At 38.0% G+C, this 144,179-nt stretch overlaps 4 protein-coding genes across 4 annotated transcripts; 3 read left to right on the top strand and 1 right to left on the bottom strand.

Annotated features, from left to right (window-relative positions):
- Positions 1-4,653: 4,653 nt before the first annotated feature.
- On the top strand, positions 4,654-95,130 carry SDHAF2 (succinate dehydrogenase assembly factor). Its single transcript, XM_082909310.1, has 6 exons — positions 4,654-4,657; positions 88,717-88,873; positions 88,999-89,094; positions 89,548-89,674; positions 94,524-94,592; positions 94,711-95,130. The coding sequence occupies exons 2-6, from the start codon at positions 88,761-88,763 to the stop codon at positions 94,855-94,857; spliced, it is 552 nt and encodes a 183-aa protein (XP_082765436.1). The 5' UTR covers positions 4,654-4,657; positions 88,717-88,760; the 3' UTR covers positions 94,858-95,130.
- Positions 61,582-62,100, bottom strand: LOC145812986 (uncharacterized). The gene is made up of 2 exons (XM_082908241.1): positions 61,935-62,100; positions 61,582-61,796 (listed from the first exon to the last, which is right to left on the bottom strand). The coding sequence occupies exons 1-2, from the start codon at positions 62,098-62,100 to the stop codon at positions 61,582-61,584; spliced, it is 381 nt and encodes a 126-aa protein (XP_082764367.1).
- On the top strand, positions 81,714-86,942 carry LOC114280100 (uncharacterized). Its single transcript, XM_028222438.2, has 4 exons — positions 81,714-82,155; positions 83,710-83,968; positions 84,907-85,101; positions 86,045-86,942. Exons 1-4 carry the CDS (start codon positions 81,761-81,763, stop codon positions 86,444-86,446), a joined length of 1,251 nt encoding a protein of 416 aa, XP_028078239.2. The 5' UTR covers positions 81,714-81,760; the 3' UTR covers positions 86,447-86,942.
- A 1,207-nt stretch (positions 95,131-96,337) lies between the features above and the next one.
- LOC114280112 (uncharacterized protein At4g14100) lies at positions 96,338-98,832 on the top strand. Its single transcript, XM_028222455.2, has 2 exons — positions 96,338-97,026; positions 98,574-98,832. Exons 1-2 carry the CDS (start codon positions 96,546-96,548, stop codon positions 98,735-98,737), a joined length of 645 nt encoding a protein of 214 aa, XP_028078256.2. The 5' UTR covers positions 96,338-96,545; the 3' UTR covers positions 98,738-98,832.
- Positions 98,833-144,179: the final 45,347 nt, after the last annotated feature.

The raw sequence follows: 144,179 nt of genomic DNA on the forward strand, positions 1-144,179 counted from the left end.
GGAACATATTACAGTTAAAATGGTAGTGTATCAGCAGAAAGATTGATAACATGAAGCGTAAACTAAAGAAAGTTACCTGAATACCGTAGAGACTAAGCAGGCTCATGCTCCTCTGCACCATCCCCATCAAGGAAGCCGCCAGCTCGAGAGTGTCCTCGGTGCACTCTATAGATGCCTGCAAGTGCGTTGAGGTGATCAGTGTGCTATAAACATAACTGAAATGAAATATGACATGCAAAATATAAATTGTGGTACATACTAGAGTTGGGCCTCGAACCCCGGCAAGCTCGTACCCGGCTGGTGTAGGCTCAATAGGGATCTGATAAGCCTCCCCGGTATGCCGCCAACATGTAAGTGTAGTGAAAAGCTCTGGCCAACCAGTCATCTGCCTCGCCCGAGAAGCCCCTCTCCTATGGGCCATGGTCACCCTAGTCGCTTTAGGCGCCGCCCTCACAGTAGGAGCTCTCGCTCTCTCACCCCAACGAGCATCGGTCAAAGGTGGCATAAGGAATGTCTAAATGAAGACTATATAATCGCCCTCGACTCGAAAGTAGTCTGCCTCCAAGCCCACCATGAATTGAATGACCTCTTCAGCAGATAGGTCGTCTGCTGACCTCATGGACTCTGGCGGGGCCATCGGTATGATCGGAGTAAGCAAGCCCATGGTCTGACGCATGACTCACTCACCCAGGAACTAGGCTCGACAAACTAGGCCCTCAAGTAGAATGCGATAGCCAGAAATGCCCCAGGCCACCTTATATTGGTTCTGAATTCTTGTCGGCATCATGGCCCATGGCTACCACGTGATTTGCAAGTAGAAAGTGAACAGATTATTAGCCGTTGTCAGTTACTAATATGTGAATCAGAACAATTGTAAGACAAAATGAGTGTGTTTTGGGTTACCTCATGAGCAGCTACCATGCCAAAGTAGTGCCTGAAGAATGAGAAGGGCTCACGAGTCCTACGGTGGAGCCGACCGTCATATCTCCGTGAATAGGGGACTGTCAATGGAAGCTCCACTATAGGCTCTGGGGCTAGAGTTGGAAAATAAGCATACACCCATAGTTGCAAGGAAAGTGTAGTGATATGTGATCAACAATGAAGTTGAATAGATGCATAAAATGCAAAGAAGAAAGCATGAATTTGAATAGATGTAGAAAATACAAAGCAGAAAGCATGAATTTGAACAGATATAGAAAGTGCAAAGCAGAAAGCATACAGCATAAACATATGTAGAAAGTGCAAACCAGAGAGCACATGTGTTGAACAGATACAAAGTAGGACATGCTGAATAGAGAGTGTAAAGTGCAAAGAGGGAACTGAGATGTGTACCTCCCAAGCTCGCCAGTAGCCTTTGATCAAGTTTCCCCTCAGGCGGGAGGTCGAGCTCATATAACCATATAGTGTGGCGAGGCTAGCTCCGCCCCAATCATAGGAACTCGCCCGGGAAAGGGTCACCAATGCACTCAGTAGGTATAATCCTATGGTGTTTGCCCTGTTCGCAAATAGGGTGGTACCGAGGAGGAGCATCAGAAAACCCTGAGCGTACTGCTCTGTCTCCTCAATTGTCTCTGGCTCGGTCCCCCGGAACTGCTCCGCGAACTAACTGTATCTAACCATGCCTGGCCGGTACAAAGGTGGGTGCGCCCCCATTAGCTCAATTCAAGCTACCTTCTACTCTCCCATGTCTGTATCAAGAGGGATCAGATCGCTTCCTATGCCTAAGTCGGTGATTATGGCAAAGTCGTAGGGAGTCATCGCCATCTCCCCGGCTGTGGAGAAATGGAGAGAGTTCGTGGTGTCCCACCATCTCTCCACGAGGGCCCCCAGAAGAGGACGGCTAGCTATGACTTTCGTCAGGCCAGAGCAAAAAAGGCCGAAGCTAGCCTTGTCGATGATGTGGCGTACTCCTGAGGGGAGCTCGTCATACCAGTCCCGTGCAGTCGTAGCACCGTAGTCCCTGAAGGTGTGGGACTCACCTTGTGGTAAAGAACAGATGCAAACAGATCAAGTAGAGATGAATCTAACAAAGTCGTTATGAAAGTACAGTTAGATGAAAGACAGTGCAAGAAATGCGACTTAAATACAGTAGGTAGGACTCATACCTCAACAGCAATGGCTGAAAGATACAAGGCTGGTTCCCTCAGTAGGAGATCCTCTGGTGCGCTGGGAACAAAATTATTAAAGCGTCTAATACCTCCAGTAGGCTAGATGTGTGTTTGGGGGCGATATCTCGCTAGATCGAAGGGTCGTATCCTTAGTGGTAATGGCCTCGGCTCGTCCTCAGAATCAAACTCTGCCTCTAGAGGAGCTTCATCATGCAGTATATCGTTTGTCATTTGGAATATGGGTAAAGAGTCGATGAAAAGTACAGAAAATGGAGAAAGTAAGGTAAACTTGGAAAAAGTCAAACCCTAGGAGAAAGAAAATGGGAGAAAAAGTCAAAATTAGGAAAAATGCACAGAACTCGAGAGAAACTCGAGGGGAACAAGCCTCAAGTGGTGAAAATGAAGAAAAAAACACCGAAATCAAATTTCAATTAGTTCAAAATGAAGGAAACAAAGAGGAATTAGCGAATCAACTTTGCGTGGGACGTTGGAAAACGTGTAGAAAGCGTGGATCTAGAGAGAAGAAAGGTCTAGAGAGAGAGGGGGTGAAATTTCAGACATGAAGGTGTGTGGAAATGAGGCCTCACGGCCTTTACATAAAGACCTGTGGTGAATAGACCAAAAAGGGCCCGATCTGCCATCGGCGGCCGACCCGCCACCACTGGTGGCCAACAATCTTCAAAGGTGGTCAACAGGTGGCCAGCACCATCCTCTGGCGGCCATCCAGTGCCCAGTGATCCTACATTGAATCTTGATGCTGGTTTTTGTCCCCTGTTTCCCAAGAGGTGCAAGGAAAGGTCACTGTTGAGTTCAAATTCTCTCTGTGCAAGCTCGAAACCATGTTTTCAGTGATTGTCGTTCATCACTTGTTGAACAAGGTGTATCCTTTTTGCATATCGCAACTTTTCCAAAAGGTAAATCGAAAAGTTGCTACTGCACTTGTTTCGATGGAATATGCTTTCATTCTTACAAAGACTATGCATCTCTTCATTACGTATGTAGAACATGCATTTCACATATGCATATTTCAATAGCGCATAGAACATGCATTTTGGTATTTAGCATAGAACATGCTGTCAATCGTGCATAGAACAAGCATCTTGTACTTTGCATAGAATGTGCTATCAATCGTGCATAGGACATGCATTTGGTACTTGGCGTTGAATATGCCTTCATGTAGCGTTTTGCCTCGATTGTTTTCTTTACATAGAACATGCATTCTTACTGTATCGCATTTGTTGAGTTTTATACAGGCACAATATTGTACGGTTCATTCGAGAAAGCAAACGATATTGTATGTATGGTTCACTAAGAGGAGTTCCAAGTAGGATCATTTGTGCCCTTCGAAATGCATGTATTCACTTTCTCCTCTCGCGTGAGACGCATTTGGATTTATTCACTTTCTCCTCTCGTGTGAGACGCGTTTGGACATATTAACTTTATCCTTTCACGTGAGATGTGTTTGGATTTATTCACTTTCTCCTCTCACGTGAGACGCGTTTAGACGTATTCACTTTATCCTCTCGCATGAGACTCATTTGGATTTATTCACTTTGTCCTCTCGCATGAGACGCATTTAGGCGTATTCACTTTCTCCTCTTGCGTGAGATGCGTTTGGATTTATTCACTTTCTCCTCTTGCGTGAGACGCGTTTGGATTTATTCATTTTCTCCTCTCGTGTGAGACACGTTTGGACGTATTCATTTTCTTCTCTCACGTGAGACGCGGTTGGATTTATTCGCTTTCTCCCCTTGCGTGAGACGCGTTTGGACGTACTCACTTTCTCCTCTCGTGTGAGACGCGTTTGGATATATTCACTTTCTCCTCTCGCGTGAGACACGTTTGGACGTATTCACTTTATCTTCTCGCGTGAGACGCGTTTGGATTTATTCACTTTCTCCTCTCGCGTGAGACGTGCTTGGATTTGTTCACCTTGCTCCTATTGTGCGAGACGCGTTAGGATTGTTTGGTTTGGTTAAAAAACATTCGGGTGCACCCGGTGTTTACATCGCTTTCCCTCCTCTCGCGTGCAACGCGTTAGGATCTCGGTTAAAACCTTAGGTGAGCCTAATGGTTATGTTGTTTTTTGCCTTTCCTGCGTGTCGCCTAGTTAAGCTTACATAATTTTCTTGCATCATTTCTGCATGAAATGTGGTTCGGCTCATGATTCTCATGTGTGGTGTGTTCATCTACTTATTTCTTTTCATGTTTGGAATTGTCCTACATATGCTTCGGTTTGTTTAAAATGTGGCATTCCCATTACGTTGCATTTGCATTTAAATGTTTCATTGCTCAATCTTATTGCTTGATCATAAGTTATGCTCTTGCGTTTTGCATATCATTTGCATTTCACCCCAGAACTACGATGGTTTGATTCCTTGCAAAGGGATACATAGGCAGCCTGTGGGCGCAACCGTTTGTTCCTTGCTTGTTTGTTTGTCTGAGTCTTCGGCCTTCTCAAAAATGGGTCGTCTCTGGGTTTTGACATTCACTCTTGTCATTTCGTGACTTCTGAGTTCTGTCAAAGAGAGGCAACTGTAAACACTCCATTTTTGACCAACCTCAAGACTTAGACATCATCGCTTGTGCACTTGGTGATTACGATTGCATTTGTTCGCTTTGAGTGCCCGAAGTCCTCGGTGGGACGCCCTGTCTTTGAGCCTTTAAAGCTTGTCCATTTTGTGCTTTGTTTTGGACCAAAAGCTTGGTGTTTCGAGTTTGGAACTTTTGGTGACCTGTCGGTCACCACCTTAGGCTGTTGACCGCGGCTCATGGTTATCGGCCATTGGTGTGGCCGGTCAGCCACCAGTGTCTTTTTCTAGATATTTGTTGACAGCTGTGCCAACTGTTAACATATTGAGTTGCATCTCCCTACACGTGTATGGTAGGATGTTTCTAACCTCAAGGCTTGTTTTTCTATATATAGGGGGAGGTTCCTCCCCCATTTTTGAGGGTTAGTAACTTTGGAACAAAATTCTCTCTCTCTCTCTCTCTCTCTCTAGCAATTTTGTGCATAGTTGCTTGGATACACTCCACTTTTGTCTATCAATCCTTAACAAAACTTTCTAGTCTTTGGGCTGCGGTAGTTTGGGACTTGTTTTGAGCTCTAGGAGGAGGTTTTTTCTTGGATTGTTGGCTAAATTGTGTCTTGGCTTCAAGAGGTATAACGCTTGCTTTGTTAGCCTGTTTTAGATACTTGCTTTGCCATCTTCTTCTATTGTTTTGGGGCTGTTTCAGGGCTGGTTTTGAACTGTAAAAAACTCTGTTTTGTGGCCTAAAAGTGTTGGTTTAAGGCCATTTTCAGTTAAGGGGTGGTTCACCCTTCTTGCTTCTTTGTTTGTAAAGCTTTTGTACCTTTGTTCACCACTTTCAAACCAACTTTTTTGGGCTTTTTAACCACTGAATTTCAGAGGTTTTTCAGTAGCAAGAAACTCATTTTGAAGTCCAAATTTGGAGGGGTTAGCCTCCCCTCCTTGTGTCTTGTTTGTTTGCCTAGTTAGCCTAATGTGTTAGCTTAATGTTTTAGCTTTTTATGGCTCAAGTCCAGCATGTTTTGAACTCTGTTTTGAGCTGTTTTCCCACTGCTTTGGCTGTTTGGTATTTTTGAGTCTTGTATTGCATAGTTGTAGTGTAATTCCTTTCACTAGCTTGGTGTTTTAAGGCTTTAACCACCATTGGTTTGAGTTGATTACATGTTTTAGTGTTTTTCCTGACCTAATTTCAGCACTTATAATCTCTGCAATCTCCCTCATTTCTTCACTTTTTTATTTGCTTTGAGGGTTGTTTTAACCTTAGGGTTGTTTAAGCTTGAGATTGAAGCTCATGCTTAATAGTTTAATCCTCCTTTGAGGGTTCATTACCAACGGCATGAAGCTTCTCTCATGCCTTGAACTATCCCTTGGTTGACACTTCTTTCATCTTAGAAGACACTCACCAATAGACAAATTGATTAATGAATGATTTGGTAACTAAAATGTGTAAACAAAATTGGCAAGTAAAAGTGACAAGATAAGCATTCCTTTGTGTTGCATTGCATATGTTCAAATCGTATGTTAATTTGAACACAAGGAAAATGGGACATTCCATACTCAAAAGTGATGAAATGTGTCATTTTCTTAGGTCTCCATTGCCCTTGATCATGCATGATAGGGTGACGATCATTTTGGTCACATTTTGCATTTATTAAACTTGCACAATTGGTTTCACAAGCCATCATGCAATGAAATTGCTTGATTGATAGTTTATGAATCAAATTTTGTCCCTCCTTTAATTTCCCCATGAAAAGGAGAGGCAAAGTGTGCAAACAACCCTTGAGAAATACACTATTTTGCTCTGTTTGCTCTTTGTTGCAGCAAGGAAGTTCAGGTTATATCAGTGGTTGACAGCCACCACCATTAGCCGACCGGCCACTATTGGTAGCCGACTGGCCCTTTGTCGGCCATCAGTGAAATTTGCACAGTGTGTTGGTTAGGTGGAGCAAAGGTGTTCTGGAAGTGGACATAATTGTTGGTGTTCAATGCGCAAACAAAGGCATTCAGCAGCAAGGCATTGGCTTTTCAATTGGAAACTGAGCATGCATGGGCCTCACTCGCTTCTCGGGATTAGCTAATTAGTTTAATTAGTAATAGATCAAATATGTGTTGTAATTAATTAGTTATAGCTAATTAAGAGTTGTAATTAACTAGCTAGTTTAACTAGTTATTCGATTTCGTTTTGTAATTAGTTAGCCTAATTAGTGTAGCTTGTTGGTTAGCTTATTCATTCGGACACTCCTTTGCGAGGGCGTAATGTTGTAATAAGTATGCATGCGTGCGTGTGTGTATATCTTCCAACCCCACATCTTTCTCACTTTTATTTAATCGCTTTTGATGGTTAGATTAGGGACATGTTTTGATTAGCATACCTTATGCCTTATGCTTGCATCTATTTATTCATATTGCATGCATCGAGGCTCCGCGCATCATTCAAACTGCATTGCCATTTCAATATCTTATTTGAATACATGTTTAACCGCATGTTATCAAAATGCTTCATATGCCATATTAGTAGCCGAACCTATTAATTCCATATTGCATGGGTTGCATTAGTCATCTTGCATAGTTAGGAATCATGCATATTTCACTAACTCATGTTTTCCTAGCTTGGAGTACTAGGTGAGTTTTTACGCTTTAGCATACTTGCATGAATGTGAATGTTGTCATGTCTAGCATGCTTGCCATGAGGCTATCTGCTTAAATGCTAAACTGCATGAATGCCTATGGATAAAGGCTTGTTGCTTGAATTGGAACAATTCAACGAATGTATGTTTTAAGCCCACTATGTTTGGTGGCAAATTCGCAAACCTTTAAGCCCACTTGAAGTGACAAATTCAAATCATTTTCACAAACAAACATGAGTTGAATTGTTCCAAATTAAGAAAACTATTCTATACTTGCTTGTGCGCATCACATAGTAATGCTAGTCTAATAACCGGAATAAGAGCACATAATGTTAAGAAAAAATCATATCATGATTAGTAGAGGCCAATCTTTGATCGAGCAAGCGGGGGTGCTCAATTCATGACCTTCCTCTCTCATACCTAAGTTCCCGAGCCAAGGCAACTTTCGTGATGACGGACACGTGGCCTTTGGCACGAGTCATGGGTTTCCTAAATTTCCCTAAAAATAAAATATTTAGGTGGCGACTCTGTATCTGGCAAAATAGTCCAATTTTGGCATTTTTGATCCTAAAATCAATTTTTCCAAAACGATTTGCCGGATTTGGACTCTTTGGTGTTTATCGATTTCACATTGCACTTGTGAGATTAGATTCAGAACTGCGGGTGCCTGAACTGTAGGGATTTCTTTCAAACCTTCCGAAAGGGGGCACGAAAAAAGCGAGCCACAACTAGCTTCCGAAAAACCCTAAGTTTCTTACCCCAAATCTTTCTCATTTCTCTAAGATCTAGCCTAAATCACTTGCAAGGAGTGAAGTACACGTGAAGATCATCCTTCCTACCGATTAGATTTTTGTCTCTGCGAAGAATTCTCCTAGAAGCTTGGTCTACTTGCCCTTTGCTTAAGGTAGGAATATCTTTACCCTTGTACATTTATGTTTTGGTCTAAGTAGGTGTGAATCTTGTGATGAATAGAAGTATTGAGATGAATGAGATGCATGTATATATAAATAGGGGATCATTCTTTCAACTATGAAATAGGGAGCAAATACCTTTGAACTAAGGAAAATAAACGTTGGTACTGAAAAACCACAAATTTTCATATAAACTCTAAGGGATTGTTCATGAATTTGATGAAATGGTTAATTGATAATTAAAATTGGGGAATCCTTGTGACGGTTGGGTTGTGTGAACAATGTTCATGTTTTTCGATTGTGTTTAAGGTGCCCACTTGCCCAGTTCATGTGAGGACAACATATGTGGGATTATGTGTGAGGTGCCCACGTGCCCGGTCGATATGAGGGCAGCGAATATGAGGATGTTGTGAGGCGTCCACTGGCTGATTCGTGTGAGGACGATGAAAGTGGAAAGGTTTGAAGTGCCCACATGCCACCCGTGTGAGGACGAGAAAAGTGTGGAGGTTAATCATGGATTGTGATTTGTTATATATATATAGTTTTAAAATACAAATAAATTCTGAGGAGCTAATAAAGATCATGCATATTTAAATCAAATGTTTATATACTTGGATAAAGTTATTCTCTGCTGGGCAACATTGCTCATTCCTACTTTACTAACATTTCAGGAGATGAAAAGCCCCAAACCCGTTTATGAAGAAGAAGAAGAAGAAAAATATATTTCTTTTGTTTTTATTGTAAAAGTCAAATCTTTTGTGAACTTGAAGTTGTAATGAAACTATGGAACTTTTTTTTTTTTTTTTTTTTAAGTTTTGTAGTTTTGTTTACAAATGTCTTAATGTATTAGCATGCTAGCAAGGCAATGTAACTGTTTTGTAATCTTCTCTAGCTCATTGAACAGGGATATATATTTTGTAATCATTTTTGTAAAACAAAATCTACAGTTCAATGAGAAAGAGAGATGTTCAAATGGAATTATGTTGTGTGTTTATGAAGAATATACTTTTAATTATTCTATGTGGATGATATTTTACGAGGTGTTATAGGTTTAGCTTTTGAAGTGATTTGACACAATTCTCGGAGCTGACTGCGGACAGATCGCTCGAGCGAACAAGCCTGTGCTCAAGAAAACAGTTCAATTTGAGAGACTGCTCAAGTGATTAAACTTGTGGTCGAGCAACAAACACTCACTCCCAGAATCTCTATTCCCTTCTGTAAAACTGCTCGAGCAATGAATGATTCGCTCGAGCAAAGAATACATCCTCCTAGAGGTTCAGAATGTAAACCAAAGTACTAGAAGATTGATTTCATCGTTCGAGCGACCAAAAGACTGCTCGAGCGGTCTCAACCTGAAGATGAGACTAGGAAATACAAAACATTGGCTAACCTTCCCGGTTTCTCTCCGACACCCAAAAGCACAAGATGACATCTCAAAACACACTAAGATGTACCTATTGGAACAACCATAAGAGAGAATGGATAACAACACAAGATTCAAAAGGTTTAACAATGATGAAGACACACAAAGGGACATAAATTACCAATTAATGAAATCAATTTGCTTTAAAGGATTCGGGACATCACAACTTAGAAGAACAAGGACTTCAATATCTCACCAAAGAAACAAAAACAAAAAAGTGGGAGGAGTAGTGGTTTGGTTTGATGGGCGATAATCGGAGATAGTGAGACAATAATTGGAAAGAGAAAGAAAGAGGAGTTACCAGAAATAGGAAACTGCCGGTGGATGTTAGAGTAGTGATTTGCTTTGATGGACATATTGTGTAGAGGAGCAGAGATTCTCTTTGTCTCGGAACCCCTATTTGTCTCGGATGAACTCAGAATCCCTCTTCATTGCTTGGAATTCTAGAGACCCCAAATGTGGTTTTTATTCCTCTGTTTGTTGGTAATGTGATGTACAAAGTAGATTATAGGGTATTAGGATTTTCAAGGTTAGGATAGCTATTATTTGGGGTGTCCAAACAAATAAATAAAATTTCAAATTTATTATTGGGGTGCTCAAAGTAATAGGGTGCCCAACGTACTTTTTGGGGTGCTAATAGAAGCTCCCTAGTAAATGCTGTCCTTTTTGCCATAAATAGTCCTTTGTGCAATCCATTTTCCTCTTATTTTACTATAAGCACAATTGTCATCATGTGATGACTAAAGGCTAGGGGTAATAAGCAAGCTAAACAAGCCAAACAATTAACTGTCTAAGTTTGGTTTGAAAACTTTAACGAATTTTAAAATTTGTTTAAGTTTTGTTTGTTAAACTTCCGAATTGATCTCAAACGAGTTTTTGTCGAGCCGAGTTTGAGTAGTTTGGTGTTTTTATGTAGTTTTAAGATTTATCGAACTGAGCCGAATGAGTAATTAACTGTTCAAGCTTAGTTTAAAAACTTTAACGAACTCCAAAATGTGTCAAACTTAGCTTGTTTACTTAACAAATGGAGCGTGAATGTTCTTTTAAGGAGTCAAACTCGAGCTGTTTGATTCTTTTATCACCCCTACTAAAGGCACATCCTGACCGACTAATATTATCACAATTACTATTTTGTCCAAAAAAGTTAATTCCACTAATGCCATAACTTTTATGGTATTTACTTAAGGAATGGGCTTAAGGATCCGTGAGGCCCATCATGGATTCCGTTTTGATGGTCAAAATCGTTTATTTTGTAGAACAGTCCGTGTATCCATGAAAAAAAATAAATAAATGGATCTAATAATCATATCCTTTTCATTTTATTGTATTTTTCTTCAAAAAATGGTTTGTCTATTTTCAAAACATACTTATTATCCATTTTTTTTGAAGGCATACGCAATAAAATAAAAATGTTACAATTATTGAATGTAACAACCCTCATACTGTTTACCGATTAATGACTGATTGATTACCGATAAACATCGATTACCGTTGAACTGAACTAATTATGACTGATAATTGGACTGGTTAAAGTACTGAACTGACTGACTGAAAACTGGAACTGAATTGACTGAGTGTGTATGTTAATTTGTATTCTATCTGTTTGATTGATTATTTGATCTGTTCGTATTTTCCGTTTAAACTGCTAATTGAAGGCCTTATCGGCGGCCGAACCACGATTTGGTTAGTGTTCTATGATCCTTAGAATTAATGTGATTTTATGGTATAATTACCTGAAAACTGATTAGGTATGATTAAATTAGATTAAATATTGACCAATTGCATAGTTTGATTTATTTACCAATTTGCCACATGAGTGGCCCACTCAATACATATACTTGAGCCTTATTATACACCTGGATCAAAACACTCCTTCAGCCACATTTTAAGCCTACAACCGACCTTGAGAGAGAGAGACTTGAGGATTTGGAGTTCATCTTGAATTGCTTGGAGAATTGCTTGCTAATTGAGGTGTAGATTGTAAATTGAGCTCCTAGTTTTACATTGGAGACCTAAGGTAGAGTAATTACCCTCTTGTTTATCTTGTTCTTGCATGATTCATGTCAAAATTAAGACTTGAGCCATGGATTAGTTCTAGAATGTTGAAATAGAGCATAATTCATGCACGCATGTTTGAATTGTTGAGTTTTGAGTTGAATTCATGGTAAAATGGTACATGCATGTTCATGTCTTGAGTGTAGTCCATGATTTCATCATGTTTTGGAAACAATTGGCTCCTTAGAGCATCAAATTGAAGCTTTGAATTGATTTGAATTCATGCATGTTTGCATGTTCTCCATGTTCATGAAAATGGTTTGAAATTGGGTTTGAATTAAACACCCTTGGGTTTTGATTTCTCAAATTGAGCTTTGAATCATGTTTAACTATGTGTTTACAACTGTTTTCTGGAAATTCAGCCCAAGAGGATCAGTTTTAATGCTTTTGAACTTGGTTTTTGAGCTTGGAGGTGCAATCTGGGATTTCCAGATTTTGCACTCCCGCTCGAGCGGGGGAAGTGGCGCTCAAGCGGGGAATTCGAGCATCCAGCATCTCTGCACTGTTTTACAATCCGCTCGAGCGGAGGACTGGGCGCTCGAGCGGGCGTCGAGCGTTCGTCGAGCGGAGATTTCACCCATCCAGTACTTTTACAGTACGCTCGAGCGGGAAAGTTTACGCTCGAGCGTGTACCTTTGTTGCATGACCGCTCGAGCGGGGAAACCTGCGCTCGAGCGGGACTCTGTTTTCTGAAAATCCTGAAAATGCTTTTAAATGTGCATCTTTGCATCCTCATCCCATTCTAGGCATTCTTAGGCCTAGTTTAAGGCATCTTGTTGAGGATATAGATGTAGAACACACCGAGGCATTAGGGATTAAGTTGTTATCTTTCCCAGCTGTGTAGCTTAGTGTGTTCAATCTGTTAACTGTGTAAGGTTGGCGACTGGGGAGGCACGCTCTAGCATACTGTAGCCCGAACTCTGTGAGTAACGATTGTGTAAAGATATGTTCACAAATGATTATCTTCTGAATAACTGAACTGTACTGTTTCTGAACTGATTACTGTTAACTGAATGAATGTATGTCCTATATTTTGAACTATATTGTGGCATCCTTAGCACCTACTGTTACTGTTACTGTTACAGAGATCTCTGTCGGTTCCCTTGTTGGAACCACTACTGTTTACTGACTGATGGCCATCATTACTGTTCGGTCTTCTAGACCTACTATTTACTGTTATGCTAACGGATGTACCACATATGACTGTTTACTGTACTGAACAACTGAAAGACTGATTGAAATGAACTGTTTTCATACTGTAAGGACATTCATTCTTAACCTCTTTACGCACTATGTTATTCACTGGGCTTTAGCTCACTGCTCATATATATATGTAGGTGTACAGGCACCAGACCGCGGCTAGGAGCGTCAGGGTTACTCCAGTTTTGTCAAGCCAGCCTATGTGCCTCACTGCGAGGTTCCGAGCCTATCTGTTAAGGCTTAGGGGTGTTTTAGATTTTCCCCTTCTGTACTGTCTTACTGTTCTGTATAGACTGAATGTTTATCGTACTGTTATGCAGGGATTAAGTCCCTAGTCTGAATGATTATAAATATTGTGCATACTGTTCTGTACCGTTTATGTATGAATGTATGAAAAGTCTTTGTGCATACAGATTGTCACAGCTCATTGGGCATTGTTTATTTACTGTATTGGCTTCCGCCAGGCCCTGTACTCTGTTTTACTGTACTACTGTTAAGTAGGCCTTCGGTAATCTCAGATTACTGGCCGGTTACGGTGCTAAACCCATAGGGCCGGGTTTGGGTCATGACATTGAATCAACCTAATATTTTTCTTGTATAATATACACAGAGGGCCCTACAAAATATATAGTTTACATCATCAGAATAGGACTTATGGTAGGCTCCACGGCCCCCTTAAATTCTCTCAAGTTAAGATTTGAACATGAAAGAAGCCAAACTTTTTACGTAATCCTTTATTTTCTCTATTTAATCTTTTATTTCAGTATTAAAGTTAGATATAAATTTTACACCATGTTAAATAAACGTTAGACTTAAAAACAAAATTTTATTTTAATGTTGACTTAGAGCATCTCCACTCAAATTGTCAATTTTGAGATAATACTTTTGACACCAAAAAGTGGAATGTAGTTGTGCTTTTTCTGAACCTACAAAATTGAGTTGCTAATTGGTGTGTCTTAACCAATACCAAATTTGGCATGCGTCAGGATCCTCTGGAGTGGTAATCCTACAGTGATCTCCTAAAGTGGTTCATCCAAGGGCTGATATTAAGCCTCATCCAAAGAAACCCAGCTCGAAAAATCCAAAGAAATTAAAAATAAATACAAAAAAATAAAAGGAAATATTCCCAAACCCAGCTCCTAAATAGGATATATATATATATATATATTCACATATATATGAACACAAACACAAATCAGAGGAAAAAAAAAAAAAGTGAAACTGTTGGAGTAAGGCAGGGAAGGAGTCGGCGGTGGGTTGGCAGCGATGGCGGCAGAGCGTCGGGGTGGGAAAGGGCGGGGTGGGGGTGGCTCCTCCTCTTCTCTCCTCTCTCAGTCCTTTTCTCTCTCTCTCTCTCTCTCTCTCTCTCTCTCTCTATCTCTTCCCCAGAAACTGAGTGAAAAGTGAAAATTTTTGATTTTTGATTTTTTTTTTTCAATTTACTCACCAAAACGACGTCATTTTGGTGAGGATTAATATCAACCCTTGGATGAACCACTTTAGGAGATCACTGTAGAATTCACACTCCAGAGGATCTTGACGCAATTTGGCATAGCAAAAGGAAGATGTTATTTTTTTCCCCATTATTTTAATGGTAAAGACCTATAAAAGAGTTTATAAAAAATTAAAAAAAAATAAAAGTTAAAGTAAAAAAAAAAAATGAAGTAAAAATAATGACCATTATAACAATAAAAATAAAAAATAAATTGTATCAAATAACATGAATATTTTCGTCTCAATTTTACTTATTTGACACATGAAAGCTTATAAATATGTTTAAATTGTTTGAGTTTCATCTAATGGTATGGTAAAACGATTGTTAGAATATTTGTAATGATGTGCCAAATCCTTCACCAAAGTCAATTTTAATTATACCCTCATAAATTTAAAATTGAAAAAGAGTTCTAATTATGTGCCAAATCTTCAAAACAAAATTTGCTAAAGTCAAATCTGGTGTCAAATTTGTCATTTGAGTAATGACAATCATGATCACTAGATTCATTTTGAGAAAAAGATCTAATGTGTCAAAATAAAACCGAACTACTAGTATGATATAGTTTTTATTTTATTTTATTTTTTTGGGCATTATAACAAACCAAAAAAATAATGTTGATAAAGTTATTTTGACTTTCAGCACCATTACACCAACCCCCTTCCCCAAACAACCCGACTACCCCAACCACCAATACCTCCACCACCATTATCAGTAGCACTAATACAACTATCAATGTATTAGTTTCATAGCCACAACTTTCAAAAACTATTTTACACATCCGTCAAAACAAATAGAGCATCAATCCTTTTTTTTTCCCCCATTCAATTAATCTTATTTTTTGGATAATAATCTCAAATAATATTTGATTAATTGGAATGAAGGTAAAATGCCATTGAATTAAGTGAAATGGAACGAAATTATTATTTTTTAACCTCTATAAAATAATTCCATTATATCTTTTCTTCATTAAAACAAACACTATCTTAAAGTTAAAAATCAAAATCAAAATCAAAATTTTAAAAAATTCAAATATCCTGTCCTTGCATGTGCACGTTTTACTAGTATATATATATCATGCCTACAAAAGGATCCTCTAGAGTGAAACTCTCTAAAGTATCCAACAATAGTGTAAAACGACACCATTTTGCTTAACCAAAATAAAAATATCACAACGTCGACTCTCTCTTCCATCACCAATCCTATCGTAACCCTAATGCCACTCTGTCGGTAACCTCTCTTCACTATCACAAGCTCCAGTTAGCAGCTTCCACGCCGTTGTCTACCTATCAACAGCCTAGACCTGCCACCCTCGCTTCTCTCCCAGTGACCCCTTCCTCTTCCCCTCAAATATGCCCTTGCAACCCCTAACTTAGAGAGAGAGAGAGAGAGAGAGAGAGAGAGAGAGAGAGAGAAAGAGAGAGATTGACGTTGAGAGGAGAGAAAAAGTTCAATTGAGAGGCGGAGAGTGAATTTCTTATGCATTCCAGCATACTTCTTGATGTGAATGGATTCAATACGGGGTTACATAAACATGAGAAGATCTTTGATACCCATTACTTGTATTATATAGTAGAATCTATATATATAATATCAATTTATGAGTCTGTGAAGAAGAATAATAATAAGAAGAATAATAGACATTGCTGACATAAAAAATGAAAAACAAATAAAAATTGGAATGGAGATTTGAGGATTGGAAAAAGGAAGTGTTAAGTAAAGAGATGAAAGAGTCGCGTTTGAGCAGATACACAAATCTGATGAGGGAAAGGATGGTGGTGATAACAGTGATCACGGCACGTGTAACGGCCCGAAATAATTAACATTATCCCATCCCATATAAGTGCTACAATTGATCAATAATCTCATAACTTATATTCATTATGTCTTTGATCATTACAAAAGAAGACATATGCAATATATATTCACCAATCCCAGTTTTTAATCTATAGCATATGCTATGGATACAAGAGTAAAATGAGAAATAAAACCAAATAATGAAATGCCTTAATGGCAACAACTTTCCAAGACGATACTTAGTTACAACAAAATGAGTTCAAACTCAATACAAATAAAGCCTTGGGCTTATACAAAAGTAATTACATCAAGAAACAAAAAATGAAGCCTTAAGCTCCAAGTCCTCTCAAGCTACATCCTTGGTACAGGCATATTATCAACACTTGAAAGTTGTTTTCCATATAGGGTGAGCCATAACTCAATGGAGACACTCTAACACAATATATGAATTTTAACAAAATTATAAGGTGAACGCACTTGTATGCCTTTTGTCAAACATTTCTCGTTTTCCATCTCAAAATAATATAATGCCAAATTGTAAATCAACTCATGAAAATAATCCTTTTATAACAGAAAATAGGGCATTGGATACAACATTGTAGCGATCTTAGTTTCGACCCTTCTTTTATGTTTTGCCACTTCGACTGGGCAGGTCAAGGATCGAGTTGCCCAGTCAACTCGCAGGAGTCCAGGGGGCAGCACCCCTTGGCGGGTCCGAGGGTAGCGCCCAGGCAGGGTTGGGGGGCAGCGCCCCCGAAGCAAAAATACAAAATGCATTAGAAGTTGCTTGTCTGCTCGAGCAGAGAATGTTTGGTTTCAGAAGTTTGACCTGTCTGCAAAAGTACTGGGAAAGTGTATTTGACGCTCGAACGGGGCTTTCCACGCTCGAGCGGACCATGTTATATCAGTTCGTGAATCTGATATTTCAGATCACTTTTGTATATCTCTTTCTAAAAACCCTTTCCTCTCCCTTCTCTTCACATTTCCCTACGCCAAATTGGATCAAAACCTTGATTTCTCAAGATCCATTAGAGTTCTGCCATAAGTTCTTCATCAAAGTTGGTTAACTTCTCGAGGGCTTTGTTGTGTGCTCAGAAGATCGAGTTTTGACACCGTTGATTTTGGGGGTTTCATCTCATTTCTTCTTTAAAACTTGAGGTATGGATTTTCTTAGAGTTATATATATATTTTTGCATGATCTAGATGATTTTCGAAATCATCATTCGATAGCTTTGAAAATTGATTGTTAATTCAAGAAGTTGAGCGATTTTGAAAGTGGGTTTGTCTCTTGTTCTTTTAAAATGATCTTATGGGTTTTGATCTTCGTTGATTGAAAAAAAGATAATTTGGGAAAGTTTTGTTTCAAAAGATTTGAGTTGTATAGTTTTGGTGAGAAAACCTAGAATTGGAGAATTTTTTTAAAAGATACTGAAAATCCATGAATGATATTGTTATATTTATTTTTTGTGTCAAAATGAATGGATGTTTGGAAAATTTCTTATTTATATTTATATAAATGATGAATTTTAGGCAATATGAGAATTGTTGTTTATTTTGGAAATTATTGTTCAAAACGTTGAAATAGTTTTGAAATGACTAATTGTTGAGGATACTTGAGAAGAGGGAATTGTGTTATTCCTTGGATGATGAATTGGAATAAAAGTATTTATATTCATCTTATGTTACTGACATATCAATTCATTTGATTACATTAAACTTTGAAAGTTGATTTGAAAACTTGCATTGAGAAAAGAATGTTGAGAAACAAATTTTTATGGAATGGTTTTGGAGTAAATATGTTGGTAAGTCTTGATAGGTAGTGTAGATGATATTGAATAAGTTGGCTTGAGAGTCCGGGGTGAAAGACTGAAAACCCGCGCAGATAGGTGTTGAGCCTTCCAGTTAATACCGATAAAAATGACAAATTGGTAGTACTTGTATAGTCTACTTGCAGACACCGACCTAGGGATTTCCAAAGTTGTATTTACCGCTCTTGAAATGAATTGTTAAGTTTTGAAGAATTGAAATTGCATGAAATCATTGAGCACTGTGGTTTTCAAAGAGGAAGATGTGATTTTCTTTTAAAAGGGCATAGCATGGCATGTGCATTTCATCTCTTGAGACTTGTATAAAATGTATATATTTTGTTAATGATTTCCTACTGGGCTTTATGCTCACCCAACGGGATTTTTGTGCAGGAAAAGATGTGATAATGCCGCTTAACTAGAGGCGAGGAAATGTGTGTTGAGAGTACGAGACTCTCATTTTGCTGTGACTCTGTGTGTAAGCCAAGTGCTGTATATGTGTAGGTTTGAATAACCGTTTTGTGTAACCAGGCTCAAGCCTTGGAAACTTGTAAACCCCTTGGGGGTATTTATTTGTTTATTTACTTGTTGTTGGATTAATGTATTGTTGCATGAAGAACTACTGTGTCATGTAATGTAAGTTTGGAGATTTATATCCTGCTTTTCTTGAAAGAGCCATGATTGTTGTATTATCATTTGGGCTAGAAATTTTGGGCGTTACAACTTGATATCGGAGCTATCGGGTTTGAATACTTGGAGCTTGTGGGAAGTGGTTGTTTAACCACAATGGGTTCATTTAGCATGCTTAGGATGTGTTATGCATTTTGTGACTATGTGATAACATGTTTATGTGACTAAATGGGTATGGGACTGGACCTTTGGGATGTTGTTTGCGCCTGTTAAATTCCTTGAGGTCTTATTAGAAGGGTACTTGATTAATACTCATTCTACTAAGAATTCTTGGTTTTTCATAGGAAGAATCTCATCATAAGAGTATAATCCGTATGTGTTTATATGACTAAGTGCTTATGTGGAGTGAAATTGAATTGTGTATATGGTAAATAAATATATATAATTGTCGTAGTCGAACGTCTGAGTCAAGTTACGAGCACATATGAGTTAATGTGCTAAATTATTTCTCTTGCGTCCTTTATTAGGATGTCAAGAAGGGGTCAAGTCCGTGGTGGTATAGGCAGGAGGCATGGTAGGGCTCACCGAGGTGTGCATGAGGTACCAATCCATAGGGTTTTGGTGCAAGAAGAAGGGTTCAGCCAAGTTAATATGGCCGAGCAAGCAAGCCAAGCTAATGTGGCCGAGCAGGTGGGACAAGCGGGTCAAACTGCAATGGGGGCCCTAGCTTGAGAAATGGTAGGGGCTTTAAGAGAGTCTATGAACTTGTTGAGGGTGGAGAATCAAGCTTGAGAGAACATTACGGAGTCAAGGGCGAGTTTCCTTACTAGAGAGTTCTTGCGGGCTAAACCGGATAAGTTCCATGGTGGCCCCGAGCCCAAGAAAGTGGATGAGTGGCTCGAACAAACTGTGAAGACATTTGAGATGCTTCACATCGAAGATAGTGAACTAAAAGTGACTCTAGCGAGTTACTACCTTAAGCGAGACGCGGGTCAATGGTGGAAATATGCCAAGGGAAGAGTGGAGCTGACATGGGAAGCCTTTGCGGTTGCTTTCCAAGATAAGTATATACCGCCCACTGCTAGGGAGAGATTGAGGCAAGAGTTTAAAGACCTCAAGCAACTCGACATATCCATGGCCGAGTTTGAGGCGGTCTTCTCTAGTTTGTCTAAATTTGCACCAGAGTTGGTGGCAACGGAAGAACACCGTTGCATTGAATTTGAAAAGAAACTGAAAACAAAAATTATGTTCAAGCTTGTCGGAAACATGATTCAGCAATATGACCGTCTTGTGGAGACGGCGACACACGTAGAAATTTCCATACAAGCCGAGGAGGAGAGGCTTTGAAGTTCGAGGTCTAGGGGCCAAGAGTTTCAAGGAGACTATAGGCAGAACAAGAAGAGCAGGAACACCTATCCATCCTAGTCCCAACCACAGTAGTCTAGATCCACTTTTCCTTTGCCTAGTGCGGGTCTGGAAAAAATTGCATCGAGTAGCTTTTCGTGTTTCAAGTGTGGCCAACCGGGTCACAAAGCCTTCTCATGCCCACAGTAGGGAGGAGGGCAGTTAATGTTACCACCACCTAACCGATCTCAAAGTCAGTCTCAGTCTCAGAATAAAGGTCAAGGGTTTAATTGTTATCAGTGTGGTCAGTCGGGGCATATGAAGAGAACTTGCCCACAGTTGGGAGGCGCATCTAGCGCATCAGGATCGAGGCAGACTCAGAGCCACTAGTAGGCTCAATCAGTCCAAGCTTCACAAGTTAATCAGGGAGCCACTTCGGCTCAGTCAGTACAACAGGCCTGTGCTCTGAGAGGTAGCGAGTTAGTCAAGGGCCACAGGGGCGTGTGTATGCTGTTACCGTGCCAGAGTAGTTGCCGTAATCCTCAGTTGTGAGAGGTATTTTTGTTGTGTGTAATTCTTTGGCTAATGTATTGATAGACACGGCTATATTTCATTTATTTATATCTACTGCATTTGCTTCTGCATTGGGGTTAGAGGTGGCACGGTTAGTGCCTCCACTCAGAGTAGAGTTACCTGTTGGGGGTACAGTTGATTTTGATCGAGGTTGTCCTGATTGTGAAATAGAAGTTGCCAGGCGTCGAATTCTGTTTGCTTTTGTGTTGCTAGATATGTCGAGTTTTGATGTCATTTTAGGCATGGACTAGTTGTGTTCTTATCAAGCTGTGATCGATTGTTACTATTAGAGAGTTACGGTGTGCACTTCGGGTGGTGATCGTTTCTATTTTCTGGGGAATCGAGTTGATAGAGCCTTGTCACCAGTTGTTGACCCTCGTAGTAGGAGCAACCTTTGTGGCCTTCTTGCAACTATCTTGGATAGTGAGAGTGACAGGGCTTGTGTTAAGTTACCAAAGGTAGTTTGTGAATACCCATATGTCTTTCCAGAAGATCTGACTAGTTTACCACCTCACTGGGAGATGGAGTTCTCCATTGAATTAGTGCTTGGCATGGCATCGATTTCCATGTCACCGTATAGATTTGCACCCGCCGAATTGCATGAGTTGAAGATTCAACTCCAAGAACTTTTAGACAAGGGCTTCATTCACCCTAGTACATCGCCTTGGGGAGCGCCGGCTCTTTTGGCGAAGAAGAAGGATCGGTCATTGCAGTTGTGTATTGATTACCGCAAATTGAATAGAGTTAGAGTTAAGAACAAGCATCCTCTACCCAGAATAGATGATTTGTTTGACCAACTTAGAGGGTCTCGTTGCTTCTCAAAAATAGATTTGAGGTCGGGGTACCATCAATTGAGAGTCCAGGAGGAGGACATTCAGAAGACGGCCTTTCAAACTCGTTATGGCCACTATGAATTCCTTGTAATGCCTTTTGGGTTGACCAATGCACCGGCTTCCTTTATGGATTTGATGAACATAATTTTTCAGGAATACTTGGACCATTTTGTGGTCATCTTTGTGAACGACATCTTGATTTATTCAACCTCAGAAGAGGAACATGAGACTGACTTGCGGGTAGCGCTGGGTTTACTTAGTAAGCACTAATTGTATGCCAAATTTGAAAAATGCGAGTTTTGGTTAACAGAGGTGAAGTTTTTGGGGCATGTAGTATCTAGAGAGGGAGTGACTGTGAACTCCTCAAAGATAGATGTCGTACAGGATTGGGAACAACCAAAGAATGTTTTTGAAATTCGGAGTTTCTTGGGACTAGTGGGGTATTATCGACGTTTTGTAAGGGACTTCTCTAGACTAGCTGCACCTTTGACTAGGTTGACTAGAAAGGCTATCAAATTTGTGTGGAGTGAGGCTTGTGAAAAGTCATTCCAAGAGCTTAAGACTAGATTGACTACCACACCAGTTTTGATAATTCTGGAAAGGAGGTTGAATTACACTGTCTATTGTGATTCATCCGGAGATGGACTTGGTTGTGTCTTGATGGAAGAGGGAAAAGTTGTAGCCTACGGTTCACGATAATTGAAAACTCATGAGAAAAATTACCCCACCCATGATCTAGAATTAGCAGCGGTGATTTTTGCTTTGAAAATTTGGAGGCATTACTTGTACGGTGAGAAGTTTGAAGTCTTCTCCGATCATAAGAGTCTAAAGTATTTGTTTTCTCAAAAAGACTTGAATTTATGACAACGGAGGTGGATGGAATTTATAGAGGATTATGACTTTGAGTTACACTATCATCCAGGGAAGGCCAATGTGGTGGCCGATGCTTTGAGTCAAAAATTTGTGAGTAGTTTGGCAAGTGTGGCCATTCGGGAATGGGATATGCTAGATATTATTGGCAAGTTTGATTTGCACTTGGGTGAGTTTGGAGAGAGTGCTATCTTGTTTACTTTGAATGCTCAACCTACCTTGGTTAGTAAGGTCATAGAGGCACAACGAGAAGACCGTGATGTGGAATCAATCCGTGTTAAGATTTCCAATGGGAAGGAAAAGAAAGATTTAAACGTTCACTCGGATCTGAGTGTACGTTACCTAGACCATTTGTTTGTACTAGAATCTTGTAGAGAGGAAGTACTTCGGGAGTTCCATCACTCACGCCTTACGGTACACCCGGGAGGCACTAAAATGTATCATGATCTTAATTGTCAGTTTTGGTGGAGGGTTATAAAACGAGATGTCGCTTTATTTGTATCTAAGTGCCTTACTTGTCAACAAGTGAAGGCCGAACACCAAAGACCAGTGGGTTTGTTACAACCCTTACCGATAGCCGAGTGGAAATGGGAGCGTGTTACCATGGATTTTGTAGTTGGGCTTCCTAGAACACGAGGCAATGACGCCGTTTGGGTGATTGTTGATAGGTTGACTAAGTCTACCTATTTCATTTCGATGTGCAACAGTGACTTACTTGAATGCTTGGCAGAGTTGTACATTGGAGAGATAGTTCGACTTCATGGAGTCCTTGTGACTATTGTGTTGGATAGGGATCCTCATTTTACTGCTCGGTTATGGCAAAGCCTTCAAGCGGCGTTGGGAACTAAGTTGACTCTTAGCACCGCTTATCATCCTTAAACCGATGGACAGTCGGAACGTACCATTTAGATTTTGGAGGACATGCTTAGAGCTTGTGTCCTTGATTTTAAAAGGCCTTGGGAAAGGCACTTACCATTGATTAAGTTTTTTTACAACAATAGTTACCAAGCTAGTATTGGGATGGCACCATTTGAGGCCTTGTATGGCCGACCTTGTAGATCACCGATTTGTTGAGCCGAAGTGGGTGATGCACCATTATTGGGTTCGAAAATTGTTAGAGAGACAACCAAGAAAGTTGTTCTCATTCAGAAGACGTTAGCTACAACCCAAAGCCGACAAAAGAGTTATGCCGATAAGAGGAGACGACCTTTATCTTTTGAAGTTGGTGACCATGTGCTTCTAAAAATCTCACCAAGGCGGGGTTTGATGAGATTTGGTAAGAGTGGCAAATTATCTCCAAGGTTCATTGGGCCTTTTGAGATCTTAGAGCGAATTGGGGAAGTGTCATACTAGTTAGCTTTATCGCCACAACTTTCGGGAGTTCACAACATATTTCATGTATCTATGCTTAGGAAGTATGAATCTGACCCTTCTCATGTTCTTGATTGGGTTGAATTGGAGGTAGATGAGGATGCCTTTTACGAAGAACGATCGGTTCAAATATTAGATACCTGGGAGCAAGTGCTATGAGCAAAACTATACCGTTGGTAAAGGTGTTGTGGAAACACTATGGGGTTGAAGAAGAGACGTGGGAACGGGAGGCGGAAGTCCGCTCCAAATATCCAGATTTGTTTGAAAATGCTTAAGTTGTTTTTTCTTTGTAATATTCCCTAGTGTTGAGAGAAACGTATTTAAATTTGTTAACCACATGTTGATATGTGCGTTGTTGTTTTAAGCATAAGGTTGTTGAGAGTTGCCATTACTTTTTAGGAAATTTCATGTTTATGTGTATTTGGGAGGTTATTGTTAATGAGATAACCATGGTGGAAATGGTGGAATTTGGTTGAGAGCAAGTATTGCAATTTGAAAATGAAATAACGTGGTTTTGATCGCTAGAAACCCCTTTGTATGGGTAGTTTGATTTGAAATTTCAAGGACGAATTCTTTAAGGGGGGAAGGTTGTAACGATCCCGATTTCGACTCTTCTTTCATGTTTTGCCATTTTGACTGGGCAGGTTGAGGATCGAGCTGCCCGGTCCGCTCGCGGGGGTCCAGGGGGTAGCGCCCCTTGGCGGGTCCGAGGGCAGCGCCCCTGAAGCAAAAATGCAAAATGCATTAGAAGTTGCTTGTCCACTCGAGCGGCCGTTTATGCGCTCGAGCGGAGAATGTTTGGTTTCAGAAGTTTGACCTGTTTGCAAAAGTACTGGGAAAGTGTATTTGACGCTTGAGCGGGACTTTCCACACTCGAGCGGACCATGTTATATCAGTTCATGAATCTGGTATTTCTGATCACTTTTGTATATCTCTCTCTCTAAAAACCCTTTCCTCTCATTTCTCTCTACATTTCCCTACGCCAAATATGATCAAAATCTTGATTTCTCAAGATCCGTTAGAGTTCTGCCATAAGTTCTTCATCAAAGTTGGTTAATTTTTCATGGGTTTCGTTGTGTGCGGTGATGATCGAGTTTCGACACCGTTGATTTTGGGGGTTTCATCTCATTTCTTCTTCAAAACTTGAGGTAGGGATTTTCTTAGAGTTATATATATATTTTTGCAAGATCTAGATGATTTTCAAAATCATCTTTCGATAGCTTTGAAAATTGATTGTTAATTCAAGAAATTGAGCGATATTGAAAGTGGGTTTGTCTCTTATTCTTTTAAAATGATCTTATGGGTTTTGATCTTTGTTGATTGAAGAAAAGATGATTTTGGAAAGCTTTCTTTCAAAAGATTTGAGTTGTATAGTTTTGGTGAGAAAACTTAAAATTTGGAGATTTTTTTTAAAGAGACTGAAAATTCATGAATGATATTGTTATATTTATTTTGTGTATCAAAATAAATGGATGTTTGGAAATTTTCTTATTTATATTTATATAAATGATGAATTTCAGGAAATATGAGAATTGTTGTTCATTTTAGAAATTATTGTTCAAAACGTTGAAATAGTCTTGAAATGACTAATTGTTGAGGATATTTGAGAAGAGGGAATTGTGTTATTTCTTCGATGATGAATTGGAATAAAAGGATTTATATTCATCTTTTGTTATTGGCATATCAATTCATTTGATTACATTAAACTTTGAAAGTTGATTTGAAAACTTGCATTGAGAAAAGAATGTTGAGAAACAAATTTTTATGGAATGGTTTTGGGGTAAATACGTTGGTAAGTCTTGATAGGTAGTGTAGATGATATTGAATAAGTTAGCCTGAGAGTCCGGGGTGAAAGACCGAAAACATACGCGGATAGGTGTCGAGCCTTCCAATTAATACTGGTAAAAATGATAAATTGGTAGTACTTGTATAGTTTATTTGCAGACACTAACCTAGGGATTTCTAGAGTCGTATATACCGTTCTTGAAATGAATTGTTAAGTTTTGAAGAATTGAAATTACATGACATCATTGAGCATGATGGTTTTCAAAGAGGAAGATGTGATTTTCTTTCAAAAGGGCATAGCATGGCATGTGCATTTCATCTCTTGAGACTTATATAAAATGTATATATTTATATAAGGATTTCCTATTGGGCTTTATGCTCACCTTACGGGATTTTTGTGTAGGAAAAGATGTGGTGATGCCGCCTAACTAGAGGCGAGGAAATGTGTGTTGAGAGTACGAGACTCATTTTGCTGTGACTTTATGTGTAAGCCAAGGAATGTATGTGTGTGGATTTGAATAACCGTTTTGTGTAACCAGGCTCAAGCCTTGGAAACTTGTAAACCCTTTGGGGTATTTATTTGTTTATTTACTTGTTGTTGGATTAATGTATTGTTGCATGAAAAACTATTGTATCATGAAATATAAGTTTGAATATTTATATTCGGTTTTCCTTGAAAGAGCCATGATTGTTGTATTATCATTTAGGCTAGAAATTTGGGGCGTTACAACATACTGGGAATATGTAGGTACGTGTTTGTCAGTAGGCTGTACAGACACTACTAAATCCATTTTACCGGTACTAATTGAAAAGATCGACACTTATCCACGCGGGTTTTTGAACTTTCACCAAGGACGCACCGGCCAACATAATAAAGCCACAACCATACCCCCTAACCAGATTCACCATGGTATTCACCAATTTTTCTGAAAATTAATACATTTACATTGTTCAATATAAAATGATGTTCAACGCACAATGTAGGAGAAATTAATTTCAATCCAACCTAATCTTCGTACAATATCTACAACAATTAAGACTATCTTCCACCGATAGCCCAAAACAGATATTTTTATTCAATAGATAATTTACAATCAAGAGATACAATTTCATCAATTAGAATGAGAATAATACTACATATCCAACTCCACCATCATCATCAACATAAACATTGTTCCAATTTCATAATACCTAACACTATTTTCCATTTCCTTTCACAATTCTAAAAATCCAAAATTTAAGGCAAAAGCCCCATTTGTTAAAAAATCAATTTTTAAGAAAAGATATTCATCATTTTAACAAAGTCAACCATGACCATATGCCCACAATCATTTTCAAGGACCCATTTGAAAAAGCCCTCTTTTGATTTCAAACTCAAACCCTAGGTTTTCCCAAATTTTTTCCAAATCAATACCGCTTTCAAAGAACAAATAACTAAATTAAAAATCTTATAAAAAAATCAAAGAAATCCTTACCTCAAAGTAGAAGACACAAAGAAACAATGGGTAGAACTTGATAGAGTCAAAAACACAAAATACTTAGATTAAAATAAAGTCCTTGACGTGCTCAACATTTTTCTCCAAAGGACTAGGGTAAGGAAACCCACTAATTAAGAGTATTTGGGGCTATAAATGAGAACTAGAGAGAGTGTGTGTGTGGATCTAGGGTTTTGGAATGTTTAGAGAGAGAAATAAAAAAAGACTGAGAATACTTCCTCTCGGACTGATATATGCACAGACCGCTCGAGTGCAAGAATGGTCGCTCGAGCAACAAACACAATAAGTGACACTGCTCAAGCGACCAAAACCATCGCTCAAGTGCACAATGACCCCCTCTCAGTAGTTCACACCTGCAAAAGATCGCTCGAGCGCTAGAAAGATAGCTCAAGCAAAGAAATCAAACTCTTAGTAGTTTTGCAAACTGTAAAAGACCGCTTGAGCGTAAGAATGGTCATTTGAGCAAACAAGCCAAAATCTGGGCAACAACTCTTTGAAAAGCTAACTTCCCAACCTGTTTCAAACATAACCAAAACTATTAATAGACAAACTCAACACACAACAAGATAAAAATGAGATGGACAACGGCTAAGTACATGGCTCTCAGATCCAAAAACAACAAATGTCTAAATCAAAATCGCTATAACGACGGTGCCGTTGCACCACTACCTCTTAAACTCTAGATCTAGGGTTTTTTTGGAGGACCGGGGGGGGGGGGGGGAGGGAATAAAACGAAAAGAAGAAAGAGAGAAAAGGAGGAGAAGAGAAAGTGGGCAGGTGGTCCTCTGGCAAGCTTCTCTTTTGTTTTTTGCGTTTTTTATTTTTTGGTTTTTTTAAAAAAAAATTTCTTAATCAAAACGACGCCATTTTGTTTTACAATAAGAACAAGCAATTTTTTTGCCTTTATCAAAATGATGCCGTTTGGTTTCAATGTAAGAACAAGCACCACTTCTGATGATCTGAAGGCCAATTCAATTAGTCACTTATGTACACTTTTAACTAAGATGTTAGAGGATTAATTCTTGCATAAGCTAATAATTGAATACTTTTTCCCTAGGTCTTTATTTTATTCCCAAATTATCTCTTAAAAATTAATTACACCTTGAACAAAGGAATAGTTTGTGAGTAAACGACAAGCGACGACAAGGTTCACACTGATCCAAATAAGATTAAAATGATAGCGGTCTAATTGATTTTTGAAAGATAGTTTTGGATAAAATAAAATTTATTCTATATATTAAAAAAAATTACAACAGTAAAAGTATTTTCCAAACAAATTATCTCTTTATAGCTAATTTTTTTGTTATATATAAATTATTATCGTTATATTGATTATGATGAAGAGCTCCTACAACCAAGAAAACTAACCATAGAATCTAACACAATCATCTCGTATGAGTGTGAGACTAACAAAAATGTGAGACATATCTCATATGTGAGATTGTGTCCAATTTAATTTGTGATTTGTTTTTGTCTTACCGATAGATCTATTCTATTATGCCTAAACTTACAACAAAAATAATGTACACATTGTTGGCTACATGTTTTAGCATATTCCATGGGCCTCGCGAAACTATTTGTGGTCTTCTTTTCAAGCTCTGTATGCATTCATTAATCAAATCGACAACTTTGAATAAGTTTTCTACATCATATTCTTTATTATTATTTTTCATTGCATCAACAACACTTGGAATAGACCACTTCATAGCTATCCAAATATTTCTCTTGCATTTTGTCAAGGCACTAAACGACTTCGGATTGCTCTCAACAAGGGTGTTAATATTGTTTAAGAAAACGATTGCCTTAGCATGCAAGGCATTAGTTGCTATGAGGCTCAGACCTTTGATATTTGATAGGCAGCTTCAAGGGCATAATCGCAGAGTCGACATGCAAAGTTGGTAATTAGGAGTCTTCTTGCATGTTTTGGTTTATCGAATCTTTTTAAGCTGGGACAAAGTATTGGCCTAAAATAGAAACATGGTGAAGACGAGAGAGATGAATATAAGGGAGTGACTCCCTGGGAGTCTAAGGTCTTTTTCATCATTGGGCTGTTATTGCATTAGAGGAAGAGAGGGAAAGGAAAAGATTGTCTTTGGAGGTGATGTAAATCAAGCTGAGGTTTTAGGTTCATTAATATGCCGCTTGGCTTTATCCTACTATCAGGTTCCACATGCTTTTCTTTTGAGTGTGTCATTGTCAATATCTATGCTCCAAATAAGGTTTTAAGAAGGAGACAATTATGGGAGGCTCTAGTTAGTGTATACCCTCATTATTTAAATCCATGGTGTGTGGGCGGGGATTTCAATGAAATTAGATTCATGAGTGAGAGGATAGGATGCTTAAGAAGAGAGAGTGGGATGAAGGACTTTAATGAGCTTATTGACAAATTGGAATTGTCTGATATGCCTATGCTAGGTAGACAGTTTACTTAGTGTAATGCATTAGATGGGAAAAAATGGAGTAGGATATATAGATTTCTGTTGGATTCAAGGTGGTTGGAAAAGTTTTCTTTCAAGCAATGGGGTCTACCTAGAACCATATCAGATCATTGCCCAATTCTGTTGAAGAAGGATGAAAGGGATTGGGGTCCTAGACCTTTCAAGTTCTTAAATCCTTGGCTGTCACACCCTACCTTTATGTCTGAAGTTCAACAGATTTGGGAGACCAGTCGAGTGTCAGAATGGGAAGGGTACAGACTACTGAGAGAACTATGAGTCCTAAGATCTCACTTAAAGGTGTGGAACAAGGAGGTGTTTGGCAATATTGACTCTCTCTTAAAGGTAGCAGTAGAGGAATTGCATTAATGGGATTTGAAGGCAAAACTTAGGCCTCTGACTGATGTGGAGCTTAGAAGCAGGAGAGAAGTTAGAATTTTTGTGTGGAAACTAAGTAGAAATAAGGAGAGGTTGTGGCATCAAAAGTCTAGAATGCTTTGGGCTCAAAATGATGATAAAAACACTAGGTTTTTTCACCTCATAGCCAGCAGGAGACAGAAAAAGAACATGTTAGATATAGCCATTGTGAAGGGAGTGAGCCTTGAGGGCCCTGTTCAGGCACTTTAGGTAGCAGTTCTCAAAGGATTGGGTTATTAGGCTAAAGATATCAGGTTCCTTTCATGTTATTAGTTCTGAGGATGTAGCTAATTTGGAAGCTATGTTCTCTGAAGATGAGATTTGGGCAGTTATTAAAGATTGTGATGGGAACAAGGCCCATGGACCAGATGGCTTCAATCTTGCATGCATTCAGAGGTGTTGGCCTGTAATGAAAAGTGAAATAATTCAAATGACTCAGGAATTCCATACAAATGCTAAATTATCAAGTTGGGTAAATAGCTCTTTCATTGTGCTTATACCTAAGAAGGATAATCTTGCAGGTTTGGGTGATTATAGGCCAATTAGCTTGGTTAGTTCTATTTACAAGATCTTGGCCAAGGTTCTATCCAGAAGAATGAAGCAGGTGCTTCCAGTTGTGATCAGTGAGGTGCAGTCAGCTTTTGTAAATGGTAGGCATATTCTAGATGGTGTATTGATAGCTAATGAAGTTATAGATAGGTGGCATAGAGCTAAGAAAAAAGGTATTATCCTGAAGTTGGATTTTAAGAAAGACTATGACTCCATAAATTGGGAGTTTTTGTTGTTAATGTTCGGTAATTTTAGTTTTGGTGCTAGATAGATTAAGTGGATGAAAAATTGCATTACAATACCTAAGGTATCTATTTTGGTCAATGGTGCACCCACTGAGGAGTTTCAACCCCATAAGGGGTTAAGGCAAGGGGACCTTTTATCTCCTTTTCTATTCATTGTTGCAGCTGAAGGTCTTTATCTTTTATTGAAAAGGGTTGTAAAGAAGGGCTTGATCAAAGGTGCTACCGTAGGCTTTGACCAGTTGGGAATTTCAAATCTCCAATTTGCATACGACACTATCATTTTTTGTGAAGGTGGTAAGGAGGAAGTTCTTAATATAAAGAGGGTGTTGAGGTGCTGGTGATATTTGGATTAAAGATTAATTATCACAAAAGTGTAGTTTGTGGGATGGGCTACCAAGAAGACCAATCTAAGGACTTTGCTAAGATTCTGAACTATTTGTCAAAGAAGCTGCCATTTAATTTTTTAGGCTTGCCTTTAGGGTCCAATCCTAGAAGGAAGAGCACTTGGTCCCCAGTTGTGGCTACGTTTTAGAAGAAACTCTCATCTTGGAAGAGAAAGTTGTTATCTTTTGTTGGAAGACTGACTCTAATCAAATCAGCCCTATCGAATTTGCCAATCTATTTTCTTTCTATCTTCAAAATGCCTAAGGGGGTTGTCAAGACTATTGCTAAACTTCAAACCAATTTTTTGTGGGGAGGGATTTTAATCAATAGGAAAGTACACCTGGTTAAATGGAAAGAGGTCACCAACAGCAAGAGTTAAGAAGGATTGGGAGTGAGGGACTTAGTGAGGTTAATGAGTGCTTACTACTAAAGTGGTGGTGTAGGTATGGTAGGGATGACAAGGCTTTGTGGAAATCTGTGGTGTGCTTTAGGTATGACAGAATTGGAAGGGAATGGAGTCCCTTAGTTAATCAACCAGGTGGGACTTCAATAGTTTGGAAGGATATCTCGCAGCTTTCTGTGGTCAACTAGCAGCTGGGTGAGTTTTTTGGTGATCAAGTCAAAATCATAATTGGTAGTGGGAAGAGAATACAATTCTGGTATAATGCATGGCTGGGTAACAGAGTTTTGAAAGCTAAATTTTCCAGACTATTTAGTTTATCAACAGAGAAGGAGGAGTCTTTGCAAAAAAGAGTATCTCAGGTGGGTGGTAGCTCTAATTTAGAAGGAATCTATTAGCTTGGGAAGATGAGGAGATGCAGAGGCTGTTAGAAATGTTGGATTTATCCCCTCCTCTCAGATTTGGTGTTGAGGATTCTTGGTCTTGGTCAGTAGAGAATTCAGGGCAATTCGCAGTAGCATCTGTGTAGAGGTGGTGGGTTATAGCTAGGGGTCTTGGTCTGGCAGTCCTAGCAGGGGTGTGGGTAAGTTTAGCTCCTTCAAAAATGTAGTTTTTTTGTTGGTTGGCTTGGCGTGGCAGGGTTAGAACCTCTTCCTTCCTACAAAGAATTGGGGCTCTTGACATGAATGCTAATAATATGTGTGCTTTCTATCACTCTGAGGTGGAATCTGTTGATCATGTACTTATGTTTTGTCCTCTGGTGTGGCAGTGCTGGTCTAACATGGTTAATTGGTGGGATTAGGTCTGGGCCATACCAGGATCAATAGCAGATTTGCTGCACTGGTGGGCTGGAGGCAAGTTCAAGGCTTGGACACTCAAAGTATGGCAGATAGTCCCTTCTGTTGTTTTATGGTCTGTTTGGAAATTGAGAAATGAATGTTTGTTTAAGGGTGCCTATCCTAATATTCAAGAACTGTGTGAAAAAATTAAGGTGCAGATAGCCTCGTGGATCAAATGGCATTTGGAGGTGGATTATTCAGTTCATGACATTGTGTCCAATCTTCACCAGATCTGGCTGGCTCTTTGAGGTTCCAGATGTGCAGAGTTTGTTTGCGTTCGTGTGTCCTTGGTTTGTGGCTTTTGCCTCTTGTTGGTACCTTACCAACATCTGTGGCTTCTGTTAGCATCTGCTCTGGCTGTCTCTTGGTGTCCAATTTGATGGGATCAAGTAGTAGTCCTGTATTGCTTGCTCTTTCCTTTCCTTTTTATTGATGTACCCTCATACTTTGTACGCTCCATTACATCAATAAAGTGTTTTGCTGATAAAATATATATATATATATATATATGCCGCTTGACTTGGAATAAAGTTAGTCCTGAGATTGTGTACACCATATTCTTGTCCTTTCATTTACTCTAATCACTTTTCCAAATTTAATTATGTATATTGTTCACATCAAAACAAATCCAGATTCTTAAAAAAATAATAATAAATAAAAAATATTAGAGACTCATAATTTAAATTCTTAAATTCTCTCGCAATAACATAGCAAGGGAATTTGGGGTTATATGATCAAGTTTGTGACAAATCAAAGTACAATGCAATAACATCATAACGGAGTTCACATTGTGCTTATGAAACAAAAGTTAAGTGGCAAAGTTTTTTGGTAATTAACAATTTTAATGTTTTGAACTCTAAGAAAAGTTCAAATTCTATCAAACATCAAAAATTTAATAATTGTGTAGGTTTAAATGCTCAAAATTTAATCCAAGTCTTACCAACGAAATAACAGATATTATAAAATGTGGTCAATGAAATTTAATAGTCAATGGAATTTAATGTGGTCAATAACAGATATGACTTTCTTACCATAGTTAGCAAGGTTATTATTATTTTATTTGAGTTACCAAAATTATTAGCATCTCTCATTTAGGTAACAAAAATGATTACAATATCCAAGACACTGCTTGACCAACGTGGACCATGAACCCTACCTTGTGTCCACTTTTCAAAAATTTGCTTCTAAAATGTTGCCCAATCTACTTCACAAACACTACAAATACCACTAGGGGCCCTAGTAGAAGACAGTCATCACTGACAAAGTGAAATACATTTCATTTCTTTTTCTTTTCAAATCATCAAATCCAAAGGCTTGTAAAGCACCACAATCACCAAAAATGACAAGAAATAGGATCAAACTTGCTTTCATAACCGATAATGCTGAAAGGGCAGCAACCCTTAAAAGAAGGAGAGCTAGTATCTTCAAGAAAATCGACGAACTCTCCACACTATGCGACGTCAAAGCCGGCACTGTCATTTACAACCTAGGAGAGGCTGAACCGGCGGTGTGGCCATCATACGAGTACATGAAACAAATGTTTGAGAAGTTCTTGAGCATGTCAATAATAGACAAAAGTCAAAAGATGGTGACATACGAGCGCTACCTCATACAAATGATCACCAAGGAGACTGAGAAAAATAATAGAGAAAAGAAAAATAATGATAAAAAAGAAATTCAAGAAATCATGAATCAAATGTTTGAAGGAAATAACCTAAATGAACTTAATATGATGAAGTTGCATTTATTGTCTTTGTTGGCAGATGATAAGTTGAAGCAACTAAAGAATAGGCAAAGTAGGCCCCGTGGTCAACAGATGGCTCTATTTCCTCTCCCGCCTCCTCTACCTTTGTCACCAGTTCCAGCTCCTGAAATGATAGAAGTGGAAGGACCGATTCCAGCTCCTGAAATGACAGAAGTGGAAAGACCAGTTCCAGCTCCTGAAAGGATCGAAGTGGAAAGAGTAGTTGAAGATGGAGAAAGCTCGATTCCGATGATAATTCAGGAGTTGATGAACGACCAGTGTTTCATGGAAACAACGGCGGAACGTATGGAGCAGTTGGTATCAGAGGATGTTGATGGAACAAGTTACAGTGAAAATGAAGAAGACCTGTGGGAGGACTTAGATGAAGTGTTCCATCATGTTTACTTCCCATGAAACACCTTGTTCACATTGTTCTTCGATAGTGTCTCCAAAATCTATGCATGTTAGGAGACAAAATCATTTGTATTGTGATAAAGTGTGTTTCTTTTATGTTTAATAAATTATTTTATTTTATTTTTGTTCAACTTTGGCATGTATCAATGATGACTGCAAGATTATAAAGCAAATAATAGTGATAAAATATACATTAAACGACACAAACAACCATTAAAACTACACACACAAGGAAATGTAAATTTTTATGGATGTACAAATCCATTTTATTTTATGATTGCTTGTTCTTATTTCTTTTATTTTCTAAATAAAACCATTTTTAAATAATAATCAAATCCATCAATTTCATGACAAACAAAAGCGTGATATATTGAATTGTTACATTCACTTTCATGTACTTTGTTCAAAAATATCATTATAATAATTTTCCCACTGCATGAGAGTGGGATGAGATAATAATTGAATTGAGGGCGAATTATACTAACAGTTCCTATAATTTGGGATTCGTGTCACTTTGGTCCCTAACTTTTCAATTGTGACATATTTGATTCTGAATTTTAAATCTTATTCTAAAAAAGGACAATTTAAGTTATCATTGCTTAATTTCAAGGACGAAATCATCAATTTGATAAAATATCAATTAATTTGACAAAAATAAATGTCAAATTTTTTTTTCAAAATTTTTAAAAATTATTTTTATCCACCATAGATAAAATTATGTAAAATTGAAAAATCTTTTAGATATTTATTTATTTTTTTTACCAAATTAATTTTTAGGGTAAATTACACTGACACCCCCTGAGATTTTGGTCTGATTACATCCCACCCCCTGACGCTATAGAAATTACATTCTCACCCCATGGTTAATAGCCTCATTCACAAACCCCCTTGCTTATATAAAAAACAATAACTCCTGGTAGAAAAATATAAGAAATTATATTGAAAAAAAAAAGGAAAGGAAATGAAAGGAAAGAAAAAAAAAAGAAGAAGTAATAAGAAAATAGAGAGTATAAATTTAATATTTTTTTTACCAACGTTAATTCTGTCTAAATAATTGCAATGACAGGGGATCAGTGTAATTTTTCAAACGTTAGGAGGTGATATGTATTAAATCCAAATCTCTGGGGGTGTAAGTGTAATTTATCCTAATTTTTATTAGTATATGTTTGGATGATGATCAAGTAATGGGTGGTTAATGGATTGGTTTAATAATGATATCAAAGTTGTCGCCATATTTGACTTTTGAAAAAATAGAAACTAATTTAATAAAAATAAAAACAACCACCTATTACATGATCATCATCCAACCACATAATAAAAATTAATTTGGTAAAATAAATTAATGTCTAAAAAAGTTATCAATTTTACATAATTTTATCTTTAGTGGGTAGAAATAATTTTTAAAAATTCAAAACTATTTTTTTGACATTTATTTTTGTCCAATTAGTTTATATTTTATCAAATTGACGATTTTACCCTTGAAATTAAGTAATGGTATCTTCAATTGTTCTTATTTAAAACAAGATTCAAAATTCAGAATCAAATGTGTCACAATTAAAAAGTCAATGATCAAAGTGACACAAATCTCAAACTGTAAGGGCCGTTAGTATAATTCCCCCTTGAATCTATCATTTTGCATACCCTCTTGTTCTAAGATATTCTCCCTTTTTTTTCCACCTAACAATCAAGATAAAAATAACAATCGATAATTCAAACTCCACATGCACTATTTTGTTTTAACAAATTACAGTTAAATAGATTTTTCATGCAATGAATGGTATGAAAATAAAGGCACGACAATAGACGATATATAGATAAATTCATGCACTCAAATTCTTGTTCTAAGATACCTTCTTGTCCTAACTTCTATGATATCATTTACCCAACTAAATATTACAATGACAAACATGAGCCGGCCGATGATGTTTGGGCTAATTGCAGTGCCAAAAATTGGTTGTTTTGGCCACATTTTTTCTTATAGATAAAGGAACATGAACTTGAGGCATTATCTTAAAAAAAATTTAAAACATTTTAGAAAAAACAAAACTATTTTTAGATTTATAAAGTAGTTTTTTTAGTTAGTCAATAAGCCAATGATTAGAAGAGTTAAATATATATATATATATATATTGCTTCAATGTAGGATGGTCATTTTGTTAACATATCATTTTTCAATATTTTTCATGAAGGCGTAAACAATGAATAGATCATCCATGTTAACGTGCACATGATGGTTCTAAGATATTTTTTCCCCTCTAATCAATGGAATTAAATTAGAAACCCATTAATTCCTTTTCCACTTTTTCTCTAAGTTATATTTTCCCGCGCAATGTTTAAAATAAAAACTAAAAGCTCGATACTTCAATAATATGACGTAATTAAAATATAATCCCTATCACAAATAGAAAGTAGAGTATAACTTATCGTAAGACATTTACTATAACAACAAAAAGGTGGATTTAATTCCAAAAGTTAGTTGTTTTAGCCGAGCAATATAAATAGCCCAAAATCTACACCACATAACTGAAACTAACTGAATTACTCATTTCAACAATACTATCTATAAGAATCTAGAATAAATATGATGGAATTTAACTAATAATATTTTTCCCAAAAAAAAAAAACATTGTAGTTGGTTCCTTTAACAACTACCAAATTTATGGTAAGAAATATTTCCAATAATCATTAAATCCTATATATTAATGACAAAAGAATATATATATATATATATATACTTTTAGGTGATTACAAAAATATAGGATGTCTTGGGCGTATGCTAAAATATCACGGAGTTTTGGCCAAACCCCCCTTAGTCCAACATTTTGGTACAAAAAGGACACGAAATAATTGTACACTGCGAAACCCCTTTCATATTAAAATATAGGACAAAATTACTAGAATGACCTTCTCCATTTTCGTCAGTTTCCAAAATTCTCTCACAAAATCCTTATACAAAAGCAAACATTGTAGGCATTTTGGTTGATGTCTTTACAGGTCCATAGCCATTTTCGTGGAAGTTAGATTTCGTGAAGATCTTCATAGATTTCATCTTCTACACACTAATGGTGGTCAAATTGACGAGCAAAATAATTATTTGAAACTCGACAAAATCTAAGGCTCCTTTTGGTTTAGTTTTTGAAAAGTGTTTTGAGTTTTGAATTGTATTTTGAAAAATAAGTTATTGAAGAGAGTTTTAAAAATTGAAAATTTATTCGATTACGAGTCTTGAAAATAATTTTGGAGTGTTTTTTTTTTTTAATTTTTTTGTAATTGAATAGATGGGTGTAAGAGAAATTTAATTGATTGATATGTAGAATGTGAGAGAGGAGAGAGGAGAGAGAAAAGTTAATTAATTGATTTATTAATATATAAAAAACAAGAGAAGGAGAGGAGAGGAGAGGAGAGAAGAGTTTTGAAAATTGGTTAATCAAACATGTTTTTTGATTTTTTGATCCAAATGTTAATTTGTGAAATTCTTATTGAGTTGTTTGGGTTCATGAAATCTAAGTTTTTTGCTCTTCTGATATGGTTCGTTGGATTGTGTATCTATTATGGACAACCAGATTAAATTTTACTATATACTAGAGAAAAATTATACTACCATTTAGAGTAAAATTTTACTATCTTTCCATTTCAAGTAGTTTTTTATTTTGTTGTGTTGGTGAATGATCAAATTGTTGGAAAAAATGGTTAATATATGGGTCCTGAACGTCTTTTAGGGCGGGTTCGAAGAGGTGAAGTGTTCCTTGCCGTGTGGCAAGTCACACGGTGAAGACGGTTCGTCAAAACCATTTATGAGTGAATGGGAACATGACGTCGTTTTCGGGTTCGTGGAATCGAATATTTAAGTTTTGAATGTGGGTTTCCTTGTAAGGCTTGTCCCACATTGAAACTTGAAGAGAGTTTTGTTGAGTTTATAAGCTTTAGCTTACAATACTTGGGTTGGGCCCCAAGGGGCATCCCAAGTTTGTAGAAGGGGGGCAACAAACCACCACGCGCGCCGCTGTCGTGCCGGGCACGGGTGTGGGTTGTGGGTCGGGTTAGTTCTTGTATTAATTTTTTGGACAAAAATCATTTGAATTTTTTCAAAATAATATTGCGAGAATTTAATTCAAATTTGAATTCTAATTTTTTGTCCAAACATTTAAGACAACTTCTGTCCGAAATTTCTCAACAAATTTAAACTAGTTTTTAGTTATTTAACTTCCATAAACTGCCCAGCAGTTCCGGGTATAACTGTCCAGCAGTTTATCTGTTGAAATAGGTTAGAAATCTGTTTGAATTCAAACAGCACCTGTTCAATTCAAATACCCATCTGTTCAGTTCAAAATTCTGCACCTATTCGGCTCTATATATACCAGTACTGTCCAACATGTTTTTCATATCCGAAAATCAGGCTGCACTTTGCCTTTTCTGTCCAAATTTTGCTCTGCCGCATTTATTCTTCATATATTAGATTTAGATTAAATAATCAGAGAGTAAGAACATAGGTTTGGTTCGCCGAACAAATTGTTTGGAGTGCTACTACAATTTGTGAAGATCATTGTATCCTGGGAGATAGACGCCACTTAACCATAAGTATCGTAGCGGGGCGAATCTGTCTTAAGGACAGAGTGTCACACACTCGACTTGGTCTTTTAATTTTAATTTGGTTCGATAAATAAATCCGGTATGTTATTTATTTATTTTGTTTGAATTTATTTCAAGTTATTTTATTTATACAGGAGATTGCTCCAACACAAACATGAATGAAGCTCCAACTCTACCTCGAACAACAATTGAATGAAGCTCAAATTGTACCTCAATTTACTCATATGCTCTACAAACTCTATCAAAATAAAGATTTATTATTTCCAACTACACGAACGCCATGGATTACGATCAATGAAGAAAATAGAGCTATGTTAGGAAAAGAACGACATCATTACTGCTAAAAGATTTGATTCAAATATGTTTCATATATATCGAAAGGTAAGATTGTCCATGAAAATATGGAAACAAATATTTTTGTCCTTTACGAAGGAAGCACTTGTTCTTCAGGAGGTTTATAAATTTAAAAAGTTAGGATTATCCTTTTACTGAAAAATGACCCAACAAAGAGATTTTGGCCAAAAAAACCCAAAATATCATAACATGGAGCTTATGGGAGATGAAAACCCATTTATTAGAATTCATACATAAAACTTTTATAATAATTTAGTCTTTGATTTCCGTTTAAATTAAACCACGCTCACTTCTACTGTTCATACAAGTAATTCAAATCCCAAAGTTTTGGTTGATGTTGTAACCTTGTTTTAAAAAATAATTATGATACATTACTTGTCACGATCTGTAACGCCCCAAATTTCTAGTCTAAATAATAATACAACAATCATGACTCTTTTAAGGAAAATCGAATATAAATCTCCAAACTTACATTACATGATACAATAGTTCTTCATGCAACAATACATTAATCCAACAACAAGTAAATAAACAAATAAATACCCCCAAGGGTTTATAAGTTTCCAAGGCTTGAGCCTGGTTACACAAAACGGTTATTAAAACCCACACACATATAGTCCTTGGCTTACACACAGAGTCACAGCAAAATGAGAGTCTCGTACTCTCAACACACATTTCCTCGCCTTTAGTTAGGCGGCATCACCACATTTTTTCCTGCACAAAAATCCCGTAGGGTGAGCATAAAGCCCAGTAGGAAATTCTTAACAAAGTATATACATTTTATACAAGTTTCAAGAGATGAAATGCACATGCCATGTTATGCCCTTTTGAAAGAAAATCACATCTTCATCTTTAAAAACCCTCATGCTCAATGATGTCACGCAATTTCAATTCTTCAAAACTTAACAATTCATTTCAAGAGCGGTAAATACGACTCTGATAATCCCTAGGTCGGTATCTGCAAGTAGACTATACAAGTACTACCAATTTGTCATTTTTATCGGTATTAACCGGTAGGCTCAACACCTATCCGTGCGGGCTTTCGGTCTTTCATCCCGGATTCTCAGGCCAACTTATTCAATATCATCTACACCACCTACCAAGACTTATCAACGTATTTACCCCAAAACCATTCTATGAAAACTTGTTTCTCAACATTCTTTTCTCAATACAAGTTTTCAAATCAACTTTCAAAATTTAATGTAATCAAACGAATTGATATGCCAATAACACAAGATGAATATAAATATTTTTATTCTAATTCGTTATCTAAGGAATAACCTAATTCCTTCTTCTCAAGTATCCTCAACAATTAGTCATTTCAAGACTATTTTAACGTTTTGAATAATAATTTCTAAAATGAACAATAATTCTCATATTCCCTGAATTTCATCATTTATAGAAATATAAATGAGAAATTTTCCAAACATCCATTTATTTTGACACACAAAATAAATATAACAATATCATTCATGGATTTTCAGTCTGTTAAAAAAAAATTTCCAAATTCTAGGTTTTCTCATCAAAACTATACAACTCAAATTTTAAAAAAAAAAACTTTTCAAAATCGTTTTTTCTTCAATCAACGAAGATCAAGACCCATAAAATCATTTTAAAAGAACAAGAGACAAACCCACTTTCAAAATCTCTTAACTTCTTGAATCAATAATCAATTTTCAAATCTATCGAAAGATGATTTCGAAAATCATATAGATCTTGCTAAAACATATATATAACTCTAGGAAAATCCTTACCTCAAGTTTTGAAGAAGAAATGAGATGAAACCCCCAAAATCAACGATATCGAAACTCGATATTCACCGCACACAATGAAGCCCTCGAGAAGTTAACCAACTTTGATGAAGAACCTATGGCAGAACTCTAATGGATCTTGAGAAATCAAGATTTTGATCCAATTTGGCGTAGGGAAAAGTAGAGAGAAGGAAGAGGAAATGTTTTTAGAGAGAGAGATATATACAAAAGTGATCTAAATATCAGATTCACGAACTGATATAATATGGTTCGCTCGAGCATGGAAAGCCCCGCTCGAGCGTCGAATACACCTTCCCAGTACTTTTGCAGACAAGTCAAATTTCTAGAACCAAACATTCTCCGCTCGAGCGCATAAACGGCCGCTCGAGCAGACAAGCAATTTCGAATGCATTTTGTATTTTTGCTTTGGGGGGGCGTTGCCCTCAGACCCGTCAAGGGGCACTGCGTCCTGGACCCCCGCGAGCTGACCGGGTAGCTCGATCCCTGACCGGCCCAGTCGAAGTAGCAAAACATGAAAGAAGGTCGAAACCGGGATCACTACAAGATCCAATCCCGGTATCCAGAATTTAGGCATCACAACTAGTCAATAATTGAGGTTACCAAAGGTCAATTCTAAATTTAATAGATTAATAGCGCAGCCGAATAAAATAAAAGGGTACCTAAATATTTATATTATTTAAAACATACATTGGAGATTTTTATTTTTTATATTATTAAAACCATCTGGTGTACAAAATACGTGGATCTAGATTATATATACCAAGTGCACTGTGTCTAATCCAAGCTTTGACCTTGCTACCTCCAAAACTTACGAGCACGGGGTTAGAAACCCCTCTCTAAGTCTCATCGCCTGAAAGTGTATGACAGTTATATGTACATGGCAAAGTGATGAATATTGGGGTGTTTGGTGTGACTTTTTTGGCCAACTTATAGATTCTAATTTTGGAAAAGCTATTTTCGACTATTTGATTAAACTTATTTCAAACAGCTTCTGATTGTAGTAATTTATTTTAACTCAAAAAAGCTAATTCTGAGAAGTTATCAACCATCTGCTTCTGATTATCAGCTTCTCTTGTGGACACGTTAATTTACAATTATACCCTTAGAGTTTTTTATAATAAAAAAATATAGAAAAAGATCCAAATGGACTATGGATTATTATTATTTTTTTAAATGGGAAATGTAGACTAGTAGTGAATAACAAAAATTAAAAGTTAATTTAAAAAGCTATTTCACCGCTTATTTATCAAACATTACTCAACAACTTAAATTTATAATCTAGCAGTTGTACCAAACAAATTAACAACTTCTGATTAAAGCTATAATCTATAATCTATTAAATTATAACTATAATCTGTTTTAACAGATGCACCAAACACCTCCATTATACTAAGAGCATAGGAGTATAAAATTACCATGGATAATTATTTAGGCTAAACAATGCATAACTCAGTTCAAATAAATAAATTATTTTAAATAACAAAAATATGACTTAGAAAGCGTATGAGCAAAATAATCATAACCACAATACAGAACTAAACAGATGGTCAATGGATCCATGACAAATAGAGGGTCACTAAAGTAACTAATCAGTAGGCCAATGGTTATTTAAGTCCCCCAAGACATGAAAATTTCTATTTCCACATACTTAATTAGCTCAGTGTAAATTTTTTCTCAATACACACACCTATTAATTTATTTATTGATTAATTTTCTCAATCCACACACTAAAAATTACAATTATATCCTTCACTCATAACTATTGCACGCACACCACTTAACCTTCTTTACTACACACTTTTGATTTACTTAACTTCCACATTTGCAACACTGCTGAAACTAGTAATGCCTCTGTTCCGACTAGTGTTTGTTTCAACAATTTGATAACTGGTTTGACCTGGAGGAATAAAGAGTCATAAGCGATTTATGTTCTCTGTTTGTATGTGTTGCAATGTATTGTTGCAACCAATTGGTATGTAATCTATTCTCTACTAAGAGATATAGTATCAGTTTATTTGTTGATCGGCAATATAACAAATTCGATGAATCTTGTTCATTTATTAGTACCTTATATGTGCCCAACAATCTGTCACGAGCCAGTATCTGCAAAAAAGTCATTGTAAGTTATCAATAGAAATTAGGGGGTTTTTTTTAACTCAAAAGGTGTACATTGAGATTTTTTGTTTTTAAAAGATGTGTACAGAGAATTTTTTTCATATAATATTATGAGTGTTGATGGATGTCTATTATGGTCATTTTAATTTTGGATATAATTGTCATTCAATTAAAATTTCATTAAGTGTGTATCCTGAGTTAATTAGGTATATGGAAATAGAATTTTCCCCAAGGCATGAGACTTTCATGGTGGTACTTACGAAATAATTGCTCACATTATCAATTAGCAAATTGTCACCAAAACATATTTAACAAACAATTATATCTATGATAAATAATATATTTGAAATGCAAATATAATTTATAAAACATGATTTACATAAATCAACTTATGATAACTTAAAGCATAATATAACTCACCTCAATATCGATTTTAAATTTTTATATTTTCGTTCACTGCGACCCGCTGCCCCACTTCTCCTTGTGCTTTTGTTTCTTTATCTTTTTTTTTTTTCCTTGTTTCAACTAACCGCTCGGTTCATCTATTTATATAGGTGAACCCACCACCAAAACCAATTAGGTTTAGCTTAGTTGGCCACCATGCCTTCCTGAGGACTTAGTCCCAAGGAGGTCATGGGTTCAATTCCCCTTAGGGGAGTTGAATTAAGGGAGTGCAAGCACTTAGGTGCTTTGCCAAGGGTGAAGAGATTTTTTCCATAGGTGCTAGTCTAACAACTAACATTTGCCAATCAAAAAAAAAAAAAAAAAAACTTTTGATGTAAAGACATGTTGCACCTCAAAAAGATTGACACATTTCATGTCCTTATCTATTATGCATTAGGCTTTGTCCCAAAACTTATCCAAGCAAGTTATTTCAAAACTTTAATACCTAATTAAACTTTGGCCCATTTACTAAAATTGTGGCGTCCCGGGTCCTCATACCAACTTAATGATGTTTATTTCAAGGATGTTACCTCAATTTTGAATTGTTGTTCCTTTTTCCAATATGGCTTTATGCTTTAATATATTCATTCCGAGTAGATGTCACGACCCCAAATTTTATTAACCGGATACATTACCAAATCCTTAGATTTAAATCCATTTATCCGATACATTTATATAAACAAGTAACCATTACACTTGAGTAGAAGAAAAATATTCTCTCTTGAATGAACACAACAATATTAGAAACCTAGATTTACGTTACAATGCTAGGAAACAAATATTTACAAGTGAAGACACTCTTCAATCCAAAACCATAATATACGTTTCATTTACACAACAATTAACAAAACATATATATATATATATATATATATAATTAAAAAAAATGGACTTCTTGAATCTTCCAACGGTATTTTCGAATCCTTTTCCCTGAAAATGATAAAAATACGTGGGATGAACAAATATGTCCAGTAGGAATTTTCAAAGATTCTCAACAATAGGATCTCTAGATATATGCGATCATGAATGCTAAAGAATGATACATATATAATTAATATGCTCTATTGATACTCACAATACTATACGTATAGGTAATACATTTCTCATAAGGAAATCTATGAAAACTTTTCAAAGACAACTTTTTCTTTTGTTTCCATAACAGTCTAATGCAGTTTTTCAAAGTTCTTTCAAGAATCCCTTGTTAACATCACTTAAAGGTCAAGAATATAGCAATCAATCATTTTACCAGAAATCACATCAAGCCATCACTCCATCATATCCCACGTAAAATGAATCAACTCAATTTCATCTGTTCAACTTTACATAATTAAATTATTCACTTCTCATTATCACAATCACACATATAAATCTCATTATAATCAATTCACATAAAACCAAATAAAAATCGGCTCCATTACCAAGCCACGTCATCACACCACATGCTTTTCCAAGCACTACTCTAGAAGGAATATGGAATCTCAGTTAAGCGCCATGCTTTACCAATCACGAGCCGGAAAGAATGTGGAACCTCATGCTTTATCGGTCACAAGCCAGAAGGACAGTAGAGCCTCAACATATCTCAACATACCACACGCTTTATCGGGCGCTACTCTAGAAAAAAGACGAAACCTCTGTTAAGCGCTATGCTTTACCGGTCACAAGCTGGAAAGAAATGGACGCTCATTCCAATATCACCATCCATTATTTCATCACGTTATTTATTATTACAATTCCAACAATGCCAACAACACCATTCATTATTTTCCATCACACAATAATCTAACAATACATCCCCCATAAGCATAAAGGCTATCTATAGAAACAATCACAATTCTTATGTTCTATTTCTCTCATTACTTCTCCACATTAACATCAAATTTTAATATTCAAGTATACAACACAATTATTTTCATACACTTCTCAAGTTTTATTAATAAATTTCTAGATTTTTATTTTTCAAGCACAACCTTCATATCCTATTATTATTCTAGCAACAAATTTAGTCTCATCACAAGTACTAATCTATTCCAATCATACTCTCAATTTCCTGAAATTAAAGTTAATTAAGGCAATTTCTCATTTTTAAAGTAAATCCATGACTTGGGTTAAACGGAATTTTAAGGCTTTTAACCTTAAAACACCATTTCATATTTTAACTACTCAACACTTTGCTCATCCTTCTCAATTTCACCTTTAAACTCCATGAATTGACAACCCTACCTTCCTTTACATGTGTAACGCCCCCCAAAATAATTACAATAAACTAACCCCAAGCACTAGTACAATGTAATATAAACAAAATAAGAAGCTTCCATTAATTAGAGTTAATGTGCAAAATGTGACACATGCGGTATACATTCATAAATCGTTCATCCTAAATCTACAGCATGTGTTACGAGAGGCAATAAGAAATGAAAGCTAAACAGATATTCATATGCCCTAATGGCTTACATCTTTCCAAGACCGTGCTTAGTTGCAACAAAATGAGTCAAAAGCTCAATACAAATAAAGCCCTAGGCTTGTGAGAAGTAAATACAAAATAAGTAGGAGTGTTCAGCTCCACAATCCTCCCAAGTTAAGTCCTTGGCGGAAGCATATTACCAGTACTTGAAAATGGTTTTTCCCAAGTAGAATGGGCCAAAGCCCAGTAGAAATAATATTACACAATATATGGATCTTAACAAAGATATAAGTGTAATGTGCATATGCAATGTCTGTGATAAATTCATTTATAATCTACAAGATCTTAATATGCCAAGTGTTGTATCTCAATCCATTTCAAGTCAATTCATTTCACCTCACTCATGAGTCAAATCCATTGTTATCCACGCAACCCCAACCGAAGCTATAACTCAGTGGTTCTCTAATCAACATGACCATTACACAAATACTTCAATTTTCCATTTTACAAAAATTTCGTCCGCGGGAATCGGCACCCATGTATACGCGCGGTTTTCAAGACTTTCACCTTAGACACACAAGTTAACTTAATTCATTGGAGTCCACCCCATTTTTTCTCCCAAACATGGAGTACATCTCATTTCTCCTCTTAAATATCATACATATACAATGTATCAAAACACAGTCATATTCCATGATAACAATCAAGAGATTAGTTTCGATTCACCTAATCCTCATGCAATTTCTACAACAATCATAGTAATTCTCCACCGATAGCCCGAAACAGATATTTCTAAACAGATATACAATCTCCAAGATAGATAAATAGAGATGATACACACCCAACTCCACCATTTATATAAACATTCATCTAATTTCATATTCCCAATACGAATTTCACGATTTATACAAAATAATTATTTGAAACATTTTAGGGCAAAACTCTATTTTTTTCCAAATCCAACCCATATGTCAAAATCAAAAAATTCAACACAACACATCCTCATATCTATACCCATAACCATTTTCAATACCTTCATTTTAAAACTCCTCTTTTGATTTTAAACCAAAACCCTAGATATGTCTAAAATCCTCCAAATCTCAACATTATTTACACAACAACAAATAACTAAGTTAAAAATCATAGAAAAGTGTAGAAAGTCTTTACCTCAAAGCTAAAAGTCGAGCAAAGAAAGGAGGAAACTTCAAAGATGCTTAAACACAGCTCTATTCAGATAGGAATGTAGCCCTTGAGACGCTCTTCCTCTTTATCAAAGAGAGTAGGGTAGAGAAACCACTAGATCTAGGTGAAAATTTAGAGAGAATGTAGGTTTTAAAGAGAGAAGGTCTCGGTCTAGGGTTTTGAGAGAAAAAGATATGAAAAAGTGATGTAAAAATGTACTACTATGAACTGATATATGCACAGTCTGCTCGAGCATGAGAAGTGACGCTTGATCGTCAAACACAATAATTTATTCCGCTTGAGCGCAAGAAGTGCCGCTCGAATGCAGAATGTACACTCCTAGTAGTTTTGCAGATAATAGACCAATGCTCGAACGTAAGAAAGGCTGCTTGAGCGCCTACCCGCTCGAGTGTAGAATACACTCTCCCATTGGTTTTGCAGACCTACAATAGTACTGAGAGTTTACCAAGCTCGCTTGAGCGCAAGAAGAGCCGCTTGAGCGAAGGAACAAAATCTTGGGCAACAAAAGGTTTGAAAACTAAGAAACCAACCTATTCCAAACATGCTCGATAGAACCCAATAGCCAAACTCAAGTAAGAATAAAGGGGGAAAAGACATGAACAACATTCACAAACCATAAAACCCGAGTCCAGAAAAACAAATGGGTCAGGTCAAAACTGGAATCGCTATAACACGTGTTTATAAAAATCTCCTAAAAATAAGGTTTTTATGCAATAGAAATTTACCACCCATCTATCTATAAGAAAAGATTGAAGAGAAGTAAGGAAAATCCCTACTTTAAGCAAGAAGATGAAGGACCCAAAATTTCAACTTCAACTAAAATGCGAGCCGCTTAGATTCATAGAAAGCCCTCGACGTGCTCTTCATTTTTATGTAAGGAACATGGGGTAGAAAATGAAAAAAAAAAAATAGATGAAACCCAAGCTTGAAAGCTTGAAACCCACAACAATGGTGGAAAATATGAAGAAGAGAGAGAAGAAGCAAAAGAGAATAAAGAAAAAGTGGACCAAAAGTGACTATTAAATGTGTTGAATTCAGACACTTTGCTTGAGTGAACAATACTAATTCCCAGTAGTTTAGACCCGATAAGGCAAACTGCTCGAGCGACCACTCATATGCTCGAGCAAACATCGACAACTCTCAGAATCTCAGATTTGCAAAAGTATTGAGAGCTTCGCGAGACCACTAAAGCGACCAGTCTATCGCTCGAGCGATGAGAAAAAGAAAAAAAAAATTATGAAATGCTACAGTAGAAATTTTTGATTTTCGGGCATGAGAATGGGACCAGAGAGTGAGAAATACCTTACGTTCCTTTTGTGAGCACTAGCTACTTCCGCACGTGCAACATGGGGAGCCCGCACGTGTGCATTGTTTCAAGGAGAGTGGGTTTTCTAGGCAGGCTTCACTGCACATGCAGTAGGTGATTCTACATATACGACACGACCTTCACAAGTGCGGCCAATAGGCTCACACGTGCGGTTGTAGTAAAGTTCAATTTGGTTCATCTCTGAGTGGAACCCCATGGACAGTTGAGAGCCACCGTAGGTGCAGAAAGAGGCTCCACACGTGCGACAATGTGCTTCCCATCCTCAAAACCTGATCCTATCAACTTCATTTTTGAACCTTTTCTCTCTTTTTCTTTATTTCTAACCCATATCACTCTCTCTCTAAAACTTCTTTTCTCTCATTTTCTCCTCTATCTCTCTACAACTCTCACAAAACTCAACTTCTCTTTAAGATCTAGCAAAATCCATCTAGATTTCAATAGGTGTTCTTGAGGCCAATTTAGAGAGCACATCAAGGGTTTCATTTTGTCCAGTGGAGATCAAATTTCATTGACGTGAAAATTTGGGACTTTTCTTCTCTCTTTTTTCTCTTCTAAGACTTGAGGTAGGAATTTTCTAATATTGTGGATGTTATTTAGCTTTATTATGTGTTATTTTGGTATTTTACTACTTAATGATGTTAGGGTTTTGATAAATCACTATTTATGTAGAAAAATGGGTGTTCTCACGATTTCCTAACAATATTCAATCATTTGATTATATTTGTCATGTGACTTATAGGTTTTGAGAAATTCTTTTACTAAAATGAGGGCCCCCAATTTTTTTAGCAAACCCTAGTTCTTGAAAATTTTGAAATGTTGAGAAATGTTGACGGAAAACACATGTTTTTGGCATTGTGGAACTTCTTTATAAACTTTTGGGTTTGAATAAAAGAAATGATTGGTAAATTTTGAAATGACATTTTGATTCTTGTTTGAGTTGAAAAAAATGAGATTGAACATGTGATTGTTGCTCCTATATTGAAATTGTTGAAGAGATGAGATTATGAATTATATTTACCTCTTGAAATCTTTATCTTGTTTAAGGGATAATTGTTTTGACAGCCAGTGAAGGGTTGTATTGATTATTGTTGAAAGTGCATGTGATTAGGTAAATTGAAATATTTACAAATTCATGCATAACATTGGTCATTGCATTATTCATGAAATTATCCTTGTATCGGATTTGAGGAACAAAAAAATTAATTTTGAAATGGTTTATTGAAATATTTGAGAATCTAATGAGAATGGGGTAAATACTTGGTGAAATCCAGTAGGGGTGTAGTTTGAGAATTAAGTTGCACTGAGTGACTATGGTGAAAGACCTAAACATGTACGAGGCAGGTACCATGTGCCTTCCGATTAGATTCCGATAAAGTGGGTTTGGTAGAGCCTTGAGGGACCTACTTGTGTCTTGCCTAAGGATTTCGAAGGTTGTATTTACTACCCAAGTTTTGATGAATGAATATTGAATTAATTTTGATCATTGAAAAGCAGTGCATGGCATGTGATTTTTAAATGAGAAAAATCTACATTTTTGGCATGGCATATCATATACATGACACCTCATGATATTGTTAAGTTTCATGCACTTTATTTAGACTATCTCTACTAAGTCTTATGGAAACCATTATGTGATTCGTGATTTGTAATAGATTTCATTGCCGCAATTCCAAAACAACCAAAACTGACAATCTAAATCATCTAGCACGTACGAAAATGATTTAGATTGTTGTTTCACAAAAAATAAATCGACACAAATGATTTTTACGTGAAAAAAAATCACAGTTGGAGTAGCTTCAATTGTGATAAAAAAAAAAAAAAAAAAACACAGGCGAAACGCCACTAAGCAATCCACTATGAAGAAAGAAAGAACACAAATTTACCAAACAATTTACCTAAACTCTGTAAAATTGTCTTCAACGATCCGTGTCTCTTTCGCCAACGCCTTTGTCTCATAATTGATCAGGTTAATGTCGAATCCACAACATCCATGTCGAATCAATGACCACGAGCAACTTCGAACTCCTTCGAACACTCCACACATGAATCTCCAGAATCCACGAACAAGAGCACTCTTATGTAGAATTATCAAACAATCCTTTAATGTATACTTATCACACCATGAGTTAAACTCAAACAAACATCAAAGAAACTAGTAAAGATGCTTCGGATGAAAACCCTAATTGCCTCAAAGAAGATCTGGAAGTCGTGCCCTAAATTCTAACGTAAACTCAGCTTTATAACAAACAGGACTATGAAGGTCGCTCGAGCAACAAGACTAATAAGCTTGTGTTCCTTAAATGTCTTCGCTCGAGCCACCAAAAGGTTCGCCTGAGCGCACAATAATCCTTCCAAGCATTTTTGTAGATAGTGAAACTACTGGGACCAAAGATTCTTCGCTCTAGCAAGCAAGTCAAAATTCCAGAAAACTTTACAACTCGATATACTATGTTTGTGCGCGGAATTGGAAAGACTAAGGGTCCTAACAATCTCCCCCTTTGTCAATTCCCAGACAAAACATTCTAACAAGTTTTCCAAGCTAACACACGCACTAGACACAACAACTAACCAAGCACAAAACACTACAGAACTAAAACAATCCTGTTTATGCAACCATCTGCAAAGAAACACCCTGCAAAAATACATGATCCAAAGCCCTGGGAATAGATTGATCAATCATGAAAATAACAGATCAAGATAATTAGATACAAAAGTTAAAGTCCAAACTTAATTAGTCTAAGGCATATCCAATATCCAATATCCCACAAGTATAGCAAATACTCAATCTATAATATCCCGATATACCATGGACCCAATATCTAATATCTCGATATACTATGGACCCAATATCCAATATCCCACATATACTCCCACTTTTTGACCCGGAGAGACAAAGGGAAGAGGAAACAAAAATATATAAGCTAGAAGGATATGCAAAATAGAAATAAAATAAGACAAACTGTCCAAAAACACAAAATAACTGGCAAAAACACAAAATAACTGTCTAAAACACAGAAAAATGAGAGAAGATCAAAAATTACTGTGAGGACGGTGGTGGTTGCGGTTGCATCTGCAAAAGAGAAAAGATCTGAGCAAGCATAGTGGCCTGCTGATTAAGGCATCCGTTAAATACGTCGAGCCGAGCATCTATCTAATCAAGGCAGTGTGTGATGGACTGTTCGACCTGATAAAGCTAGCTCGAAATGATCGAGGACGCATCTCTGCCGTACCTACATCTGTCGTATCAAGCTCAACCTCCTTAGCGAGTGGATCATCACCTGCATCAGAAACCCCAGGCCCAGACGACCCCCCTTGACATGGGCTTGACTCTGGGAAACAGTCTGTTTGGTGATAGGTTTAATGGGAGACGCAAACTCGTCATTATCAAATGTGGGGATACCTAGAGAAGAAAGGAAACGGTTTATCGAACAATTATAAGGTAGACCCAAGGATTTGCGACCCTCAAACATGCCGATCATTTTGGCCACAATCATTTGAGAAAGGTTGATGGTGAGGCAGTGGTCAATGCGATACAGAACATAACCCTGATCTTGCGTAATGCTTGAGGAATGAATGGTAACATGAATGTTGGCACACACAATGACATTTAGAAGGCGGAATAGAGGATGAAGCTCATTTTTCCTAATAAGCGCCCTAATGATCCAAGATCGGGAAGTGCCACACAATTTAGTGGCGACCATGTCAAAATGTAATAACCCCGACCCGTAATTAGTTACTAATCAATGATTAAAGATACTAATTGAGTGGATCAAATGAATTATGGGATTAATATATAAATTGCATGATATTTGGCCTTCTATCTGTTACTTATAGAAATATCTGTTTGGAATTCCACTTTAATATGTAAATTGAAAGCTTTATCGGCATCCAAAACCGAAATTGACTACACCGATATGTTTTTTGGAATTTTTAGAACCATATGGCAAGTTTTATTAAAAATTGATTCAGAACGATTAATTAAGTCATGTTTGGTTAGCCTAATATTCTAATTAATGTGTTTTAGCATCATAAAAATATATATGAGCCTTAACTCATTTTTGAGCTCAATTCTTTGCTCCCCTTAGTGCAAAAATCTGAGGTTTTCTTTTAGAGAGAGTGTGTGTGCAATTCTAGAGAGAGAGATGAAGGAATTGAAGGAGAATTAAAGACCTTGACATAGATTCATCAAAACTAAGCTAGAGCTAGATTAATTCAAAACTATAGGTATGAATTCAACCCCTAAATTATGAATCTAAGTTATCAACATGAAGATTATGTGTTTAAGGGTGTGTTTTGAGCTTATAAGGAAGATTTGAGTGGCAATTCATGCATGCATGTACATTTTCTTACAAATTGAGCATGATTTCCATGAATCCTCTCTTGCATGTTTGAAATTCATCTTCATTTGGGGAAATCATCAAGTTTCAAGTTGTTTTGTGGTGTTTGATCATGTTTTGGGAAGCTCAAGATCAAGAAAACCCATGCATGTTTTGTTCATGAACATTCATTATGTTTTAAGTTGAAATTGTGAGCTTTTAACAAACTCTTGGGCCATGATTTTATGAAATAATCCGTAATTCTTCATGTTTTACAAGTTTACTATGTTATCTCAAGTTTTGGGCCCCAAGAGATTTGTTTTGAAGGTTAGAATTCGAGTTTTGAGCTTGAAGGTGCAATTTGAAAATTCCAGAATTTGCATCTACGCTCGAGCGTGGGAGTTCACGCTCGAGCGACCAAAAGTCCGCTCGAGCGTGAATTGCAAGCTCCCAGAATTTTTATGTCTTTTACAGATCGCTCGAGCGAAGGAATGTGCGCTCAAGCGACCATTCACATTTTGCATGTCCGCTCGAGCGAGGAAATCTACATTCGAGCGTAGACCTCATTTTCAAAAAATTTGACTAAGTGTTTTCCAAACCATTTTGTCATCCTCATTGCATCTTAGGCATTCCTAAGCCTTAATTAAGCCATGGTAATGAGGTTATGGATTAAAAACACACTAAGAGAAAGAATGTACTAAGTTAAGAGTTTATAAGAGTGTGTTTTAAGCAATGTGATAAGAAAGAATATGAGCTATTGTAATGAAAGCTAAGCCGTAATGGCCACCTGAATGTGTAATGATAAGACATGCTTGTGTTATGTATTTTGTGATTGTAGGTCAAGACTCGAGGATTGATTGACCGCTTACTGGAACCAATGTGAGTAACGTTATCGTAAAGATACGTTCATATGAATTATGTTCTAAATGAAATATGATAAGCTGTGATTTCTGAAATAATATCTGTTTTCGTGAACGAATATTCCATGTTTGAAATCTATTATGGCATCCATAGATAGTCCCAAGTCATGGGGTACGGCATGAAAATGCGGGTCCATGACATATAAGTAATTACGGGATCTCGTTAGCCACTTCATTGTGGTGATATGTGTTTAATCGGTATCCGGAACCGATTACTCTAGTCGGAAGACGTTATGTGATGTGTTCTAAGGGATGTACCATTATTATGTTCTGATATGATAATGATTATGCTATGATCTATTTTACGCTTATGATATATTCGAATTTCGTTCACTAACCTCTTTACATTGATGTTATTCACTGTGGGCATTCTGGAGATCGAGCCTGAAGGCTTTTGTCTGGATCTGTGTTCTGTTGTCAGCCAACCATTGTGCCCCACGTGGAGGTTCCTGGAGTGTCTCAAGTGTTTAAGTTCTGCTGTTTTAGTATATATATGACTCGGTTGTTCTGTTGGCTGTACTTAAGATACTTTAATATGTGTGGGTATAATGTATAAATGACTTTTGATTATGTATATAAAGTTTTTAAATATTCCGTTTCATATAAGTCAGCATAGCTCATTGAACAATTATATTTATGTATTAGCTTCCGCTAGCCCCTTAATTTTGTTAATCCGTTCAGAGGCCTTCTATAATCCAAGGATTACTGGCCGGTTATGATGCTAAACCTATAGGGGCGGGTTTGGGTCGTGACAGAAAATCAGCGATATTACGGGTAGCAAGAAATGGATAATGGCAGTTCCGAACTTCAAGAAGGTCAAGAAACTTTCTAATGACATTCGTATCAGTGAATAGTGCTTTATTGCGAACCCATGTGTGAAAGGAATGGGCTATCTTGCTGATGGAATATATGTTATAATAAAATTCCCGAATCTAACTAAGATTTTGGGGACCGGAAAAATAAAGGACTTGGTCACCGCCCAAAGCATCAAAGACAGACTGAATGGAGATAGACTCGAAAGCACTGGTTTGGACATTCCGTTCTAAATGAACTGTCCAAGACTCGTAAAAATCCCTATAGAGGTTGGATTTGTCTTTGGAGAGGAATTTGTCGGTATTGTAAGTTGGACGGGAACGGCGGTTTTGCAGTGTTTGGAAGACATTGCCATGACTGACAGATGTAGGGAAGACCCCAAAAACAAACATAAGATCAAGACACAAACCATTAGTTCAACAAGGTTAGGGTAGCCAAAATACACAAAACCTAACTCCAGCATCATATCAGATGATTCAATCACTGCATGATTAGGTAGAGTGTATGCGTAGTGCTAAGCCAAGTTTAATAAAATCAACTCCCAAATGAAAATCAGCATAAACTTGAGAGTGTGAACAGTGATAAAAGAATAAACAACACTAGCAACTAATTGACCGCATGCTCTAACAAAAATCAAACACAAATCAAGAAAAAAAAGAAGAAAAAAAAAATGAAGACAAAATAAACAAAAGAAACCCTAGAGTAGAAACACACAACCGAAGCAACACAAAGATGAAGAGAGAAAAACTTACCATAAACCGGAGAGGGAAGGCTTGATTGAAGAGAGAAACACCTAAATCCAGTGAAATCCAAGGGACGCGCAGCAATGAAGAGGAAATCGTCCTAAGAGAGAGAGGGAAATTGAAGAAAATAGGGAGAAAATGGGACTAAAAGGACGGAGGGCACAATTTATACTAGAACAGCTCGCTCGAGAGAAGACACTTAAGCCTTGGGGGTGCTCGAGCTAAAAAAACACACTTTCAGAATCTGCACCACCTGCAAAAGTACTGGACTGAAGGATTTGCCGCTCAAGCATCGCTCGAGTAGAAGAAAAAAAAAATTGCACCCTGAAAACCATCCTGCTGAGCTATGTAAGAACACTCAAACTGACAAGTAAGGCCTAAAACAAGTAAAGATTAGTAGACTAGCCATAATGTGGGACTAAGATAAAATAATCCACATACCATGAAGTTCGCAATCTTGCAATGTAGACAGTACGAAGCACGATATCATGAGCCAAAACTAGTAAACATGAATCAACTTGCATAAGCAACATATGAATACACAACCCAAAGGCAAACATGAGAGCTCTCATAATGAATGTGTATGTGTGTGTGTGTGTGTAATCCTTGAGAGGTCACAAAACTAAAGTTACTCCTGGTAGTGATCAGCTGGCTGGACCTCAGGCAAAAGAATTGAAACATCACGGAGGAAAGTCAAACCACTAGGAATCAAGAGGTATTTGTTGAGTAAAAGCAGAGGCTCCCCCTCTCAATTAATGATTTTTTTTTTTTTTTGACTTTTCTTTCTTGTGGGCACTCACTGGTGGCTTGCACGCTCAAGAGTATGGAGACTAAATCAGAGAAGTATGGAAACAATGAGGATGTCCTGGTTAGTGCCTCGGAGGTAGCCTTTTTGTAATGCCCGAACTTCAAAGAAGTGAGGGAGAAACCGTTGAAGTGAAAAAAAAAATGGTGACTGGTTAAGAGACTCAACATCACCCATGATATGCCAGTATAGGTCAATTCCTCTAGAAATATATAAGAGACAATGTTAGAAGTCCATAGAGAAAATTGATCACTTATGCGGAAACCCCTGCAACAGTTTATCTCAAGAAAGTGTATAGAATGAAATCATGAATTCAATGAGTATAAGCATTCAAAATGAGCTATGAACAAAGATAACTGAAATATATCTTGCAAGCAACATGAGAGGTGTTCATTTAAGTCGAAGTGCAAAGATGACAAAAATCAATGACAATGAGATTATAGCATCCAAGTACACAGAAAGCTAATCACTCTCACCCACTCAAGTAACAAGGCATACTCTAGTTAATGAGTACTACACCCAAGGTCTTTCTAAGGAATTCAAACCTAAGAAGATCAAGGGGTTTTGTAAAAATATCAATTTTTTGGTGCTCAATGGGTATGTGTTCAAGAACTACAAGGCCCTCCTTAACTAACTCCCGAATAAAATGATGACGAATGTCAACATGTTTAGTGCGAGAGTGTTGGACTAAATTTTTAGAGATGTTAATGTCACTTGTGTTATCACAGAAAAGGGTGAGAGTGTCCTGATCTATACCATAATCATGAAGCATTTGCTTCATTTACAACATTTGTGCACAACTCCCTACAACAATGTACTTAACCTCGGCAATAGAAAGAGAGCTGGCATTTTGCTTTTTGCTATGCCAGGCAACCAGGTTATCCCCAAGGTAAAAACATCCTCCGAATGTGCTCTTTTGATCATCAACACACCTTGCCCAGTTGGCATCAGAAAAACTAGTGATTTCGGCTGTATTGTTAGTCGAGAAGCAAATCCCATACCCCAAAGTCCCACTAACATACTTAATGATGCGTTTGACCGCAAGAAGATGAGACTCTTTAGGTCAGGCTTGGTAATAGGCACGCACACTACACTAAATGCAATGTTAGGCCGACTGGCTGTGAGGTACAGAAGACTCCATATCATGCTTCTATAAAGTGTAGGATCAACATCAGTGGCAGAGGAGTCTTTGGAGAGGTGAAGACTAGTGCTCATGGGTGTTCGTGCATGTTTGGCCGACTCGAGACCGAACTTGGACACAAGATGTTTGCCATACTTGGTTTGAGAAACAAACATTACCGAAGGTGACTGTTTAATTTGAGGACCCAAGAAGAAAAAAAACAATTCCCCCATCATGCTCATTTTAAACTCATGTGTTATGCAATGCGAGAAATATTTCACAAGAGAATCAAAAGTGGATCCAAACACAATATCACCAACATAAATTTAAGCAACAAGTATACGAGACTTAGTATGTTTCACAAATAAGGTCTAGTCCACACTACCCCTTTGAAAATCATTGTCGATATAGAAAGTAGTAAGTCTATCGTACCAGGCCCAAGGAGCTTGTGTCAACCCATACCACGCCTTGTCTAGCTTGTAGACATGGTTTGCAAATTTCAGCACCTCAAACCCTTTTGGTTACTCAACATAAGCCTCTTCTTTTAAGTACCCATTCAGAAAGGCACTTTTCACATCCATTTGAAACAGTTTGAATCCTAGAAAGCATGCAGCATCAAGTAAAATACAAATAGATTCAAGACGTGTAACCGGGGCAAACGTCTCATCATAGTCAACACCCTCTACTTGTGTGTAGCCTTGAGCAACCAACCTAGCTTTATTTCTAACCACGGTACCATTCTCATCAGATTTATTTTTAAATATCCACTTGGTACCTATCACATTCATGTCTCTAGGTCGGGCAACAAGAGTCCAAACTTTGTTATGTTCAAATTGACCTAATTCTTTATGCGTTGTATTGACCCAACTATCATATAGTAAGGCCTCTTTTATATTTTTAGGTTCAATTAATGAAACATAACACATATGAGATACCTCATCCTGAATTTGTTTTCGGGTTTTCATTCGATCTAAGACATTTCCAATCACCTGTTGAACTGAATGATTCAGTTTTGCCCTTGTTGATGGCTTTAAACCAGGACTAGTAGTGATTTGAGCATTGGTGGTGGCGTCTCTTTGTGCACTCTTAGAACTAGGACTTTCCATAGGGGTTGGTGCTAGTTTACCTTCTTGAGCTTGGCTTGGTGCTTCTCCTTGACTTTGTGGTTCAATAACTAGAATTTGAGGATTACCATCTTCTTCCTTATGTATAGATGCAGTAAGAGAACCTGCGCCATCTACAACCACATTGATTGATGCCATTAAAGATAAAGTACGCAAGTTACAGACACGAAAAGCTCTACTAGTAGTTGAATATCCTAGAAAAATACCTCCATCACTTCAGGAGTCAAATTTGCCCAAAGGCTCTTTATCTTTGAAAATATAACATTTACTTCCGAAAGTTGTGAAGTATTTTACATTAGGTTTCAATCCTTTCCACAATTCATATGGAGTTTGTAAAGTGCCGGGCCTTAAATACACACGATTCACAACATAAACAACGGTATTTAAGGCTTCAGCCCAAAACTTAAGAGGAACTTTCTTGCTAAGGAGCATGACCCTAGCCATCTTTTGAACTACCCTGTTTTTCCTCTCAACAACTCCATTTTGCTGTGGAATAACAGGTGCAGAAAATTCATGCTTAATTCCATGCATATCACAAAAATCCGAGAACGAGATATTTTTAAATTCACAACCATGATTAGTTCGGATTCTTATGATACGTCCAATAGAAACACCTTGTTCATCCTGGATTTTAAGGACTAATGACTTGAAAGCATCAAACGTATCAGATTTTTCTCTTAAAAAAATAACCCAAGAAAAACGAGTATAATCATCAACAGTTAAAAACATATATCTTTTACCTCCAATGCTTTCAGTACGAGTAGGCCCCATAAGATCCATATGAACAAGTTCAAGAGGACGCTTGGTTGTTAAGCTATTCACCTTTTTGTGAGGGGCATGAGTTTGCTTTCCTAATTGACATGGCCCACACACATGGTTCACATTCTTACCCATTTTGAGTACTCCTCTCACAATCTCTTTGTTGGCAATCTTAGTTAGGTCTTTGAAATTCATATGACCTAATCTTTGATGCCACAAGTCAAGATTACCTATGATGGATGAATGACAAGTGAGATCATTTGTGGTAACAATCCCATAGCAATTATCGAATGTGCAAACCCTATGCATGACAATATTTCCCTTTTAATCTAAAATTTCATATTTATTTTTTGTAAAAAATACTTCATGATAAGAATCACACATTTGACTAATGCTCAAAAGATTAGCTTTAAGGCCATCAACCAGTATGACATTTTCAAGCTTGGGTAGATTGGCTACACTAATAGAGTCCTTACCAATGACTCTACAAGTGTCGCCTTTGCCAAAGGTAACAATTCCTCTTTCATATTTCTCAAGAGATATGAAGTAGGATTTGTTACATGCCATGTGACGAGGGCACTCACTATCAAGATACCACATGTGTGAGTCATGTGCTTTTAAAGCAATGTGAACAACAAAACAAGTTAGGTCACTCTTTCTCACCCAAATCTTTTTGGTCTTAACAGAAGTAGGACTGGCAATCTTTCTAAAAGTCTTAGCGTTGTGAACACCACCATGAATCTTGGTATTCTGCCTAGACATATAAGGTTGTCTCTTAACCCATGAAGTATTAAAAATTCTAATTGTTTAAGACAACTTACCAAATAACTCATAACAATAAGGGCGAATGTGGCCATACCTATCACAATGATAACAAACAAAAATAGGTTTTACCTCCCTTTTGTTAAGCTTACGTTCTTTAGGTTGATGGAGAGATTTATCATCCTGTTGAACCTTCAGCTTTCCCTTTGCTTGAGTCTTGATATCATGTAATGTAGAGGCCCTTCCCTTTTGAGGTGTTGCATCACCATAGCCTATCACACTTTTGTCACAACTCATTTGTTGAGACCTGATGATGTCTTCTAGTGTCTTTGACCCTCTATTCCACATATCAATCGTGGCTCTAGTATTTTTGAGTTCTTCATCTTTTGGACTAACAAGCTCTTCCAGTGCAACTTGTGTCATCTCAAGAGATTTCATCTTCTCTTCATATATGGCATAGATTTTCAGAAGTTCATTCCTTTCGGTCTCACAGGTCAAGAGCTTTACACAGAGATCTTGTTTGTCACTCAAAATCTTGATGGCATCCTTCCTTGCTGCTGAAATCTCTTCATTTAGCTTGACATTCTCACTCTCAGATGCTTTCAGTTTGATAGTGAGTTTGTCATTCATTTTAGGTAGGTTTAGAGATTCACTGTATAGCTTTCATAGGCTTGTTGAAGTTCATTACCATCACTTTTATCATTATCTTCCAAGGTTTCATCATCTTCTTTTTGGTTTTTTTTTTTTTTTGCCTTAGGCACATCCAGTCGATCAACTACGACATGAACATTGCTTGATGGTTGTGAAGATGACTCTTCTATTTCATGAAAGTGCATAAGAGCATCCCATGCTTCTTTGGCATTCTTGCAGTGAGCAATCTATTGTTGCTCTTCTTCAGAAATGGCTTCATGGATGGAGTTCAAAACTCTTTCATTGCTTTCCATGTCAGCTATTTCAACATCACTCCATTCCTTAGTTGACTTGTCAACATTTTGGTTAGTGATTGGATCGATTACAAAAGGTGCTTCAACATTCTCCTCAATTGTACGCCAACCCTTATAATCAAAGGCTCTGAGATAGACTCTTATTCTACACTTCCAATACAAGTAATTACTCCTATCAAAAGTAGGAGCACGATGCACACTAGGCCTATGAGCCAACTCAACCAGCTTTGTAGTTGATTGAGTGATGCAAGAGTAAAATGCCATACAAGTACTATCTCTGTCTGCACCTGATTCGGTTTCTTCAATTTCTTACGCTGACCCGCTTTCATCATCCCAAGTCATAGTGTTGACTTTCTTTCGGTTCTTTTTTGATGGACATTCAAGTGCGACGTGCCCAAACCCTTGGCATTCATAGCACTTGACACCTTGTCCTCGTACATTCTTCTTTTCGGCTATCAAAGCACCTCTTAGTGGAAAAGTTTTGATTTTTTCATTACCCTTATCTTTTGAATTAGAGTCCTTGAAATTAGGCTTCTTTTTCTTTAAATTTTTTTTGAACTGTTTGGTAAACATAGTTGTCATTTTGGACTCTAGATCAATTTCAACCTCGGGGTTCTTAGCAGTCTCATGAGCACTAGTAAAAGCCACACTATGTTTTTGTTTTTTCTTAGAAATCTGGTGGGCTTTATAAGTCTGCAAGTTTTCAACCAACTGATCAAGCTTGAGATTCTCAACATCCTGAGCCTCCTCTATAGCTGTCACTTTTGATTGGAACCTATCGGGTAAGGACCTCAAAAATTTTCAATAACTTTAGATTCAGGAATTTTTTCACTGAGTATGAAACAAGAATTCACGATGTCACTAAGTTTGGCATAAAAATCATCAAACGCCTCATCATCTTCCATAAAAAGAGTTTCAAAGGACGAGGTGAGACGTTGAAGTTTTGATCTTTTAACAGCAGTAGTACCCTCATGAATTATTTCAAGAATGTCCCAAGCCTTTTTTGCTACTTCACACGTACAAATACAATGAAACTCTTCTGGTGTGATGGAGCAGAAGAGAGAATTGAGTGCTTTACTATTCCAACTTGAGTTTTGATAATCAAATGTGTCTCATTTATCAAGTGGTTTAAGGATATCAACACCATCGATGGTGATACTAGGTTCACTCCACCTATAGATGACACAGTGCCAAACTTTCTCATCAATGGATTTTAAAAATGCCCTCATGTGAGCTTTCCAATAAGAATGGTTTGTCCCATCAAGTAAAGGAGGTCTATGGGTCAAGTTACCTTTGCGAATTGGATCCATGATACGAATCACACAAAATCACACTCCTATAGTTTTATTAAAAACAAAAAGTGACCCACGCTGATATCAATTGAAAAACTATGTGATTCGTGATTTGTAATAGATTTAATTGTCATGATTCCCAAACAACAAAAACTAACAATCTAAATCATCTAGCACGTGCAAAAGTGATTTAGATTGTTGTTCCACAAATAATAAATCGACACAAACGATTTTTACGTGAAAAAATCACAGTTGGAGCACCTCCAATTGTGATAAAAAAAACTACAGGCGAAATGCCACTATGCAATCCACTATGAAGAAACAAAGAACACAAATTTACTAAACAATTTACCTAAACTCTGTAAAATTGTCTTCAACAATCCGTGTCTCTTTCGCCAATGCCTTCGTCTCGGAATTGATCAGGTTGATGTCGAATCCACAACATCCATGTCGACTCAACGACCACAAGCAACTTCGAATTCCTTCGAACACTCCACGCTTGAATCTCCATAATCCACCAAACAAGAACACTCTTATGTAGAACTATCAAACAATCCTTTGATGTATACTTATCAAACCATGAGTTAAACTCAAACAAACATCAAAGAAACTAGCTAAGATGCTCTAGATGAAAACCCTAATTGCCTCAAAGAAGATCTGAAGCCGTGCCCTAAATTCTGACTTAAACGTAGCTTTATAGCAAACTGAGCCACGAAGGTCGCTCAAGCGCAGGATCTATCACTCAAGCGACGAGACTAGTAAGCATGTATTCCTTAAATGTCTTCGCTCAAGGCACCAAAAGGTTTGCTCGAACGTACAATAATCCTTCCCATTATTTTGCAGACAGTGAAACTACTGGGACCAAGGATTCTTCGTTCGAGCCAGACTTCCTTCGATCGAGCAAGCAAATCAAAATTCCAATAAACTTTACAGCTCGATATACTATGTTTGTGCATGGAATTGGCAAGACAAAGGGTCCTAACACAAGTGATTGTGGTGTGCCTCTGCCGAAGTGCAGGCATGGAGGATCTTTTTAGAGCGTAGGGCTCAGTTGTCTATTTGTTTGTTTTGTAAGCCAAAGGCTATCTATGTATGCGTTTGAGAACCACTTTGTTGTAACCCGGCAAAGCCTTAGAACCTGTAACCATTAAGGCATTGAGAGGGTAATTTTTGGTGAAAATTGGGCCGAGCTATGAGATGGATTTTGTGGCCCAAAGTACGAAGGACTGTGTAAAAAAGGCTGTAATATTACTTCGGCCCAATAGGGACAAAGTTACTCCGGTCGAAAGAAGAAGAAGTTACTTCGGCTTAGGAGTTGTAAAGTACTTCGGTCCGAAAACAGTTTGGAGTTATACCGGTCCAGAATCGTGGGTTCGGTCTGAACGTACTATGGGTTGAACAGGAGAGAACCGAGGTAAGGAAGAGTGAAGGGAGAACCGAACCAATGATAGTCCAGCTTAATCTGTGGCTCGGCATATCCAGGTTTATCTCGGTTGTATGGAAGTTCGGCCATGATGAAAACCATCCCACTTGGTTTAAGCAGTGGGGGGGGGTGTAAAAGGATAAGCATTATCCTTTAGGAGTATGAATCCTAGGAGGACTCTGCATGGAGAAATAAAAGTCCTACTAGGATTGGGCCACTCGAAACCTATAAAAGCTCACAAGCATTACCTTGGAAGGGGGTAACAGCACACAACTTACAATTTTGCTTCTTGAATACATTGAGCTTTGTCTATTTGTCAAGTTTTCTGACTTAGGCATCGGAGCGGTTTCCGGCACACACCCGCTGGCTAGCTCACGTTTGTGTTTTCAGGTGATAAAGCGACGTCGTACGGAGGAGCGAGGACTTAGTCAACAGGATTATACGAGGAGAATTATTTCTTCCCCGTACAATTGGCGCCGTCTGTGGGAAAGAACAGACAGAACAAAACCTCTTGATTAAAGCTTCTCCCCTTTACATTCAATGGCACACATTGAAGACTTGCCGCAGTCCGCCGTCGACGGACTAACTCCAGAAGGGGGCGCAAGACGTGAAGGATTACCTTCTGTCCCTCCCATGGCGGGCTTGGAGCCCCAAAGACATACCTCCAGGAGGGATGCTAGGGGGAGACGGACTCACAGCCCCCGTCAATCCCATTCTCAAAGTCCCGACAGACAAAGACGGAGGATTGACCTTCAAGCTCTGGAAGATCGCGTGAAAGAGCAAGATGAATTGATAAAGAAGATGGCGGCGGACATGGAAGCCTTGAAGCGCCAAATGAAGAAAAAAGAAGTGGCGACAGGAGAGGGGCGCAAAAACAAGACGCCCCCTCGCCACTCAGAAAATCGTAGTAGGAATACTACACCCTCACAAGGAGAAAACAGAAGCCTCAGGACAGGCGACACTCAGTCCTGGTCTTCCAGGACTCGTCACTCCAGGTCTGAGAGGACGAGATCTGAAAGGTCATACACTGAAGAAAGCACATATTGGCCCTCACATTCGCACCAAACCAGATCTAAACAGACGGAATTACCCAGATCATCCGACTTACGAACCGTGCTCGAAGAGAAAGCACGATGCAAGGAGGATGCCAGGGCAAGGGATCTACATAGAGTTTCAGCCTTGCAGCGGTTGGCTCCTCGGACGCATGGAAGCGTCGAGGTTGGAATGCCAATACCGCGCCCTGCCTATGAACCAACGGACAAGGCATTAGCAAGACTGCAGACTTCACCGTTTGTTCCAGCAATCGAAAACGCGCCCCTACCATCAGGCTTCCTTCAGCCGAAATTCACCACATATGAAGGGAAGACGGACCCGTACTCACACTTGAGCCACTTTCGCCAAGTTATGGCTGTATACAGGCGAAACGAAGCCTTGATGTGCATACTCTTCCCATCAAGCCTTGGCGACCTCGGCTTGACTTGGTTCGAGAAACTTCCTGAGGGCAGCATAGCCTCTTGGGCACAATTGGCAGAAGCATTCGTAACAAGGTTCCGAACGAACACTAAAACCCCGGTGGAGATCGACCAGCTTCTCTCCATCGACATGGGTGAAAAAGAGACCCTCAGATCTTACAATAGTCGCTACTGGGAGACATTCAATCAAATAGGGGACTGCCCCACCAATCTCGCCATTGCACAATATAAAAGAGGCCTTCCAGTTGGGAACAGACTGAGGGACTCGATCACCATGACGCCACCCCTCACTATGGAAGCCCTGATGGAAAGAGTACATCAGCACATCAGGGTAGAAGAGGATGGCGCACGAGCCAAAGCAAAATCTAGCGCAACAGCAGTGCCAGAAAAGACGACCTCAGCAAAGGTCAATACAGTAGATCGTCAGAACAAAAACGGACGTGGCAGACGAGATAACGGAGAAGACCCTGATAAAAGATGGTTGAGAATCCGTACTGCCATAACCACGGTGTTCAAGAAACCGATATATCGGATTCTTAGCGAAATAAGAGATGAGCCTTTCGTCAAGTGGCCAGCCAAGCTAGGAGAAGCCCAGAAGGATTATGACGAAAGATCACGGTGCACCTTCCACAAAGAAAAAGGACACCGCACTGAGAATTGCACGCCATTGAGACAACACTTGGAAGAGTTGGTGGCAGCAGGCCACTTGGACAAATATATTGAAGGAGGGACGCAACCAGCCCCCCAAGATCACAATAACTCCAACGGAATGCCAATCGACGCCCCACCTCAAGGCATTATCAATGTAATACATGGAGTCTTTGAACCTGAGCGTATATGCGAGCTCAGGGGATCAATCAAGAAGGCTGAGCACTTTAGAGAAGTGTTAAGTGCACAACCTGCCATCAAGAAGGGGAAGACTGAGGCAACAAATGTTATGACTTTTTCGGATAAAGACTTGGATCGAATATACTGTCCTCACAATGATGCCCTAGTCGTCACTCTCCGAGTCAAGGATTTTGACGTCAAGCGGATTCTGATTGACCAGGGTAGTTCATGTGAAATCATGTACTACGACACATTCAAACAACTGAAGCTACAAGACAAAGACTTGGCACCTGCAGTTTCTCCCCTAATTGGATTCAACTCCATGCCAGAATGGCTCGTCGGCAAAATAATTCTTCCGGTCAGAGCAGGAAGCGTAACAAAACAAGTGGAGTTCTGGGTATTAAAGGTCCCCTCCACCTACAACATCATCTTGGGCAGAACATGGCTGCACGCCATGCGTTCGGTGGCGTCATCATACCATCAGGTAATGCGGTTCCCCAACGACACCGGTATAATTGAAGAAGTCTATGGAGATCAGATCATGTCAAAACAATGTTTCGCTACAGTAAATGGCAGCTGCGCTGCCAAAGGATACGTTCATTCAGTGGAGGAACCTGAAAGTAATGAACTATTCGCGGACGTCGGTAAAGAAGCTAATCAGAAAGCGGTGGAGGACTTGGTGGAGGTAAAAATATATGAGAAGAACCCGGATAAGTTCTTCTTGCTTGGCTCATCGTTGTCCAGCACTGAGAGATTAGAGGTCTTGGAATTCTTGACCTCTAACATCGAAGTGTTTGCCTGGACACCCTACGACATGCCAGGCATTGATCCAAACTTCATCAGTCACCAGCTCAATGTCCACCCATCCGCCAGGCCAGTCATTCAGCGCACACGCAGATCGGCACTCCACCACGCTGAAATAGTGGCAGAAGAAGTAGGCAACCTGCTGGAGGCAGGAGCAATTAGAGAAGTGCACTACCCAAGATGGATCTCCAGCACCGTTGTAGTGCCAAAGAAAAATGGCAAATGGCGAGTCTGCGTCAACTACAAAACAGTCAACAAAGCCTGCCCAAAAGATAGCTTTCCTCTACCAAGGATAAATCAACTGGTGGACCTGACGGTAGGGCACAACCGACTCAGCTTTCTGGATGCATACAGAGGCTATCACCAAATCGCCATGCATGAACCAGACCAAGAGGTCACATCTTTTACAACTCCAAGAGGACTATACTGTTATAAGGTCATGCCCTTTGGCCTAAAGAACGCAAGGGCAACATTTCAACGGATGGTCACCAAGATGTTCGAACCATTGTTAGGCAGAACAATGGAGGCTTACATCGACGACATGGTGGTCAAAAGCAAGGATGAGAGTGACCATCTTAAAGACCTAGGCGAGATGTTCCAGATCCTGAAGAAGCACAAATTGCGCCTCAATGCGTCCAAGTGTGCATTCGGAGTAGGATCTGGCAAATTCCTAGGCTTCCTCGTGACCAACCGAGGTATAGAGGCAGACCCCTCCCAAATCAAGGCAATCCAGGAGTTGGAGAGACCAAACTCAGTCAAAGAAGTACAGCATCTCACCGGCATGGCGGCTGCACTCAATCGGTTCATAAGCAGGTCGTCGGATAGACTACGACCATTCTTTCAAGCTTTAAAAGCCAAGTTTGAGTGGGATGAAGAATGCGACCAAGCTCTGGAAAGCTTGAAGGAATATATGTCTTCCCCACCACTACTTGTCACCCCAGTACCTGGTGAAGAACTCTTCTTGTACATGGCAGTCTCTCAGCACGCAGTTAGCGCAGTGTTGGTTCGTGCAGAAGGAATACAACACTTGCCCATTTTTTATGTCAGCAAGACATTGTTGGGAGCCGAAACAAGGTACTTGCCCTTGGAGAAACTAGCATTGGCATTGATGATGGCCTCTAGAAAATTGGCACACTACTTTCATGCCCACACCATAGTCGTCCTCACAGCTTTTCCACTAAAAGCTTTGTTTGAGAGGGCAAACTTTTCTGGGCGCATCTTAAAGTGGGCAGTAGAGTTGGGACAATTCGACATCAAGTTCCAACCCAGGACCGCAATAAAGGCCCAGTCTTTGGCAGACTTCGTTGCAGAGTTTACTCCTGGTAGTCATCCCATCTACCCAGTCGACCTAACTGACACGACCGAACTAGGGATGGAAGTTGACGCCGGAATAGCGCAACCCCTAGCAGTTAGCACTCAGTCAGACTCCAAGGCAGACCAGACTAAAGACAGCAAGGAAAAAGCAAACCAAGACTCACCAACAGCCCAACTAGATGGCGAGGAACAGACAACAGGCATGGACCTTAAAGAAAACACCATTCTTGACCCCACAACATCATCTGACCCCTCCACTTGCTGGAAGTTGTTCGTTGGAGAGATGTGGAAACTCTTTGTGGATGGAGCATCCAACCGGCATGGTGCAGGACTTGGCATAGTCCTCATCTCTCCAAACGGCCTGGTTGTAGAGCAAGCAATCAACCTTGGCTTCCCAGCATCCAACAATGAAGCGGAGTATGAGGCGCTTCTCGCAGGGCTCAAGTCAGCATACTATATGAAGGCCACCGAACTAATGGTGTACAGTGACTCTCTGCTAGTAGTAAACCAAATTTCCGGCGAATACGAAGCAAAGGATGACAGAATGGCCAAGTACCAAGAGCTGGTAAGAACAGAGATCAAGAAGTTCGATGTAGTAAGGATAGAACAAATTGGCAGGGAGGAAAACAGTCGAGCGGACGAACTAGCAAGCCTCGCCTCAATGGCAGATACATCTATCCCTCATCCATTGCTGATCGACTTCTTACCAAGACCAAGCATAGAAGACCCCGAAGCAGAAGAGGTATGTTGCGCAGAATTAGGCCCCTCCTGGATGGATCCCATCATCCTATTCCTAAAAGACGGCATCCTACCAGAAGAGAAAAAAGAAGCCAACAGAATAAGAGCAAAGTCGCAGCGATTTTGGCTATCTCCATCTTTGGCATTATACAAGAAGTCATTCTCAGGGCCTTACCTAAAGTGTGTTCATTCCAGCAAAGTAAAAGCATTCTTATTTGAAATACACGAGGGGGTTTGCGGAAGTCATCAAGGCGGAAGATCGCTAGCTTACAGGGCCATTTCATAAGGTTACTGGTGGCCATACATGCAAGCAGACTCAGAGAAATATGTAAAGAAGTGTGAAAAATGTCAGAAATTTGCACATCAAATACATCAACCAGCTAGAGAACTCCTACCATTGACTAGCCCATGGCCTTTCGCAATGTGGGGCTTGGACATAGTAGGACCGCTTCCAATAGCATCCGGCAACAGGAAGTTCTTTATCGCTGCAACAGACTACTTCACAAAGTGGGTGGAAGCAGAAGCACTGGCATCAATCAAAGAAAATGATGTGAAGAAGTTCGTTTGGCAGAATATCATCACTCGGTTTGGCATACCAAAAGCCCTAATCTCAGACAATGGCACTCAGTTCGATAACAGAATCTTCAGAGGCTTTTGTGAAGAATACAAGATAGAGTTCTACAATTCTACCCCGGCATATCCTCAAGGGAATGGCCAAGCAGAAGCATCAAATAAAGTCGTCTTGGATGGACTAAAGAAAAGACTAGAAAAGGCAAAAGGCAAATGGGCGGATGAACTTCCTCATGTTTTATGGGCTTACCGCACCACACCTCGACAATCAACAGGAGAAACACCATTCTCCTTAGCCTATGGAATAGAAGCAGTAATCCCACTGGAAGTTGGCCTCCCCACAATTCGAAGCGAAAATTTTGACCCAGACTTAAACGAAGAAGCCATAACATTGGAACTTGACCTTGCGGAAGAAAGAAGAGAAAAAGCACTGGTTCACATTGCTTCATACCAACGAGAGTTAATTAGAAAATACAGCAAAAAAGTACATCCAAGACAATTCAAGATCGGCGATTGGGTACTGTGAAAGGTAATGGGAAACACCCTGGTACCAGGAGATGGCAAGTTAGGGCCAAACTGGGAAGGTCCTTACAAAGTGGTTGGATTAGCAGGCAAAGGGGCATACCACCTTGAAGACAAGGACGACAAAGCAATCCCTAGGCCATGGAACACGGCCAATCTCAAATTATTTTACTTTTAGCTTTTCCTTTTCAAAAATATGTAATTTTTTCTTCCTTCAATAAAACAAGCGATTCTTTTTCAGCATGAATTGTTCTTTGTAAAAGTTAGCTTTAATAAAGAGAGGAACATTGTAAACATTATTCTTTAGAGGTTGGCTGGATTAAACCAACCCTTTATACTCTTCAGTCGAAGTATGGGTATGACTGAAGAATGGTTGGCTGGAATAAACCAACACCCTTCCTAAGCCTAGGATAAGGATCCAGGCTGCAGGACGTTTGGTCGAAATAACCAAACATTGTTCTAAGTTAGCTGGAAAAAACTAACTTAGAGGTTGGCTGGAATAAACCAACTCTTTGTACTCTTCAGCCAAAGTATGGGTATGGTTGAAGAGTGGTTGGCTGGAATAAACCAACTCTTTGTACTCTTCAGCCAAAGTATGGGTATGGCTGAAGAGTGGTTGGCTGGATTAAACCAACTCTTGTTACTCTTCAGCCGAAGTAAGGGTATAGCTGAAGAGTGGTTGGCTGGAATAAACCAACTCTTGTTACTCTTCAGCCGAAGTAAGGGTATGGCTGAAGAGTGGTTGGCTGGAATAAAACCAATTCTTGTTACTCTTCAGCCGAAGTAAGGATATGGCTGAAGAGTGGTTGGCTGGAATAAACCAACTCTTATTACTCTCCAGCCGAAGTAAGGGTATGGCTGAAATTGGATCGGCTGGATTAAACAAACAGAGTACTCCTCAGCCGAAGTAAATATGTCAGCTAAGGAGTGGTTGGCTACTGTAAGTATAGTTTAACCAGCTAAAACCGAAATAACAGTTGGAGTAATAGAAGACATATGAATCAGAAACCGGAATAAGAGTTCAAACGAAATTTCCATTCATTGAAAATCCAATACAAAGAAAGGGCATAGCCCGGTTACAAGAACAAAAAAAATAACAAAAGAAAAAGTACATAGTCAAGAAAAAAGATCTTCGATCTCAGCGTCAAAGGCAGCATCAGCATCAGCATGAAGACCGGTTTCAAGCGGAAGCTCGGTGTCGGTAACAAGGGTGGTTTCGGTCGGAACCACAGCTTCACCTGGCTGATCAACAACTAAGTCTTCCACCATAGGTTCCGACCGAACTATCTGATCCACATCAACAACCGGAGCATCGTCAGAAGCAGAATCTTCATCTGAGTCTGAGCCCTCAAGAAACTGTTGCTGCATGACATTTGCGTACTCCGCAAGGGATTTCGGTATAAAGTAGGCTGGAGGGTTGAAAACCTCGGTCTGAGGATCATGACCAAGCTTCTCAACGGCTCCCCTCCAGCCGCACTTAAAGAACAGCTCCTTAGCGGCCTCACATTGTTTGACATATACGTCTTCTGCCTTCTAGAAGCCTCTCTTTTCGGCCTCTTTGGCACTCTCCTTCGCAAGGGTGATTTCGGCATCTTTCTTCCTCTCAAGCTTCAATAACTCGCGCAGATACTTGTCTTTCATAACGATGGCGGCTTTCTGCTTCTCTGCTTCAACCGAACTAACCAGTTCGGCAAGTCGGCCGTTCTCAGCTTGTAGCTCGGCCATCTGCTTTCTGGTTTCTTCTAGCTCGGCCACCTTCGCTTCGGCATCCGCCACTGCTTGCCTTGTTATTTTTCTAAGCTCCAGGACTGTCTTGTAAGTAATGTTGTTTTTCTGCAAGGCCTGACAAAACAAAGACTACAATTGAGCCGAAGTAAAAGTTGGGAAAAATTAGACCGAAAAACAGACAGAATTACTTACCAAAATCATGGATTTCGACGTAGACCGGATAGACTTCAATTCGGTGTTTAATTGCTTTTGGTGGTGCTCCATATCTTTAGGGAGGCACACACTCTTGGCCAGGCTGAAGGCCAATTGATGATCTTTGTCAGCAACAACCGAATCAGAATCCTGGATATCTCGGTCGTTGAAGGTTAGCTTTGGAGCCCATTTGGAAGATTCTGCTCGGTCAGTTTGCTCCGGTTGAAGAATAGGTTGAGGACTTTGTGGGATGGATTCGACCTCATCGACAAGGCGCTGTTCGGTCGATGTAGATCGGGCGCGTTTAGAGGGGCGAGATGTAGAAGGCCGTTGAGAAGGGAGGGCCACAACGGCAGGCTGCGTTTGGGCTAACGGTGGTACTTCGGCCCTGGTTGTTTCGGTCAGAAGGGCCCTGACTCTGCTTTTCTTTGCCATCTCTTCTTCAGCAGTTAATGGGACAAGTCGTATTTCGGGCAGGGTTGGGTCCGGTTCAGGTGCGTCTTCAAGGAGGAAATCGGTCACTCGGGCTTTTCGGCGACCGCTATATCTGCAGGTCGGCTCAAAGTTTAGAAGCTTAGCCCAACTCCTTTCTTCAACACGTAATGCGGCTCGGAGTATGTTCAGACTTGGGTAACTATAATAGGAAGCAAGATGAGCTAAGTCTGCAAAAAGGATACAAACTGTTAGATCGGTTATGACATCCGAAACCAAAGTACAAGAAAAAACATAAAACCGAAGTAAACTCTACCAGGTTTTCCTTTCTTCCAGTTAATACTTCGGCCTGGGATTTGGGCTTGCAAATCTTCAAAATTGCCCGATACCCAGAAAAAGTCATCATCATTAACGTCCTTATCCGGCGTGTCTTGTATTATCTTTTCTCTACGGCGGCGTATCCTAAGGTAATAAACCCAGCCATCTTCTTTGGAACCTATGGAGTACTGGTGGAAGATTTCGGCTAAACCGAGGTTCAGGCCTGCTTGGCGGTTTAGCTCGGCTATACCCATTATTATCCGGTATGTATTAGTGGATAGCTGGGTTGGGCATAGTCTGGTTTGCCTAAGAAATTCACAAATTAAAGGCTGGACTGGGAACCTTAGTCCAGTCTCTATTATTGAAAGCAGGGTAAAGGGTACAAAGCCTGCCTCACCCTAGGGTATGATATTCTTCTTGGCAAGGGTAAGGTGTACATCATCTGGAATACCATAATCCCTTCAGAATTCGGCCATGCCACCAGGGGTCTCTACCAAATATCTATACTTACCCATCTGGTGTATAATTTACGAATAAATTATATCAGTGCAAAAATCGTGCTCAGTAGCTCGGTTGAGCGCACGCAGGAGTGCCTGGGTAACCTAAGTCTGCAAAGTAGAAAACAAAGGGGTTAAGCACTGATCATTGGACCGTGCTACAATTTAAAAGCAAGGTATAAGAGCCCTACTTCGGCCTCATAAGCTGGTTCTACCTCGGTTCGTCAAAAGGTTTGGTAGCTCGGTTTGAGCAGGTTGCTCGTTAGATCGGCTCATCGTCTAGGGGCAGCTTTCTGAGTTCGGTCTAAAAAACTAAGAAAGCTGGTTTAGCCCCAAAGGCCTAAATAGGTTGAAGTTTGAATAAAGTTACTTCGGTTGAGCCTCTAGGGGTAGCTTTCTGAGTTCGGTTTAGAAACTAAGAAAGCTGGCTTAGCCCCAAAAGGCTTAGTTCAGTTGAAAACCGAGGTTCCTAGTTTAATATGTTCAAACCTCGGTGATCTTATTTCGGCTAAAGTAAATCAGGAGTTGGTGACTCGTTGAAACGTTTATTGTTTATTCAAGTTCTAGTTCGGTTATTGACTACAATGATCTACCTATATAGGACGAACAGTATCCTAGTTCGGTTGCTACCTAATTTTGGATCTAAGACTAGTTCATACACGCATGGGTTCTGCTAATATTTTTTCATAAAAATACAAAGGCGAAGCAAAAATGGAAGAAAATGTTTTGCAAAAAATACGGTGAACAAAATACATAGAACAGATACGAAAGCAAAATAAAGGAAGCAAAATGAGTTTACTTACCAGGTTGAAGAAGAGGGATCTGAAGATGGGAAAGTGGCAGCAAAATCAGTCTTTAGAAGCAACGGAAGAACAGCAAAAGCACAGAGAGAGAAGATGAAGAATGGAAGGTGAATGATTCAAGAATAGAAAGGTTATTTTGTGAAAGAGGAGAGAGAAAAAGCGGCAAAAAGGGGCGGGACTGTTCAAAAATTTCGAAGTACGAAGGCGGCGTGATAACAGCTCACAGCCTATCAGAACCTGCCACGTGTCATTGGAAAGTGAAGCGTTACAGTCAGTGATTGAAGAGACGTTTTGACCGGACAAAACAGAGCCCGGAGTAAAAATTAGCTCGGCTTGAAAGGCTTAGGAGTTTTTTAGCTCGGCTGGAGACGCTAAAGGGTTTTTAGCTCGGCTGGAAAAGCTTTAAAAAAAAACTCCAGCTCGGCTAGTAGACTGGTAATCCCAATCATGCTGTGCAGATGGAATTAAGGGGCAATTGAGAGGGTAATTTTTGGTGAAAATTGGGCCGAGCTATGAGATGGATTTTGTGGCCCAAAGTACGAAGGACTGTGTAAAAAAGGCTGTAATATTACTTCGGCCCAATAGGGACAAAGTTACTCCGGTCGAAAGAAGAAGAAGTTACTTCGGCTTAGGAGTTGTAAAGTACTTCGGTCCGGAAACAGTTTGGAGTTATACCGGTCCAGAATCGTGGGTTCGGTCTGAACGTACTATGGGTTGAACAGGAGAGAACCGAGGTAAGGAAGAGTGAAGGGAGAACCGAACCAATGATAGTCCGGCTTAATCTGTGGCTCGGCATATCCAGGTTTATCTCGGTTGTATGGAAGTTCGGCCATGATGAAAACCATCCCACTTGGTTTAAGCAGTGGGGGGGGTGTAAAAGGATAAGCATTATCCTTTAGGAGTATGAAAGCTAGGAGGACTCTGCATGGAGAAATAAAAGTCCTACTAGGATTGGGCCACTCGAAACCTATAAAAGCTCACAAGCATTACCTTGGAAGGGGGTAACAGCACACAACTTACAATTTTGCTTCTTGAATACATTGAGTTTTGTCTATTTGTCAAGTTTTCTGACTTAGGCATCGGAGCGGTTTCCGGCACACACCCGCCGGCTAGCTCACGTTTGTGTTTTCAGGTGATAAAGCGACGTCGTACGGAGGAGCGAGGACTTAGTCAACAGGATTATACGAGGAGAATTATTTCTTCCCCGTACAGGCATTAATTCATATTTAATTTGCTTCGTTTTCTTTTATTCAAGTAGTATAGATTCTTATCCTAGGAATAATGAAGATATGAAAGCATGTGGTCACTTTGTTGTAAAATTCACATTGAATATCACTAATGGATAGATGCAGATTTAGAATGAATATTAATCATTGAAATGACTAAAATGTTCAATGTTTCTATATGTTAACAATTGCAGAAAATAGAATTTCGACTATGTACATTAGTTAATTTTGATGTATCGAATGCCAGTATTTTGGGGCATTACAAAAATAATTGCATTATCATCTTTTTTGGTAATATATAATAACCTCCAATTTTAAATTAAATTACATTTTATCATATACAACGATGAAATTAAATATATATTTTTTTAAATCATGATTAGTTGATATTAACGCGGTATTAAAATTAATTAAGCATTTGGGGTGTCACATTTCTAATTGAACATAATTCCTTATATAAGTGTTATGAAATAAATATTTCATGATAAAACTAAATAAATCTAACAAATAGTTTTTTAACTTTTTGAAAGTTTTGAATTAGATCTCAGTATACAATCAATTAAATCACTATTGTAAGCTATTTTATTGATTATTATAATTTTATAAATAAAAATTAAAAAATGATTAAGACTCTTAAAACATAACCCTTAAATTTGCACTCAATGACATTATGTTACATATCAGTTGATTTGTTTAGAAATCAATCAATTAAGACTCAAACCCTGCCATGTCATTTTGAATAAATTTAGTAGTGAAATTTTAAGTGCTCTAGCATTGCTTACAAAAACGTATACATACCATTTGATTTTTAAAATTTAAGAATAAGTGACATATACATCTTGTATTAATAAAATCAACTTGATAAAATTGATGTTATTATTTAAAATGTAAAATAATTAGAGGTCATTTCATTATGCATGGTGAAATACTAATGAAAAAGAAAATTAGTAAACTAATTGTTATAAAATCAAAAAATTATCCCATTATACATTTTATAAATACTCATAAATATAAAATTAATAAAAAATTGTCAAAAATCGAAGGGGTCAGGCCCCTCCCACCCCCTACACAATTTCGCCCCTACAAAGAATTAAATTCAAATGAAGGCACCACTAAATCATACTCTGCTTGAATTGAGTGATTTAGGGAGAAAAAAGAAAGAAAATTGATTTATTTTTATCCTAATCATTTGTTTGGATTATTAAAATGAGATAAATGAAAAGAAATAGAGAGAAATTTATGTCTCTTATAACTCATTTTTTAAATCGTTCCAAAAGTAGAGAGATTGTGAGAGAAAATAAATGAGATGATTACTAAGTTTATATAATATTAAAATTGTCCATCTTGGTACTAAAGAAAAAAAAAATAAAAAGGTATTTTGCTAATATAACTTGTAAGATTTTTTTTTCTTTTCTTTTATATATCTCTATCCAAAAAAGATTGGAGATAAATTATTGTTTATTATTTTATTTCCTCCCCATCTTAACGAAATAAGAGAGAGAAGCCGCAATTGTTTCTCTTCTTGTCTTCTCCCTCATAACTTAAAAATCATTTCTTCTCTTATTTCTTTTAGACCATCTCCAATCATTCATCAAATTTTTCATCTAATTTGATTTTAAATTTGAGTAAAAAACTTGATTTAATATTTCATCAAAATCTTTTAAAAAATTACTTTCACATTCCAAATTTCACTTTCAATCAATTTTGGTGAAAAAAACCAGCTCCGATCCTTCGTCTTTTAATAGTTGCATCAAACTTAAGTGGAAAAAGGCTTATTGGAAATCTAGTGAAAGATTTAGTTCATCTTTGATTTGATGAAAAATTTATTTCTCTCTTAATTTGATACAAGTTTAATGAAAAGATTAGACCTCATTTTCACCAAAATTTTTATCAAATTTAAATTTGATAAGAATTGGAGATGCTCTTAGATATCCAAATATAGTGTTAGATATAGAAGAAATAAAAAACAATGACACGCGTAAAATGTTATTTAAATAATTAGGCATACTTTTCAAACACAATGATATAGCAATCAATTAAGATATTAAAAACAATACTATATCTCATATTTTCTCTAATTATTAGCAAATCATATCACTTACATATCATTAGGTCTAGAAAATGGATCTAGAAATTGGGGTTATATATCATTTTTTCAAGAAGTAATCATCTTCTCTTTTCTTGAGATAAATAAATCACACTTTTTTCTTATTTTCTTTCCTCTCCTACCCCCCCCCCCCCCCTCCCCCCCCCCCCCCCCCTCTTTTTTTTCTTCTTCTTTCTTAAATTCCCAAACATATTGTGCTATCCTCCTTCCTTCAATAGCCCTCTAACGTTAGGAGAAAGAAAAAATTGCTGTATAAATTCACTGTTGTTCCTACTTATTTCTTTTATGCTATCAAAGCACACACCATCATACTATAATGGACATTTTCTTTTAAGGAAAATTTAGCCCAAAAGACTCCATTGGACTCTTATTTAGTAAAAATGACAATTCAATTTATTTTGTTTCATAAACTCTTTAAGGAGGAGGTGCATAATTGAATAATGACATAAAAAAATTTTAAAAAAAATTCTTGGACAATATTGCACATTATTTTATTTTATACAAGTTTAAAAATATTGTGTATGTGTATTTTTGGTAGGTTTATCTAATATGTACTATGTTTTTATAGCAGTAAAATTTTACTGTCAACCAGAGTAACATGTTACTATTTACGTCAATTTCGGCGGTATTTTTTTTTTATTTTTTATTTTTTAAGAATTTCATAACTAATATGAATCTTGTTTGATAGATCTTGATGAAAAAATTTTAAAAATACTAACTTTATTAAAACTAACATCTAGATTAAAAGTTATATTATTTTAAAGTTTAAAATATTAAATTATTCATTAAGTATATTTTGGCAAAAGTGGTATGTGTTGGACTTTGTTGAGCTTTTCAAAAAAAAAAAAATTTATACTTGTTCTTAATGCATTAAAATTTTATTACGAGGAGATTTTAACCAAATTTTCCTTTCTTTAACGGTTTAAATTTAAAATTTTTGGGACAATTGTTTCAAATTTTATTCTATTGCCTTTTGTCTATAAGAATAACAAAAATATGAAAGATTATACTATTCTCATCTATCTGTACAATGTCTCCACCTATCTATCCATTGTTGTTGTTGGCCAAAAACTTTTTCGGGGATGGCTAATCTTCAGTGGCAGTACTGGGCGGTGATTGATAGCAGTGTGTTATAATAGAACAACAATGATTTAGATCATTAAAAAATACACGATTAATAGCACTAATGCATTGGGAATGGTAATAAAAAGAAAAAAAAAAGAAACAAGGCATAGAAAGTGGGCGGGACCCACTGCCACATCATTAGTGGTCCTTTTAGTGCTCCATTTCTAGTGCTCCTAAGCATTTTTCTATAATAAAAAGAGAGTAAGCATGGGAAAAAAAATACAAATTTAAAAATTAAAAAAAAAAAAGTTCTTTAAAGCAATAATTTGTATTTCTCACTGATATATTCCATCAATCACGTTTTTACAATTAAGACAGATAAATCACTGGACTTAATGTCATATACCCCGTTTGGAGACTTACCTTTTTAGTCAAAAAGTCAAAAATTTATCTTTTTAGCCAAAAAGCCAACAAATTATACCAAAAAGTCAAAGATTTTCTTTTCTCTCTACTTTTTGCACATCTTTTCGTAATTAGCCAAAAAGTCATCCCAAACATATAAGTTTTTTTTACTTACTTTTTTAGCCAAATAGTCAAAAAGTTACTAAATTAGCTTGTTCCCAAACGAGGAGATTTATCACAATTTTTCCTACTATAATTATATTGGATATATATATTTTTACTAATAAATCTCACCTCACAAACAAGTATTCTAATTAGTCTCAAATTTTTTCTATTAATCTGTTAAGTCCAATTAATGGAGAGTTTCTTTCCGTATGGTCTTATTTTTTATTTTGATAGTGTTTTGGTGGACAGCTATACCCTTTATTAATGTAACATGTATGATGTGATACTCCAATGTGACAAGTATTAATGTGACACTCCAATGATGTGACACTCCAAAAAAATTAAAAATACTTTAGTGTATTTTTCTTAAATGTGATAACGTGGCGGGTATGATATGACACTCCAAAAGTTTTACTTTAAAAAAAATAAAAACTCTTTACAATACTTTTTCCTAATGTGACAACGTGACGAATATGATGTAACACTTAAAAAAAATGATGTAACACTTAAAAAAAAATACAGTAAAAACTTTTTAGTGTATTTTTTTTAATGTGACAACGTGACAGATATGATGTGACACTTCAAAAAAAATAAAAACTCTTTATTGTACTTTTCTCAAACGTAACAACGTGGCGGATATGATGTAACACAAAAAAAATTAAAAACTCCTTAATATACTTTTCCCAAACGTGACATGTGATACTCCAACGTGGTAGGTATGATATGACACTCTAAAAAAATAAAAACTCTTTAGTGTAATTTTTCAAAATGTGACACTCTTACGTGACGGATATAATGTGACACTAAAAAACTATTTAGTATACTTTGTCTAAATGTGACACTCAAATGTAGCGGGCAAATGAGTCATTATACATCCAAAATGACTAAATGGATCACAAAAAAAAAATACAAGACTTTATAGATTATAAGTTCAAAATATGAGGCTTATTAGTAATTAATCTCCCAAAAAAAAAATGAAAGAAACTCGTATTACTATCTATAGGAATTTTAAGTTATTACATATATGTGTAGATTTATATTCTTTTCGAGAGAATGGTAAAATTTTAAGCAACGTGTGCCTATGATTTTTATTATTTTATTTTTTTGACACCTGAATGCTTAAGGAATGTGGGCTTTCTAGTGAGATGTCTTGATTCTAAACACAGCCTAATGTTCCCTTTGTTCGAGTGGGACATATATTTTTTAAAAGATATCTTTTGTATTTTGACATTTGACATAATGAAAATTAAAAATCAATAGAAAATATTTTTTTATACCACACCACTATCACCATGGACATCGTCACCATCATTGTCGTCAAAGATGGTGCCACCTCAGGAGTAGTTGGTCACATGCTCGCCTAATTTTTTTATTTTTTTTTTGTACTATTACTGGTATATATAAAAGATTATGCATTATTTATCTATTACAAAATTGTGATAGTGTCCCTTCTTAAATCATGTAAAACTTCTTATGTTTTAAATTTTTTAAAAATGCTCTATTTTATTCTTCTAGTTACTCTTATACACTCTTAGACCATCTTCAATCATTCATCAAAATTTTCATCTAATTTGATTCTAAATTTGAGTAAAAAATCGATTTGATATGAGTTACTTCAATCCTTTCATCAAAATCTTTTAAAAAATTACTTTCTCATCTCAAATTTCACTTTTCATCAATTTTGGTGAAAAAAAATCCTGCTCCAATCCTTCATCTTTTAACAATTTCATCAAACTTAAATGGGAAAAGGATTGTTAGAAATTTGGTGAAAGATTTGGTTCATGCTTGATTTGATGAAAGTTTTGCTTCCCTCTTGATTTGATACAAGTTTGATGAAAGGATTGGATCTCATTTTTACCAACATTTTTATCAAATTTAAATTTGAAAAATGATTTGGTAAATGATTGAAGATGCTCTTATAGGTCAAGTTAAGAATTGAATCAATTGATATTTTTTGTTTTCATTATGAGATTTGTTTAGTTAGTTTTATTTTCCATTGTAGGTTCTTTGTTGAGTTGATTGTGGATTTATAAGTTTTGTTGATACAAGTCTCACGATAATTGTAATATTGTATCTCACCGATTGAAATAAATTTTTATAAAAAAATGTAGAAGTTTAATACTATCTCATGGTTGCTTGTTATGATTAATGTGTACCCTACCTGCTTTGCAATTCTCACTCTGCCACTGACTGTCACTAATACCACTATCGCCACATAACTACCTCTACTTTCACCTTCATCCTATCACCACAACAAAATATAGAAAAATATTCAATTTTGTAAAAAATATTTTTTGCCCACCCAAACTAAGGCTGCGCAAGAATCCATCCGACTTACCAAAATGAATGGCCTGAACCAATCCGCAATAGAATAGACAGTTTCAATGGTTTGAACGGACGGATGCGGATGCATTTTTCCTAATCCGTCCAAGTTCAGACAGATAGTAGATAGGGAGCCCACCCCACCCAACTTGATCTACTAACATCCCTAAGAAAATGATATTATACTTTTATGCTTTATATGTTAATAAATGACCTCGTATTTAGTAATTATATTTTTTATTTATGAAATATGAAAAAAAATTTGGAATAATTCAAAAAAAAAAGTCCAAAATAGTAAAGCTCAAACCGTTAAACTGATCCGTATGCACCATTCAACTTGCACGACCCGTTTAATCTACATCTGCTAATAAAATGTGTTGGCCTAGGTTAGGGTCAACATCCTGCCATCGTGGAGACCTAGGGTGAGGTCGAGTCAGAGTCGACTTGTAGAACTTAGCGCTATACCCTTAAAGAAATAAAATTGCGCTTTCACTACTACTAATAGTTTTGGTAATATGTAAGCGCTACGAAACGGATTGATGCAGATTAATTTTTTTTAATTTTCCTAAATTTGGACAAATGACATATAAGAGGTCACCCAACCTAATTCGACCTACAAGCATCCCTAGCCCAAACAAACGAAATGTAAGTGTTAATTGAACATAATTAAGGGGGACAATATAATTGTTGGAAACTATCTAGGCAGAATTGTGATTTTGGCTAGATAGAAGCCCTGCTCCAGATGATGAAATGGCAAGTTTGACCAAGGCGTTGGTAGTCATCGTTATATTTTCGTTCGTTCAAATTAGCGGAAAGAGCGTTATTTCAGTTATTACTCTCTCTCTCAAATTGAGAAGAGAGAAAAGGAAGAAAAAAAAAAAAAAGCAGAGATCAAAATCAATAATGGAGAAAGAAGCAGAGAATGCAGATCAAGAGCATCCAATGGAACCAGACAAAGAGAAAGAGAAAGATCATGGAGAGGAAGATACAGAAAGCGATAATGAGGAGAGAGATGAAGAAGAGAGAGAGTCTCAGAGACTGAGAGATAAAAAGATGGAAAGGAGACTCAGAGCCAAGGAGAGGAGAGAGAAGAGGCGCCAAGTCATCTCTCTCCTCCGCACTATTCCTTATTCCGATCACCAGAGGTATACAAATTTGTTTATTTTATTTTAATTTTCCATTTCTCGATTTAGATGTGTTTGGAATAATCTAATTTTTTTTTAAATGCAAAAAATGTGTAAAAAAATAGAAAATTGATATAACTAAAAAAATATAAAAAGATTAAAAAAATAGGCTAATATAAGAAATGTTAAATAGTGCCTTACAATCTCATAATTATTTTTACTCCCATAATCTTAATAAGATTTCGATCACTTTACTTTTTCATTAATTGCTCGAGGATCGAGGATATCTAGAATCAGAAAGTCTCTCTGTTGATTTGGATTTGAATTACTATATTAGGTCTTTGTTAAATTTGATAATTTTATCGAAAATTGATAATACTAGTTATTCATTTTAATATTATCCAATTTTATGTGGATATATGTGTGGTGACAATGTGTTTTAATGTGATGATCACCGAGAAACTTGATCTCGGCTCAAGTCAACTAAATTACATAAATGATCCGAGCTTGCTCGAGCTCTAAAAGACAAAATAAAATTTAAATTAATTTGCATATTAAGAGAAAAAAGAAAAAGAAATTAATAAGTAAAATATAAAAAAAATGCTTATCGTAATAAAAAAATTCATCAATCAAATAGGTAAATTTACATAAACACCAAACACAAATAGAAAAATTAAATAAATTAATAAAAATATAGGAGTATTTAATATATTATTAAAAATAAATATTCATTTTTAAAGTCAGATTTGAATCTACTCGAGTTGGGCTAGATTACTAAGCGAGCATAAAATCAAGAACAAGTTCGTTCATTTAGTAAATAAACTGAGCTCCAAATGAGCTGAGCTAGAGTTTTCGTTTGCAATCACACCTAAAACCTACTACACCCATTTACCAATTTACCAATTGAGCCAACGTCGCAGGGCAGAAGGTACATAACTTTTTTTTATTTAAAATTTGAGTAATTTAAGATTCTTGAAAAACATGAAGTGTTGTAAGTCTTTGCCACCCAAAATCTATAATTGAATGGTTCAATTAGAATAACCTTCTATAATATAGGGTGACATTTGAGGTTTTCAAACTCATATGATCACAACTCAATGTGTAAGAACTAAGAACCTTGGCTAACTATGAACTTCAGTGACCACCACTCTACTTTTATGAGTACCTCAACTGTTAAGGTGTTGCATATGTGTAGACACTCGGTTAATTCCATTTTATTCCTCACATCATCGCTTTTGGAGTGACTTTCCATCATATTATATTTAGGATCATTTTATGCCATGGAGGAAATTATGTCAATTAGCTTTTAGATTCTAATTTTTTGTGATTGCCTTTGCTATAAAAAGACTAATTTGTATTGACTTTGTTCTTGGAAAAGCTTTTGTCCCTTCGTATGATACAATAAGGAGATAGAATGGTGTCACTTTAAGTATCCAAATGCCTCCCTAAGAGTATGCATTGTATATCAAGATTGATAACACTTTTGCTCTTGATTTTTAAACTCACTCGTTTTTTTCTTTTTCCCCAATAAATGGTTGTTCAAGCATAATGTAATATATGGTCTGGAGTTTGTAGGTGGTGGTCGGCAGATACCATTGCCATGGTGACTGGAGCAAACAGAGGGATTGGGTTTGAGATTGCACACCAACTTGCATTGCATGGCTTGACAGTTATTCTGACATCAAGAGATGCTGCTGTTGGTGAAGAAGCAGCAAAGGTCTTACAAGAAGGAGGTTTGAATGTGCATGTCCATCAATTGGATATTGTGGACCCTTCATCAATCCAAGTGTTCATTGAGTGGCTACAACAAAACTATGGTGGTTTAGATATTCTGGTAAAATGTTGATACCATAGTTTCATTCTAAGGTTTAATTGTTATATGTTATTCACAGATAACTCTGCAGTGTGATGTATGTAATTTTTCTAGTCATTCTTCTTTCTTTTCTTTACTTTTTCTTTCTTTCAAAAATAGGTTCAATTCTCTTCAGCTTTGCCAAACAGAAAGCAACTTAGTTTAGTTAAAATTTGTTTAGACATATAAGTTTTTAGACACAAATTTAAGAAGTGATGGCATTGAAAAACACTTGCTTCATAATAATAAATGTAGATCTATTATCTAGAATAGTGCCTGCTATATATATATGAAAATCATTCATGCATATTGGTACCCTTTTTTTGCCTAATAGACCCCTATGGTCATATACCAAGAAGCACATACACATACAAATACACATACATAGACACGTGACATGGCAACAACACGACACTAACACAACAATTTTTAAAAGACACAACATGTGAGAGATACATACAAAATATATGAATTTATATATTTATTATATGTCATATATATCAATGTTTCATTGGAAGTTGATAAAAGTATACAACATAATATGAATTTTTAAAATTTAAGAGAGGATGAATTAATAGATATAGGTCTACATTATTTTTGTTTTATCACTAGATCATAAGTTTTTTTGTTCAGTCTTGTAATGTATTTCATATGTATCTAAGTAATGGACACTTGAGTCTCCTAAGTGTTTGAAGAATGTTTAACTCGAAAAAAAATAATAATAATAATAGAACTTGTTTGGACGTGTGTCAAAAACATGTCAAGAAAGTGTCCGACAAGTGTCAATAAGTGTTTGATGAGTGTCAATGTTAGACATAGACGCGTCACCTTTTTAGAAGTGTTTGTGCTTCTTAGATAATATCTAATGTAGCATAGAAGATAATCAGCATTTAACATATGGCCCCTACAAACTTGTACAGATAAACAATGCTGGTGTTAATTTCAACTATGGATCAGACAATCAACTCGAGTTTGCTGAACAGGTCATAACCACCAACTATTTTGGCACCAAAAATATAATTAAAGCTATGATCCCGTTAATGAGGCCTAATGCTTCAGGTGCTCGTATTGTTAATGTTAGCTCACGGTTGGGAAGACTTAATGGCAAGCGAAATGTAAGTAAATGCTTTGCTTTTTCTTTTCATTTCCGTACTACTCCTTTCCCCCCTATTTTTAAAACAATGGAGGGGCCTTTTTGCTTACGATGGTTTTCTAATTTTCCAAATGGATCTGCATAGATACTTTTTTTTTTTCTAGGCATGCTGATAGATGCCATTTACTCTAATTTCCCTCTCTTGCAGTTGAAATTTTTAGAAAATATCCTATTCCCCAGTTACTTAAAACAATTGTGCTTTATGCTTGTGGAAGATGTGACATCTTGTATAATTAAACAAGAATATAAAGTGCAAAACATGGTTCATATTTTTGCCTTGAAATTGGAGCTACTTGTGTGAAACTCAGCTCTGGGGAAGGTTATGATGAGCATGGGATTTCTTTCTCCTGTTATAATTGTTGATTCATGAAGAATACGTTTGAATTTCTTCCTCGTCTTTGATTGCAACAAACCTTTTTGTCATTGTTTTTTTCATTTTGAACTTAACAAATTCTGGTCCTTGTATTGCTTCTTTTTCTTTTTTTATAATTTATTAGTTATTATTTGTTTATATTATCGGAGTTTGTTGTTTTGTATCATTGAAGCTAGCAGTCTTGTGCAACTCCTCCAAGATTCTTTTTCTTTTTTCCCCTCCTCTAATTGTTGGGAATATCAGTTCCTTTAATCTTCACAATGCAGCAGAATTTCATCGATCATGGTCTCTCTCACTCTCTACCTCTCTCTCAAGCACTTAGTAGTTCAATGGACCAAATCCTAGAGTAATTGAAGATAGACATACCCCAACCCCATTTCACTAAAAATATTTGGGAATTACTTTTGCAAAATGAAATTAAAATTCCGTACAACTAGTTTATGAATCATTGTTCAATCAATTTTTTTTTTTCTTCTTTTTTTGGGTGCCCTTGGCATCATATTAACATGATCAAAGTTCTTGACTCTGACAGAGAATTGGAGATCTCACTTTAAGGCACCAATTGGAAGATGTGGACTCACTATCTGAGGAACTGATTGATAAGACTGTGAATACATTTTTGGAGCAAGTAAAAGATGGCAGTTGGACATCTGGCAAGTGGCCTCAAACATGTGCCGACTACTCAATGTCAAAGCTTGCTGTTAATGCTTACACCAGGCTAATGGCGAAGATGCTTTCAGATCGACCAGAAGGGCAAAAGATATATATAAATTGCTATTGCCCGGGCTGGGTGAAGACTGCCATGACTGGTTGGGCAGGGCATACTTCACCAGAGGACGGGGCTGACACAGGAGTTTGGCTTGCCTTGCTTCCAGACCCTGACCAGTTAGTGACAGGAAAATTTTTCAGTGAGAGACGTGAGATAAGTTTTTAGGAATGTTTTCCAGTTTCAGCTTCAGCTTCAGCTTCCTTTTTTTCAGTGAGATCGGATTCTACAAGAACGATGAGAACTGGTGCAAAGAAAGCTCTATTCTGAATTGGCTTTTGCAATTGAACTTTTTTAGAAGAGAGTATGCAACTGCCATTGCATTCATTGCCATCTCTAGACTCTTAGGAAAGTTTGAGACAAATACTGAATGAGGGAGTTAAGGGAATCTCTAATTTCACTAGAATCCCGGTCTTCTGAAAATTGGGTTGTGCGAATTCTACCGCCACCCAAACTTTGTACCCATGAGGAGTTAGTAAGCATGGGCAATGAATGGAAGAGCAGTATTTGGTGTATCTAGTCATTAATTTACACATTTCTGATACTAGAAATTTTGCTTTTGACATTTTTTGTTATTGGATTTAGTGGGAGTTCTATCATGATGACTTTTGTGATGTCCCCAAGTTTGATTAACAATAATTATTACCCAAAGTTTGATTAGATATCATGAAGACTTTTGTGATGTCCCCAAGTTTGATTAGCAATATACCCAAAGTTTGATTAGACAATTTTTTTCCTTTGTGTATAGACTCACACACGCGCACACAACAATTGGGAGTAATTTGTCTGGATCATTTCTTGCCATTTCTTTCGAAAATTTGGAAGATAAAGATATAATTCTCATTGAAATAGAACATTTGCAAGGCTTACAGAAGTATTGAAGCTATGTCTTGTTCATCTAATTTCTCATCTTTGGAATGAGAAAAGTAGGACTTTGATTACAAATGCAATTGCAAATGATTTGAAGAAAATGAATATGAAAATGATTTGCGTTTTTAAAGTTTCTCAATTTTTGTTTTATGGAGTACAATAAATGAAAACAATTCCAAACACACCTGTCGTTCTTTTCCAAAAGTCATTTTTCAAATTTGGAATAGAAAACTTGCATTTCTGGCACCTAACTGCACAATGTGCCCTTTATGATCATAGCATAAAACCACTGGATTGCGTCTTCTTTTCAAATACTCAATTGGAGAGGCATTCAGGTTGGTTGAGTATGATCCCTAACGTTCACCTCCATTTCAATTGAATCGTACATCTTATAAGTTATTAGGGTGTTTGGTGTGGACTATTATAGGGTTAAAATTGATAATCAGAAAGTAATGAGTAGAAGCACCCCTTCTCCAGCTTCTAAATAATCGATTTTTCTCAGCTTATTTAAGTTATTTCTGCCTAAAAGATTATAAGCAAAAATTGTACCAAATAATCTGACACCTATTCTCAAATTAAAATAAGTTATAATCTGACACCCCCATTGTTTGTTCACCATACAGGAAAAAAATATCAATTTGATTTCATTCACATAATTTAAAAATATTTGATTTTTATAATTGAATCCATAAAGCCCTCGTTTGTCATCTAAGTTTTTGCGGACTCAAATAATCACAAAAGGCAAAATATGTTACAAAACTAATAAGATAAAATATTACATTCAAACCATAATCATTTCATTTTTCCTCTTATAAAACTCAAAAAAACCAAATAACTTAACTCAAACAAAGTTTTTTAACCCCAAATTAAAATAATTAAAAAATCAAAAACCTAAAAAATCAATCCACATTTCAGACAAAGCCTAACTACAGAGAATTCATATTAAAAATTAGGGCTCAGTATCAAATAATTTGAAGTGATACCCAATACATGTGAAAAAGTACAAATTATCACAAAAGTCCAATACAGTAAATGACCACAAAAGTCCAATACAGTAAATGACCAAAATGGTATAGCGTAACCGTAATGTTTTGTTTATGAGAGGACCAAGGTGATATGTCATGTAAGCTTTACGTAGGATTGTTAGTAAGTTTATATAAGTAACTGTAGCGTTACTAATGCCATAATTTATGAATTTATTCCTCAATTTTCAAAGTATATGAGCGTTTAATCTTTATTTTTTCAAAATAGTTACTCTGGCTAATTTTTATATTTACACATAAATCAATTATAAAATCAAAAATAACCCTAATATATGATTTTTGTTCAATTTTGTGATTAGTTTAAATATTTTTAGATTTTATTTCTTTATTTGAACTTGTGTAACAATTTGAAAAATTAAAAAAAAAGAAAATAGAAAGGGAAAAGAAATAAATTATATATTTTATTAACAAATTTTTATTTTTCTTGGAGCCACATGAATCCACAAATAGAACGCCGCGTTGCACGTTTAAAAAAGGCCCACGACTCACAGTCGCACCAAATCACGAGCGCCATACAAACACTCCGGAACTCTGTTCTCCTGTGGCTGCGGCAAAATCATTCATCAAAAATGGCGAATTTGAGAAGAGCTCTGCTCAACATCTCTCGAATCCTCGATTCCACGGCCATTCCTGCTCGAATCACCAACGTCAACCCGCCAATTCAATCCGCGTCTCTCTACAGGTACAACTTAACTCTCTCTCTCTCTCTCTCTCTCTCTCTATGTCTATTGCATATTCAAATACATGTGTATGATGAATATATAACTATGCATTTTTGTTTGTCTGTTTGTTTTCATTTTGGTTCAGGCCTTTAGTTGGTTCGTTTTCTCGTTTTTGTTCTTCTAATGAATCGGTAGACATTGATCTCTCCAACGAAGAAAGCAAAAGGCGCTTATTTAACAGGTTCCTTGTGTAATTCAATTTCAATTTCTCAACAAATTCAAAAAAGGATCAGAATTTTGGGATGAATCTCCAATCATGACTTAAATTTTTACTCAAATTTGAGTAAAAACTTCATTTGGTATGAAGTACTGCAATAGCAAACACCAATTTTTACTCATATTCGTTTTAAAAATTTCTATCGTATCCAAAGAAATGTAATTCAATAAATAAATGATGCAAATATAGTCTTTGGAGTTTGGACATTTGAGTCAAGATTTGAGTTTCCCGGGTAAAAATTTAAGTAAAATTTAATTTTGTCTGAGTTTAAGTAAGGAGTGGAGAAGGATTTGGGTTTTTTTTTTAACTTGAATTTAAGTTTGAGTCAACATTTGGGTAAGGATTGGAGATGCCAGTTTTACTAATGAAGTATTCAATTGATGATGGTCTTTTTTGTACCGATATATGTGTGTGTAGGCTGTTATATAGGAGCAAGCAAAGAGGGTTTCTTGAGCTGGACTTGATTCTGGGGAAATGGGTGGAGGAGCATATCCATTCTATGGATCAAAATGGGATTAAATCCCTTGTTGATGTTCTTGACCTGGTGATTTTATTCTTCACATACTCTGTTATTATGTCTGGTTTTGGGTTATTTCCCTTCAAGTCTTTGTCAAGCATGCGTAGATGTATAGTTGAATTGAAAAGCTAGATACCCTAAAAAAATACCTGTAAAGTGTCTCGATCCAAAAAATGAATGAATTGTGAGATGTAAATTCAAATTTGGCGTGTTATGGGTTGTATCCAGAATAAATGTGGTCTACACATTTTACTTTTGGGTAATTTTCGGGTACTTATCCTCTGGGTGCATAGTATTGTTGAAAGTTGAGGTGCCAATTGGGTGCCATTAATCTGAATTTACTTTTTTTTTTCTTTTCTTTTTCTCGTTTATGTTTGAGAACTACAGCTTTAAGTGGCTTACATCTGCTTACAATGGGGTGCTTGGAATCGTCATGATAGAGTTACTTCTCTTCTGTTGGGCTAATTTTTTGGTGGTCTCATATTTTATTTCTACACATAGGTTAATAAGCCTGCTAGAATATTCAAATATAATCATGATATAGAAGAATTAGTCTGCAATAGGGTGGTACTTGCAGTTTTTGTGACCTTGAGCTCTGTGTGGGATCTTTTGAGCTAGAACTCAAGTGTTAACTGTTAAGATGTTTAGCCTTTTTTGTTGCATTGCCCTCTGTATATATTGTATGTTTTGATATGTCTGATTGTTTCCTATGTATAGCTTTACTTTAGTATTTAGCAAACACCACGACCTGTTACTTAGCTTGGTATTGAATCCAACTTGTAGATATTTTATTCTCTTTCTTATCCAGAACACTCTTGGGTGCCAAAATGAACGAAGAATTGCTCAAATAAAGTCTTCATTTAACAATCTTTTGTGACATTTCTATATTAGAATCGTTATTTTGTGGTTAAGAGTGAGCATATTGTTAAAGCTACGTTCTTGTCAAGATATAATTATTGTTCCGACTAGGATGGGACCACTCAACATATGAATTCTAAAGAAATAATAATTAAAAAACAAGAAAACTACCAAGACAAAAGAAGTAATTGTTACCTATGTTATATATATGGACTCTTCAAATAAATCAAATACCCATGTCAGACTCCCGCGTTGACTCTTGGACAATGGTATGGTATATGTGTTTGATACTTTCCATCGGACACTTGTATATTTAACTTTAACATTATCATTATATATATATATATATATTGTTGTATAATTGCTATAAAATGAGTTGAATATTTTTTTGACAATGCATGTTATGTATAACATCATTTTATCTCATATAATAGATTAAATTTAAAGATATGACCCTTTTTTTTTTGCAGTCCACATGCCCTTAAATTCTAAGTTTGATAGGTCTAGCCTATAGATATGCACCCGCACCCGACACCCACCTGGATTGTTACTTTTGTAATTATATATATAAGGAGAATTTATTCTGGATATGTTTAACAATCTAAGTGGAAATGTAATGTGGATATATAAGATATATATTACAACCAAGCAATTAAAATATTTCTTGTAACATATTTATATATAATGGGGGTAAGGTTGTGTATATGTTGCCCTCCCTAGACTCCGCTTCATGCACTAGGTCACTTTTTTAAATATTTATATATATAATACTTAAATATTCTCCCTAGGCGTTCCCAACCTTGGACTCTTTTGCGCTTGTCACTCCCCACTAATAAGCAGACTTCGACTAGGAAGCATAGATATGGATACGAGATATGGATACGACACGATACAGATACGGCGATACGACAAGACCTAAAAAAATAGGATACCGGTACAGTTAGAATACGTTTGTGAAAAATATAATTTTTAAAATTATTAATAGTGAGTTACACATAAGCCAAAGAACGTTGAGAAATCACAATGTAATTTTATAATGCAAAATACTAACCTTTAAGAATTTTGTATTAATTTAAGCTAATAACTTGTTTACTTTTTAAATTTTTAATAGATCTTGCAAATATTTCATTTCAATATTAAGTTTAATATATTTATATTATAACAATAGAACAATTCACAACTTATCTCTATGCTTTTTCCTTTGACACTAGTGAAAAATATTATATTCAAGTTTACTTGCTTATTTATTTATTGATATTTAATTTTACCATTGTTATATTCTCTTATTAATTCTTACATTCTATATAGTTATAGGGGGCATGCATGAAATAATTAGGATACATCAATTTGATAAATTCTATTATTTAACTCACTATACTCTTCTTATCGAAAAACTTAACAAAGTATTAAAAAAATATTCTTATATTTATACTTGCAATTATATTATATTATATTACTATGCAAGAAATGTTACAATTTTAATTTCATAAAACAAGTAAACATGACTTGGAGTATCTGATATTTCAAAATTAAGTATCCGATTCTCCAAAATTAATGAAAAAATAATTAAGAAGTATCCGATACTTTTAATAAGTATCCGATACGTATCCGCGAGTACCCAAGGAATATCGGTATCCGATACGGATACGTCATTCTATTTGAAGTATCCGTGCTTCATAGGACTTTGATTTAGAGTAAATTAAAAATGGATTGTTGACCTTAGATGCATTTATGGAAGAATTTTATGGATGCATGTCAGTTAAAGGGTTAAAAGGAGGAGGGAAAAAAAAAAAAAAGGAGAAAAAAAGAGGAAAAAGAGTAAGTGTGGCCATTGAGATGAATGGAGGGCTATCAAATAAATGCATAGAGGTTGACACCTTAGTTCAAAAGAAGTTGGAAGCAGTGAGGCCATTTGGATGGATGGAGGGGACCATATTGAGTAAAATGTGTAGAACTGGACACCTTCTGAAAAGAATAGTCCAGATAGTAGGCTGTAATTTAGCACAAGAAATAGTGCATGATTGTAGGTTTGAGCTGGTTTGATATTTCATATTCACTCTCTAGTTAAAAGCCCTTTGTGTTGGGAAACCTTGCCCTGGTGATTTTTGAAAGAAATTTGAAGATATTGGAATGCCACTGTTTCTTTTTCTGCTCACTTGTTTAGGCATATTAATTATTACAGTTCAAAACATATTCAAATTAGGGCAACCCTTTAGAAGTTTCTTTTTGCCCAACTTTTCATATTTGATAGAACATAGAAACCATATGCATACTTGGAGTCAATGCTTATTGAGTTAGTTTATTCAAACTACCATTCAGAGTGAGGACAATTTGTTTTGCTATTCCTTCATTTCTGCTTTGTCAGAAGTTCATTTTTTCTGCTGACTTACATGATTTAGACTTAAAATAGCATATATATATATATATATATCCAATCAGTAAATTATGCCCAAGATACACTGATGCCCTGAAGACACTTGAACCCTATAAACTGCCTGATGTCGACATGCCATGGTATCCCATGCGGAACCTGCCGGATTGTATACAGGTTCCTGTGGCTATGAAATGTAGTGGTGGCTCTCTTCCAAACTTAGCCAAATTCTTCCTATATATCAATGCCTCTATATTAAGCTTTGTTGGACTGTACTTTATTAATATTTACTGTCATTTTTGGATTATAACCTTGAGGTAGTGGCTATGAAGAACAAACATGGGACATGGCAATTTTCCAAAAAAAACAAGATACAAGCATGGTGGGGATACATCAAAATAATATTTGTTACTATATTTTTAATTACTATATTACATCCACAAATAATTAAAAATAATGAAAAACTGGCACTAATTTAACATGAAAAATCACTCAATCTATAATTTATAATTTTAAGGTAAATTACAAATGCATCTCTTGAGGTTTACTTAAAATACAAATTGTTCCTTGTACTTTTAAAAATTACATATAGCTCTTTGTCAAAATTTGTCATTTAATGGAGTTAATAGAAGAAATAAAATTCCTAACTATCTCGTATACAACAATAAAATTACCACAACTGTTAATTGAAATATATTTATATAAAATTATTAAAAGCTATTAATTGACTTAATAGTTAATTAATGAAAAGGGTCATTTGTTATGCAATTAGAAGTTTTAAGGGGCGATATATAATTTTTAGAATCACACGGGGCAATTAGTATTTTAAGCAAATCTCAGGGGCGTTTTTGTTATTTACCCTAAATTTTATTCAATATATAAGAAATATTATTTTATCAATCATGAACCATTTTATTAGAGTTGTTTGCCTTTATATTGACATTAGAATTGTGGGTGTGTTACTAGCGCAAGTAGGAGAAGAAAAGTTTTCCTACAGCCATCCAAAAAAAAAAAAAAGAAAAGAAAAAAGAAAAAAGAGAGAGAGAGCAATTTCAACAATTAAACATTAGTTTAGAATGACAATTCAACAATTTTAGCATTCAAATACTAATTCAGAAATTAAGGGAGAGAATGCTACTTATTTTTATTATTTGAAGAGTAGGAGAGATTATACTACATAATAGTGATGATAAATACAGACAACATGTTTACTTTGTGGTGATTAGGAATTTATGAGACTCTTTTAGAGTTCATGGCAAGATAACCGTGTCTTGGGATGTGTCGGAAGGCAAGACACGTGTCCCGGGCAAAAAAAATAAAATAAATGGGACACGTCACTTGGTGCGTCTGACAACGTGTTTGAGGCGTATCCGACATGTGTTGGACATGGCTACGGCAACTAAGTTGAAGTGTCCTGTTCTTCATAGAGTTGTGGGTTCGAACTTAAGGACAACTACTTTGTGCATCATCCCATCCTACAAACTAGGTGTGCTTTTTTTTTTTTCCCCCTTAAAACAAAAGGAAGGTCTATGACATTCAAATATCCATTGGGAACATTGCTTTGCTTATCCTCTTGGTCAATTAACTTTAACACTGCAGTTGATTGCATTCTTGTTGAATCATATTGCCTTCATATCTTATCTGCAGGAAAACCCAGATTTGTGGAAGTGGCTCACTAGCCAGGAGCAGCCCCCTGAGATAATTACCACAAATCCTGTAAGACAAGATCCTATAAAATATAAATAAATACCTGCAATTTTCTTTTAACTTTTTTATTGCATTTTCCTACCTCTTCTCTGTATTGTATGTTCATACAAGTTACTTTGCAATATAGGTTTTCTCTGCATTACATGAGAAGGTTATGAACAGCCTTGACAGCTATGCTGCTCCTGAGACGAGGGCAATACCTGGACAACAATGGGTAAGAGGATGGGATGATTTTAAGAAAGGAAAAGACAGCCCTATATCGGGGAATCAGTAAGCCATACCACTGCCTCGATGCTGGAACATGTAGTGAGTTATGTTCCCCTGTAGCTAATAATAAAGAATGTCATTTGTGATTATATCTTATTGTCCTTGTAGTTCAGTCATCAGTGGTGATCCTAATATAAATAAGAGCTAGCTATGGTGAAGCCAAGAGAAGTGACATTGTTTATTGTATGAAATGTGGTTGTGCTTCAAATGCCAGATCTCAACCTTGAAAAGTTAAATCCCTTCTTTCTTATATACATATGAGTTTCAATGTTGGATTGAATTTTTTTTTTTAAAATCTATTATTTTATCTTGATTTGATGCTTGAATTTTCTAATTTTTACTTTCTGCACTCTCCCAGGTTTTTTGGGATTTTGAATCAGAACATGTATATTCATAAAAAATTAGAACTTTTTAGGTAATTAGATAAATGGTAAACAGAAAATAAAATTGATGAATTTTCATATAGCATGTTGTGATAATGGTATTGTTGTTCTTCAAACAGGTTCAAGATGAGTACCATTTCTGAAACCATAGCTCTTGTGGTCAATTGAATTTTGATTTGACAGGATTAAAATGCATTATATCATATTCTAAGAAAAATATAGTGGAGGGATTACAAGGAAAAACTTGATTTTTATTATTTAAAGTAGTGAGACTTTATATTTTTTGTTAATTTTGGGAGACAACTTGATAAGTATCAAGCGATAAATAGTGTGGAAAAATGTTCTAAAACCATTAAATAATCACTTGATTGCTAGAGTGACATGGTTTAGCTTTGATGTTGAAATCTTAAGTTAAGACTTTTTTTAGGATATCTTAAGTTAATATTTTGAGAATTTGTTTTTAGTTTTTAAGTTCACTTAATTTAGATACATTTAAGAAGTAAATATTTGTGATTTTGTTTTAAAAAGACAATATATAGATATATATATATATATATATATATATATAAATTTAGTACAGTTTAGTATTTTTTGTATTTATGTTAGTTTTAAGAGTATTTACATTAGCTGCATTTTTAAAAAAATAATAATAAAACTGCCTATAATATTAAAAAAAAAATACTAAAAATAAACATAAAAAATTAAAATCTGTTTTTAAAAATTCAAAACCAATGATGATTGTAGTCTTAATTTTTGTTATATATATCAAATATTCTGTTTTGTTCTATATATATATATATATATATATTCGTGTGGGTAGATTTGAAAGTCCCTGCCTCCCTTGTGGGTTGATGCGAGATTTTCGAATTTTAATATGTCAGAATCGACAATAAAATAAACATAAGCCCTGTTTGGTAGAGCTGTGAGAAAATGCTTATAGCTTATGCCTAAACAGCTTATAGCTTATAACTATGAATATATTTCTGACTTATTCTTAAAACATCTCCTGCCCCACTCAAAGAATAAGTTGATTTTTGACTTCCAAAAAGCTATAAGCTATAAGCTAAACCAAACACATCAAAATAGCTTAAATTAAGCTGAAAGCTAAAATAAGCTGATTATAATTTCTGCCAAAGAGACACATAGACATCTTCAAAGGAAATTATCTGAAAGCAGTGGATGTTATCACCCCATGGAAGATAAAATACAACCTCAAGCCTCTCTCTCTCTTCATCTTTTGTCCTGTGATCCATCATTATTATTATTATTGGTAATCATTGGCTAACAACAAAGAAGAAGAACAACCACCACCATGGCCTCTGCAACTACCAAGGCCATCTCATTCTCTCTCCTCATTTTACTCTCTCTCTGTTTCCCTTCAGCCCCATCAAAACCCACAGACACAGACCCAATTCCAACACCATGGCCTTACCAATTCCACTCCATACTCTTCATGAATCGCAGTGGAACACTCCAGAAGACAGACCTCTGGTACGACTGGCCTAATGGCCGCAACTTCAACATCATCCAGAACCAGCTTGGCAAGCTCACCTACGACCTCGAATGGAACAACGGCACTTCCTATATCTACACCTTGGATGATTCGGAGCCAGAATGTCAGGTTTTGCATTTTGAGGTCGGACTTCTGAGGCCAAATTGGCTCGATGGCGCGGAATACCTGGGACAGCGCTACATGGATGGGTTTCTCTGCAATGTGTGGACTAAGGTTGAGTTTGTTTGGTACTATGAGGATGTTGCTACTAAACGTCCTGTTTTTTGGGTCTTCTATTCAGGTTCGAAGGAGAATTATTTTTAATGTATATTTATATATATATATATACGTTTTTTCCAGGTTTGGGTACTATGTCAATTGTTTATTTTTTGTTTGGCTAAATTATGCTCACTGATTTAGAGAAAACATAATAAATTTTACAATTTTGATTTAATTATATTAAGATCTCTTAAGACTAGATTCACATAATTTTACCTTTATTTTCATCAATAATTCGTTACTCATATAGATGAGAAAATAATAATATCATATTTTTTGCAGTATATATTTTTTTAGTAATATATATTATTATGATTTTATACTATTTGTGTCACTTTAACATATTATTATATTAAAATTGTGAGGTTACTTGCATTTTCTTTATGAATAATGTTTGAGGGCCCGAAATTAAGTGCTTGAATTGGCTCAAAACCCAAAACGACGTTGTTTTGGGTTTTGATTTTTTTTTTTTTTTCCTTCCTTTTCTTTCTTTCTTCTTCTTCTTCGTTGAGTTGAACAGAGGCGACAGAGACGGCGTCCCAGCTCGTCGGCCGTCGGCGTCCCAGCTCGTCGGCCGATCTCGCAGCTCGTCGGCCGATCTCGCAGCTCCGCCTCCACCTCTGCCTCCGCCCGCCGCCGCCTCCGCCTCCGCCTCCGCCCGATTTTGTTGGCCCCTCCAGTCCAGTTCTCCTCCTCCTTCTCCTCCTCCTCCTCCTTCTTCTTCCCCCTAATTTCGAGCCAAATTCGAGCCCCTATATTCGGGCTCTGTACCATTACTGTTTCTTTATATCTGTCAGTCTAATTTACCTTCTTGTTTTGTGAGAAAATGGGATTGGTTGTTGCTGACATACCACATTTAGTTTATAAAGTACTGTAAAACGAATTCACCTGTGTGCACCTTTGTTAAAAGTTTATTTCAGATTAACTGTAACATAAACAAATCAAATTTAAATATATTTTTAAATTTATTAAAATTCTGAATCCTGTTTTAGGTTGACTGTAACATAAATAAGTCAAATTTAAATATATTTTAGAATTTATTAAAATTCTGAATCAAATTTAAATTATCTATTACATAATGTACATAATAAAATAAAAAATTACTTAACTTCAACTTGTTAACATTTCAATTAATTTGTTTTGAGATTTACTTTAAAAATAAAAATTTAAACAAAATATTAGTTTGTTGGACACTACTCAACTCGTTGCAGTCCTAGTTTCATTATATATCAAATAAAATTTAAACAATTTATTACTTTGTTTGACTCGACTTGACTCATTTATAACTCTAGTACAACGTTAATATAATGATAATGATAAATGGGTAAAGACTTACATGAATAATTATGTATATAAGGATGGTCGACTTTATACTTTCACAAAACAAATTTTTGAATCTCACTCAACTGAATTGCTATGTGTCAATTTTTCATGACCATCCTGTTTTTGCTTTGTGATTTGAAGGCATAATTTTGTTTTGGGAGGGAAATTTGGTATTGCTAATTTGCTAGTGGTGACTGATGTATTGAAGTCTTCATTTCTTTTTCTTTTCTTTTCTCTTCTCTGCAGGATATAGTGCGCATGTGATGACATTTGAGGTGGGAAGGGTGCTTGAAGATGCTAAATGGCAAGCCCCTGTGTACTGTTTCAATGAGGACAAGAGCTCCCTTATTGAATCAATAGCTAGTGCTAGGACTGCTCCGATCGGAGGTTTTAGGGAGCTCCGAATGTAATTAACTTTTAGGATTTTTATGGTGTTACCTTCTTTTCACTTCTTTAAACACTTGGCTAGTCAAGAATCAATAACTTGGTCTTCCTTTACTTGTTAGTGGTTTGTGTTTTGTTGGTGCATGAAAAATGTGAGTTTTGCATTATGGGTTGGTTTGGGAATTGATTTTTTTCTTACTTAAGAAAAGAAGTGTAAAAAAATATAGAGAATAGATTGATTTTTTGGCTTTGGGTATATTTTAGGCAATTGCCAAACATGGCAACTTTGACTTGCTCCATGTAGTTTTTATGCTTGAAGACAAGTTGTTCCACATAATTACAAAAAGGGCAAATTATATTCACCTTAACGTTTGGAAAGAATACAAGCAATAACGGTGGTGCTATATGCATATCCAACACCACTATCATCATTATCATCATTTCAATTTCATAAAATCCAACATCATTTTTATTTCCTTTTTACAAAATCAAAAATTCACATTTTAAGGCAAAACCTCATTTTCTTTATAATTCAATTCCAAGGATAAAAATCTACCATTTTACCACAACTCCACCACATTTACAATTCCACAACCATTTTCAAGAATTCATTTGAAAACCCCTCTTTTGATTTCAAAACCAAAATCCTAGATTTTATCCAAAAAATTCTCAAATCACAATATTGTTTAGAAAAGCAAATAGCCAAGTTAAAAACCATACAAAAATGTGGGGAAATCCCTACCTCAAAGCTAAAAGACAAGGGTCAGAGAGAGAAGAAATTTGGACGAAGCCAAAAATCAACTTTGCTCCAATCAAAAGGAAGCTCTAGGCAAGTGTTACCCTTTTTCCCAAAGGACAATGGTGTAGAAATCAACGGATCAATGCGCATTTGAGGTTTTAGCGATGGTTTCTAGAGAAAGATAAAGGAAATCTAGCTTTGGAATGTTTAGAGAGAGAGAGAGAGAGAGAGGTGAGAAAATGACTAAAAAATTGTATTTCTCAGACTGATATATGCATAGATAGCTCGAGCACAGAAATGGTCGCTTGAGCGACCAGACACAAACGAAGACACCACTTGAGCGCAAGAATGGTCGCTGGAGTGCACAATGCACCCCTCCCAGTAGTTCAGACCTGTAAAAGTTCGCTCATGCGCAAGAAACGTCACTCAAGCACATATATCAAACTTTTAGTAGTTTTGCAGACTGTAAAAGATCGCTCAAACACAAAAAGTTTCGCTCGAGCGAACAAGTAAAATTCTGAGCAAAGACTCTTTTGAAAAACAAACTCCCAACTTGTTTCAAACGCAACCACAATAGTCACATAACCCAATTCAATACGGAATAAGATGTACAAGGACATAAACAACCATCAAGACAAATAATCCTGGATCCAAAACAACAAACGGGTCAAGTCTAAACCAGAATCGTTATAGCAACTGAGTGAATTAATTGCAAAAAAAAGAAGTGAAACAAAGTCACTATAAACATCTCAAATTTCTTGTTAAAAAAAAAAGTCTTCAATTTGAATAATTACAAATTACCACTAAAATATAGTAGTAAATTAATAGAGACAATTACCTCAGCGGTGACAGGATGAGCTTAGCACCCGAATCAACAGCGTCAAAATTTCCCAAAACAGCTTAACCAAATCAGATCTCCAAAATCACCCTCAGACCTAAGAACAAAGTGTTAGGAGTAAGGTCTTTGATCGAAGAGACTCCTAGATAAAAACACACAGTTTTAGAGCAACAAGGCACATAATAATTTAAATTTCTCAGAAACCACTTGATATGACTTCAAGTCTACAAAGTAATAACAAAATTTCAAGTAAATACACACACATACATAATATTAGACCATATAATTATAATTGTGTATGTAGTTTGCAGGTGGTGAATTCTTCAGAATGATATTTCTCACTTCCAATGAAGATGCAAGATTAAAGTATAAAAGAATAAGCAACTTTAGTTCTACACTTGCAGCACAACATTCGAAAAGGAAACTTCGAGCTAGCAACCATGGGGACAAAAACCATCTTCGGTTCACCTAGCTTCTTTCAATGAGCCCAGGCTCACTCGATCCTTGACTCGCCACTCAAGTACTAACTCGGAGTACCCAAACCACAATCAGCGAGATCTTATACGGGAAGTGAAGAGAGAGAAGGTGAGAAGGTGGTGGCTATGAATGATCTGATCTATGAGAGGTGAAAATTGTTGGTGAAGAGAGAGAAAGTTAGCAAGACAAAAATCAATGACCACCAAAACCACCATTGTAGATCATCTCGCATTACCTCCATTGCAGGTCATCGTTGCCAAGTACTTTCGGGCGACGGTGGAGTCCGTGGTTGCCACCGCACTTGCTCCGGTTGAACCTAGTCGAGTCAGGAAAAAAAGAGATGAGGAGTGAGAGAGAGACAAATACAGAGAAAGAGAAGTAGAAGATAGAGGACTTCAACAACAGGGATGCTTTGAAAGAGGGCTTCGCAGATCGGCAATGGCGCCGCTGCGGGGGTGGCAGCGAAGCGGCTGTTGACTAAGGTAAAGGAACCTCCGATGAAAATATGTGGAAAAAAGTTTATTTGAAAATTAATTTTTTCAAACAAACACCACCTGATTACACAATCTAAAATATCTCAATCTAAGCATGCTGTTGTTAGTACCTCACCAAGCGATCCAAGTGTCTCCCCTCCAAAGTGATTCACCTTGCACCTCCTTACTTTTTCTTTTATGTGTATTTTTCTACAGACCTTAGGGATCCTTAGGGATCCTTAGGGATCTCTATCTTTTAGTTGTGGGGATAAAATAAAAGATGTATATTTTATCTTGAATTTGCAGGATACAACTTATCCAATTTTTCATTTAATTATCTTTTAAATAGATAATATAGAACTTCCACTAATTATAATAATGTCCATCAACACATTACAATTAAACTCTTAAAAGTAGAGAATTACAAGTGAGGCCCTTTCTTACAATTGGTTACAAATTTCCTTCCACCAAACTATATTCCACACGAGCTATTAGGTATAGATAAATTTATCACTATCAAAACCCTAGCTCATGTAGGTGAATTCTAAATTTTTCCTTCTTCTAATTGGACCCCAAAAACATTTTTCAAAAATATACTTTTATAATTATACATATACAAATAAAATATTTTTATGAAAAAGTTATCGGCCGGTGTAGACACCCCATTTTTGACCGCCCTTAAGACTTGGGCGTTACTGATGGTTTACTTGGTGTTGAAAGCTGTGCAGTGCAAAGGTTCGGTTTCTTCGGCGAAAGGAAAGTCAAATCCCAACCTTACACCTCATTTTGGACCATAGCTATTTTGAATGGTTTTTAGACCTTAAAACCCTTTCTTTCAAAACATTTTTTGAAAAAAAGTTCCTACGATGCTCGGAGGCTCGCATTTCGTTAAATGTTGCGTTTTTCGATAAATCGAGCAAGGACAATGTGGAAATGAATGAAAGAGAGATGGAATCTCTGAAAAATCTTTCAAAACACCTTGTTTATGGGTTTGGAGTTGAATAAAATGAGAAAGGAGAGAAGAAAAATAGTTTGGAAGAAGTTCGGCATCAATCCAGTTGGATCGAAATTGCGCGGTTTCACCAAAACAGGCATAACTTTTTGCACAGTTGGAATTTTGATACAAGGCTGGCGCCATTGGAAAGCTAACTTCTTGGGCTTCAATTTGGACACCTGGCCGACCACTTTTGGCCTTTCCAGACACTGGCCGACCACTTTCTCTTTCGGCAGACCAGGAAAAGTAGCTGGCCGACCACTTAACTGGTCGGCCACTTTCCAACACCTTTTTGAAGATATTTTGGGCCAGCTGGCACAGTTGGAGAGCACAAGAACCATCCTCCATACACATGTATGAAGGGATGGCCTTGAGCCTTAGCTTTTTCAAGAAGCTTATGCTTTTGCTCTCTATATGAGGGAGGCTCCTCCTCCCTCCTTTAGGTTCAGAAATTTGAGGGTTGAGAGTTATACATACATAGTTGTATCTATCTTCCCCTTTGCTTCATTTTTGTGCCTTAAAAGTGTAGTTTTGTCTTACTTTTTCACACAAACACACACTCAAACACCATCCTTTTGCTACTGAGGTGCTTAGGAGTTGTTCTTGGTGTTCTTGGGTTGGTTTAAGCATGGTAAACTTGTTGGAGTTGCAGCTTTGAAGAAGGTCTTCAAGGGTGAGTCACTAGCCCTTAAAACCCCCATTCTTGCTTAAGCTTTTAGCCCTTCTTGCATACATTTTAAAGCTTAACTCTTAACTATAAAAAGTTCTATTTTTGCATGCTTAAGAAGTTTGTTTAAGGTCACTTTTTCATTTGGGGTGGTTTACCCCTTCTTAGGCCTTGTTAGGCCGTGTTTTGAGCCATCCCTTTAGGCTCTTGTTGTAGCCTTTGCATGACCTTTTTACCACTAAAATCCAGAGGATTTTCAGTGGTGGAAAGGTGGTTTTAGTGTCCTAAATAGGAGAGGGTCATCCCCCCTCCTTGTATTTTGTTTACTTGCTTCACATGCCTCATGTTTGAGCATCTTTGTTAAGCTTATGCTGGCCATATCTTAGCTTGTATTTGTGGTTATTTTGCTGTGGCATACCACTATTTTTACCTGGTTTGGTCACTCCGTGCATGGTTTATTGGGCCTTTTGAGATCCTTGAGCGGATAGAAGATGCAGCTTATCGCTTGGCCTTGCTGCCACAGCTTTCTACGGTTCATAATGTGTTTCATATTTGTATGCTTCGAAAGTATGAGCTGGATCCATCGCACGTACTGGATTGGACCGACTTAGAGATAGATGAGGATGTCTCATACGAGGAGAGACCAGTGAAAGTCTTGGATACTCGAGACCAAGTCTTGCGAGGCAAGACAATTCCCTTAGTTAAGGTATTGTGGTGATATCACGGAGTTGAGGAAGCAACTTGGGAATGTAAGTTAGAAGTCTGTGAGAAGTATCATGACCTATTTGTTAATGTTTGAGCATGTAATGAAAATTTTGATATGTTGATTTACTATAAACATTGCGTATGTTTTGAAACTGTGAATTGTATATTCAGTATTGAGAACTTGTTTATCATATTAATGAGAATGAATGACCGGTGGATAGGTCATGGTACTGGAATCGATTAATTATCATTGTTGAAATTGGTGTAAGAGTGGTTTTAAAGTTTAAATTGTAATTTTGGGGACGAAATTCCTAAAAGTGGGGGAGATTATAGCGATTCTAGTCTTAGACCTGATCCATTTGATATTCTGGACTCGGGTTTCATAGTTTTGTATTGTGATTCTCGTCTTATTCCTCTTTTTTTCGTTAAGTTTGGCTATTAGGTTGTATTGGTTACGTTCGGAACATGTTGGTAGCTTAGTTTCTAAACTATTGTTGCCCATAATTTTACTCTTCCGCTCGAACGTCACTTCTTGCGCTCGAGCGGGATTTGTGAACTCTCAGTACTTTTACAGGCCTACAAAACTTCTGGAAGAGGGTATTCTATGCTCGGGCGGTGTTTCCTATGCTAGAGCGGCCATTCTTGCACTTGAGTGATGGTCTTCTGTCTGCATACCAGTAGGTCTCCGTGCATGGCATACCACTATTTTTACCTGTTTGAGCATGTCTTTCTAGCTTGTTTTGGGGCCATCTCAGTAGGTTTTTGGTGTTGTTTTAACATGCCTTAGATCTGTGTTTCCTTGGTTTGGTTGGCTCTTGCATACCTAATACACTTGTAGTGTAAATCTCTTAAACTGGTCTTGTATGCTTCACGAAGTAGCATCTCATTCTAGCTTACTTTGAGTCTATTTCAGCATGTATTTGATGATGTTTTGCCATGTCATACCTTTGTTAGGGTTTGGTTTGGTTTGGTTGGCCTTTGCATGCTTCATGCACTTGTAGTGCAATTCCATGAAATAGCCTAACATGCATCATGTTGTAACATGTCATTTTAGCATACTATTGGCTTAGCTCTAAGAAGGCTTTGTTTATGTTTTAGCATGTTTAAGGTCTGATTTGTGTTGTTTTGGTCATTCATGACTTGCTTTGTATAGCTTTGGTTCAATCTAGCTTGTTGGCTTTGTGTATTGAGTCCACTAGCATGCATTACTTGGACTATTTTAATGATTTGGAATCATTTATTATGTGATTTCAGTCCATGTTTCATGGCCATGCATCCACATTTATCACTCATTCAATGCGCTGGAGGGTTGGCTCCTTTATGCCTTAACATGAACCATTGCGTATGCCTTCATGCCATAGCTTGCGAGCCATTATTTCAGTGCTTATTTGGGGTTATTATGCCATGATATAAGTCTAATTTTTGTTTCTTAAGTCATTCCATGCTTGGTTTTAATAGGTGTAGTGTAATCCACCTTATTTGCCTTGTATGCATCATGCCTTATGCCCTCCATGATAGCTTGTTTTGGCTTCCTTCCATGCATGTTTTAGACTCATTTTAACATGTTCTAGGACTGTTTTGGGTCGCCTTGGTCACATTCTTCATGTTTTGTATAGTTGTAGTACAAGTGCCCTTGCTTGCTTCCTGCTTTGAGCACCATTGCATGCTTCATTTGTGTTGTGTACATGATTTGACATTACTTAACATGACATTTTAGAGAATATAGACTTGCCATGTTCTCACTTCATTCACCCTTTGAGTGCCTTTAAGTGTTGTGCATTGTTGCCTAGTTTTGTGGCCTAGTGTGTATGCTTGCATGCCTAGGTCTTTGAGCCTCCATCTTAGCATGTTTTGGTCTTTGTTTTGGCCTATTTCTGCTCTGTCCATGGCTGGTTCATGCATATTTGCCATGTATTGCATGCCTTCCTTGTAGTCCTCTTTGCTAGTTTCATGCTTTAAGGACCCTAACATGTTATACTTGATGTGTTTGAATGATTTGGCATCATTTCATATCTAATTTCAGTGCATATAATGTGGTTTGTCATGACCCGAACCCGCCCCTATGGGTTAAGGACATAACCGACCAGTAATCCTAAGATTACTTACGGCCTCAAACCTTAACAGACATAACTCATCAGAGTAAAGGGGCCAAACGGAAGCAAAATTTTAAAACTTTGTCCATAAAGCCGTGCTTATATGCACTCAAAACAAACCATGCATATATACGTTAATAACCCACAACAAGTACAGTATCACAAAATCCTTTACAGACAGGATCATCCAAACACTATAAACAGATGTACACAAATGTCCTTGCCAACAAGACAAAATATAAATACATAACAAAATGGCAAGGATGGGTCTCGTACGTGAGACACAAGACTGACTCTCCAAAACTCATGTTGTTCCTGGCAGACTTCACTGGGGCTGGGTTTGGACTTCCCTCGGCTCACATACAAACACATGAATGAGCGTGAGCGATTTCCCAGTGAATAATATCGAATACATAAGTTACACAAGCAATATGAAGAACAACATGCTCCGAACGGCCTTGGGCCTAATGCATATTTCTGCTTAACATATATACACTTATACAAAATTCAGATCAAACGACTGTAGTTTCAAACATACTGGCCTTTGACCCAATCAGATTTCCATTCATGTCAAAACGGCCTTCGGCCCATTCATTTATGTCAAAACGGCCTTCGGCCCACTCATTCATGTCAAAACGACCTTCGGTCCATTCATTTCTATCAAAACGACCTTTGGTCCACAATCCCAATTAGCAACTCATAAAGCTTATAAGGGAAATAACAATTGGACATTGACAAGCTTTCAAATATCGATATTACTCACAGTGATCGGCTTGTGGATTTGCCCTGGAGCTTGACCCTACACATTTCATGAACACAAAAGGGTCACTAACAGTTCAATCCGTTCATTGATTCACATATTCCTCTTTAGGCTTTATTCTTATCTCATTAACTCATTTACAAAGCTTAGCATATGCCTAAGAGTGCTTACAAGTGAAAGAAAACGGAAAACGAAACACAGAACGAGCATACAAAATTTCAGAGAACAGGGTCCCCGCTCGAGCGTCAACTTATCCGCTCAAGCGGACCCTTAAGACCTGCAAAAGTACTGGTTGCATGAAAAATACACTCGAGCGTGGGATAGAGCGCTCGAGCAAAAGGCCTGTCTACAAAAGCTCCCCGCTCAAGCGTGAGATATCCCGCTCGAGCGGACATCCAACTCTGCAAAAAGTGCTGGGAGCACGATTTTCCCGCTCGAGCGGATCTTCCCCCGCTCGAGCGGACATAAAAAATCTGGGTTTTCCAGATTGAGTTCTTGAGCTCCAATTCGAATTTCCAGCTACATTACTTGCATGCAATGGCCCAAATCTCAAATATAATCATACTAACATGGCACCAATACAAGATTATAACATCATGAGGCTCAATTTCTTGATTTATCTACATGTATGTCCCAAAATATGCCATACTCAACACCAACATAACAAACTTATGCATTCAAGCTCATATCTTCTCAATTTGTACATGCATGTGATGAATTAGCCACATTCTCAACTTAGATAACACAAATGGTGATCAAAACATGAGTTTCCTTTATCATTTCACATGAATTATACACAATTGTGTTCAAACATGCAATTTCAAAGTAAGTCTTTACATGCATGCACATATTAAGCTTCAATTCAACAAATCCAGCACAATTTCATTTCAATCTCACTCTTGATCACCAAATTAGCTTGAACACACAAAATTACAAACTATAATCCAAGAATTACTCACCTAGAAGCTTTGATCTTCTAAGCCGTAGTCAATTCTTGAGCTAAATCTCCAAAACTTCCAAGCTTTAAGCCAAACCCTCAATCTCCTACTCTCTCTCTTGTTCCAACCGACCCTCTCTTCTCTTCTTTGAGTTTATCATTAGTCAAAATGAGGCTAGGGAGGGAGAGATTGAGTGTTTTAAAGCCTTGACAACAAAACCCACTAAGGCCAATATTAAAATAATAAAGCAATTAGGCTCTAATTCAACAATTTAATCGATTTAATCTGACCAGAATCAATTTCTAATTAAATTTCCCCATAGGCTCTAAAAATTATGCTAATCACAATGGCGTAATCAATTTCGGGTTCTGTGGCCGATAAGGCCTTCAATTTAATTTCCAAAACAGATTATTCAAACAGATATTCCTACGGTGAACAGATAAAACTTCAAAATCACATATATTCATATAATGGCACATAAAATCATGCTAAACACATAATCATACTCAAATTAAGGACCAATTAGCATACTACAGGACAGGGGTATCACATGGTTACACTTCCATGTTTATCACTTGTTGAGCACTCTTGATAGTTGTGCTCTTAGGCCTAGTTAATGGGCACTTGTATATGCATGCTTTGTTTTGCATTTCATGCCTTTATTTTAGTATCATGGCCTCTATTTTGGACATGGCTGAGGCCTATCCATTTTGGTTTAAGTCCATTGAGCATTGTGTATGCCATGTTACATCGCATCGTGCATGTTATGTTATTGTTTGCATTGCGCATGCCATGTTCTTGATTCGCATTGTGTATGCCATATTCATATTACATTAAGTATGCCATGTTAGTCATTGCATTGTGTATGCCATGTTGTTTGCATGCTTAGGTCACATTGAGCATTTTATATGCCATGTTCATTGCATTGTGTATACTAGTGGCCGTTTGCATCAAGTATGCCATATCGATCATTACATTGTGTATGCCATGTAGCTCATTCGCATTGAGTATGCTAGTTGATATTCGCATTGTGTATGCTAGTTGCATTGTATCATATTGTTGCATACTTACGTTGTCTTGCATTGGGTATGCATGCATTAGCATTGTGCATTGTGCATGCCATTAGCCTTGTTAGGTTGTTCATGTTGCATTACATGTTGTTGTATGTTTGTCCCTTGCATGTTTGCATGCTTAAGTCATATCGCATATTCCATGTTTTATAGCATTGTGCATGCCATGTTATGTGTTGCATTGTGTTTGGAATAGGTGTTTGTCCAAACATGGGAAAAGAAGGAATTTTCATACTTAAAGTGATGAAACGTGCCTCAATCCCCGGTTGCCGACGCTCTTGATCATACATGTTAGAGTTTTAGGCTTTATGTGTTTACTTGTGCATTCATTTCATATTGAATTGTGCAACTTCGCCTCTCGGCCATCATACATTGAAATGCGCAATTGGTGGCCCGAGGGTCGAGAACCTACACCTCCTTGAGTTAATGACATGATAGGGAGGGTGGTTGTGCACACATATCTTGCAAATACATTGCCATGCCCTTTCTTGCTCTCTATTGCAGCAAATTGTAGTTCAGCAGCAACAACTGGTCGGCCAGCCAGAAAAACTAGCTGGCCGACCACTTTTCTGGTTTTTCAACAACCAAAAGTGGTTGGCAGGTGTCTGGAGAGACCAAAAGTGGTCGGCCACCCTCCCACAAGACTCCCAAGGTGAAGTTTCAGCTTTTTGGGGCTTGGTGCAAGTTTCTGAGAACAAATGAAAATAAAGGCAAATCGAGGCATCGCATTGGATTTTCGAATGAGGTGACTGAGCATGCATTTAGTCATCTCCCTCCGAGAACCTCCTATTTTACTGCTTTCCTTAGCTTCCATGCTTAGATAGCTAGTTTACGCTTTGGTTTGTACTCTTAATAGTTAATGCGTTAGCTATTCAATTCGTTTTGTAATAATTAGTTAACTAGGATTAGTTAATTAATTTGTTGTGTAATAATTAGCTTAATTAGCTTAGGTTAGCTAGTTAGCTTCTTATTCGGTCTCTCCCTCGAGAGAGCCAAGTGTTGTAATAAGCATGCGTGTGTGTGATGCATGTCTTCCAACCCTCATTTCTTTCTCCCTTTTACTTAACCGCTTACGATGGTTAGTTTTAGGACATATTTCATTTAGCATACCTTATGCTCGCATGCGTGCATCCATTCATCTGTATTGCATGCACTGGGCTCGACGCATCATACTAATTGCATTGTATTTCAATACATTTATTTGAATACATGTATCAAGTTGCATTTCACATGACATGACTAGAATAGCCGAGCCTATTTTAGTTGCATTCTCGCATGTGTTGCATTAGCCATCTTAACATGAACTAGGATCATGCATGATTTCTAAATAGTTCTTTGTTTTGGCTCGGAATACACTGAGAGTGTTTACGCTTTAGCATATTGCATGTGTGTTAAATGTTGCCATGAAAGCATGCTTACCATGAGGCTAACTGCTTAGTTGATTAACTGCCTGAATGCTTGTTGGTGAAGGTTGGATTACTTGAATTGGAACAATTCATTGAAATCCGCATTTTAGCCTACTTGCGAGTAGCAAACTTCAAACCGTTTTCAAATGAATATGTAATGTTTTATTCCAAATTAGGCGATCTAGTCTATACTTGTTTGATGTGCGCATCACATAGTAAGATTAGCTAATTAACCGGAAGAAGAACACATGTGTTTTCAAAAACAAGATATCATGCTTAGTACAGGCCGATCTTTGATCGGGCGAGCGGGGGTGCTCATTGCATGACCTTCCCCTTTCGTACCCAAGTTCTCGAGCTGAGGCAACTTTGGTGATGACGAACACGTGGCCTTAGGCACGAGTTAGGGTTTCCTAAATTCCCAAAATAAAATATTTAGGTGGTGACTCTGTATCTAGCAAAGCAGTCCATGTTTGGCACTTCTTTATTAAAATCAGTTTTCCAAAACGATTTGCCAAATTTGGACTCTTTGGTGATTTATCGGTCTTACATCGCACATTGTAAGATTAGATTCAGAACCGTGACATTGAGTCCGAACTGTAGTAGCTCAGAACAAAATGAGATCTGCGCCCTTGGAGGTGAGGATATCGGAGAGTTCCCGGGAGCGCGTCTACAGTTTCTGGCGACTCTGCTGGGGATTTAGAAAGCTTGACTCAAACTCATGATATCTTGTTTTAACTACACTTATGTGTCTCTTTGCATTGCATTTGCATTGGTGCGCCTAGGACACCGTGTTTCCTGTATGCTATTCCTGAACAGTTTGCCGGAGGCCCGCTTTGAGAACCGTGCCATAAGGCTGACCGGTTACGGGCTCTGCCACGATGGGAACACAAACCCCGGTTGTTACCGGGGCACCCTTTTCGACCATTCGACCTAGTGCATATCGGAATCCATAGTGACCATTCCAAGTTAGGACAGGTTGCTTACCCGATTTTAGGTTGTTTGAAACTGCTGTATACGTAGTGAAGCCCTAGCTCCTAACAATATAGGACGGGGCAATCCTAACCTCTCATAGAGGTGTTTTGAGTGCTTTTGTGCAGAATGTGAATTCATTGGGAATGTGTGACACAATCCTTTGAGAGTCTTAATATGAAGGTGGACCTCTTCAAATCTTGGGGATCATATCAGAATCAAATTTGGGTCAAAATCCAGGGGTTTGTGTTCAATATGGTGGAAATATACCAGAACCAGAACCAGAACCAGAACCCGAGGAAAAATTGTATCTTGTTTTGTTTTTACCAGCATATCTGGTATCCCGATCTAATGGAGCATTTGTTTTCAATGCAAGGTTTGTTTGAGCCAGAGAAGGAGCAGTACCTACCTTAACCGATCACAGTCCATTCAATCCCAGAAAAGGCCCACTCTGAAAAAGCCCAATCTAGTCAAACCTGTCTAAACTAATCCAGTTCAGATACATCAAGTATAGCCAGGTCGAAATCCTTGTTGGTCAGTATTTAGGTTACTCCTATTCAACTCAGCAGACCCGTGATGGCTCAGAGTCCAGAAGAAGCTGTGGCCATGAGAATGGCCCTAAACCAGGGAATTGCTATACAAGATGAGACCAATGCTGGAATGTAGCGCCCATCTGGGGCATCTACCACACATCCAGTCTTGGGACCCCAGTCGAATTTTGACCCACTTCTGCCAGCTGAAGATTCGCATGGTTCGGATCCCCGAGAAGGGTTGGCTCAAGCCCAAATTTTCAGACCCTTGGTGCAGCCTAATTAGAGGCTTTATCCCCGTGATATTAATGAGCTCAACTTGACCTCAGTAAAAATTGCTAATCTTGAGAAGCAATTCAAAAAGGCACAGGGGCTTGATTCCATTCCCAACATTGAGGATGGATACGCCGAGGCTGCCGTACAGCTCCCAAACAGATTCAAAATGCCATACATTAACCGTTTTGACGGGTCTGGAGATCCCATGGTACACATCCGGCTTTTCTTGGACATCATGAAACCGGTAGGTCTGACTAAGCCTCAAAAGCTCTCTCTGCATGGGAGAACCCTGTCAGGTGTAGCAGCCACTTGGTACGCCAAGTTAGAGGATACAGTGAAGCAGAACTGGGAAGAGTTGACTGAGGCGTTTGCCAATTAGTACTCTTACAACACCCAACTCGAAGTGACCATTCAAGAGCTTGAAGCAACTTGTCAGAATCCTACAGAGTCTTTTGCAGAATTTGTTGTAAGGTAGAGATCAAAGGCGGCACAGATGGAAGGTCGCCCTTCTGAGAAGGACCAAGTGCTGATAGTAGTGCAGAACCTTGAGTCTAACTTGTTGCAGAAGTTAATAGTGGTTCCACTGTTCACTTACAAAAGATTGCATGAATTGGGGGTCAAATCGAGAATGCGTTCAATAGTGGGATCATTCCCAGAACAAGTGAACCGATAAGGAGGGTGATTGCCGGGAGTACCAATGCTGGTAGTAGCACTACTCCCAAACCCACTGAAATCAACACAGTCGCCACAGCAGACCCTTTTGCCAAACCAAGCCTACAAACAGCCAGCCCAGCCCGAGCACAAGGCAGAATTTTCAACCCCCTCTATATGAGCCTAACCAGCGCACTAAAAGTCTTGATGGAAAGAGGGTATCTCAAACCCCTCGATCCTTAACCTCTGCCTGACCCACTCTCTGCCAGACATAACCCCACCAAGTCCTGTATGTACTATCAGCAGCGCGGTCATGGCACCAATCGTTGCTACCGCCTTCGTCATAAGGTCCAGAATCTCATCAACAACCAGACGATAGCTCCATCTCTAGACCCCAATGACCAAACATCTCTTGCCTACCTTAATCTCGTCTATACACTACTGCCTACCTTTAACCCCAGCATATACATCACCCCGGCCCATTTACCCAAGCCTAAGGTGTGCATTCCGGAAAGTACTGATTTGTGTATGATGGATGCACCCAATCCGGTTCAGGGACGCCGAGGGCGCAACATGAGTGAACTCACTATTGCTGAGATGTTGGGAATGATTGAAAACCTTCAAGGAACAGTGGCAGATTTAACATTTGGTGTTTCGATCCCATCACAAAGATCCTCAACCTTGGGGCAATTTGAAGGTGAAAAAGACCAATCCGAAACTATTCCAAGTCTGGGTGGTGACGTGGCAACAACAATTGGGCTCCGCTCTGACATAGCAATCCAATCCCTTGGCCAAACAGAAGTAGGTAGCAGAGACAAAGCCGGGGCAAGTATTGATCTTCATGTACAACTTCAGTGGGTTATCAAGGCATTGAAGGTTAGAGGGTTAAGTAGACAGCAAGTGCTTACAGTTGTTGTAAAAATGGTGGATGACACTTTTGCTACTCAAGATGAGGGCATTCCGAATCAAGGGGCAAGCCGGGACAAGGGATGTTGTACCAGAAAGACTCCTTTCAGTTCCAGTCCTACACTCGAAAGAGATTGACAAACCCAGTCAACACCTGCCGACCCTTTCGCCGGTACCTCCAACACAACCTCACAAACCTCGAAGTACCTACCCTGAGGCAAAAGGTTCTTTGCCCCGCTTTATATGTCCTTATCCAAAGCCATGACTGTGTTGATCGAAAAAGACCATCTCTAACCCCCTTGAGCCTCGGCCTCTCCCAAATAATCTCTCTCTCTCACATGATCTGGCCAAGTACTGTGCCTTTCATCAACAAGCCGGTCATGGCACTAACAGTTGTTTTCGCCTTCGCCATGAAATTCAAGACCTGTTTGATGAGAAAGTCATCACTCCACCTGAAAATCCCAAAGATGTCAGTGACCTCCTCCCTGACCGCAATAGATTGCCATGCCATAACATAAAATCCACAAATAGCTTGCCAATGGCCAAACATTCCCCTAGCCAACATATCATACTCGCTAATGAGCCTGAACCCATTGAGTTTATCCCAGAATCTTCTGATTCCAGTCTAAACAAAGAAAACAACATCGTTGAAGAGATGGAAAATTCACTTGATCTTGATATGTGGAAGATTTATGAAGCAGTGCTGTCAACACTGGTGGTTGGAATGAGAAACCTCAGTCTCAACTAAGGTAAAAGTCTGAAACCAACCTTTTTGGGCATGGATGTGTATTGAAGGCAGGTCTGGACCCTCCTGTGGGCCACTTCAAGTTGTTTTTGAATTCTGCGGATGGACTTGGAGAAGGGTAATCCCCTTTTTGTTTCAAAAATGCTTTATTTTGTTTTAAGTTGTGTCTTGTAAATAGTTTTGTTGAGAATGCTATTTTCTGCCTTTTCTTGCGTTGTTGCGTCAGTTGAGTCTTTTCCTTTGAGTCGCTCTCATGTATCTTCAGGTCTTCATCTTTATAAGAAAATGGGAGTTGAGTTTTTGATCATTTTATTGTGCCTATAGTGATGCATGTGTGACCTTTGGTAAATAGAAAAAGACTTTGAATTTGTTTTTGAAATTGTTTTCTGAATGAAATTCCGCTAATAAGCTGGAGTATTGAGAAGGATCCCTTGAATAGTTTGAGTGAATTCTGACTTGTCGGCACAAAGTCATTCACGATGTCAAGAATTTTCAACTTTTTCTTTTGCAAAGCTTGCGAAGTTAGTTTCAGAATTGTGTGCAGTATTTTACTTTGTCCTAGGGATTCTCTTCACCGTCAGGCGATCATTTTGACAAGCACAAGGCAGCTTTCAGACCTACAAACATAGAGCAACTTTTAGATTTCACAAGTCATAGGATCTCTTCCCTTGGTGTTTTTATTATTTCAAAGAGAAAATAAATAAAAAAAAACAAACAGAAAAAGAAAATTGAAAGAAGAAAAGAGAAAAAAAAGAAAAAATGAAAAGAATTGAGAGAAAAAAGAAAAAAGAAATGGAAATAAGAGCAGAAAAAAGAAAAGAACGGAAAAAGGAAAGAAGTTAATCGTCAAGCCAGGGGCATCCATTCGAATGAAATCCAATCAACTATCAGGAAAGGAATTTTTGTATGAATTCAGGAAACCCAATGTGTGGAGGTACCACAGTGCAAGAAGAGCCAACCTTCAAAATGGAGCAAGAGAAAAGAAGAAGACATGCTGGAGAACCAAGCTCAAATCAAGGCGAAGTTAGTTCTAGTGATTAGGACAAGGGTGACCATTGATCAAATTCACCACATTTACCACAAATGTTGTATCATTATCCTTGAGAGGCTCGCTAGGCCGAAAACCTGAAAGGGCGACCTACGCAAAAGTTAGAGCGTGAAAAATGAGAAATTAAATAAATAGAGCTCGCAAGGTTGAAAACCCTGAAGGGGCGACTTTGGCAAAAGTCAGAGCGTAAAAGGAGAGGTTAAATACCCGAGGGAACCTTAGCCATGAACTACGTTGACGTGATTCCCATTCTTGGGATACGTAGGCAACTTCATCCTGAAGTTCGGTCTTAGTCATATCCATCTCATTCTGTCTCAACTCAATCACCTTGCCCAAGTCATGTTGTTAGCTTCACATCAAATCATGAGCTACACCGACCGCTGTGCATATCATATACTTGCGCTGGGTAAGAAAGAACTAACTTGAATCGACAAGTGGAGCAATTTTCAATACTTGAACTTATCAGTAGAATCTCTTTCTTGAGCAAAACAGGAATTAAAATTGAATTTTAAAGGGAGCATAAGTAAAACTAGGGGCACTATGAATGATCAATTACCTTGAGTCTTTTTCTGCTTTTGGATCAGTTGTGAGTTCTGTCGTGCCGTGCCTAGTGTTTGTCTCAGTCTGCACTCTGTATTGAGTCACCATAGCATGTCGTTATTCGAGTCACCATAACACGTCTGTGGTGTTGTCAAAAAGGGCTATTCATCGAGTCACCCTAGTAGGTCTGTCGCTCAAAAGTTTAACAGAGTGGCATGGTCAAAATTCCATACACAAATGTTCGTTCTAACTCGGAAACAAGTCCATGTGTGGAATCCATAAACGAGCTAAGGGTGCCTATAAAAGGGGCAACACATTTATGATTAGTGTATATGAGGAATCTATCACTGCTTTGGAAGGGACTGAAGTGGGTTCTTAATATGCCAGAAGAGAGGCATGAGTCTGATAGGTTGACAACGGATTTGATGATCTCCATTACCTGTGCCTGCATAATGTTTAAAATAGTGCCCAATGGCTGGACACTAGGGGCAATTTTCAGTGTATTTGATTGGGTCATCAATTGAACAAGGGGCATAAAACCCAATCGATGGCCAATGACTGGACACTAGGGGCAATTTTTAGTGCATCTGATCGGGTCATCAATTGAACAAGGGGTTTAGATCCAACCTATTTTTTAGTTTGCCAAAGCCATCTGTTGGGCACTTTTCCCTAAATTAGGGTGAGTTTACCCCCATGATGATTCTGATACGATTCAACTTTCGAAAACTGTCTCCGACCATTTCAAAACCCTCTTGGGGATTGCCATATTCCCTCTGATTAATGCATGTGCTTTATACCTACATGTTCATACATATGGGTTGTTTTAAACTGCGTGATTGGCTACTCTTGCTATTGACTTTGTTTTTATGCTTAACAGAGTCCTGTTGAGTTGCCTCCCCCTATAGTACATTTCAATAGGTTGTGGCAGAGTGCCCTATACGCATCTCATAATGTACATGACGCATTATGCTGAGTGTTGCTCGTTTCCTTCAATGTGTTTTCACTGTTACACAGAATATGATTGCCACATGCATGGAGTACACTTTCAATATTGCATAGAATATGCTCTTGTTTCATGCATGGAAAATGCCCTTGTACTTGTATAGAAAATGCTCGTATCTTTTGCATAGAAAATGCACCTCACTTGCATAGAACATGCATTTTATCGCACTTCTTTTGTGCACATTCCTCGCACCTTCTTGTGTATTGTATCTCACTCGCACTGTCTCGTGCACTTACTTTTTGTATCTCACTCGCGCTTTCTTGCGCATCGCACTTTCTTGTGCACTCGCGCTTTCTTGCGCATCGCACTTTCTGGTGCACTAGCGCTTTCTTACGCATCGCACTTTCTTGTCTATTCGCGCTTTCTTATGCATCGCACTGTCTTGTGCACTCGCACTTCCTTGCACATCGCACTTTCTTGTGCACTCACGCTCTCTTGCGCATCGCACTTTCTTGTGTATTCGCGCTTTCTTGCGCATCGCACTGTCTTGTGCACTCGCGCTTCCTTGCGCATCGCACTTTCTTGTGCACTTACGCTTCCTTGTGCATCACACTTTCTTATGCACTCGCGCTTTCTTGCGCATCGCACTGTCTTGTGCACTCGCGCTTTCTTGCGCATCGCACTTTCTTGTGCACTCGCGCTTCCTTGCGCATCGCACTTTCTTGTGCACTCGTGCTTTCTTGCACATCGCGCTTTCTTGTGCATCGCACTTTCTTGTGCACTCGTGCTTTCTTGCACATCGTACTTTCTTGTGCACTCTCTGGTCTAGGAGACCTTAAATCCTCTGAAGGTGTAATTCCTTTGGTGTTTGTCATGCCCGAACGACTTCCGGTGGTCTGGTATAGACACCTGCCTGTGTTTGTTATGAGTTCCTAAGAGATCAACTGAGATAGTGGAAACTAGAGTTCGAATGGCTCATGCCTAGAACGCAAAGGTTTGCGATTTTCGAGACTAAAGTCTGGTTTAAATACCCAGGGGTATATCCCCGGCTTGAAATCTGTATGGAAGCCCCATAGGTTGAGGTAGCGGGTATGCACCTCAATTCTGGATACTGAACCAACCTAGTCTGTCACCCTGTTGGAGAATAGAGAAAGCTACGACCATAGCCAGGGAGAAAAGTAGTACTTGTGGTTCAATCGAGAAGAAGGAGAAGATTCCCACATTAGCATGAGGTAGGACATTACTGAGGTAGGTTATTGCCAATTACCCCTGTAAGGTACCTTCACTTCCTAACTACTACATCATCTAGTATGTCTATTGCATTGTACATAGCATTTATCGCATGCATTCACTGCATATCCATTGTATCGCTTGTGCCTTTCCATGTTAAGCTTAGTCTGGCATGTGCCCATACTTTTCACGTTAAAACATGGTTATGTGATTATGTGTACGCACCCACACCACTAAGGGAATTGTGGTTTGACGGTGACGACACCATTTCTGTGTTAGACGTGGTTTGTTTCGTGTCTATGCCTTTTCTAAGCAAAATATGGTTTGGCCGCGCGTCTTATTCAATTCATCCATTGCATCCATTGCATCATATTTTAGTTTGTTGCATTTAGCATGTAGGATCACGATCTTTCCTCCGCAGATCATTCCTCACTTGTATCATACCACCCAATTACTTGTACTTTGTGGTCTTTCTGTGAAACACATAGTTTTGCATGTGCTCGCACCCCTTTCACGTTAAAACACGGTTCTGTTATGTGTAAGCATCCATGTTGGGTTGAAGCCAGTACTGAGGATGTAGGCACTTAGCCTGTGTTAGGCGTCGTTCGGCTCGTGCCCACTGCCTTTTCTGTGTTAAAAGTAGTCTGATGTTGCATCTCCATCCCTTTTATGATATTTGTGTGGTTTTGTACTGCTTGTGGTTTGATCATCTCAAATACATTGCATATCATTTGCATTGTTTCGTTACATTGTATATTATTACATTGTTTTGTAATATTGCATATCATTTTGCATTCTGCCCTTGAACTATACTGGTTTGATTCCTTGCAAAGGGATACGTAGGCAGCCTGCAGGGGCAACCATTTATTCATCTGTATTTTGTTTGTTTGTCCAAGTCTTCGGCCTTGTCAAAAATGGGTCATCTCTGGGCTTTGACATTCACTCACATCACTTCATGACTCTGAGCTCTGTCAAAGAGGGGCAACTGTAGACACCCCATTTTTGACCGCCCTTAAGACTTGGGCATTACTGATGGTCTACTTGGTGTTGAAAGCTGTGCAGTGCAAAGGTTTGGTTTCTTCGGCGAAAGAAGAGTCAAATCCCAACCTTGCACCTTATTTTGGACCAAAGCTATTCTGAATGGTTTTTAGACCTTAAAACCCTATCTTTCAAAACATTTTTTGAAACAAATTTCCTATGATGCTCCGAGGCTCGCATTTCGTTAAATGTTGCGCTTTTCGGTAAACCAAGCAAGGACAAAGTGGAAATGAATGAAAGAGAGATGAAATCTCTGAAAAATCATTCAAAACACCTTGTTTATGGGTTTGGAGTTGAAGAAAATGAGAAAGGAGAGAAGAAAACTAGTTTGGGAGAAGTTTGGCATCAATCCGGTTGGATCGAAACTGCGCGGCTTCACCAAAACAGGCATAACTTTTTGCACAGTTGGAATTTTGATGCAAGGCTGGCGCCATTGGAAAGATAACTTCCTGGGCTTCAATTTGGACACCTGGCCGACCACTTTTGGCCTTTCCAGACATTGGCCGACCACTTTCTCTTCCGGCAGACCAGAAAAAGTAGCTGGCCGACCACTTAATTGGTCGGCCACTTTCCAACACCTTTCTGAAGATATTTTGGGCCAGCTGGTACAGTTGGAGAGCACAAGAACCATCCTCCATACACGTGTATGGAGGGATGGCCTTGAGCCTTAGCTTCTTCAAGAAGCTTATGCTTTTGCTCTCTATAAGAGGGAGGCTCCTCCTCCCTCCTTTAGGTTCAGAAATTTGAGGGTTGAGAGTTATACATACATAGTTGTATCTATCTTCCCCTTTGCTTCATTTTTGTGCCTTAAAAGTGTAGTTTTGTCTTACTTTTTCACACAAACACACACTCAAACACCCTCATTTTGCTACTGAGGTGCTTAGGGGTTGTTCTTGGTGTTCTTGGGTTGGTTTAAGCTTGGAAAACTTGCTGGAGTTGCAGCTTTGAAGAAGGTCTTCAAGGGTGAGTCACTAGCCCTTAAAAACCCCATTCTTGTTTAAGCTTTTAGCCCTTCTTGCATACGTTTTTAAGCTTAACTCTTAACTGTAAAAGGTTCTGTTTTTGCATGTTTAAGAAGTTTGTTTAAGGTCACTTTCTCATTTGGGGTGGTTTACCCCTTCTTAGGCCTTGTTAGGCCCTGTTTTGAGCCATCCCTTTAGGCTCTTGTTGTAGCCTTTGCATGACCTTTTTACAACTGAAATCCAGAGGATTTTCAGTGGTGGAAAGGTGGTTTTGGTGTCCTAAATAGGAGAGGGTCATCCCCGCTCCTTGTATTTTGTTTACTTGCTTCACATGCCTCATGTTTGAGCATCTTTGTTAAGCTTATGTTGGCCATATCTTAGCTTGTATTTGTGGTTATTTTGCTGTGGCATACCACTATTTTTACCTGGTTTGGTCACTCCGTGCATGGTTTATACACTTTTAGTAGAAATCTTACAAACTAGCTTTGTGTGCCTCATGTTTGAGCATGTCTTTCTAGCTTATTTTGGGGCCATCTCAGCAGGTTTTTGGTGTTGTTTAACATGCCTTAGATCTATTTTTCCTTAGTTTGGTTGGCTCTTGCATGCCTAATACACTTGTAGTGTAAATCTCTTAAACTAGTCTTGTATGCTTCACGAAGTAGCATCTCATTCTAGCTTACTTTGAGTCTATTTCAGCATGTATTTGATGATGTTTTGCCATGTCATACCTCTGTTAGGGTTTGGTTTGGTTGGCCTTTGCATGCTCCATGCACTTGTAGTGTAATTCCATAAAATAGCCTAACATGCATCATGTTGTAACATGTCATTTTAGCATGCTTTTGGCTTAGCTCTGAGAAGACTTTGTTCATGTTTTAGCATGTTTAAGGTCTGATTTTTGTTGTTTTGGTCATTTATGACTTGCTTTGTATAGCCTTGGTTCAATCTAGCTTGTTGGCTTTGTGTATTGAGTCCACTAGCATGCATTACTTGGACTATTTTAATGATTTAGAATAATTTATTATGTGATTTCAGTCCATGTTTCATGGCCATGCATCCACATTTATCACTAATTCAATGCGTTGGAGGGTTGGCCCCTTTATGCCTTAACATGAACCTTTGAGTATGCCTTCATGCCATAGCTTGCGAGCCATCATTTCAGTGCTTATTTGGCGTTATTTTCCATGATATAACTCTAATTTTTGTTGCTTAAGTCATTCCATGCTTGGTCTTAATAGGTGTAGTGTAATCCACCTTATTTGCCTTGTATGCATCATGCCTTATGCCCTCCATGATAGCTTGTTTTGGCTTCCTTCCATGCATGTTTTAGACTCATTTGAACATGTTCTAGGACTATTTTGGGTCGCCTTGGTCACATGCTTCATGTTTTGTATAGTTGTAGTACAAGTGCCCTTGCTTGCTTCAAGCTTTGAGCACCATTGCATGCTTCATTTGTGTTGTGTACATGATTTAACATTACTTAACATGACATTTCAGAGAATATAGACTTGCCATGTTCTCACTTCATTCACCCTTTGAGTACCTTTAAGTGTTGTGCATTGTTGCCTAGTTTGTGGCCTAGTGTGTATGCATGCATGCCTAGGTCTTTGAGCCTCCATCTTAGCATGTTTTGGTCTTTGTTTTGGCCTATTTCAGCTCTGTCCATGGTTGGTTCATGCATATTTTCCATGTATTGCATGCCTTCCTTGTAGTCCTCTTTGCTAGTTTCATGCTTTAAGGACCCTAGCATATTATACTTGATGTGTTTGAATGATTTGACATCATTTCATATCTAATTTCAGTGCATATAATGTGGTTACACTTCTATGTTTATCACTTGTTGAGCACTCTTGATAGTTGTGCTCTTAGGCCTAGTTAATGGGCACTTGCATGTGCATGCTTTGTTTTGCATTTCATGCCTTTATTTTAGCATCATGGCCTCTATTTTGGACATGGCTGAGGCCTATCCATTTTGGTTTAAGTCCATTGAGCGTTGTGTATGCCATGTTACATCGCATTGTGCATGTTATGTTATTGTTTGCATTCCGCATGCCATGTTCTTGATTCGCATTGTGTATGCCATAATCATATTACATTAAGTATGCCATGTTAGTCATTGCATTGTGTATGCCATGTTGTTTGCATGCTTAGGTCACATTGAGCATTGTATGTGCCATGTTCATTGCATTGTGTATACTAGTGGCCATTTGCATCAAGTATGCCATATCGATCATTGCATTGTGTATGCCATGTAGCTCATTCGCATTGAGTATGCTAGTTGACATTCGCATTGTGTATGCTAGTTGCGTTGTATCATATTGTTGCATGCTTATGTTGTCTTTCATTGAGTATGCGTGCATTAGCATTGTGCATTGTGCAGGCCATTAGCCTTGTTAGGTTGTTCATGTTGCATTACATGTTGTTGTATGTTTGTCCCTTGCATGTTTGCATGCTTAAGTCATATCGCATATTCCATGTTTCATAGCATTGTGCATGCCATGTTATGTGTTGCATTGTGTTTGGAATAGGTGTTAGTCCAAACATGGGAAAAGAAGGACGTTTCATACTTAAAGTGATGAAACGTGCCTCAATCCTCGGTCGCCGACGTTCTTGATCATACATGATAGAGTTTTAGGCTTTATGTGTTTACTTGTGCATTCATTTCATATTGAATTGTGCAACTTTGCCTCTCGGCCATCATGCATTGAAATGCACGATTGGTGGCCTGAGGTTCGAGAACCTACACTCCCTTGAGTTCATGACATGATAGAGAGGGTGGTTGTGCGCACATATCTTGCAAATACATTGTCATGCCCTTTCTTGCTCTCTGTTGCAGCAAATTGTAGTTCAACAGCAACAACTGGTCGGCCAGCCAGAAAAACTAGCTGGCCGACCACTTTTCTGGTTTTTTAATAACCAAAAGTGGTCGGCTGGTGTCTGGAAAGACCAAAAGTGGTCGGCCACCCTCCCACAAGACTCCCAAGGTGAAGTTTCAGCTTTCTGGAGCTTGGTGCAAGTTTCTGAGAACAAATGAAAACAGAGGCAAATCGGGGCATTGCATTGGATTTCCGAACGAGGCGACTGAGCATGCATCCAGTCTTCTCCCTCTGAGAACCTCCTGTTTTACTGCTTTCCTTAGCTGCCATGCTTAGATAGCTAGTTTACGCTTTGGTTTGTACTGTTAATAGTTAATGCGTTAGCTATTCAATTCGTTTTGCAATAATTAGTTAACTAGGATTAGTTAATTAATTTGTCGTGTAATAATTAGTTTAATTAATTTGTCGTGTAATAATTAGTTTAACTAGCTTAGATTAGCTAGTTAGCTTCTTATTCGGTCTCTCCCTCGAGAGAGCCAAGTGTTGTAATAAGCGTGCGTGTGTGTGATGCATGTCTTCCAACCCCCATTTCTTTCTCTCTTTTACTTAACCGCTTACGATGGTTAGTTTTAGGACATATTTCGTTTAGCATACCTTATGCTGGCATGCGTGCATCCATTCATCTGTATTGCATGCACCGGGCTCGACGCATCATACTAACTACATTGTATTTCAATACATTTATTTGAATACATGTATCAAGTTGCATTTCACATGACATGACTAGAATAGCCGAGCCTATTTTAGTTGCATTCTCGCATGTGTTGCATTAGCCATCTTAACATGAACTAGGATCATGCATGATTTCTAAACAGTTCTTTGTTTTGGCTCGGAGTACACTGTGAGTGTGTACGCTTTAGCATATTGCATGTGTGTTAAATGTTGCCATGAAAGCATGCTTACCATGAGGCTAACTGCTTAGTTGATTAACTGCCTGAATGCTTGTGGGTGAATGTTGGATTACTTGAATTGGAACAATTCATTGAAATCCGCATTTTAGCCTACTTGCGAGTAGCAAACTTCAAACCGTTTTCAAATGAATATGCAATTTTTTGTTCCAAATTAGGTGATCTAGTCTATACTTGTTTGATGTGCGCATCACATAGTAAGATTAGCTAATTAACTGGAATAAGAGCACACGTGTTTTCAAAAACAAGATATCATGCTTAGTATAGGCCGATCTTTGATCGGGAGAGTGGGGGTGCTCATTGCATGACCTTCCCCTCTCGTACCCAAGTTCCCGAGCCGAGACAACTTTGGTGATGACGGACACGTGACCTTAGGCACGAGTCAAGGTTTCCTAAATCCCCAAAATAAAATATTTAGGTGGCGACTCTGTATCTGGCAAAGTAGTCCATGTTTGGCACTTCTTTATTAAAATCAGTTTTCCAAAACGATTTGCCAGATTTGAACTTTTTGGTGATTTATCTGTGTTACATCGCACATTGTAAGATTAGATTTAGAACCGTAACATTGAGTTCGAACTGTAGTAGCTCAGAACAAAACGAGATCTGCGCCCTCGCAAGCGCGGATATCGGAGAGTTCCCGGAAACGCGTCTACAGCCGGTTTTCTTTCGATCCAATGTTTATAGGAAAAATTACTTGAATATACTTTCTCATTTTGAGAATGGTGGATTCCATGTTAAGCACCTATATAAATTAATTACCACTCACATAACCCAATATGTCTGTGTATAGCTGTAGACACCCCACTTTTGACTACCCGCAAGACTTAGACGCTTGATTCAGTGCACTCAATGATGAAAGTTGAATTGCGAATTCGCAGTGGTTCGGAATCAATCAGGCTTCCAAAATAGCTTCACATCTTCAACATTTACCTTGCTTGAACCCTTAGGTGTCATTTCTGGACCATTTCTCACCGTGAGTTGAGTTTGAATAAAAAAAACAGGGAAGGCCATCAATGCCCGGCCGTGCATTGGTGATGGCCGGCCGTGGCTATGAATAGCCAGCTGGCCTTCGATGGCGATAAACACTATTCTGGGCGGGAGCCGCCAGCTGTCCATGTTTGAAGATATTTGTCACATTTTCAGCTCGAATTCTATAAAACCGAAGCTCTGGGATTGTTTTGAGGGTTGACAAAATATCTAAAAGAGAGATATACACCTTGAGAGCCTTGACTCCTCCTTCTTCCATTGCAAGGCATCCTTTGAGCTAACCTAGGTTGCTTAAACCACCACTACACACCCTATACAACATTGTTTGATCATCCTAAAGCCTTGGTTGATCTTGAGGAAGTGTAATTCAAGCTTGAGAGTGCATTGAAATTGAGTTGGAAACTCTAGGAGCAAGCTTGCTTCTTGAAAGGTATAAGCTTGTTTTCTCTTTCTTTGCTTTCATTTTTGTTCTTTTCTCAATCATTCTTGCTGTTTTGGTTGTTTTTTGAGCTTGTTGGGTGTGTTGGAGTTGAGTTTGGAGGGTTACCAAAAAGGTACTCTTTCTACACCTTTATTTCATAACCTAAACTCTTCTCCATTTTCACTCTCTTTCTTTAGTATTCAAACTAATTTTCAGAGGTTTTAAGAAGGCTGAAAATCATGCTTTGAAGCTCCAAAAATGGAGAGATTAGCCACCCCTCATTTTCCTTGTCATTTAGCCTTCAATTCTTATCTTTGTTGCTTAGCTTTTTGTTCTCTTTTCATGCATGTTTTATCTTTGATTGGCATGTATTTGGGACTGTTTTGAGGCTATCTAAGCCTTTCCATTTAGTTCACACCTTGTTAGGCACCCTTGAGGTTACATAGTTAACATAGTTTTTGCTTAACATGCTTTCTTGGTTCATTTCACATGCTTTGAGGCTGATTTTCATTAATCAATCAATGGATCCATATCTTTCATTCATGAGAATGGTTTCAACCAATTGAGGTTACTCAAGGCATGTAAAGGAGATCTACACTTAATGGCTTAATCTCTTTAGAGATTCATCGTCAACGGTGTAGTCTCATTCTCATGTTTTAGAGGGACCTCTTGTTTGACATCACTTCTCGGTTAGAGGACTTTAAACATCATATTTGGACAAATGGACTAATGAATGGCTACGCCTAAAATAATTGGTTTAAAATTGGATCAACACACTTAAAGAAAATGCCTTGAATAGCTTGAACTTGGCCGGACGTTATGCTAAGTTTCTTGTGTCAAGGGTCATCAAGCATCAATTCATGGTGTTTTGATGTCCTTGAAGCGTCTCAACTTCCTCTTTTTGAGTTCATTCCATGACAAAAGAGGAGGGGTGGTCCATTTACATTGCATTCATTGATTTTTGGTCCAAAATGATGTCCGAGATCATCAAGTGATTACATCGCTCATTGATGGTTTTAGAGTCAATCCCAACCTTCTCTTGAAGCTTTCCTATGACAGAGAAGGAATGAAGGACAAACAGAGCTTGAAAATGCTCTATCTGCACTGATCACCTTAGAGCACAAAAACAGAGTTTGCACCAAATCAATGCACGGCTGGCCCTCTGTAGGCCCGGCCGGCCATCAATAATGCACGGCCAGCCCTTGGTGTGTGGCCAACAGTGCAATTGTGCAGAAACAGAGGCAGTGGCTGAAGGTGAAATTGAGGTAGTCTGGGGCAGACAGAGTAGCTTTCAGGCTATGCAACCTCTATCCATCTTCCTTGGTGCTCACATCGAATGTGTTTGATTGCTTTAATTGATTCATTTGTATAATGAATTATGTTGTAATATTTGCTTAGTTAATTAGTGGTAGCTAATTCATGCAAACGTTATAATTATTTAAGTAGAATAGTTTACTTTATGTTGTAATTAATTAGCTTAATTACTTTGTAATTTTTTAGTTAAGTATTTAGCTAAATTGGTTTGTAATATTTAATTAGTTTAGAATAAGTTAGTTAATTCGTTTCAAGTGTTGTAATAAATTAGTTAATTAGTTTAGCTATTTATTCAAATTTTGTAATAATTAGCTTAGCTTAGCTTAATTAGCGTAACTAGTTAGCTTATTCATTCGGACCCCTCTTTGCGAGGGCGTAATGTTGTAATAAGTGTGCGTGCGTGTGTGCATGTCTTCCAACCCCACATTTTTCTTCCTTTTATTTACCCGCTTTTGATGGTTAGATTAGGGATCATATTTCACTTAGCATATCGCGTGTTTGCATCCATTCATTTGTCTTGCATGCACCGAGGCTCGGCGCATCATTCAAACTGCATTGCACTTTCAATACTTCTTTGAATATGTGTTTAATCGCATGTTTACAAAATGAATCACATGCCATATTAGTAGCTGAGCCTATTAATTGCATTCTTTGCATGCGTTGCATTAGACATCTTCTATAGTTAGGATCATGCATTTTTCTAACTAGTTTCTATTTTGGCTTGTAGTACTTGGTAAGTCTTTATACTTTAGCATACTTGCACGAGTGTGATTGTCATATTGCCATGTTTCGCATGCTTGCTATGAGGCTATGTGCTTAAATGCTGAATTGCATGAATGCCTATGGATGAAGGCTTGTTGTTTGAATTGGAACGATTCAACGAATGTGCGTTTTAAGCCCACTATGTTTGGTGGTAAATCCGCATCTTTAAGCCCACTTGAGGGTGGCAAATTCAAACCATTTTCACAAGCAAACATGACTTGAAATGTTCCAATTCTTGCGATGTAGTCTATACTTGCATGCATGCGCATCACATAGTAAGGTTAGATTAATAACCGGAATAAGAACGCATAATATTTATAAAACATCATATCATGATTAGTATAGGCCGATCTTTTGATCAGGCGAGCGGGGGTGCTCAATCCATGACCTTCTCCTCTCGTACCTAAGTTCCTAAGCCGAGACAACTTTGGTGATGATGGACACATGGCCTTCAGCACGAGTCAGGGTTTCCTAAATTTTTCCAAGAACAAAATATTTAGGTGGCGACCCTGTATCTGGCAAAACAGTCCAATTTTGGCATTATTTGATTGAAAATCAATTTTCCAAAACGATTTCCCGGATTTGGACTATTTGGTGCTTATCAGTTTCATATTGCACTTGTGAGACTAGATTCAGAACTGCAAGAGTCCGAATTGTAAGGCCTTTCTTTCAAACCTTCCGAAATGGGGCGCGAAAAAAGTGAGTCCACAATAGCCTTCGGTTTGGCGTCACCGATTGACAATATCAAAGTTAAATGAATAGTTAATTAATTTATACAAGCCTCTTAGGTCAAAGGAAACTAAGTGCATTGTAATAGAACTACCTTTTAAACTGATAGTGATCATTTCATAGGTGTTCTCAAAATCGATCCTATTCAATGCATGTATTTATTGCATAGCACCCACTTATTTGCCGAAGGTCACTACCTCAATAATGGAGTTAATCATTTTATTATGTCGCAGCAAAACAGGTGTAGGCCATAGTAGTGTGACCCCAATCAACACCCATAGCCTAGAACATTAATTAGGTCTACAGGGCACAAAAAAAATCATAACTCCTAGCTTTTGATTCATTAACCATTAGCATGTTTTTTCTACAACAATTATGCTAAGTCTTGATCAACAGAGACTTAACAACAATTTTAACCAAACAACCAAACAGAAAATCAGACGACTGTGTAAAGGTTCTAAAATGCCTTGAAAGTACAAGGACTTATTTGGAACAATTAACAATCGAAAAAGTGAAGTACCCAAATAAACAAAGACAACTCTAGATAAATGATCTAAGTTCACAAGAACTACAAGTTACAAATTACAAAGAAAACTACTCCTAAAAGTTAAGATAATCTGCTCCTAAAAATAAAGAAAAGACTCTGATGAGTTTCATGATTTCTTGATCCCTTGCGTATTTCTTATTCAGCCTATTTAGAGGCTTGACATTGCAACAAACTATTGCTAATCACGTTGTCACAAACTGCTCCACCATGACCAAACGTTGCTGTCACAAACTGCTCCACCATGACCAAACGTTGCTGCCACAAACTATGTTGCCCCACTTCCTTGGTAAATTGGTATCGTGATCTTGCACCAAACGAATAATAATAATAATAATAATAATAATGTGGTAATAATAGGTTTTTAAAAATGATTTATGGTCTGAATCGATAGACCAATCAATAAGCCATAATCAATGAGATTAGATTTGGCCATGATCGACAGGTCACAATTGACAGGCCACAATCAATAAAATTATATTTGGCCACAATCGATAAGCCACAATCAATAAAGTTAGATTTGGCCAGAATCAATAGGCCATAATAAACAGATTTATGGTGAAAATAATGCCCCCTCCAACTCTTTAAGAATTAGATGTCTAGAATTCTTGAAGAGTTGTAAAATTTAAACTTGGCTTACGAAAATACCTTATTCTTCTTCTTTTTCTTCTTCTTCTTTTTGTGTGTGTGTGTGTGTGTGGTTTTGAACCAATTATGCACCAATCAACAATAATTTGTTTTCACATCATTGACAATATCATGTGGCCAATAAACTTTTCAATTATCGATATAATATCTAGACTCATAAGGTTAACTGGGAAAACAATATAAGCCCATAATTGGCCATCTAGATTGATCAACAATGGCATGATTTTGAAGATTTGAAACCCACAAAAAGAAAACATTCCAACAGTATAAGTCTTTCTTTGTATAATATCTCTAAACATATTTTTCCAAACAATATTGGTTCATTAACCATTTTATTGAAACCAAGTTTTGCTGTGATCCACATATCCGACAAAGATTTTGAATAACAAAAGCCATAAATGGCCTTAAAAACTCATACATGTTGACATCTTGAACAATATCAAAAATTTCAAATTCATGAACATATGGTTGTTCATCATTTTCAGTCATATTTGGCTTAAGATCACACTTTTTTCTTTCACACACTAATGGGTTAGAAACATTTTTTAAAAATCCAGAAAATATTTCTTCTTTGTGAAATTGCCCCCCTGCCATGGAATTTTTATTCTCATGGCCTCTTGTTTTTTCTCCCATAACAATTGATGAATTAACTTTTTCATTATTCACAACCTTTAAAGGCATCGGAAGAACTACTGAAAAGCCACAAATTTTGGCTTCTGTAAGAATTTTCAATGTTTCCCTCCATTGATGAATTTCGATCTCAAAATGGTCAATTTGATCACCAAGTTGACCAATCACTTTATCAAAATGATTTCTTATTTCTAACCTCAAACAATATGGCTATGGTGCTATTGTTTGAAATTTTTTCCAATCAGGATAATTAATTTTTTCCAATCAAGATAATTAATTTTTTTCTTGTAAATATAAAATTTCATTCTCACACCAATGCATTTCATCTTCACAAAACCAAATCATTTCATCTTGTACTTCATCTTGCCTTTGAATCCTTGTCATCATTCCAAATTAGGAATATGTCCCATTGAGCGTGCCAAAAATTGTTAGTAAAAATTATGCTAAGTCTTGATCAACATATACTTAACAATAATTTTAACCAAATAGCCAAGCAGAAAATCAGACGACTATGTAAAAGTTCTAAAATGCCTTGAAAGTACAAGGAATTCTTTGGAACAATTAACAATCGAAAGAGTGAAGTATCCAAATAAACAAAGGCAACTCCAGATAAATTATCTAAGTTTACAAGAACTACAAATCACAAATTACAGAGAAAACTGCTCCTAGAAATTAAGATAATCTACTCCTAAAAATTAAGAAAAGACTCTGATGAGTTTGATGATTTCTTGATCCCTTGCTTATTCCTTCTTCAACCTATTTATAGGCTTGACATTGCCATAAACTGTTGCTAACCACATTGTCACAAACTGCTCCACCATGATAGCATGTTGCTGCCATTGCCACAAACTGCTCCACCATAACCAAACATTGCTGTGACAAACTATGTTGCCCCACTTCTTTGGCAAATTGGTACCATGATCTTGCACCAAACAAATAATAATAATAATAATAGGTCTTTAAAAATGATTTATAGTCTGAATCGACAGACCAAAATCAATAAGTCATAATCAATGAGATTAGGTTTGGCCATGATCGACATGTCACAATTAACAGACCACAATCAATAAAATTATATTTGGCCACAATAGATAAGCCACAATCAAAAGGTCGTAATCGACAGAAAAAATATTTATGGTGCAAACAACATGCTATTATGTAGTAACATGAAACCAACTAAAAAAATATATCTGTAATCATGGGTACCAATAACATTTATAACTAATTTATTCCCATAAATTAACAAACTAATTTATATGCTATCATACAGTAACATGAAACCAATTTAAATATATATATATATCAGTAATCATGAATATGGCTACATGTCATCAATAATAAAATTAAAAAAAAAAAAAAATACCACATGCATCGCCAGCAACTAATGCCAGGCTCCAAAGCCACTCGATCACCTTTCATTAATGATTTTACCTCACTTCCAACTTCTTCTATAACTCCTGCACACTCGTGTCCGATCACCAATGGCTCATTCACAACCAAGTCTCCACATCGCATATTCTTGAGGTAATGAACATCACTCACCATAGATACCAACAGTTTTCATGCTAACTCTAACATCATGGGGACCAAGAGGAGGAAGATGGAATGGTTGAATTTTAAGAGCATTCATGCCAAGCAACCACACTGCCATGTTGTCTCCAGATATTCCTCCCTTACCCATGTAAATTTTTTTTTTAACAAACAAGCACTCAAACTTACCATAATTAGGATTTCATATTGCATGTGAAAAGAACATAGATTATATATTCATAAATCATATAATTGGCAATCACGCATGACAACAAAAATGTATAGATTCATGCAATCAAAGTAGCGTGGTTCTGATACCAATGAAAGTTTGCAGAAAAAGAATTTTATTTGAAAAATAATTTTTTTTCAAAGAAACACCACCTAACTACACAATCTAAAATACCTCAATCCAAGCGTGTTGTTGTTAGTACCTCATCAAACGATCCAAGTGTCTCACCTCCAAAGTGATTCACCTTGCACCATTTTACTTTTTCTTTTATGTGTATTTTTCTACAGACCTTAAAAATCCATTTTTTGTATCAAATGTGTCTGATATATATACACAACATGTTAATCATGTTGTTTAATTTTGATAATGTCTAAAATATTAATTGAAAATTTGTAAATAATAAACATATTTTATATTATTTGACACAAAATATTATCTATTTAAAATATATATTGCATGATACATTTGTTATAAATATTATTTAAATAAAAATATTTTGAAAATTTTACTATTCATGTTTTGAATAATTCGGTTGATCACTATTCATCTTTTGACAAATTTGATGTGATTGTCTCTTTTTAGTTAATTTGTATTATATCATTTTGATACATATTGCACCAAATTCAAATTTACTTTACAATCATATTGAAAGGACCTTTTATAAACATAATTGATTTATATGGAACATCTTTTGAATATATTAAAGATTAATAAATAGTCGGTGGCAGTGCGGTGCATCAAATATTATATTTAGTCAAAGTTTGAAATTATTATAATATAATGTAGTGATTACAGGCGAAGATTTATTTATCCTTGAAGTTGGTTTGAATTTGTCTGCAAAAAGAAAAAGAAAGAGTTGCAAGTTGGTTTGAATTTGCCTACAAAAAGAAAAAGAAAAAAAGGTGCAAGTTTGCACAATTTTCATATTGCTTTTGACTTCAAGAAACACCATAATGATGGAGCTTTGTGTCGATTTCTCATGATCTGAAGGAGCGTCTGTCTCTTCAACGGGTAGATTTGTTGGTATAAATAGAAGTGGTGTGTGTGGAGAAAAATCAAGAACTTGAAGAGAAAATTCTGTGTGCTCCAAAATTTTGAATGTATTGTATTATGCTCTTTCACTTTCAGATCTAATTGTAGTCTTTGTTCTTACACTTTTATCTCTACTCTTTGTGAGAGAATTATTGTAAAAGATGGTTGAGTACCTCTTATCCTTATTTATCATTTTGTGAAGGAATTTTGTAAGAGTGTGAAATTTATTGTTGAGTGAGGCTCAATAGATAAAAATAAGACCTGTGTAAAATCTACAAGTTTGGTGAAGCCTTGGTGGTGTATTGATTCATTTTGATACTAAAGAAATTCTTGAGGAGGTTCTTTGAGGAGTGGACGTAGGCTCGGCCTGCCGAACACTATAAATCTCAGTGTTTGTTTTTCTTTTCCTATCTCTCTTACTTCTATATTGATAATTATTGTTCTGTTTTTTATTTGTCAAAATTTTAAATATTGTGTTTATTATTTTTTTTAACATTGTAAAATTTTTTAATAACCCAATTCACCCCCCTCTTAGGTTGCCTACCTGGGATAACAATTGGTATCAGAGCCTAGACTCTAGTTTGTGTGACTTAACCATTTTAGAGTAGCTCATGGCAACCCCTAGTTATTCCTTACTTGAGGGATAAGTATCTAATAGGCCACCACTATTTAGTGGCACAAATTTTAGCTATTAGAAAACTAGGATGACCATACATGTTCAATCTAATGATTATGAATGCTAGAAAATTATTTATAATGGTCCAAAAATTCCTACCAAAACCGTAAATGGCCTTAAGGTATCAAAACCTGAAGATGAGTGGAATGAATCAGATACTAGAATGGCCCAAATTAATGTCAAAGTCACAAACATGTTGTATTGCGCCTTAGATACCAACAAGTTCAATAGAATCTCAACATATAAAATCGCAAAAGAAATTTGGGATAAGTTTATAGTGACTCATGAGGGAACCGAATAAGTTAAAGAATCTAGAGCTAGTTTGCTAGTCCATAATTATGAACTCTTTAAAATGAAACCTGATGAAACTATTCCTCAAATGTTTACTTGCTTTACTGATATTAGTAATGGTTTAACTTCTCATGGAAAAATATATACTAATGCTGAAATTGTAAGAAAAGTGCTTAGGTCATTGGCAAAAAGTTGGGAGATAAAAGTCAATGCCATTGCTGAAGCCAAGGATTTATCAAAGCTAAGTCTAGATGAGTTAATGGGATCTCGTTTAACTCATGAGCTCATAATGCAAGAAGGAAAGGAAGAGGAGGACAACAACAAGAATAAAGGAATAGCCTTCAAATCCACCTCGAAACATCAAGAGGATGAGGAAGATAATTCGGATGATGATGAGGAATGGAATTCATCACTAGGAAGTTCGAAAGGTTTGTGAAAAAGAAACAAGGTTTGTGAAAAAGAAACAAGGTGTGCGAAATTTTTTAAAAAAAGACTTCAACAATAGGGATTTTCAAAAGGGGAGAAAATCATAAAAAATCTGAAGCTACCTACTACGAATGGAACAAACCTGGACACTACAAATCAGAATGTCCAAAACTTAAGAAACAATTCAAGAAGGATAAGAAGAAAGCCATGATTGCAGCATGGGGAGAAGATAGCGATGAAAACGACTCAGAAGCCGAAGTTTGCAAAAATGAGGTTACTAACATATGCTTAATGGCAATTGGAAACGAAGATGAGGTAAATGAAGAATCTTTTACATTTGATGAATTACAATCAGCTTTTGATGAATTACATGCTAAATTTAAGAAACGTAGTTTGAAAAGTAACTATCAAAAGAAAGTGATTTCAAGTTTATCAAAAGAAAATGAACCCTTAACTTCCAAGATAAATTCTTTAGAAAATGAAGCCATGAAAATAAAAATGGAAATTGAGATTTTAACTCGAAAAGAGTCTTCAATTTCTGGAAAAAAAATTAGTTGTATTGCAAAAAGAAAATGAGTCTTTAAAAAAGGAGCAAATTATTTTGAAAGAAAATATTGAAGACTTGAAAAATACTCTTTTAAAATTCACTCAAGGTAGAGAGACTTTAGATAAAATTCTTAAAAATCAAAATTGTACTTTTGGTAGAGCTGGAATTGGACATAAACCTTTTTCAGAGGTAAAAATTGTCAAAAATGGTTTTTTGTATGCATCTTCTAGTCACTCTTATCTCACATGTCATTTTTGTAGTACAAAATGTCATATTTCACCTTCATATCCTATTAAAAGAAATCCTTTTGCTAAAATAAAAAAGATGTGAGTCTCTGTGGACGTCCCCGAACGCCCCGGGAGGATGAGTCCCGTTCTGTTCATTTGGGGTTACTACAGTTCGGACTCGACTTGTGTCACGGTTCTTAATCTGAACCAAAGAGTCCAAATCTGGCAAATCGTTTTGAGAAACAGATTTTTGAAAAAAGTAGTGCCAAACATGGACTGCTTTGCCAGATACAGAGTCGCCACCTAAATATTTTAAAATGGGGGAATTTAAGAAACCCTAACTCGGTGCCGAAGGCCACATGTCCGTCATCACCGGAGTTGTCTCGGCTCGGGAGCTTGGGTACGATCGGGGAAGGTCAGCTATGAACACCCCCTTTCGCCCGGTCCGAAGACCGGCCTCTACTAATCGTGATATCCGTTTCTGAAAACGCTATGTGTTCTTAAACCAATTATTAGCCTAGAATTACTATGTTATGCGCGCAGCAAACAAGTATAGACTAGATTGCCTAATTTGGAAAGAGACATTGCATATTCGTTCGTTTTGAAAATGCTTTGGAATTTGCTACTCGCAAGTAGGCTAAAACACGGATTTCAATGAGTTCTTCCAACTCAAACAATCCAACCTTCACCCACAGGCATTCAAAACAGTTTAACACATAAGCATCTAGCCGCATGGCAAGCATACTGTCATGTTAACATTCACACACATGCGAGATGCTAAAGCGGAAATACTTACATCGTACTCCGTGCCAAAACAAAGAACTTGTTAGCAAACATGCATGATCCAAGTCCATGTTAAATGCCTAATGCATCGCATACAAAGTGTTGTTAGAATAGGCTCGGCTATCCTAAACATGTCATGTGAAAATGCACAATTATCACGTATTTAGTTTGGGAATTGAAGTATTGATGCAATTAGCGTGATGTATCGAGCCTAATGCATGCAATACAAATGCATGGATGCACACATGCATAGCATGAGGTATGCTAAATTAAACGTGCCCTAATACTAACCATTAAAGCGGGTAAGTAAAAGGGAAGAAAGAAGTGAGGTTGGAAGACATACACACCACCCACACACACTTATTACAGACTTGCCCTCACTCGGAGGGACCGAATAAATATTACAAATTAATTAACTACGCAAGCTAATTAATATTACAAATTAACTAATTTAATTAACAAATTAAATAAATTAATTAAAACAGGAAAACGCCTCGGGAAGCGCACCACCATGCATGGGCTGCCTCTGTTTTCCTTCCTTTCCTCCTCTGGAGGCTGTCAAAGCCTCAGGACTGATCCCTTGGACAGAGGGGATCACCACCGGCTGATTGAGATTGCCACCGGCAGTGTGGTATGGCCATCGGCACAAAATTGAATCTGTCGGCAGAGAAATTGTTGCCGGTCGGCACATTACACTGCCGGTCGGCAGAGTATTCCTGCAGAACCTGCAACTCACAGCAACAGAGGGCAAGGCAAAGCATGGCAGCACAATTCAAAGCATGTATGCACCAACCATGTCTCTTATCATTGTAATGACTCAAAGGGACATGTGCCTCGGTTCCCGGACCACCAATCACGCATTTCCATGCATGATGGCCCAAAGAACCAAGTATGCAACTTTGATTTCAAATGTATGCAAACCAATCAAACAAAACTCCCAATCTCTGTCACCCAAGTCAAGGGACAAGGAATGCATGCAAGATGCAATGCAACCTAGGCATACAAGCTAAGGATGCAACATGGCATGGCAAGGCACTCATGCAAGCATACAAGCATACATATGGCAATGCAAACTAATGCTAAAATGGTCTTATGCATGAATTAGGCAGCTCTAAAATAGGCCTAAAACAGTAGCCAATGTGCTAAAAAGTGAGGGCTAAATGGCATGCACACACACATGCACATAAGGATCAACACTTAAGCATAAATCAAACAACATTCAAGCACACTTGAAAGAGGGAATCATGGACAATTAGCATGCAACATAAGCATTGAAAATGCATGTTAGGATGGTGCCAAACCAAGTAACAAATCAAGCTAAACATGCAACAAATAGTCTAAGTGTTCAAAGCAAATCCAAGGAGCATTGAAATACACTTGCAAGAATAAACATGGTATGAACTTATTGACCCAAAACAGAGTTTTAGCACATAACATAAGGCCCGAAGGACCACTTAGATGGCATCTAAATGGCTCAAAACAAAGGCATGCACAAATGGTCAAAACAAGGAGCATGCAACACATGCTTCCAAAGCATTAAAGAGGCATGCAAGGCAATCAAACGAGCATGGAAATGGGACTGAAATAACATGTGGGGGGACCCCAAATCACCAAATCGATGCAAAGATGTCATGCTACACATGCACATACTCAAGGCTAACAAGCCCAAATACAAAGGAGCTATATCAAGCATGCCAAAATCAACCCAAACAACTTAGGACAGACCTAGAACATGGCAAGATAAGCACATAATCTTCACAAGATTAAGCCTAAAATATGCTCCAACAAAGGCTAACAACCTAAGACATGTTAAGGCATAAACAAGGCATTATATGGCAACTATGCTAAGCATGCATGGAGTTCCAAAACCAACCTAAGATCATGTTATATTATGGATATATAAGCATGAAAAACAAACCAAACATGCTCAACACACACTCAAGCATAGGCTTCCTTAAGAGGCCAAAACATGCCCTTTTCAAGGACAACAAGGAGAGGGGGGTGGCCCTCTCCTTCTTGGGACTTCAAGGCATCATCTTCACCACTGAAAGTTGATGCAAATGGACTTATATGCCAAATAAAAAAAAACATGCACATCAATGCACCGGAGGTTTCGCACCTCCCAAGGATTTAAGGTCTCCTAGACCGTGCGTGTTTAAGGTCTCGCCAGACCGTGTATTGCACGATGGTATGATGCGCAAAATAGCGCTATGAGTTAGGCAACGCGATTGCACAGGACAGTGCGATGGAATGCATGCAAAATGCGATGGAATGCATGCAAGATGAGATGCGCAAAATAGCGCGAAATGGATACATGCAAGATGCAAGTGAGGTACACAAAACAGTGCGATGCGCAAAACAGCGCGATTGAAATACAATGCACAAAACAGCGCGACAATTTTGAAATGCACAAAACAGTGCGATGCGCAAAACAGCGCGATTGAAATACAATGCACAAAACAGCGCGACAATTTTGAAATGCACAAAACAGTGCGATGCGCATAACGGCGCGAACAATTTCGAAATGCACAAAACAGTGCGATGCGCAGAACAGCACGCGGTTTGAAATGCACAAAACAGTGCGATGCGCAGAACAGCGCGAACAATTTCGAAATGCACAAAACAGTGCAATGCGCAGAACAGCGCGAGGTTTGAAATGCACAAAACAGTGCGATGCGCATAACAGCGCGAACAATTTCGAAATGCACAAAACAGTGCAATGCGCAGAACAGCGCGAGGTTTGAAATGCACAAAACAGTGCGATGACAAGTGTGACACGCATGCCACACGGAATGTAAATGGGCTTAAATGCGCAACAACGCACGTATTCCAGAATGCATGGCGATGCATGGAATGGAAATGCAATGATGATGCATGAGAAATGTGCACGACAATGCAAAGGGGTGCGTGTTGTAACGCATGTAACACGTGCATAACAATGCAAATGTGTGGCGCGCGACAGCGCGATGCAATGCACAGAAGTAGTGTGATGAACTCGTGCAACACACACATGGGGTAACTTTGAATTTAAAAGGATACAAAAAGGATACACCTTGCACGAATTCGAGCGCCACGCACTGAAGGCACGGTCTGCGGTCAGAACGGAGGCGGGTTGAGCGTCGGAGATGCACTTTCTTGCACTTTCTTGAGCTATGAAGACCAAAAACAACTCAAATGGCCTAACCAAGGCTGTGGGAACCCCACCGGCCGAAAGATGAGGCCACCGGCTGGCCATCGCCACAAAAACAATTCTATCGGCACGAAAAAAGTGCCGGCCGGCACAAAACATTGCCGACCGGCAAACAGTTGCTGGTGCGGGGCAGTTTTGACTTTTCACCTTGGGTGTTATAAAATAGGGTTTGAAAACCCTATTCCTCACTTCTCCACCGCCGAAAACCTTCACACTCTCTCTCTAGACCGTTTTTCCTTCCCCGTTTCTCCGTTTCTTCGCGTTCTACGCCCGTTTCGTCGTCGGATTCGCGTTTCTCTTCGCGTTTCGGACGTTTTCAACCGATCACATTTTCGTTTCGGTGCCTCGTTTGGCGTTCTCGCCTTTTCGGGGTTTGTTCCCTTCACTTTCCTCTTCATTTCCGTGCCTTTTCACATCCCGGCCTTCCCGGCCATTTCCGACCTTCTCGGGAGTTGACTTTCCGGTTGACTCTTCGTATTCTGACCCGGTTTTCCTTTTCCGGGCCATTTTCACATCATTCTCTACATGGCGGACGACATTCCACGTGGCGGGACTCCCCCGGACCACGAGATGGATCCCGGGGTCGAGCTCTTACCACTGAGCGAGCGCCCGTTCGACCCGGCGACCTACCGGCCGGCGATCCATGTTCTGCCCCCAGACGGCCTGCGTCAGTTCCGGAGCTTTGAGAGGCATGTGGCGCCTGAGCTACTGCTGCGTGAGCCTACCTCCCACCTTTCATTCGGCACTTCCGAGGTAACTCCCTTCTTTCTGCTTTACTTTCTGCAATGTAGGATACAAAACTGCCATAGTTAGTTGTATTCTCTAACTGCTAAAATCTGATACGCCGTAGACCGTAGTTGACTGTAAACATACATACAACTGATATCTGTTTGAGACTGACACATGCACACACACTGCACTAGCCCTGAATCACCCAAACACACGACACACACTGTATTTCACTGCATACACATTGGCACCCAGTATTTGTCTGAATCTGTCAAACTTGCACACATGCCACATCTGTTCTGAAACACCCAAACACGCTGACACAGCACACGTATTTCACTGCAAGCACACCGGCACCCGGTATTTGCCTGAATCTGACAAACTTGCATACATGCCATATCTGTCCTTTCAAAACTGCATTTTGAATGTTGTCTTGTAATTGTCATTTTCTGTTTGCAGGAGGGTTCCCATACCATTCGCGGGTATGGGAATACTGGTGCATGGGAGTGGTATGATGAGCTCCCTGATGCGGTCCAACGCATCGTGGACCGGGCGGGCTTCGGCACCTTCTGCCGAGGGCTCTCTAGGTTGTCCACATGCAGACCTCTTCTTGCTGCTTTGGCGGAGAGGTGGTGGGACACCACCGATTCTTTCCACTTTTCTGCTGCAGGGGACATGACAATGACCCCTTATGACTTCTCGATGCTCACAGGCATCGGGGTAGGGGGTGATCCGATCCCCTTCGACACCGACATGGATGAGTGGACCGCCGCTCAGGTCCATCTACTGGGGGAGGCCCCACCACTAGCTCGTCCAGGTTTCGTCCGATACTCCTGGTTCGAGGTCCAGTTTCGGGTCCAGCCCGCATTGGAGGAGGAGGCGCAGATGACCCCGGAGGACGAGGAGAGGTATGCTCGCGGCTTCCTCATGTTCCTGTTCGGGACTACCATCTTCGCCGACCGGGCGAACACCGTGCCTCTCTGTCTTCTCAGCGCACTGGTGGACGTCCGGGACATCTTGCACTATGACTGGGGTGGCGCTGCTCTGGCCACTCTCTATGGGTACATGAGCTCGGCTTCTCGCGGCAGCGGCCAGCTGCTTGGAGGCTACTGGCGGGCTTGGGAGGTATACTTCTTCTCCGCTTTTCATTTCTGTCCGATATTCTCTGTACTCTGTACACTGCACCCACTGTAATCTGCTTTACACTCGCTGTATACTGTACACACGGCACACACATACATTCTGTTTTACACTGACTGTACACTGCTCACACTGTACACTGCACACAATACACTGCACAACACACGGCTCTGCCATTTCTGCTTCATTCTGTGTATCCTGCTTTATCTGATGGTCATACTGACATCTGTTTTGCAGCTGTGGGTTTACGCCTACTTCCCTAGGCTTGCACCCGTACCAGTCGCGGAGCCTCCTCCGGCTGTCCCGTTCTCGAGTCGCTTCGACGGGAGATGCACCCGGCGACCACGGGAGACATTCGGCTTCTTCCGCCGATATTTTGACACCATCACCCCGGCCGAGGTATGTTTTATTTTCAGTTTATTTAGCTTCGCTTTCCCACTGCATATTTCAATAACAGTAGATAACAAACTGTCTGTCACTTTCAGATCACTTGGCGGCCATGGGCTTCCTTGCCGTCGGCGATGCGGGGTCGGTTCCCCGGTGCTGAGGAGACCTCGCGTTTCCGGATCTTGCTAGAGGGCCCGGTCTATCGGGCTTGGTACCTGGGGGAGCGTTTTCTACGCCAGACCCGCGGGTTACCTGAGCAGATAGTCCCGGCTCACCCTCCTGCAGAGATGAGGGAGACCGAGGGGCTTACCACTGAGCAGCTGGATGATTACTCCATCGGTTGGGAGGAGGCCGGCTTCCGAGGCACCGGCGACTATCAGGAGTACGTGCGGACATACCTGATGCGCCCCCTGAGTGGTCGTCGAGCAGAGGGGGCCAAGCCTGTAGCATCGGTGGCTGGGGCCAGAGCGGGAGCAGGGGTTGGATCTTCGAGGAGGGCCCGGGTCCGTGGTAGGGGTGGAGCGCAGGGAGGACGGGGAGCTGGTTGGCCTGCCCTGCCTGCTGTACTGACTTTCCAGGGGCAGGATGGGTCGACCTATCAGATCCCCTTCGCCCCTCCACCCGCTGGTCATGAGTTCATTGACGTCCCCGACTTACCGCCGGTATGTTCTACTGCATTTTGTACAGTCATTCATCTCAGTTTACTTGATATTCCACAGAATATTGATGCATCTGATACTTTTGCAGGCTTCTTCTGGGTACACCCGTCAGTCGTTGGCGATGAATGCCTCGATGATGGGGATGCTCTAGCGGACTTTTGACCTCCTAGCCGTCTACAGCATACCGGTATGTCCTTCTGACACTGGCCTGAAACCATTCATATACTGACTTGCATAATCTGATGCACGGCACAACACCCGATACACTGATCTCACAGTATCTGACACACTGTATACACTGCATTCTGCACCGTACTCTGTACTGATAAACTGCTCACGGCGTTCTTACACTGTACTCATACACTGCATTCTGCACTGTTAAACTGCTCACGGCATTCATACACTGTACTCACACACTGCATTCTACACTGTTAAACTGCTCACGACATTCATACACTGTACTCACACACTGCATTCTGCACTGATAAACTGCTCACGGCATACTGATGCATTTCCCTTTTTGTGTACTCTTTCAGCCTCCTTTCTAGATTCCCATGGCGGGAGGTGCTCCAGCTAGACCTTCTGTCTCTGCCCGGGGGAGAGATGAGGAGGGCCGGATATTTCCCCGTACCAGGGGAGGGCGTACTCACGTCGGGAGTAGCTCGCGAGCTCCAGTCCCGGATGATGACGACGACGAGGAGTCAGAGGCGGAGGCCGAGGCGGAGTCCGAGTCATCGGAGGAGGAGACCGGAGGCGGTTCTAGCTCGGGCTCTGACGACGACGCTGATGATGCTCCTGGACCCTCGTCCAGGAAGAGGACCAGGACAGACTGACGGCCCTTTGGAGTTGCTCGACATGGATGCAGATTTTTGCTATCTTCTTCTTTCTGTACTTTTCTCTTTGTTGGTAGATAGATTGCCTTGTACTGCTGCAGGCAGATTTTTGCTTCCAAAACTTGTACATTTGAAAAGATAGTTAAATGAAACGGACTTTTTATCTGAAAAAGTGTTTACATTTACACATTTCATGCATTGCATCGCATCTCATCATGTTACACCTCAATGTAAATGAAATTGATTGGTTGTCTAAAAGTTAAACACTTGCACTGTAATAATCAGATAACTTAAACAGCCAACAACAAAATACACCCAAGCAACCCACTGCCTGATTCTGGACACACAGCCCTTGCTCTACTGGGGATTAATCTGCATACAGCTCATAACACAACATTCGATTCATTCTGCACACGGTGATTCTCAAACAAACAGCCCAATTCGACAGGACGGACCTCAAAGATGGAACCGGTTGGAGTCGAAACATGTTCAAATGTAGAGAATGGCACAGCATTCTGAGCATAAATGATTTTTGAAATCGAATGAGGGTTTTTCAAACTGGGATATCGAGCCTACAACTGAACACAGCGGGGAGGACTCAAATATAAAGGTACGCGACCTAAACATAACGAGACACGCTCGAAAAAGACCTAAAACAAAGGTGGAGATATACAAAACAAAAGACACAACATACAGACGCGTTAGCGAAGGTGGGGGACCTCGGACCACGAGGAGCCAGTTTCTCTAGGCAGTGTTTCCCGCCCTGTCTGATTTGTGATTCTCACATCACTCGGCTCTCGAGCTCGGATTTTTTTTCTCAAAACCCTTTTCCTCACTTTTCTCTCAACTTACACCTCTCTATTCTTCATTCTCTCATTTTTCATCCCTCCCCGGGGTGATTGATGGATAAATAGAAAGGTGTGGGTTCATGCTCAACACCGTTAGCTCACGGCTATTTCTTCTGGCGGGTAGAGCGCTCTTCTGGTAAGTACGTCGATGACGGGGGAAAGACAGAACGCCTGGCTCAACTGTGCCCCTAGTTCATCATTTTAACCATTCCTTGTTTTTGCTTTTTACTAAAACAGTTTTGATCAAAATGAGAGTCGGATTAACATACTTGTTCGATTTTTGACTTGAAAACCGTGCAAGTCAGGCAGCAAGCACTGAAAATTTTCCTTTTTTGGGTCCAAGACAATGGTCCGATTTTGGAAAATGGAATAGTTTTCGAGAAAATAGTCAACTTCAGTAAAAATTTTCAAAAACTATTTTTCAAACAGCTGATGCTCAACAAGCATAGAACTTACCCTTCGAGATGCGCAACCTCGGATCGGAGGCAATGGAAAATTGCCCCTGGTTTAAAGGGGGTGGGAGGCAACGGAAAGTTGCCCCTAGTTTAGGATGGTGCCGCAGCAATCTGCAGACAGTCTTCATTGGCGGTGGTCGAGCTCTTGGACACAGCGATGACGAAGACGGTCACAACATATATATGGACACAATCACCTTGAAGGGTGTTGGCCACTGGACTTTGGGGATGAAATCGAAACCATTGCATGGACTGAGACGCTATGAAAGCGTTGGGGGCTGGACTTCATGATGAAGTTGCCTACGTATCCCAAACATGGGAATCAAGCCTTACGTAGTTCCGGTTTAGGTCCACTCGGGTATTTTAACCTTCACTTTGTTTGGCTCTCATTTTTGCCAAGGCGCCCAATGCGGGTTTTCGACCTTGCGAGCTTCTTTTCATTTTCTATTTCCTCTCTTTTTTTTTGCATTTTTTCTTTTTCTTTTCTTTTTTTTTTCTTTTCATCATTTTTTTCTTTTCTTCCTTTTTGTCTTTTTTTGTATTTTTCTCTTGCACTAACTTTTGCCTGGGTCGCCCTTCCGGGTTTTCGGCCCAGCGAGCCTCTCAAAGGGTAAAAGTGTAGCAAGTCCATGCCAAATGGTTTTTTGGAATTGAAGCCTCTCTGTGTCTAGG

This window comes from Camellia sinensis, chromosome 15, assembly GCF_055761805.1.
Source record: "Camellia sinensis isolate YWXY chromosome 15, ASM5576180v1, whole genome shotgun sequence".
Lineage (NCBI taxonomy): Eukaryota > Viridiplantae > Streptophyta > Magnoliopsida > Ericales > Theaceae > Camellia > Camellia sinensis.

Excerpts from the sequence above, each read along its gene's own strand:
- SDHAF2 (XM_082909310.1), top strand. The coding sequence starts at position 88,761 with ATGGCGAATTTGAGAAGAGCTCTGCTCAACATCTCTCGAATCCTCGAT. Across the intron at positions 88,874-88,998 it reads CAATCCGCGTCTCTCTACAG|GCCTTTAGTTGGTTCGTTTT; the intron begins GTACAACTTAAC and ends ATTTTGGTTCAG. Across the intron at positions 89,095-89,547 it reads AAAAGGCGCTTATTTAACAG|GCTGTTATATAGGAGCAAGC; the intron begins GTTCCTTGTGTA and ends ATGTGTGTGTAG.
- LOC114280100 (XM_028222438.2), top strand. The coding sequence starts at position 81,761 with ATGGCAAGTTTGACCAAGGCGTTGGTAGTCATCGTTATATTTTCGTTC. Across the intron at positions 82,156-83,709 it reads CCTTATTCCGATCACCAGAG|GTGGTGGTCGGCAGATACCA; the intron begins GTATACAAATTT and ends TGGAGTTTGTAG. Across the intron at positions 85,102-86,044 it reads GACTTAATGGCAAGCGAAAT|AGAATTGGAGATCTCACTTT; the intron begins GTAAGTAAATGC and ends TGACTCTGACAG.
- LOC114280112 (XM_028222455.2), top strand. The coding sequence starts at position 96,546 with ATGGCCTCTGCAACTACCAAGGCCATCTCATTCTCTCTCCTCATTTTA. Across the intron at positions 97,027-98,573 it reads TTTTTGGGTCTTCTATTCAG|GATATAGTGCGCATGTGATG; the intron begins GTTCGAAGGAGA and ends TCTTCTCTGCAG.
- LOC145812986 (XM_082908241.1), bottom strand. The coding sequence starts at position 62,100 with ATGGATCCAATTCGCAAAGGTAACTTGACCCATAGACCTCCTTTACTT. Across the intron at positions 61,797-61,934 it reads ACCTAGTATCACCATCGATG|CAAAAAAGGCTTGGGACATT; the intron begins GTGTTGATATCC and ends CGTGTGAAGTAG.